Raw genomic sequence first — 144,179 nt, 5'->3', positions numbered from 1 at the left:
ATGGGCAATCAAGTGCAGTTTAACTGCAGGTTAAAAGGCAAAAGTCAATAAAGACAAATGCATACAGAGGGCAAAGCTGTTAGCAGAAATTTATTGATATCCTTCAGTGCCTTGTCCAAGTCTTGCTCTTTATTACTTTAATTCTGTTCTTACAGGAAGGAATCACTTATCCTCATGTAGAAAATACAGAGAGCAGCTACCATATAAATCTTGTTGTTTCCTCTCAAATCAACAATTGCCTTTTGGAACATATTACTTTCATCAAGTGAAGATGTGGTTTAATTCCGGACACTTGCCTGTGAGTGAAGAAAGCACAACTAAAGCCACTAGCTGTGATTCAAATTTCAACAGCCCAGATAGAGTTAAGCCTCTGGAATTTTTACCCCCTAAAGGAAGACAAAAGCTCAGACAAGAGAATTAGTGTGAACTCACACCGTTAAACAGACATGTATACCACTGAGAAGGATGTCTGCTCTCTTATTGCTGCTATTTAGTATTGCTCTGAGCAATAATGCTAAAAGGTGTATCAATAAGGCAAACTGAAAAGGAAACAAGAAAATAGAGGGGATTAATAAAAACCAAGAACAGAAAAATGTGAGTTTCAAGTAGTCAAAAAATATGTACAGAAGAAAGAGCTAGAAACACAGCATCTATAGGAATCTCTCTTGCAAGCCATTGTATTACATGGGATTATAAGAGTTGGTTGGTTTTTTTTCCCTGCAGGCTGTGGTAAGTTATATGGTTCAGTTTTGATTTTCATTAAAATGAGGGACAGACTGTATCGTAACTACAATAAAGCATACAGGCTGAAGGATTGCTACCGAGAATTAGCACTCAGAGGAGAGGGGTAGCACTCTGTTTAAACACAAGATCTAGGCACTGAAATGTAAGTTTCTTTAATTTGCCTTGCATCTTGATACTAAAGAAAAAATCAAGAGGTGTTTTCAAAGAAGCCTAAAGTACTCAAACCTCAATGACTTTTGAAGTGATATTCATGTCAGTAGCCTAGGTGTCTTATGAAAATCTTCACTTAGAAGACTAGTGGAAGTTGGAATAGCCTCAGGGCTTCACTTATTCGTTCTTTGATCTGTCCCTTACACTGTTTTGGGGTTTTTTTGTAAATAGAATTACTTTATTACATAACAGTTTGGCGAGAGGAGTGATAGGCTGGGAAGGAAGAAGAACCTTCTCCACTAGATTCATGCAAAGAAATAAGGTTACTACTAAAATGAAAAGGAAAACTTCTAAGGAGGCTTACAGTACCAGTTTGCCAGAAATATCTAATCAACTTCTTATGAACTGTCCACATTGCATATGTTAAAGTCTGACAGCTTTTAAATCGATGCATTGTTTTATCAAAATTAGTTTGTCTACATATTTTGAAGAGAAGATTCACCTTCCCTTTTTAATTTCCAATGACTAATCCCTATTTGTTGTGATTAATTTACCATAAATAATTTCATAAATCGAAGAAGATCATTATGGAGACAAAAGGAATGACGAGTTCATTGACAGGTAGGATTCAGTTAATTTATGTATTGATTTATTTATTTATTATCTGCACAAAATTTAATTTTAAGATTTGTTTTGAAGTCTACTTGATGATTCCTGTCTTTTCTCCCTAGTGATCAAGATATTTCTTGGAATCATTTTACTCTGTTGCCTTAGCTGTTGAAGCTTGTATTTTGTATCCTACCAATGCATTGCACGAGAAATTCTGAAGAGTTCTCCCACCTCCCTTTATATACGCATATCTCACTTTTTGAAAGTGTTTGTGTTTAAAATGACTATACGGTCTTCTGGGTTTGGGTGGTCTATATGTACATATACATTAAATGATTTTTTTATCTGAATATACTAACATGTACATATATATGTATGTATGATAAGTGATGTTCTCTGAGTTTGATAAAGCTTTAGATACTTTAAAAAATTCTGGTCTTTTTAATATTTATAGAACTGAAAGTAAAAAATCAACTCTAAATTATCAGGTTCTCTTGCATAAGGAAAGGAAATCAATATATTTTACACATTAATTTAAATAAGAATTCAGAAGACCTTTTAATTGAATTTCTTGATGTTATTTCTGTTGATTTATTTATTTATTTGTTTATTTTATTTGTAACTCCTTGAAGATATTGGTGTGACAAATTCGTCTGTTATTTATGCTGATGTAAATCCCAAGTACCTGAATTAATACAATTTTTTGGAATTAAAGCTAAACCTTTTGTTTATTTGGGTTTTTTTCCTTCCTAAATAGAAGCAACTTATTTATTGAAAGCCAACAGAACATTTCTTGGAAAATGATTTATCAGATCCTAGATGATATCTGATGTACTAAGTGTTTGTCTGTCTCTCAGAATATTAAGATAGCTGGAACATTCAAGTGGTGGTAAACCAAGATCACAGTCCCTGATTTCCCTAATAAAGATAATGAGTTTGAATATAAATCTCATTATAGTGATGGAGAAGCTTAAATGGACAACATTTCTTTCTCTGTTCCACTGAATTAAATAATAAAAAAATTAGATCTTGGCTAGTGAGTTAAGTTTTAGAAAAATTAAATAATGGATTAAATTGTTGGATAAGAAAAAAAACCACATTTTCCACCATGGTCTACTGACACTTCCTTGGGAAAGGGGAAAGGAAAGCCAAAGGGAATGGGAAAGGAAGTAGGAAAGGGAAAGGGAAAAGGAAAGGGAAAAGGGAAGGAAAAGGGGAAGGAAAGGGAAGGGAAAAAGAAGGGAAGGCAAAAATCAAGGAAAGTAAAAGAGAAAAGGAAGAGGAAAGGATACAAAGGTTGTATTTAAATTTTTATAGAGTAGCAGACTTTCTACGGGTATAGAAAAGAAAGTTCTAAATATTGAATTGAACATTCATTTAGACTCATTAGGTATGTTAATAAAATCTAACATCAATCATTACAACACAGATGGATTAAAGGGGGCTTTAAAAAAAATCTTCATGAAAATTCTTCATCTCTTAATGGGGACAAGAGGAGAGGACAGACCTATGTGGGCACAGAAAATCCATCTTAATATCCTCTTTCCAAGCTACAGAAACAGGTGTTGATTGTGAGAGAATAAAGATAAACAAAAAAAAAAGGGCCTGTTTCTACTTTGTTTTTAAAGTGAAATGTAAATTCAGCACTTCACATTTTCTTATAGGTTAAGATCTAATTGTTGACATTTTTAAGATATTTTGTACACCTTTCTCATAATTTGCATTTATACTCACCTTATACAGAATCAGCTAAAATCTCTTTCATGGCATTGCCAGTGGGGCTTTGTCAACTTCATCACTTCGAAAACCCTTTAAAACAGAATTTCCTGGTGTATAAGATCTGTCAAACAGATGAGCAAAGAGGGGCAGAGAGGGTACTTTTGGGAAAGACATGTCTTTGAGAACACAGAGCAAATATGGAAATGTTCATTTTTTTGGCCAAGATGCTTGACTTTTCAAAGCCTGAGGAGAGCTTCCTTGAGTGATATGGGTTCTATATGAGCTACCACGTATCACTGTATTTGCTTCTTTGACTGTCATTTTTTTTAGCTCATTAATGAGGGGACTGAGGCAGGGACTCCTGCACTGGTGTTAACAGCAGACCCTTTATTACAGACGGGCTGCTTTTATACAGCTCTGCTGAATGTCAAACCCCGCGGTGTTATCCGGTGCGTTCCAACCACCTGTCCCCGCGCTCACCCCTCACAGTCCCCGCTCAGCGGTAACGGATCACTCGCTGTTCCCGCGCAGCCCCAATTCCTCCCTCGGGCAGCAGAAGGCTGCGGTCGTCTCTTCGGTTCTTCCGTTTACGGCGCTTTCCCGGCAACGCTCGTGCGCCGTCCGCTCCGTCAGGGTCCGCGCGGGGCAGCGTTGGGCTCGGCCCGTTCTGTGTGTGCTGCCCGTGCAGCAGCGCGGCGGGGCCCAGAGCGGAGCGGCAGCATCCGCGGGGCGCGGGGGGACGGGCAGCACCGCGCTACGCGCAGCGGCGGCCCCAGGAACACGCACCACACGCTGTAATACTGTTTTCAGTTGGGATTTAATCGCTCATATGTAAAGGAGATTTGGTTTCCTGTATCTTCGGTATGGGTCATTAATGGCTTCTTTCATAAAGGTGTTTTCCAGCTTCAATTCAGCCACGGTCTCCGGTACATCCAAATAGTGGTTCGGTAGAATACATTCTTCCTGATGTGCTTTCTAATCACTGCTCAGCTTATGTCAGAAGCAAAGGACATGAAAGCTATTGGCCCCAGCTGTCTACTGTTCCAGCAGTAGCTACAATTTGCCAAATCTGCTTGGAGTAAATACTCAAATATCCAGAAATTCCGTTTAATGTGTAGGAGGCCAAACTAAGCACAGGATACCTGTGCATGCAGCTGACCTTCATACTCAATTCTGAATGCTGCAACTTTTCTGCAAAATTTGTTGAATAAATATGATTTCTTCTTTATCGTTCTTTTCTGTTTCATGGATTTTTTATTTGTAGAAGATTCAAAGAATAACAATTACTCATACATGCAAGATTGTTTTCCAGATTCAGTTACAGGATATTTTATGTTTTGTTCTGGACTATTCAGTTTTGTGAATGCATTTTTGTAACCTTATTGTACCATTTTTCCTAGGAGGTGATTAATTGATGTTCCCATATTCTGTCAAATCAAAAGAATGAAGTATTCACTCAGTGTATCCCCAGTCCTGATATTACGATTCTTGTCTCTTATACTCAGAAGGAAGCTAATTCACTTTGTAGAAGAGATTGAGTTATGAGTGGTATGCTTTCTTCTACTTTTTCTAACAATAAAATCCATAAAAGTAGCTTGCTGAGGCTGCAAAAGAAAAAGAATTCATGGCAGTGCCTGGATAGAATAAACTAAATGGAACAGATCTCCACAAATAAGGGATAATTGTTCAGGTTGCTACCAGCACTCAGCCTGCCGTTAAATTTTTAGATGTATGTTGATTTTTTTGTTTGTTTTGGGTTTTAATATTGTTCAAGTAAAAACTTGAACCTAAGTCTTTGCCCTGGGTAACTGGTCTAAGAGTCAAATTAACGAATAAGTTATGCATATTTTTTCTCTCTAGTCTAAATACTTGATCATTTCATGAAAACAGAATTAAGTACATTGAGGAAAATGAAAATTCTCTATTCTATGAAATTATATGACGTTTAATATTTTCCCATGGAAGCAAGGTCAAATCCTCTCAGGCAGAATAAATTTTCACTCCTTGGGACAATAAATCAGTGAAATAATGAATAGTGGATACCACATTTCCATTGCCTTTTGACACTTAAACTGTGAACAGGCAGATATCTGTATATACTATTTAGGGGATAAGAACCTTTATAGAGCAATGAATAAGCTACCATAGTTTTCAAAGCCTTTGAGCTTACTGCATCCTTTTCCTGACATTATCCTTTTTTACTTTCTTCGGCATCCCAATACTTTAGAAGACTGGCTTTCCTGTCTCCAGCTCCCAGATCCTTAACTCCTTCTAGGCATTGACTTGTGGAGTGACGACACCAAACACAGAGTTAGGTGCCGGTATGTGGCTGTGCACAGGGCGCAAGGGGGATCTTTCCTCCAAGCTTGCACACCATATGTCAAAGCTGGTACATCTTTATTGTGCCATGTTATACATATGCATTAAGGTAACATACATAGTCATGTCTTTTCCAAGAAGTGGGTAGGATTAGTAAGATTAGTCACTGGTACTCATTATCATAGTAAGATTAATTCTGGGAACTCATTATCATAGGTCTCCTCCTCTTAGTGCTTGTGTGTTTTCTTGTGGTAATGGTCAATGGGGTCTTTGGGGATGAAGATAGGCAGTCTTCCTTGCACTGAACTTTTCACCTTCCTTCCTTGCACATGCTCTTAGAGAGCCTAGGCCATCTTTGGGCCTCATCTGTCCCAGCTGGTGGTCCTTCCCATGTGGGTTGTACCAGTCCTTGTTATCTGGCTTCAACCAGATACAGTCAGCGCCCTACTAAAAAAACCTCTATGTCAGAATTCTATATTTTAGTTAATTCAAACTTTTAACTTTTAACAAATGATTTCTTCTTTCAGCATGAAGCTAAGAAGTAAGGACCTCACTCAAGCACACAAATACTAGATATTAAACAAACTAGAGTCTAGGTACTGCAATATTCAATCTTGTAATATTTTACTCTTTTCTGAATCTACTTCTCAGATTATCTGTGACTTCATTCTGAGAGAATGGTTCTTCCCTACTTTTCAGCAACTAATATCCGCTAAGTGTCCTGATACACCTCTTAGGGTGCACATAAGCATCTTAATGCCAAGGGGCACCAGATCTGCTCAGAAGGACAGCATTAGGAGAAGACAATCTTGGCACCTTCCACAGGGAACTTGCTCATATATCCAAAAGGCATCTAACACATATTCAATTAATATATAGAAAAGTAATATGGAGCACAAAACAGAGAAGGACATTAATGGAATACTAGGCATCAAGAATTTTTCAAATAAGAAGATGAGTAATCCATCTGGTATGTACTTTCTAATGAAAAAAATTATGTTTATCTATGAATTTATGTAGGTAATTTGTTACAGTCCGTTAGTAAAAATACTCATGGTTTTTGAAGTGCTATTGTTATCACTATTGCTGTTACTGTTATTTGAGTTGTTATTATCTCATCTTCCAGTCATGAAACAAGATCTTATTGTCTTATTTTTAATTTGTGTTTTAAGACTGAAACTTCATTTTTCACCTGTAATATCTTGAATACATTGTCAGGAGTTCATATCTTCCCAACCTATGAAGCAATGAGAATTGCCAAAGTTGGCATAGGATCTCAGTCTCTAAGAATAGGAAGTCTTCAAAGAGGAAAATGCCTCTCCCCTTCCTCCTCCTACCTGTGTTCATTCACACATACATATATAACTGGAAACAAAAATTACATTCAAAGAATGTTTAAGGTGGCTACAGAAAACAATGAATGAGGGGAATTGTTAGTCAAGGATGAAAGATACCATATTTCCTCAAAAGCTTTGGCACAATGGGGAAACACCTAAATGGCTTTTTTAACGCACCCCCTTCATGCTTAAGTATTGATGGACATATGGTACATTTCACCCTGGACTGTGAATTTCCTGAAACTGCTGTAATGCTCTTTTAATGTTTTTCTGGATAATGACACATTCACAACACACATTATTTAACCATTCTTCCCTCACCCTTTAGGAGGCCCATGTATTTATCAGTCTATAGAAAACAGAGTATCAGTAGTTCATTTATCTTCTGGTTGAATAAATATGTCTTATTCATTGACATATTCTGCACAAGCTTAAAGTTGTTGGTGACTGTGCACCATGTGAAGTTCAGCAAGATATTCAACATTGCTGCCCTCTGGTAAGATCAAAAACAGGCTCAAGACACAAGCGCATAATGGAGTCAAGCATGAGAGTAGCTCTTTGCTTTGATAGTGGTATGGCTCATTTCCTTACTTTTATTTTGGCAAGATAAATAGGGAAAAGTGCACTGACATACATGGACAAATCAAGACAGATTCAAGTGAAAACATATAAGGTAATGAGATACTGTGATGTAAATATATGTAAGTGTTGGATAGTGTTTCTACAAATGCTGTTTTCAATTAAAAGTACACATAAATTTGCTATTTTTAACACCCGGAAGGCAAAGAGTCATGAATAATGAGAGTTTAGCTACTTGTCGATTTTGGTGAGGGGTTCCCTGCAAGAACTATATTCTAGATTTTTGTGTGTATCCTCCAGTCATACCCAATGTGCTGGTCTGAAAACAATGTTGCTGTTTTCCCAAGTTATTTAATTAAGACAACTCTAGCTCTGTCATAGGTCTTAGTCATACAAATGTTCATTTCTTGCTCAGAATTACTTCTACCCACCCAAATTTCAAATCAATCATATCGTTTCAGATGCTGCATCAGTTCTGTCCCAGCTCTCTACTTCCACATTAGATTAACAAAGCAGATTCTTCCCCGTGTTTGATCTCACCTTCTTATTCTGTCCTCCCTCTTCTTCTGGTATACTACAGGATTTTCTTGATGCCTGGGGAGTGAAGTTGCAAGCTCCTCCCACCTTTTCAGGAGGAGGTACTGCACTGAGCAGCAATAAGTAATGGAGAGAACAGAATTAAATACAAGACGTTTACTGCAACAGAACTAAAGAACTAACTGTGTGATTCTCTTGCAGAGGAAGACAAACGGGGTAGGCAGGTGGTTGAATAAGTTTCCCTTCCCTCTCCCAAGTAAAACTAAAATTTGTGAGAACACTGGAATTTATTGCATTTGTATCATAAGACACAGTCCTGATAAAATACACTTGTTGAGTCTCACTGAAGCACAGAAAACACAAGCTCTACTCCTCCAGGGAAACATATTTGTCAACATCTGTAGCAGAAAATGGAGAATCATCAGTGTAAAGTTTCTGATGACAATAAAGTGGTTAAATTCCTGTCTAACAGGCTGTACCTTAATTATAAAGTAATTGCATATCTCTCATTCTTTCAGAAAGCAAAGAACTGGTAACATCATTAAAAAAAAGGTCATGATCTTTAAATGGTCTCATTTTCAGATGCCTATTTCTGGGTATTATAATGTTTATGATTGAAAATACCATACTTGTTACGCTAATTGGCACTAATACAAAATCACCTTACGATTATCTAAACAAAAATACAAATTAAAAGCAAATGTCCTCCTGACAGACTTTTCTGCTTTGAAGCATTACATGTTCTTCATGCTGGCACAGGAGAACTCTCCTAACAGGACACGAAGGTGAGCTATTTTCTCTGCTTTGGGTCTAGAAACCTTGTCACAGTATTGCAACTTGGGTCTTATTAATAACTTACATTTGTACTTATATCTTACAGAAATGGACTTACTCATTATTAAACTCAACAGATGCTGGAAAACAGACTCAAAGATGAAGATGTTTAAAGATGTTATTGTCTGCTTCCATAGTCTGTATGTCAAATCTTCAATCAATATGGAAAACTGGAAACAAAATCTTAAAATTGCATTCTTTTTCATTTGTCCACAATATACCAACTTTCCAGCACAGCACTTCCTAATAGTAAACTCAAACACCAGCTGTCACACATTAAAGTATTGATGGAAATGAAAACTCCTGGAACTTAACAGCAAAACAAATACTGAAACGGAATATTTATGAACACAAGGGAATTTTTGAGTTTCTTAGTGTTAGAAAGTAGCTCCATTCAAATTTACCATTGTACGTCAAAGAGCTAACCAAAGAGCTCAGTTGCTGCCCAGAACTTGGAGATTAAATCTACAATTAAATTAATTTAAATTGCACCTATCATCAAATTCTCTTTCAGTTTTACATCCTATCTAAAGATCAGCCTTGGAAGATGTTATCAAAATGGGAGGGTTGTTGTAGAGTATAAGGAGATTTTAATTTTTTTTCTTTTTGGACAGAGGAAAAATTAGGATTCACAGTAAATAGCAATTGTCTCATAGAAATATTGACATAACTCACAGATTCATGGGGCTTCACTGGGTGCTAATGTTATGGATCCTGAAATTTTAGGCAGCAAGATTTACTAGACAAAATGTTCATAGCTATGAAAAGACAGAATATAAAGAAAAATCTGCACTTAACTAGATGGAAAAGGTGTCCTCTAGTTAACAGAAATTCACCCCCTCATAGGAAAAAATACTTGTTCCTTTGCAAGCAGAAAAACAATAGAGAACAGCATTATTTTCATACAAATCCAAATCCCACTAATGGACAGTTTGTAGGCCTACAACTCGTTCATTTTAGGTAACATTGGGTAGAAAATGGTGCAATGCTGTAGAGGTACACAACCACATTCACACACTTTATTTAAAAAAAAATCCCCACAAGCTCCATATATTTTATTGATTCACTTTTGCATGTAATTTCAGTTTCAAAATGGAATATGATTTTATCATGGATTTTTAACATGGATCATAATATTCTACATCACTACTTATAAGTAAATATTGTTCTCTCATTTTTACCTATGTAAATCCCAACGTGCTATACAGCTCTTGCAGATTCTTAGCCTAGAAATGAAACATGTCTGAAACGTATGTGAGACCAGATGTAGCTCAGAAATATTTATGCATTCCTTGCTGGCAAGAAAGTCTCTATTCTCTCTAAAATAACTGCAAAATTTTGATTTTTCTCCTATCCTCGTTTTGTTGTTGAAATCTGAAAATCTTTAACTAGTCATTTATTTACTTGGAAATGAACATATATGTACACCTATTATAAAAATGTTGTCCAAACATCAAAATTAGAGAAAAAAATAGGTTAAAAAGAGGACATCCACAAATTACTACTGCCATCTATTGGTAAGAGCTTGGAACTACAAGTTGTTATAATTTGCATAACAGGTTAAATAATTAGACATTTGAGTCATGACATCCTACTGGTAGACAGACTTGAAAAGGAAATAGGATACTACTGAAATCATTTGCTATACACCAGCTCTGGAAGAATATTATCAGTGGGAGATTTACGAGGGCAGGCTGAAAGAGTCTATGAGGACAGACTGAGAGAGTTGCGCTTGTTCAACCTAGGGAAGAGAAGGCTCAGAGGAGATCCTATAGTGACCTTCCAGTACCTGAAGGGGCTACAGGAAATCTGGAGAGGGGCTATTCATAAAGGCTTGTGGTGATAGGACGAGAGGGAACAGGTATAAACTGGAGAGGGGCAGATTTAGGCTTGATATAAGGAAGAATTTCTTCACCATGAGAGTGGTGAGGCACTGGCACAGGTTGCCTAGGGAGGTTGTAGATGCCCCATCCCTGGAGGTGTTCAAATCCAGGTTGGATGGGGCCTTGGGCAGCCTGATCTAGAGGGATGTCCTTGCCCATGACAGGGGTGTTGGAACTAGATGATCTTCAAGGTCCCTTCCAACCCAAACTATTCTTTGATTCTATGATGCTGTGTGGGTATATTTAGAGGTGTTCTTGTCTATTTTTGAGAGTTGAGAGAGTAGTTTGTGTTTTTCAATGAATTATCTTAATAAAGGGTCTGAAGCTACCAATCCCTAATCATGTCAAATAGTATCTTTTGCACTATCCAATGAAAGATTTAGGTGCCTAAAAGTTCTTCACTGTAACAGTAACTTTCAGTTCTTTAGAGGTCAACCCACCTCTGTGTTTCAGCAGCCTGGTTTGAGCACACTGGCAGAGATCAATGGCTTCTGACTGGGTTCTAAAGGAGTGGTACCTCTAAACATGAAGCCGTTTAAATTCCATAGTTAGCTGCCTAGGCTAGGCACTGGGTTGTATTTGCAACCTGTCTGGACCTAATGCACTCAGTTTAGTGTTTTAGAAAAAGAGTTTCCATTACAACGGGAATCGACAGCTTCAGTGCCTCTCTTCGCTGTCCAAACCTGCCAATAGAGTGAATAAGGCCTCTTTCACGTGACAGCCCAAATAACTAACTTGTGCAGAGGGCATAAAGGTCAGGTTCATTTCTTGGCTTGGCTGGGCTTGCTCTCCCAGTGTCCTCTCAGGAGACTTTTTCCTACTGAGTATGTTTTGTTCTAAGAGCAATAGGGGAGTGTTCAAATACTGCTCTCATTGAAGATGAGAGATAATCAATCAAAACTGGGGAACTCAAGAGAAGCCATGATTAGGACACTTGTACATTTGGCTGCCAGATGAGGTTATTTGTTTGCAGCTTTCTTTCCAAGAGTCTTTCTTTCTGTTTTTTGCAAGCATCAGCCTCACTATCAAGGCATTACTTCCCAGTGAATGCACAGGTCTTCTCCGTCCTGGGTAAGTGCTCTGACCAGAGTGTATGCAGCTCCAAAACCAGAAACAATACTGAGTACTATTGTATGTTAGAGGAAAGTGGAGTCTGTCACTGCAGATCCCTGCAGAAACTGATGCTCCTAATGCATGTTAGGTGTGTGGTGTAGAATTAGGGACCTAATTATCACAGTAAATGTCTAAATGCTTTCATAGTAACAGATGCTAACTCCTGACTAACCATTCTGAAAGTTCTCCTTGTGGTGCAGTTTTCAATTGCATGTATATCCAATTCAGGGTTATTAATCCTTCTCTTCAGGAAGTAATATAGAACTCACAGCAAATGAATGGTGAAAAAATAATCATTTTTAATAATACTGATGTTGCCTTCTGATTATTCCACATTCATTTTTATGCCTGATTTTTTGTTAGACATCTGATTATAAAAAATAAATGTGTTTTAAAGCAGAAATTTGTGCTTTGGGACCAGTCAACATAAGAAATGGTTGGTTGATTAAAATGATGGATTAATGTTCTGATTCAAAATAAACAAGATATGAGTAATGCATCATATAAGTGAAACAGACCCATTCAGATAGAAGCTATCTGGAATTTGTGCATATCTTCTTCCTTAAAACACAGAAGACTTTTCCTTTTTTAACTGACACGGAAAATAAGCTTATCCTAGTATTACAATCTTACTTTGTTAGTGTAAAGTTAGCAGTAGATGTTGTCTTTACTGACATATGCAACTTCTTCATGCTCCTTAATTTCTCAAAATCAATGTCCCTATGCAGTGCTCAACCCATTTGTTCTCCTTCTACAGGTGCTTCTTTCCAGTCACCAAAGAAAGATCTGACGCTAGTGTCATACCTTCACCATGTACTCCATCAACACTCAAGGTGAACATGTACATTTTCCAAATCACATTCAACGTCATATTCCTCTTCTGATGTTGCTTCCACCTCTGCAGTCAATGTAGATCCCAGTCAGTCTGATTCCACAAAGGTGAGGACAGAAAAACTCCATTCCTAATGGAAGTGGAAAATTACATGCAAAGAAGTCTCTTTAGGGATAATTTTTCGCAAAGAGCTCTGCATCCTGATACAGACTAAGCTTCATAGCCCCAGTAATGAACAGCCACAGATTTTATGCCCGTGTCCCCAGTCTTTATGCTTTGTTGAGATATGATAGCATCTCTGGTTTTAGGGAAGTTGACATGGGGTAGAGGGTGATACTGTAATCCCTCTGCCTCATTCCTGTCCTCTGCAGGGATAAACTGCTATTTAAATGGCTTTTCTCCCCAGCATGAGCACTTAAGGGGTGAAAGAAGTTAAAAGGTTAGATGTTTAAAAACAAGGGCCGTGGCCAAGGACTGCTGAGCCAGTGCACTGAAATTCTCGAGACTGCTGTCTGCAGAACCTGTTCTGCCACTTCTACACATTTTGCCATCAAAATCCCACCATGCTGTTGCCCTAGGCAACTTCTTGCTTTGCCTTAGGACATCCCTGGTGCATAACAGCACACAAGCCAGATTTCAAACTGGCGCTGTTCCCATTTCTGACACCTCTGTTGCATCCCCGAGTCAGCACCACTTTGAAACTGTTCAGAAATCACTAGCAGGAAACATTGTACTGACTGAGTATCTTCTTGCCTAAAATTATGACCTGCAAGATGTATTATCCCCTGGTCATTTAGGAAAATTCTTTTTCATTGCATTTGGTTAATTCATGTTAGCTGCATCTGACCTAAATTTCCGCTTACTGTAAGCAAGACATACCAGGAGATGAGAACGATAGCCTTCGTATTTTTTAACAGAAAAATATTTTCAATTAAGTAATATTTATGTTAGGAAAATGTGAAAGATTTCCTCCCATCTTTTGTGCTACTATTGTTTAGTGAAGACAGTTTTTGCAAGACTGTGTAATATACATATTTGTTTGGCTATATTTATGCAAAGTAACAGTAATGTTATGAACAAAATATTAAGCAGAGAAAAAAAGGTAGGAAGAGCTTGAAATACATTGTTTCTCTCTCTCTTTTTTTAAACCTGCAGTTTTCTCTTTTGCCTACTCCTAAAGCAATTTTTTCACTATGTTTCAGAGAGGCAGTTAAAATCTCCATCATGCAAATTGTCCAAGCTGTCTGTTAAAAGCTACAATTTTTGAGCTTGTCAGACTGAAGGGCACAGAAAATCTCTCGGTGATATAGAAAGACGTGAGGAATTCACCCCGCTGTTAAAATCTTAGCAGATTCTAGCTGTGTAATATTTTTCCTTTTTTTTCTCTCTCTCTTTTCTCTTTTCCTTTTTATTTAATTTAGAACTCCTTCATTCAAGGTTTCTAACTATGACCGCACCTGCTCTAGTCATGGTTAACAAAAAAATCTTTTCTATTCTCTCATAATGCAAAAGTTGATATTTGTTACCACTTCTGAACTTAAGGGGATTGAACAAAATTCTCTTCTCACTCTCTTTTTCCCGTCTTTCACTGATAGCTCAGAGATGGTACAGTTAAACTTACGTCTTAACTTCAGGAAACTTCACAGAGCTAGATGAGGACAAGGCCTTCAAAGCAGAAGTGTTTACTTTGAAGATATTTTGTCTTTAATGAGTCATCAAAAGAAAAGGTTAGGATTTATTTTTTTTTTAAAAAAAGCAAAATTTTATCATTGTCACCAAAGAGATTGGATACCACCCTTGTGAGATAAATTGATGAAGGTGTTTTCCTTTTTTTTTGAATATAGAATGCATTATTGCTAAAGGTAAGGTACATGCATAGTGAATTCAATCTTCCTTCCTTTATTGGTGCTCCCTCTGAAACAAAAGCCACATGGCAAAAATGATTTCTTTCTGGCAAAAATAATTTCTTTCTGTTTGTGCTAACATTCCCCTTTGCTGACATGGACTAGTAATGTAAACACAGGTACAACAGGGAGGCTTCCCAAGTGATTTGTTGCCTCATAACATTGTTTGCTCTGGGATTTTCCATCTCACAGGGCATGCCTCGGCAGCAGACAAAGGGGCAGCTGCAACACCACAGGTATATCAAAGTGAGCTTTAACCTAACACTGTCTACTATTGAATGCAGAGTGGAACTCTGTTGAAGCACAGGGTTTGACAAAGACAACTTTTTCAGGCGGTATTGAACATCCTGCCACAAGACTCCTGTTGATGCTGTAATTTAACCCTTGCTTATGTGTTTCTTTTAATTGCAGTGCAGTCACACTGACATATCTTTATTCCTTATAGAAGTCTTTATTCTCATCTATTGTTTCCTGTTAGACTGAATCGTAGGAAGAGAGTTCCAGAGTCAGTGGTTTAGTTAATCAATAATTTTGACTCTCCTGCTTTTAAATTCAAGGTTTTCTGTAAAAATTTGGGCTGAAAGGTGAGTTTTTCTCTTCTGAATGGAGATGGCTGAATTACATGACAATTAGTCTAATTAGAGCCTGTGCAACAGTAAAATTGTAGAACACCATACAAGGATTTGCTTGAAGCTCATACTTAAAGAAAATATAATGGTTTTATTTCCTTATTTTTTCTACTCAGACAACATAAAGCAAGCTACTCCACTTGCTAGAGTTGAATTTTTAATGCAGTATGAGGTATTAATAACATATTTTAAAGAAGAAATTGAATAAGGTGACTGGAAGGATGAGACAGCAGTTCTATCCTCACTTATTTGGTTATGGCAAAATTCCCAGAGCCCGTTCCTTACAGGTATTTATTGTGTATAGCCTATAGCATACAAATAGGAAACTGAAACTTAAGAAAAATGAGTGTCAGGAGATTAGAAATGAAACTAAAGCTCCTGTTGGAAGGAAGATAAATCAAAAGAGCACTTTGATTTCTGCTATTTAAAAGTAAAATAAAAATGACAATCAAAAAAGTATGGCAATAACAGTTCTTATGCTGAATAAGCAAATGAAGAGATTCAAATCCCAGGTGGATTTTCTGCTAGTCTTTCATTCTTAATTTATTATATTACAAGATACACTAAAAAAAAAAAGTTGACAAACTTCATTGTTTAAAATATGCACGTTACAATAAATATGAATTCATGTTCTAGCTTCCAATTTACCTATGTCCTGAGCCACAGTGCCTCTGTACTATTTTGGTTTTCCTAGAGTGTTTGGTTCAGATACTGTTGATCTTTTATTTCCAAAGCAGCTATTTCTTGCGATAGACAAGTGAGGTAGGCAAAGTGAGGATCCAAGCTGCCTGACTCATATTAATTTGTTTCTTGACCAAACATATTATTCCAAAGACAAGATCACTACAATAACTCCTTGCAGCATATCCTTGTTTCCTGTAAAAGCCCCAAAAGAAAACAGCTATGTAAATTATGTCTGGATACTTTTCCAAGGACATCATGTATTAATCAATTATAGCAGTGAGAGGAGCACAGACATACGAGTTATTCAAGTGTTTCCTTGTTTGTTGTAAAACTATATTATACATGAATGGAACCTACTTAAGGAAAGCCTCGTAATAAGTATTGGTACCTGGATGTGAATTAGAAAGCACAAGAAGCGCAGGTGTGGGAAGCTGAATTAATTCAAGAATATTCCTATTTATATAGGGAACAAATTAACTGTCAATGCATAAGTGGCTGAGGTATTGTTTTACTTCTGTATTAAGGTAAAAGCCTACATGAATTATTATTATACTTGCTTGTAAATTGAAAAGTAATAGTAAATTATTTTAAAATTTCAGCTTTTTTTTTCTTCTTAGATCAGAATATTTTCTTTCTTCTTTTGTCCTTCCTCTCTTCTTTTCCCCAATTCAATTCTTGATTCTTTAGTACAAGGAAATTCTTCAGTCTTTAAATATGAATCAAATATAAACTGATTATTTAAATCATAGAATTTATTTTTAGTCCCCGAAAAACAATACAGAGAAGAAACTTAAAATAAGTACCAATAATGGACTTTTTTCTTTCATCTTTAGTAGCAGTTTGTGTAATTAAGACTAGTTTTGACTTTTAACTATTGAAATCAGTGAGCATAAGTTTTGATGCTTGTTGTTACCTTTGAAAGAGCCTTTTATGAAAAATGAAAAGAAAAAAAAAAGCTTTAAAATTTGGGTTGTGTTATCACAATGTTGTGGAGCAAACTGGCTCTTTTGAGCCTTTCATTACAGTTTGTCTCCCCTGTTCAGCTGAGGAGGAGGGGGGGTAGAGCAGCTCTGGTGAGACCCTGGCATTCAGCCAGTGTCAACCCACCACAGGTTGGCATGATTCAGGCTGGCATGGCTTCTCATTTTGTGCTGGCTGGTTAATAGGGACTGGTGTCTTGGAAAAGGTGTAACAAAATTTCACCAGCTTCCAAGCCTTATTGACTGCCTCTCATACCATGTTTGCAGAGACACAGTTTATCTGGCTACTAATCCATATCTGGCCTTGAATTTTCATGACAACATGCAAGCTTTCATGGATGCTTAAAAAAGGATATATTCTGTCTCCGTCTCTCCAAATGTACTGTGATAATGGCTTATCTACCTTGCTGAATGCTGAAACGGAGACTATTTTCTGTTATACTTTAAAGACACTTGGTGCTAGCAAGTGATGAATAATGAAAGTCTTTCCTTCAGTAATGGATTTATATAACAAAATCACTTGATAAAGCAAGGAATTTCAGAAGGTGAGAGGAGGTCTTAGATTTAAAACTAAAGTTCCAGACATGAATATCTCAAGTACATAAATGCTTCATTGCTCTGACAGGGAAGAATGGCTAGTAATTGACTGTCTTAGTAGGATTCAGTATTGAAAGATCATTACATAAGCAGAAAGAGCCATTTGGAATAAGTCTATGCATTGTAATCTCAGAATAAGAGTTTCTAACAAGATGGTTGCTGGAGCATTAATAACAAAGATGAAAAGCTGCTGATGCTTCCAAGCATGCAAATCAGTGAAAGTTTCACATGTGCATAGAAGTCAGAGAACTGTCCAAGAGAGACCTATTTCTGAATTTTCTATAGACTTAGGGCTGCACTGAGTTTATAGATTGTAAATAATGCTTCAAAATAAAAAAACCCCTAATACTCTTGGAAAATCTCATTTGATGTATTATTCTCTGTTCTTTCTCCCTCTATTTTATTCGGAGGAGAAAAGAAAAGGTGTTTTGAATGAAATTTTACAGAACTTTAAGAAAGTTTTAGCCTTGGAGCGAACCTTGGTGAATAATTCAAATGTAAACCAATCTGATACCTGTATTTGAATTGCTAATAATAAAAAAATTTGCTGTTCATGCTGCCACTGCTGCTGCTCGCTCCTGCTAAGCCAAATGCGTGTTACCCATCTTTCTGCATGCAAATAAAATTGCTGTCTTCTAGAAAGAATTTTTGATCTTGTACTGCAGTATTTTTTAACATCCAGGAACAAATTCACATCTGGTATAAGCTCTGCTTAAGACAATAGCTTTTACACTAGGAATGATTTTGTCTTGCAATACAAAGACAGATTTTACTATTATGCGTTTTAACACTATCAGCCTTGATTCTAAAGTTAGCTTATGTCTTCCCTGTGGTTCAGCCAGTTTTGGGTACTTGAAAATGTAATGCCAAAGGTGATATGAATCAACCTGTCACTTTTGAGCCTATCTTCTTCCCTCCCAAATTTGTATTCTTACACTTAAATTTGAATCCTTCTGAGCAATAGCATTGTATTGCATTGCTGTAGTTGCGCTTTTAAACTGTCTCTTGTGTCTGTTCATCTACCTTAGATTTCTCTGACAGTATCTCCATTATGGTACATTTGGATTGTTTGAAAAATAAAAATGACACAGTTTTTGTTATTGAATGGATCATACATAAGATGTTATAGCAAAAATAAAAGCATATAATTACAGTTATAGTAATTTTCTCCAGAGATCTCATATAACATTAAAATGACTAGTTTTACTAAGCCAACAAAATGCTTTCCATTATGATATTAATTTAAATCAATAATGCACAAACTACAGGTCTGTGGAATTAAGTTATTCGCACATGACTTCACAGTACATTGGTAGCATAGTCAAGAATAAATTCTTTGTCCCATTATAGTTACTAAAAAATAAAACAGAATAAAGCAAAATCCCCTTCATTTTAGAAGTAATAAGATTTCACATCAAAGTTTAGGACTTACTTGGCTGCCTTAATTTATTTCAAACTGTCAATTAAACGTACTAGGGGCTTTGAGCAACCTTATCTGATGGAAGGTGTCCCTGCCCATGGCAGGGGGGTTGGAACTAGGTGATCTTTAAGGTCCCTTCAAACACAAACCATTCTATGATTCTATATCTAAGTGTTTTGGCATACTTACAACGAAGCTACATTTTTATAAAGGTAAACAAATCCCTAGGTTGAAAGCAGATACAATACACAGTGTCTTCTGAAAGTAACGGTAGATTATTGGACTCTGAAAGCCTTCTCAGAGATCAAAGTTCTGTTGTTGTTGGTAGTGGGTTACAGCTACACACTTTTGATACACGGTACTATGAAACACCAACGCCTTCTACTACGGTTACTTGGATGGCTGACAAAGTGGTATGCCTTTTATCTGAAGATAGGTATCATGGTTGGACTCGATGATCCAGTGAGTCCTTTCCAACCTAGTGATTCTATGATTCTATGTTTCTCTCCGTGGCTCACAGGTACATTCCCAGCACAAGAACCAGATAGATGATAGTAATTGTACCTAGGGAAGGAAATGGGGTAAAATAAATATTATAATCGTGGGTAAAAGAGATAGTTCTTCCCCATGCAGTGGCAAAAGAGATGGGTAAAGTAAGATCAGCACTGAACTATGTTTTATATCTTCGTAATTGAAAAAGTAGTCTTGCAGTTTACTCTCCTTCAGAAAAGAAAAAAAAAGTATGTATGCTTGTATGCTTTGTTTTAATTTATAGTGGTTTTTTTCAGTCAGAAGAATTTCCTGCCTCACTGCAGTGACTCTCAGTGTACAACTGTTGTGATTAGTGAAAACGAGCTCGGCTGTTGCAGAGGCCTGGACTCCTGGACTCTGAAAGGTCTGAACAACTTTTTGATATTTATTTCAGCGTGCAGAAAGTAATTGAATCAGTGAATTTACCACAAGAGGAACACCTCAAGGGGAACGCATGAATGAGAAAACCTCAGAGTTTAAGGTTCCATTTTGTCCTTCTCAACCAAATCTCATGATGTGAGTTGTTGAGGGTACTGAATACACAACGCCAACACAAAATTTAAATGATACCTGATATTGTCACTCACAAAAGTGCTAGGAAAAAATAACCTCTCCACAGCTTAGCAAGCATCTGAAATAACATTTTTATTTCTTGCTTTCTAATTAACTAGGTCTAGAGAAGACAACAGTCAAACAATGAAGATAATAACTGATAATGTTTCCTGGGTTACATAGCTGTAGCTTTGCTAGAAGTACCAAAGTATTTAAATAGCTTTATTGTATGAGTAATCAATTCTAGCTTAAGGTCTTATCCTACTCACATACTTCCTGGCCATTAAAAACATCATTTGATGGGACAAAGGTTTATGTTTTTATAAATCTAAATCTCAACAGATTTTAAGTTGGCATACTGGTTGACAGTTCATATGTGATTTCTTTTCTTTTCACGAAAATGTTTTACAGCCATTAGTAAATTTTACCCAGCTCAGGTTGCATCTTTTCTTTAGAAGAATCATTATTTTATTCTCTCGGAGGCAATTTTAGCATGCCTCTTATCAAGTTATAGATAATAGCTGGCATTCTTGGGTCTGATGCTTTTTTCCTAAACACAAGAATGTTGTCAATATATATAGAAAAGAGGCATTGGAGAGGTCATATCCTGTATTTTAGAAGAGTACATCACGGAACACTTACTAAAGCTGTGTTTTGGTTAAGGTAGGATCTGAGGATGGTTTGGATCCAGATTCAGCTGTATTAGCAAAAGGTATAAGAATCCATACTTAGTCACTACTTTGGGAACCCTGAAGTACATAATCATCATAAGCTTCTGTGTGTGCCAACATGCATCAGTAAGATATTTTGAGAAACAAGGGAAAATGTATCACATACCATTGCACTTTATGTGCCACATGTAATAAACCAAGTCTTCCTTCCTGCAGTGCCCAAGATTGACTCACCACTTATCAAAGAACAAATCCAGCAAAACAAGCAATAGAATGTCAAAGAAGAGCTAAACCAATTAAAAATTCTTTATGCTTCTATTATCAGGCAGACATAGAAATAAAAAAAGTCCATCACAATCATGTCTGTTATAAGCTCACTCATTTGAACCGAGGTTACAGTTTAGATTTGAGATGTTGATAAAGCAATCTAACTTCATATATGGTGCCTCTTAAAAAGCAACTTAAAAGTGCTGAAAATATGATACTCTGCTCGCTGCTTCCGGGGACACCATGGCCTAATGCAGCAAAGCAAATGCAAATACTCTTGCTGACATTGTTAGTATTTTGATCATTCACTAAAGAAAGAAGCTGAATCTAAATTTCTGTCTGGCACTAATATTTATTTAACCCACAGGATGAAAAAAAAAAAAGGAGACATTTTTACTTTAATTTTGATTAGCCAATTCAATGTCAACTATTTCTAATTAATAAGAATTATTCTTTTCTGAATTAGTAACTTTTTCTTCACATGTCTATGAAGTTAAACAGAATTAATTATCAACTGTGCACTTATTCAGAAACAGAGGTCAGGTGCCATCTCATCTTGTTTGTTACCTTGTGTTTTCCTCATAATTTAATTAGAATTGGGTCAGCTTTGAAAAAGGTTAGAGTACATTCACAACCTAAACACTGGATACTTATCTACATTATCTATCCACTTGTATTTCTGAAAATTGGCTTAATTGTGAGTTAGCTACTACTTTATCACTTGTAATGGATTAAGGAGAAAACTGCTTTCCCTATAACATTTCAGAGGCAAAACAAAAGGCATACTAAGCTGCATAAACAACATAAAAAACACTGATCTTAATCGGTGATGTTGCACTCTTTTGTTTGCTTCCTCAGTTTCTGCTAAAGGGACCAGATCTGAAAAAGAAAAAAAAAAAGTGTAAATATTTATTTCTTCTAAAAAAATTTCATTGCAGCAAATACATATGTGGTATTACCAGCTTATTCTGGTGTGTCTTTGCATGGGAATGCATCTCATGATCTGTGTTTCCTAAGTTCTGCATCTAGAGCCATTGCATCCTTACATGTCCATATAAAGTGTATGTGGAGAACAAAGCTCAGTGTGATTCTGTCATCCATTGCACAGCAGAGAAAGTTTCTCAAGAACACTCATCTTTTTTTCAGGATATGTCTGGAGATGACTGGTGAGTTAAGGATCACAATGTTTGTGTGCTGTATGTACATATATCATGCAACAGATCTGCAGATACACAGGAAGTCTAGCATCTGAAAGCTATTCTTCACTGGTAGAGTGACTTTATGTTACATGCACTGTGTAATCAGATATATCAGAGCTGTTCTGCCCAAGTCCTCGCAGTTCCCAGGAGGCTTGTAAAGCTGCACTTTGCAAATGCAGAGTTCCTCTGTTTTGCAAATATGACACAGACATATGGTTACATAGGAATTCTTCAGAAAATTCTTCAGAAAATCCAGTAGTTGAACTTAAAATTTTGAGTACTATTAGAGTCCATAATCACATGACTGCCAAGGACAGAACTGAATTATTTGTCTCAGGAATTGTGTGTATATGCAGAAAATTTGAGCTTAATAGTTTGTGTCTGGAGAATAACTTTTTTTCTTCCTTTTTTTTTTAAAAAAAATGTAAGTTAAACCTATGAAATTTTTGTACTAGCTGTTTTCCACAATGAAAAATACTGGTACAGTTCTGCTGACGCCCTTCAGTTGCAAAATTAAGCACACTATTCTTTTCCAGTGTTCCCTCTATTTGAAACAAAATGCCATTTAGGACATATGCTGTGGTATTTTTCTGATATCAACCAGGGATTAGGATAATAACTTATTTTTAGTTATGAGATAAATGGGTTTTATATCTAGTTCCTTGGGCTGCTCCACTAAGTTGTTGGTCCCTTTACCTCCTTTCAACAGGAACAAATATTCTCTAAAATCAGTCCTTTCTGTTACATGTCTATGGCAGTGTGTTTGGCAGCTGTAGACACAATTTGGGTCACTGTGTTGGAATTTGAGCATATATGTATGTATTCTGTGCCACCTCTGACACTATTATGTCATGAATTGAATGCACAAGTGAACAGATGATGATGGTGATTTATTCTGATAAAAGAAATGGAATGACCTGAAGGTAATTCTTTACACTGCGGACCCAATATATAATTAAGAACATTTATGAGCTTAGGACCTTTTCCTTCTCCGTTGTCTGTATTTTCTCAAAACTTTACCCTTAATGACCTCTCTCCTAATTGAAAAAATGGAAAGTCCCCATAGATGTTTGTTAAACTTACTCACCAATGCAGAAGATATACAGACAGCATAAAACAGAGAGTGGAATTACTGTGAGATAGTCTCAGCTGCTATAAATCAGTGTTGCTATGATGATTTACACCATCAGAGAAGATGGACCAATATTATTTTTATTTGCATTAATTAATACCAAAATGTGAGAAATAGCACTGAAAAAGCCAAGCATTTGCTTAGAATTTTATATAACTTATGTACAGTGTGGCATAGCTAATGAAGGCCATAATTAAGAATGATGGTAAAGAAAGAAATTTGTTAAAGTTGGTAAAGCATTGTCTCAATACAGTATTTTGATAAACTTTATTAATTGTAACTGCTTTCTAGGTTATAACAACAAATATATTTTCACACAGCTAAAATTAGGACTATTAAAGGAAAGAATGTTACAGTAGAAGCTAGATCTTGGATCATTTGGAGGTTGTTTTGTGGTTACAGAATGATTCAAGAGAGTACCTACTTCTATTCTGGCATCACCAGCATGGCCAGATGTTCTGAGTCTAAAAGTAGTGTAATGAGACTGCTGAAATGAGGTTAAGCAAAATGGGTGGCATGCTGGAATCAGGACAATTTGGACATGGAATATGGCATAATTCACTACAGGCCCATAGCAGCTTGAACTGTAAAGTACAATATGGATAAACTCTCCTTTTCTTTATGGTTCTGTCTTTATAACTAGGGCTACTTGATCCTTAACCAATGTAAAATTAATTTGATTCTGCCAGATTATACTGGCAGCATTGTCAAAACAATTGTTGATCTTGCAGGGAAAATCACACACCAGGGGTCACATGTACTCATATATTATTTGAATTCCTGCTACACTAATTGTGGTTGTCCTCCAGTGTTTTTGACACTAGATTAGGGGTAGTTAAATCTTCTCTACGAAAAATCACAAAATGCAAATCACTTTGCACAATTAAACCCCTGTGAGGAAACATCTGAATTTCTGTACCAAAAATAAATACTTTCTTAATTTCAGATATTCACAATGTCATGCTTAGTCATTGACATTACCTGATCTAGTGAAATGACAGGATGGATTGGACTAGATGATTTTTAAAAGATCCCTCGATTCTATATGCTGAGAAGATTAAGGATGGTAAGACCCACAGCTGAGACTTTTTGAGATTTCAGGATAGATGGAGTTCTGAAAATCTTATTTCTGTTCTCACTAGTAATAGTATTTAGTTTAGTTCCTTGACCACATTAGATCTGAGCTGCTTTAATAATTTGGTAACCACACCTCTGATGTTTTGAGATTTTGATGATCCTTTTGCAGATGTAGATTCCCCTACTACTATCCTAGGGTCTAAGAAAAAATTTCCTTAGAAGAAAGTAAAAAAGAAACTGTTGCTTTCTTGAAAGGAATAGTTAGAAGAAAACCTAAACACTACATCAAGGACTTCCATTTCTTTTCTGTTTCCAAAATGAAGAGATTTTAAATTCATGAACAGTTTTCAATTCATCAGTCTGCACGCCTTTCTAAGTTTGGGAAAGATACAGATATAATGCAGATGTCCTTTACAATGTATCACTGAACTTGGGTGAACTGCTGGGGGCGAAGGTGAAAAGACCAAATGGAGTTCATTTAGGGCCTCACTTGATGAAAGGCAGAAGATAAGTGATCAAGAGCATGTGGGATTGGTGTTGGAAGAGAGGTTGACATTTTTATGGAATAATGATTATTAGTAATCCCAGTCTTTTCAAAATTGTCTATTAACAGTTCTGCAGCTAAAATTCTTGGTGTTTGCAGATTTATAATCTATGGACAGAAAAAGAGCAGAAACTTTCATCACTAAAGTATCTATTTGCCATAAAACTTTGCCGTGTAGTTGAAAATCCCTCACATCCTCAGAGCAGAAGTTAAAGATATTCCTCAGTCGTTTTAATTCTTAAACTGTTGCCCGAAGATCCTGGGCACTGAAGAGGTTACATATTAGAAGAACTAGCAACTACAATGGTAAAAAAAAAATCCATAATTTATTCAGACAAGAATAAACTACATAAGTGACCATATATTGGGGGAACCAAGCTTCTGAGATTTTTTTATTTCATTGTGTTTCTTACAGTGTATCTCTGTGACTTATACGTGTTGTCCCAGAATCAGAAATACTCAAAGAATTGCATTAAACACTGAAGCTAAGAGCTCTGTCAATCCATTTCAAAAGGCTTCCCCAAAAGCTACACAAAATAATTTCTAGACTGAAGAAAATACAGAAGACTCTAACTAGTGAACCCTGCCTCTGAAAGTTCTTTATCGAATGTACAGCTTTAAGGGGGGAAAAAAAACTTGTAAGCCTGCATCTGAAGAAAATTAAACATTTTTCCACATTCGCAAGGCATGCAATGAAAGAACAGAGTGTGGAACCAGTGTTGAAAACCCACATTTCTACAAACATTGTTGTATGGTGTGGAGGAGATTACTTCAGATTTGTCCTTGTTTAGTCCCATAAAGTGAATGCCCATTTGCAGCAGGAATGAAATATGTGCACTCCTGGGTCACATCTTCTAGGAATCCAGTTCTTTAAGTCTGGGATCATTCCACGATGTGAATCAAAGACAATTAACAGGAGAGAACTGTGAGACTCACTTTGAAAGTGCACTCCTGAGGACATTAATGTAGACACACACTGCATGTCTCTTGAAATCTGCCTATGCAGATAGGTGGATACACCTACTGAAAGAGAGGAAAGATGAAAGAGAGAAACATGAGAGATAACTGAGATGAAAGTTGGTAATAAATCTGAGATAGCTTGAATGAAAGTAAAACAAATTATGGAAATATAGCCTGGATTCTAACAGGATCATGATAAAGAGATTATGTATCAAAAAAATTGTAATTTTTTATTTTAAATCAATTAAAACTTTCAAATATACACACAGACACATATTTATATGCAACCCCTTCACAGTCAAACAAATATTTTGGCTCAGATTCCAACACTGTATGGCCTATAAATATTTTCTTTTAGTGTCTCATTCATGTACTTTTCTCCTACTCCTTTCTACAGGGTATTTAAAATACAATCACTCTATTGTGATGCTGTTAGATTCTAGACTATAGTTCTGTGATTTCTTTCAGATCTAGCTGTTTCTTCTGATTCAAAGTGATTCAGCAGCTGTATCTGAAAAGTTCTCCAATTCATATGTGTTTATCATACTGTTAAATACTCTGCCTTTAAACAAGCAAAATCCATACGGAGATAATTACAAGGAGGATGATGTTGGGATTTTTCGGGGAGGAGAGGTGTTGGCTAGTGACTTTTTAAGACAATTGCAAGTGTTCAAGAATAAAGTTTTCGGCAGTGATCTTTACCACTATTCTACTCAGTCCTCAGGAGAATGTGCTGGCATTGGTTTTAACAAGCAGAGTCAGCATTTCTGAATTTATGACAAAATGCCACATAAGCCTCTGCCTTTCTTGTGCTTTGTTCTTATCTCACTGTTCAGCATCTAAAACACAAGGCAGAGTAATGAAAATAAAGAACATATACGTGGACAGGATAGGCCAGTTCAAAAAGTCTCACTTCTTTATACAGGATTCTCACACATTATCATACATTGCAATGCAGATTTCTTGTTACTGATTTGGTTCTCCTTCTTTATTATCTCTCTAGTGCCACCATGCCAGTTGTAATACTCATTTAAGACTATTAATTATCAGTTTTTAACAAAGTTTGCAATAATTTTAGGCTTCCATCACTTTTCTTAGTGATAAGGGACAATCATAATAAAGCCATCGTTTGAGGGCATCTTGTTTTTTGCTTCCCTTGAATCTTGAAGACAGAGAATGTCCAAAATAAAGTATAATAACCATTTCCATACCTCCCATGTCTCTATCAGACATGCTAAAAATGCCTCCTAGGACACAGTTTGTGGAGATCCAACCCCTGTACATGACTTCGGGAATGCTGAGAGAAAGAAGTTTGATACAGTAATTAATGAAATTGAAACTGTGCCAGGAAAATTATCCCTGCCTCTGGAGAAGATCTTTAAAAAATGACGTGTTGAGGATATTCAGAAATCTTCAGATATTCAGAACAGCATTATTTGTCCTTTCCCTAAGCTAACTTTTTTTTTTTATTCTTATTAACTTTAGAAGACACAGAAAACAATCCTGGGAAAAAAAATTCCTCTTTCAGTGGTAAGAAAATCAATTAAGTAACATGGCAGATCTTCTAAAATTTACTAGAAGATGAATTAGTGAATTAAAAAAATAAGACTTTTTTAAGTTTCTATTCCAAGGTCTCATATCTCTTTTTAATGCAATATTTTGGATGGGCCACTCTATGAATGAAAGTATTTTACAGTAACTGGCACATACGTTCTGACATCCTGTCTCCATTTTGAAATGCTGAAGAAGCATGTCTCTGAAGTGAAATTTAATGCTACCATCTAAGTGAGAGTTCAGCCATGTAACATCCCCACTTCAATCATTTCCTTTGAACATTACATCCGCACTTACAAGGAAATATCTGAGCCTTTCCCAAAACATCTCTCACTATCCTAACATGCCAAATTCTTTCACCAACAGTCTGTATTGCTGATATTGACACCTGACAGGAAAAGAAGAAGAAACACACTGAGGAAACTCTATATTTATGCTAGTGATGTTAAAGAACCAAAGCGCACTTTCATTTTTCATGATGAATTGGAGGATCACTGAAAAGATGTTTCTTGGTAGCCTGAAGACTGTTGCAATGTTTACTGTCTGACTTAGGTACTTTGGAGGGTTTTTCTAGCGTGGCTTAGATGTGTCCCTCGTAATTAATGTCTTTTTCTTCCAATTGCACTCACTACATAGGAAAATGCTATTGTATACAGGTAAGAAGCAAAGGCACAGGAAGGGTAAGACTACAAAGGGTTTAGGTACCGTAGTAGTGACATGTTGGTGTTCAGTTCCTTTATAGCTATCCATGAATATAAACCACTGGCTGGCCTCCCTATACATAAGCTATATAGACAAAATGTTGGAAAACGTTGAGGTCAGGGTGCTGAAAGGCAGTGAATGCACACCAGCAAATAGGAAGTATTGGAGAAGGCTTTGGATAGATATATCCTCCATTCGTTTGCCCTACATGTTTTCCTTTCAAGACAACCCTAGTGTGTCTTGGAATTCAAAGACCGGAGAAATGGCAGAAGTACCTGTTTCTAGAGCATTCTACAGCAGTTAAGTCTACAATATTTTTTTTCCTGAATTTGGACTTGTTAACTTTTCTTACCAACAGAAAGCTGACATTCCTAAATCCATGCATTTCAATTGCACTCCCAATATCAACAGCCTGACAGTTTTGTGTTACAACTGTAGCGGACAAGTGTCCTTTATGATCTACTTCTAGATGCCTAAAACATTAACTGTCATTCCCAAATTCTATTGTCCTAATTGATACACCATCATTAATTAGAAATGGACTTGCATTTGTAACTTCATCTCCTAAGACCTATTTGAGCTACAGAACCATCCTTGCTTTACACTTAAAAAAAGTATATACTAACTACTAAGGAATAAAATACCTTGAAATCAGGTTTATTGCAAAGATTTTATAATATATATTGATTTATAAACATTTCTTCCTCCTTCTTGATTGCTGCCTCTTTTTTCCTCATTTTTACACTGAATCTTGACACTTGAGGTTTTATGCTTTAGACTGATTGCAATTGTTCTGGAGAAGACAATCAGTCCTGTACTCCTTATCATTTCTGGAAGCTCAACTAAGTGAAGAGACAGAAAATACAGACAACTGAGCAGAGTCATAGAAAAAGAGAAGAAAATCAGTTTCACTACAAGGTTTTAATAACACACAGATAATGCCTCTCTTTCTCTCATTGCAGCTTATCCTTGTCACTGCCTTATCAGACAATAGTTAATGTCTGACACACATCTGTGTGAGTACAGTTTTAAGCCAGATTCCCACTCCCAATCTTTTATTCCTCTGATATTACAAAACTGCATGGGAGTTAACACTAGTGCATTTTTATATGTCAGAATACCAAAGTTCTAAAATGTCTCAGCCATCAAATCAACACTTGAGTGTGGCACTCTCATTTGCTCTCCTTTTCCTCCATTTGCTTATCTGGTCAGTGAGTAATGGATGTAAATCTACTAAATAAGTGGAAAATAGCATTATTTGTTGTCTGTGATATGGGGACAACAGATGTGTGTAAAGCATTTACATACCTTGAGTCAGAAATTGCTATATATGTATACAGTTGTATCAACTTCCTACATAATACCACTTTAAGGACACCAAAGTTCAAAAGCATACACTTCTTAAGAATTTCTGTAGGCATACAAGTTAAGCATGGAAAAACAGATAATTATAGCCAGTAAACTTATTTTTAAAAAAAAGGACATTTTGAATCACCATAGTTTTATTAATATATTTGATGTGTCTATATCAACTTCAGTGAATAGTGACTTCCATAAGATTGATATGTAAACCACATATTCCTTCCATTAAAGTTTTATCAAATCTTAAAAATGAAAAGACTAGGGAGTTTAGCTCCTAAAAAGAAAGAGCATTAAAAATATAAGAAAGTATATGTACATACAGAAACAGTAAATTGAAAAAATATAAAGAAATATATATTATGGAATGAATAGAATATCTATGGGAAAATAATTTAAAATCTTCATTTACAACTGATGCAAACCGATTGCATAAACATTCTCTGTGACATGCACATGGGTTTATAGACTTCTTACTTTGAATTTCAAGCAGACGAAATATCTATGGAATGATTTATAATAAGTTTTTGGGAAGAAACCTGTTCTGAGACAATGTGTAGGCAGAAAAGAAGAGGTGAAATATATAAATAGATATATACTTCTATTAGTTTTTACAAATCTAGTCTTAGATTATTCTAAGTGCTATACAGATCTTTAACAAGACAGGAAATATATTCTCATGGTATAATCATACCACATTAATAATCATGTTTCACTTTCTTCCAATTAGGCTCAAAGAAACTTTCAGGAATATCTCTCTGCCCCCAAAAACCCTCAAACCCTCAGTTTTTCTAAGTATGATTTACCATCTGTTCTCAGATGGAGCTAAAGAAGAGCTATATAATTTCTATAAATTTAACAGCCTGATCTTTTCAGATTAATGTCACAGTATTGGCATAAATTTTTGACAGCACAGTGAAGAAATTATATCAGTACTCCAGAGGCAATGTTCTGCATACATGCTTTCCAGGACCATGCACAATCAAACGTGAGGAATGATGGAAGCAAATGGAGTTTTCCCCTATTTATCCTAAAGAAACATAAGCAGTCTGGCTTTTGCCTTTTAAGCAGAATGCTGTTAAGATCTTAAAATATGAGAATGTAAGGAAAACTGCATCACAGGAAAACAAATCTTGTTTGTAATCTTTAAAATTGTGAAGGAAAAAAAAAAAGAATATTGCCTACCACTATGAAGACACAACAAAATCATTCTGTATTTAGTTTTAAAAACTTTTCAGATGTAGACCCTGACATCTTTAAAAAAGGAGGAAAATCTTAACAATAACTTTCTTTTTTTCCTTTCAATAACAGGAAAGACTGAATTTCATCTACCCTGAAAATATGGCCTGACCACAAGTATTTGAAAGCGTAAGAACACCTGCAACTCAAGCAAGAATGAAATACAGACTGCCAAAAGCCGTAATTTTCCTTACTTGATTCTTTGCTGTAAAATGCATCAGAGGTGTTATCAAATAATTCACTGACATCAAAAAGAGGTACTCACAGATCTGTCTGTCACAAATATAGTTCTAATCCTAAACTAACTGCAGCCAGGAGAAAGATCCTAGTTTAGTCCAGTAGCAAATTATTTGAGAGCTAAAAATATCTATAAGCTCAGTCTAGTTACATCAGTGTATTCAAGGAAATAAATTAAACCTGTTATTTATATATAAAAGCACAATGACAGGAACTTTAATGCATTTGCACCTGCCTATTCTATTTCATGACAAGTTTTAAGCACTTTATTTATCCTACTTCAGAAAAAAAAGAGCAATGGCCTTTAGATATATTACCAAAATTAACACTGCCAACAAATTATTTTTAATATAAACCCCAACTTGTTTGCAATTTAAGTTTCTGCTTCTTTCATTGTTTCATCGCATCCATTCAGAAATCATTAATTCAGTATGAAAATCAAATTTAATACACTTTCCAACTGAAAATTGAAGTGAAAACCATGGGTGTCAATAAGTTCTGCTGATTTGTATGAAACAATAGACTTTGATCAATCTGCCTCTGTTTCACTTATGCTTAAAATAGTCTGTCTAAATTTAATTACGTTGGCTTGTTGGAGATGTAGTTAAAGTAATGTAAGTGTAGTGCTTCTATATATGTCTGTAGTTGGATAAATTAAACAAGGGAAAGCAATTTTTCTGCTATTGTTATGTAGAATCATAGAATCATAGAATAGTTTGAGTTGGAAGGGACTTCAAAGATCATCCAGTTCCAACCCCCTGCCATGGGCAGGGACATGTCCCACTAGATCAGGCTGCCTAAGGCCCCATCCAACCTGGCCTTGAACACTTCGATGGAGGAGGCATCCACAACTTCCCAGATCTGAAAATTTCACGATTTATGCTACACAGGGCTCAATTTTTAACCTACCTAACACTTCACAGGGGGACACAAGCATGTGATTTCTTCATGCAGGAGTGTTCAGCAGGACACTCATGATTGCTCCTGGACGTTGCAGTAAATTTCATAAATTTGACACGTAAATATGTTATGGACCTGCATCTCTTTCTCACTTTGCATTTGCAAGGCCAAATGAACAGATATCCTTGTCTTAGATTCCATATATAGTGGATTACCTCAGCAATATTTTTTTATTCTTAATAAAAAATGTTGGAATTTTGGAAAATGAAAGTGATTGTATATACTAGACTAAAAAAGACAAAATTAAGTGGATGTTCAGAAAATCACGTTAGCCTGGAAAATGTGGTCTTAGTAGGTGTCTTCTTCAGTTAACATATGGAAAAATGTCCTCTGAGGTATATTCAGAATATCTGGGTCCAAATTGTAAAACATCTTGTGAGGTAGCCTATTTCTGTTGAAACAGAAAGGAATTAGCATTCCACAGCTATAACTGACCTTCCTAAATACTTAAATATTCTCATAGCTGATTTGCCAGATCATTACATTGGGAATCTGGAACCAAGGTCCAAATTGCCTTTAACAAAGTCATCTTTCCTCTCCAGAAGTTCATTTTGAAAAGCATTCTGAAAAGCAGAACTTAGATATTCCACACGTTATTTATTTATGACCAGAAGAAAAATGCTTTTAAACTTTCCTCAGAGTTCTCATTCATACTTGAGTACGTACATGACTAAGTATGATGATCACAGATCTGGTAGCTGTATGACTTTACTGTATAAAATCATGTATTGTATCCATTCAATATAGTGAATAAATTTCATATTCGTGAACTAATATTTAGTGATCGCATCAATGGAAAAGGGAAGACACACAGATGTCACCTATCTGGACTTCTGTACGGCCTTTGACAGGTCCCCCGCAATATTCTACTCTTTTAATTGGATAGATATGGATTTGATAGATGGATCAGGTGGATAAGATACTGGTTGAATGGTTACACCCAGAGGTTAGTGGTCAGTGGCTCAATGTCCAGATGGAGATTAGTGCTTAGCAGTGTTCCTTACGGGTCTGTTCTGGGCCCAGTATTGCTGGATGGAGCTCTGAGCAACATGATCTAGTTGAAGATGTCCCTGCTCACTTTCATGGGTCTTGGACTAGATGACCTTCATAGGCCCTGTGAACCCAAACCATTCTATGCCTCTACAATTCTACAATAATATGTAAATGCATTCTGTGAGGCTATTACCTTCCCCTCCTGTTTTAATTACTTCATTTTTCATTGAGGTCTGTAGGCAATTACCTCTGAAATTTGATTCATGCATTTGTGTTCACAACTTGGGCGTTATTGTACCACTCCTCCTCAGGGAGAGAAACATACAGATATGCAGAACAAAAATTGCATTTGTTGCCAAAGACATGTACCTCAGCTGGGTTGCATGGATATTCACCAACACTGCAATGTGACTGTATCTTGGGATGACAACTGATTGCCATATCCCTTTTTCCTCCCACTACCCTTGATTGCCATAGGAAGGAATCCAGACAGATTCAACAGGGAAGTATTTCACTCCAAATGTTTCCTTACAGTGAATGCTGACTAAACTGAACTGTAGGACCGAGCAATGACTGAGGCAGAGCTGTTCAACTCTTTAGACTGAACCTTGATGATTTTACCTAAAATTTATTAAAGGGACTAGCAAGGCATTCTTTTGAGTGTAGTGGATTTTGCAACCCCTCTTAAATTCATATTAATAATAGCATGTGATACTCCCATTAAGCTCAAAATAAGAATGTCATTATATGCGGTGTGTGTTCCCTTCGCCGCCGCTGCGCGTAGCGCGGTGCTGCCCGTCCCCCCGCGCCCCGCGGATGCTGCCGCTCCCGCTCTGGGCCCCGCCGCGCTGCTGCACGGGCAGCACACACAGAACGGGCCGAGCCCAACGCTGCCCCGCGCGGACCCTGACGGAGCGGACGGCTCACGAGCGTTGCCGGGAAAGCGCCGTAAACGGAAGAACCGAAGAGGCGACCGCAGCCTTCTGCTGCCCGAGGGAGGAATTGGGGCTGCGCGGGAACAGCGAGTGATCCGTTACCGCTGAGCGGGGACTGTGAGGGGTGAGCGCGGGGACAGGTGGTTGGAACGCACCGGATAACACCGCGGGGTTTGACATTCAGCAGAGCTGTATAAAAGCAGCCCTTCTGCAATAAAGGGTCTGCTGTTAACACCAGTGCAGGAGTCCCTGCCTCAGTCCCTCCAATAATATACTGTTTTGGGGTACTTAGAATAGAAATTGAGTGTTTAACAATAACATTCATTGGTATTCTAGTAGCACAGGAGATTTATGTATTTACTGATTTACTCTGGTCAAAATTACATGTTTTTTGTTGTTAATTTTCTTGGCCTACTGAAGGTTTCTCTAATGAAGGAAAAGTTATGTCTGTCAAGGGATCTTTCTGCAGTGACCGTATCATCATTTTTCATCCATCAGGGTTGATAACGATTTCTTCATTGTAACATAGCATCTCTTCCCCCTTTTCTTTTCATGTTTGTGTGCTGACATGGAAACAGAACTATCTGAAAAGCAGACACTTTATATGTTCCTGTGTTTTCAGTCATTATCATCTTTCCCAAATGCTCTTTCGCAGATCTGGATGAGTGCCGTGCAGACTGCAGCAAGGAGCACAGGGCAGCCTTCACATGCCTTGCTCAGGAGCAGTTGAACATTGCAAGACAGTTTCAGATCCTTGTCCATTTCATTAGAGGAATTTCCTTAAGCTACATAAGTGGGGTGTTATTCTGTCCCATTATAACTTTCTCCTAACTGTTAAAGGTAGTGATCAGAAATTATATTCCTAGCTGTTCAGGATTAACAGTTTTTATAATGAATAGGTTAACATCAACATTACAAAGGGTGTTAAAACAGTGTGACAATTACATACACACAAATATGATCTCTTTGTTGAAGAATTTGGTGATTATTGGGACAATGAAAGAGTGCCTCAGCCTCTTGCCTCCCACATTTGTTCTCTTTTACAGTGCACCTAGGTCACATTGCACAGTTCCCTAGTGCTCCTGCTGAAGGAGTTTTGACGCTGAGAAGTCATATACGGGAGGTGTGCTTGTCAGAGAGACACCCTTTGAGTTGTTCTTTATTTGAAACCATGCTGTCTTGTCATGTGTTTGGTATAGACCCAAACTGTTTTGAAGAGGCAAGCAAGGAGTCTTTGCTACTTGTCTACTGTTATGCTTCAATGTTCTACTTCTCTAGATGAAGCTGTTATTTTGTTCTAACGAGATTACATTGTGCTGAATTCACTTCTGGCCTCAAAGAAGAGTTTACTAAACCAATAAGGGTGATAAATTTATCACATTTTGGAAGCTGTTTCTCAGACTATCAGCTCTACTCATAATCTGAATTATATGAAAATCACACAAATCCTTCTCTCCTGTGATAACCCCATCTGTCTTGCACCACTGCCTGAAGTACACGTGTATCCAGGTAACTGCATAATTCACAGATCACTAGAAGTTCTTGCTAGTTGTGCAGAACTTGTGCTTGTTGAAAAAGCAATCAGTGAATCACCAAGAGTTATGATTTACCTTAGTGATTAGCAGTGCTTTCAAAATTGTCATCAAATTCCGTTTCATATCTGATAAGAATGGATAACAGCAGGCCCATAAACACTATTCAGAAAGGGTTACCTACTGCCTTTCAAGGATATGAATGAGTTTTTTAAGGACTTATCGCTTTCTACAGGAGAGTTTTCTAACTCAGCTAAAAGTTCTGTTATCTATCCCTGACTGGGTTCGTGATGTTCCTCAGAAGTTTAGCAATCCAGAAGTGAAGTGAATTCATCACTGGTTTAATGTGTGGAGGAGTCTTGCTGGCCTAAACCCTTGCCTGTTAAGGTCGTCTTTTGTTCCAATATTTTAGTAATGTTAACATCACAGATTTTTACATTATATGTGTCTAGGGTCTGAGGTATATTATATACAAGCATATATATTTGAATTCAATCACAGTTTTACATACTAAGGCAGCAGTAGCAGACTCAGTGAAAACTGTGTGGACTTGGTGAAACAGCTAATGCTTGAAAAGTTTTTCTTCTCCCTTCTCTAGACAGGTATGTCATGACACAAATTGGTATAAATTCTCCTCCCATGAGAATCAAATGCTGTGCCTTATATCCTCGGGTGGTATAAATAACATATGTCAATATACTACTGCCAATTCACGTAAATTTCTACACAGAATTTGGCTAAATTGCAACTCATAAGGATATGATAACATTCTGCAAGAATTCGAAGACCATAAACACTAAGCAGGGGGAGAAATGAGTTAGGGTGCCATAACGAGACATAATTAAGAGCAATGGGAAGAAATTATGGGAGAAAAGAAATTAGGCTGAATATCAGAAAGTTTTCTGACAGTGAGATGTAGTAGACTGTGAAACATAAGTCTCCTAATGAACATTCCATTGCTCAAGATGTTTAGACTGGACAAAGTACTAATACAGCAGGGACTAATTTTGCAATATCTGATGCATAGACTAGAAACCAGAGACCTTTAATGGGGTAAAAAAAAAAATCTACATTAAGAAAAATGATCGTTTTCACCGAATATGTAGATATAGCCCTATCTTGCACATGTGTGCATTTGTACACACATACATATGTATATAGATATTATTTTCCTTTCTTCCCTGAAAATGATCTTTAAAAAAAAATTAAATCTAATTTACTTTAAAAAAACACAACTTCAGTTTAGTGATAATGGCAGATTACTTCTCCTCAGCTAACTATTAAGTGTAAAAGTGCTACATTTGCTAGTATTTAGCTGTTTTTTTCAAGCTCACATTCACACTTCTTGTTAACCCAGGGAAAAATAATCTGATCAGGGTTTTTTATTGTTATAGAAAGGTTTGATTCTCCTGTCTGTTACAGAACTGAATAGCCTTCTGGAATTTTATGAAGATTTTCGTCGATGTTGACTTTGGTATATTTCCTGTTCTTAAAATAGTTGAAAAAAAGTTCTGAAATCATTAAAATGTCCTATTTTAAAGATTTTTTAAATGAATGTTTAAGATAAGTTCCTATTCTTTCTGCATATAGTTGGTCTTTAATCACCAGAAAAATGTTTCCAAGCTAAATATTTGCAAGACTGATTAGAGAAACACATTTCAAAAAACACTTCCCAAAAATTTTTTTTAAAGCTTTTTATACAAATTAAGGATGAAAACTGGGATATTACTTATTTTATCTTAGACTGATGCCAGCTAATTGAATAGAATGTGCTCTAAGAGTAGCTTCTTTCTTTTTTTTTTTTTTTTTTTGTTTTTGTTCAGTGATATGTGATTCCACAAAATGCAAATGTAAAGTATGCTGTTTAAGCCCAGATAGTCTATTTGGTTGCTGAGTATCTAGAAGGCAAACTAAAAACCAAAAATATGCAAATGGCATACATCTTACAAAGAAATCTCTCAAATGTCATTCACAACTTCGGAACCACAGATATATACAGCTTGTTTTACTGAGCACTGTATTGATAACAGAGAAGAACATGTTTCATGGATTGAGCTCAGAAAGGAGAAATAAAATTACCTGAATCAGAAAGGTATAAAACTTGAAAAGGATATTGGAAATACTTCAGTAATGAACTGTTCCTTTTTACTGATGAGCACTTATAACTCGTAGTACATCAGAAGTTGTCTGTCATCTCTCTTTTTATGATACATCTGTTTCCACACCTATTTCTTTGGCAAATACTGCTATGCATATTCAGATGTTTAATATAGCTGAAAGGAAGTAACTTTTGATCCATTTTTCAACATTTTTCTAGACTAAAAGTAGAATTCGAGAGTTGATGTACCAGTTCAGGGGAGAAGTACAGAGAACATGTAGACTTTTTAGCCACTTGTCCTATCTACTCCTGACATAGTTTTCCCGAAAGAAAAAACATTTAGGGAAAATGACGTTATTGACAGATGGCCCTTCTCTACAAATGTTCTATACAATACAGTAAGCATTGTGGAGTTTTACTAGCAAAACACCAGTTCATCCTGAGTTATTTGAGAATTGCAATCCCCAAATGAGCACGTCTGAATATATTAAAAAAAAAAAAATCTATTGCCGTTTGAATTACAAGAGCTAATATTATATAGCTAATAGCATAGTTTACAGTATAAGAAGATCAGTTCATACATTGCCGCAGTCCTAATTTCACTAAAATCCACCATTTCTAAAGTTGAAAGTATCTCAAGAGCTCTAGGAGATGTGCACTTGGGAATTGCTATAGAGATCAGTCTAAATTCTTCAGAATCAGATGCAGCAACTCGCTAACTTCTAAAGGAAATAAAATTGATGTTTAGCACTTTTAAACTGCGTTTTGGTAACACTGTGGATAATGCAATCCTTTGTGGTTTTGCTTGAGTGACTTTAAATTTTTGAGTTGTGATTACTAAGCAGTAGTAGCAACAAAAAATATTATGCCTCAAGTATTGCAACAAAAGGAATCTGATTTTACACCATTAGGATGTTAGGCATTCTTGGGTCTGTTCTCAAGTGACAACAACTTCAAGTTTGTATTTTGTAATCTTTATTTAGATAAGTCCAATAAGTATCCTGAGAAAAGAGATGATCACACCTGTATCTTTACTTTATTATTTGAATGCCACTTAGAGTTGAAAACTTTGTGATTTCTTATGTTATTATCAGTTTCTTAGGTAGAAACAGTATTTATTTACATACAGAGAACACTCAATACACAGTGGATGAAAAATACTGGATTTAATTAGAAGTGAGCTACAGAAACATGCCTTTTACTAGTCACATCATAAATCATCAAGTCTCACAAGTGTTAAAGTTTTCTCTTACTCATATGGTTTCAGAAACAAATTTATCATTTTACTCTCTTCAGTGCTTACCAGCAAAAGAGTAAAAAAATATATACTTCTTGAACAGGAGTATGATACCGATATCATTTCAACTGTCTTTGCAGTGTGTTGTGAAATGGCTAAAACTGGTTTTCACTGACCGGATGGCGTGTCTTCAACTCCCTGCACTGGCAATTTTATGCTAAAAACACAAAGTATTTCAAAGATATCTCAAGATTAGCTATGCAGGATATATTTTACAGGTTGTTTACAAAGTTACTTCTCAAAATTTCTCTCTTGAGTATTTAATTTCTTTCTTTTCTTCTGCTGGTATTACCTCAGGAAAATAAGACAATTTTTTAAAAAATCTATTTTAAACCAGAAAATATTCTTTTAAATAAAACAAGATTTTTTCTTTTTCCCATGCTATGTTCTAACTATTTGAAGAAAATTAGTACTTATTTAATAATTAAAACACTTCAAAGCAAATTAAAATCATAGAAGAGTTTTTAGTTACCCTTTGATTTAATTCCTTTAAGTATATAATTTAAAATATTTTACAAGCTTATGAAAAACATTTGAAAGACAGCTAGTAAATAACAGAGCTTCACTGAATTCAGAACTAACTGATGGGCTAAATAACGTATTTCCACAATGTCATAAAGCCACAGTTGATATGATGCAGTCTGGTTAACCAAAACTAATTTTGGGATTATCCCTGGTTCAAAGCAGATTGAGGTCCTTTGTTTAATTTCATTTCTGATCATGTTCAGACCTCCTAAAATTCAAGAGCTCTATTTCCAGAGCAGGTGGAGCAGCTGAAGAACTTCATGGTGACAATGCATAATGACTTTAAACCTTGTAAGATTCTCTTACCCTTGACATCTGTCAGCTGATGAAGTCTTTGAGTCTGGCATGGACTTTCAGTCATCATGAGGAGAATCTCAGTAGCCATAGATGGCATTACTACAATAAGGACTGGTGTATGCTGTTGATATCCAATTCTGTAGCTGGAACTCCTGAATCTGTGGTCATACTCCAAAATGTCTTCAGTATAGAGAGGAAGTGGACGAAATTTCTTCACCCTGAAAAAATACATTCTTAACTTAGAGGTACTTGCCTGAGGTCAATTTTAAATTAATACAGCAGCAAAACCAACAATCTTGATTGCTACAGCTGAGCTATGGACTCTTTTTAAATCTAAACTGGTGGTGCAAGTAGTCTGCATCTCAGACATCCATCCCACTGAATACCTTTCATTTTGTGATACAGAGTCATTGCAGGTATTGGAGAATTTCGAAGGTTTAGCCTTACCAAAACCTGAGATAACTTGCCTGAATGTTACATCAGACTGAGTTTACTTACTTGAATTAGTGAAGTTGAGTGAGAAAAAAACAGCTTTTATTTGAATGTGCAGACAACAAAACCTTTTAAAAGAGACAGTGAAAAATAAAACTGCAGCTGCTGCAATGCAGGATGTTATGAATCTAATGAGCCTGAACGGGTTAGCTCTTGAAAAGGTGCAGTCTGTCATACAGTTTTTCAGGCACACCTGGTGACCGACATTTTGGCAGTACTTCAGCTGTGGTTCAGTGAGAGCAGATGGTTTGTCTTAATAATCAAATGACCATGGAAGTCTCTGGAATTCCCTTTGTTGTTGTTGGCTTTTTTTGTTTATTTTTAAACTTCTCATAAGGAGTTTCTAGAGAAAGAAAAATGATATAAATGTCATAATCGACTGGACTTTTTAGAAAACATTAAAAACCATGATATAAAATCAGTATAGTACTTACAATGTCTTATTTACATGTTACAAAGCTATCTGTAGGAAAGGTACTGTGAATTTTATGGTTTCAAACGTAACACAGCATACAATAACTAAAGAATTCATATGTACTTTGTCATTGATAAAGCCATTTATATTACTTCATCTCTTCTTTCACTCCTACTACAGTAGAATTATGGTGTTGTGCATTCTTGAGCTGCCATAGAACTTTCTGCAGATCTTATCTCTTCAGGTAAAATTGCTATCCATCATTTTTCATTTCTTTTTTTTCTACAGATGGGGTATTGGGTGTTTTTTTTCCCTTCCCTTCCCTTCCCTTCCCTTCCCTTCCCTTCCCTTCCCTTCCCTTCCCTTCCCTTCCCTTCCCTTCCCTTCCCTTCCCTTCCCTTCCCTTCCCTTCCCTTCCCTTCCCTTCCCTTCCCTTCCCTTCCCTTCCCTTCCCTTCCCTTCCCTTCCCTTCCCTTCCCTTCCCTTCCCTTCCCTTCCCTTCCCTTCCCTTCCCTTCCCTTCCCTTCCCTTCCCTTCCCTTCATTCAAAATACCTCAAACTCTGTAATACAATACCCACAGAATCTGGCATGTTTCCAGTGCATTATAGTATTCAACACTTTAAAGAGAGAAATAACCATTCTGCAGCCACAAGACATCTGACACTATGTGTTATCTTCGACTACTGGGAGATTCCAGTAGATGGTTTTTCTTTTACATATGGTTATGTTGTTGACAAGGTGGTGGCAGTTACAAATGCTCTAGTACCCTCCTGCATTCTCTATGGGCAAGACAAGAAATTTCTGTTTGAAGAGCACACACTCCTGAAACAATCAAATATCTCCCTTTGTGATTTGAAATGGTTGTACCCAGCTCCTCATGGTGGGGTTGTTTCCCCCAAGGACACACATAGCCTTGGAAGCTATTGCTGTCATCTCCAGCATACTGCTGGAGACTGGTAACAAGGGGTAACAGTCTGGCTTGTTCCTGGTTGAATTCACTTACAGCACTACGCCTAGACTTGATTAACATATCCAGCTTGCATGCCATGCCTCTGAAAATTACAGAATATATCGGCTTATATTTTCCTACAATAGTTTATCAGTTTTGCGTTTTCAACATAATACTTTCACTGCAGAGATGTAGCTTTTTAACTTCCTTCTCTTAGATATTCCCTTATTTTTCTTTCTTCTGGAGACATTAGTACTTGAAGTATGAATTTATGTTTTTTTCCTCTGGAGCTCTTGATTGGTTCTGTAGCTTCTACAAATCAAGAGAGTAAGAACCTGTAATGTTTCCCAAGATTTTTCCTTCAAAGTGACATACTTTAGTATCTTTTTCTTTCTTTTCTTCTGTACTGGAATAAGCTTGGTGGCAGAGGTGAAGAAGGAAAGTGAGTTAACAAAATAAGCCCCTATTTATTTCTGGGTTACTAGAAGTGTTAATTTATTACTTGTTAGTATTACTTACTGTATGGATTTGGAGTAGCTCCATGTACTGTAACTAATAGAGCTGAATTACTATTAAAAGAAGTCTTAAATGCTTTCATCTCTTCTAATTTATCGAATGAATAATTTTTTACTGTTTATAGATATTACAGTTCAGGTCATTGCACCTAACTTTACCACTTTTCTAACATATAAAAATTATGACAATATCTGTCTCATTTCTTTAGTCAGAGGATAAACGTCACAGCTCTTGTTTGTCCTTTAGTTAATTTAAGATCTTTATTAACACTCTAGAGTTGCCTTTTTCCATGTTCATTTCCAAAGTAACACACAATAAATCTAAATATGTCACTTTGCTGTATGTGTATCCTTTTACTTCCATTATAATCAAACTTTTATATATGTGTTCATAACAGTAGAGGGCTGCAAATCATATGTGTGTGCACTAATATTAGCCAAGGATCTGGAGTTTCTTCTGCCCTTCCCCGAATGATGGTACATTTTGGAACCTCTACTGTCATGCTTTTCATGTTGCCACACAATGTAGGTCTGTAGTCATACATCTGGAACAGTGGACATTTGCCTTTAGTAGTAGCTTGAAACCTTGGACGGATGTGATTTTTTAATTGAATTTAACTTTCACTTCTTGAAGGTTTGCCTAACCTTAGTCAAACTTTGCTTCAGAGGTATGAAACTGAAAATAAACATCAAGCATGTGAACTGAACCTACTGAATTCTATATCCTTTATGTCTTCAAATGGACAATATGATAGCATACTTTATTGTAGAAAGAAAATAAAGTCATTAGGAACTCGTGAAAAAATGGCATTGACAAGTTAAATGACGTAGCTACCTGTGACATAAGGATACTAAATTGAAATCTGGGAATTCTTTTGCATGTCTATTCTCAAGAAGGCTTCAGGCTCTGAAGTATGACTATTATTTTTATGCAAGCCCCACAATTTTTATAGTTCTACTATGCCCAATTATTCCATATGCAAAGTAGCAGAGGATGGAGACGGCTGCTAGGAAAACAAATAGCTTATTGAGTGACAGCTCACAAGACAGGTAATTTTGAAGGCAAAGCTTGTATTTTGGGAACTTAAAGACAAGGAAATAATTTCCACCTTCTAAAGTACTAATATTCTTCATTTACGATTAATTTATTTCAACATAAATAAATAAATAAATTTACATTTCTCATAGTGCTTTTGGCTGGGTGAATTTCACATTGAGATTCTTTTCAGTAAAGCTATCAAAGTTTGATATTAAGAGCATTGAAAGTGATTTAGGTATACATCCTTAATTTTCAGTATAATCAATTATTTAAATTGGGTGCAACATTAACCCTCCAGAGTACTGAAGGCTGATTTTGGATTTGAAATATGTACATTCATTCTCACACTTAATATTGGGTCTGCAAAATAAATAATCTTATTTTCCCAATAAGGACATGAGGTCTTGTCTACTGCAGCAGTCTTTGATGCTCTTTACAGGGTGTATGGTCCTTGGAGTCAATATCTTGTAAAAGTCTGATACGGTTTGTTTCATCTTACAGTGAAGGGATACCATAAGACCAACTCCAGAAATTTCTAGGTTATATCAGCTGGTTGTAAATTAAAAACACAGAATAAGGGGAGTACTGGTTCATCTTTCAGTTTTGTTTGAATAGCATGTAAACTATCAATTTACAGTACATTTGTCTTTGAAGACACACAACTTCATCGTCACCACCCTCTCCTCCCCCCAAAAAAGGAAAAATACTATGTAAATTCAATATTAATTTAAAGAAGAAATGTTCAAAATGTTTGAACTGTTTGCTAGGTTTCTACCAGACTTGTGTAAACTATGTGATTATATCCATTTACAGCTGTGGAATCAAATGTATGTATTTCCTCTATAACAAGAACAAGACATATTGGAGATCTTAAAATTACTTAGGTAAATTCAGTTACTGAAGGATTGTACAAGTCTCCCTTCATTTTATATAAAACATTTAATCTCTTCTACTTAGTCTCCCATTCCCAATAAATAGGAATTCATTAGTTTGCATTATTTACTTATTTTTTTTCCCTAATCACTGAAAGTAGATAGTGACAGTCAAAGGGACACAGGCTTTTCCAGCTCCAGGCTGTAATGTGATTCATTTTCACAATGGTAACTCCAGTGAAACTACTTACATTATCATAATTTGTGTTCCAGCACCACTGATTTACGAAACTAGTGGAAAAGTACTGGTGCAGATGTGTGCACAAGTCTCCTTACCTCTACAGTGTTATTTATTTCTTTATTTGCTGTGTTACTGTCTAGCAGGTAATGTTCCAGTGAAGCAGAGGTTTCCATTATGTCAAATTCTGCATGAAGGCAGAAGAGTAGTCTGCTCCCAAAGAAGGAAGATCAGAAGGAACAAACAGGAGAATATTAAAAAGAAGGCTGGCTTTGGTTAGCATGAAATATAGCATCCTCCATGCAGTAGCTTATCAATTTTATTTAAGGCACCACAGCAGCAGAAGTTCTAAAGAAGATTTGAAGAAGAAGTAGCCTTTTAAGAGTAGTTGCAGCAAGAGAGATAGCACAAGATATGTTCTATTGGTAAGTGTCCTGCTTTGATCTAGAAGTAGCCTGGATAATACAGTAAATCTTTTTTATATTTAACTTTCTTTGTATTTTTATTGTGCTAAATGACTTTCTAACAGAATACTGATTGGGATTCTTGCACAATGTAATTAACAACAATAAAATAAGATTGTCACAATTAATATATTTTCATCATTAATTCAATCTGACACCTATTTTGAAGTGTGGAAATATTTTCTTTCTTTGATATATTTTTTTTTTTAAACTGCTAACAGAATCCATGGAAAATCATATGCCAGAAAGTGTGGAGAAGAAAACAAAAGCCTGAATGTCTAGTCAGCCCTTTAGGTCATAGAGATATTTTCATTGACAATTTCGTATGTTGAGACTTTATTTGTCAGCCTTAATTCATTGAAGAGGAAATAAAATGTGAAACTTCAGTAGTTTCTAGTAGATACGTCTGTTTGTTCAAGAACATTATTACAGTATTGATGAAGCTATGCTTTTGCATAATGAGGATAAGAAATTTAAACCAGACATACAACACCGCTCTTCTGTCTTTTATCAAGGTGGGTGTCCATGGCTTTTTGAACTTTGAGCTTTCAGAAATAACAATACCAGTAAGGCAGTTACAATGTTCAGCTCTTTGTGAAATTTCAGTTCTGATTGCTGCAAAGTTATCAAGAAAAAGAGCAGTAAAAAGACAGTTTAGAAACCAAACAAAGCTCTAATGTTAGAATACCTGCTATTTATTATCTCCGTTGTGTGCAAAGACACAGAACCCTGCTTCTTGCTGTGTGGAAACATAAATATTAGCCTGCAGGGTCTTTAAATTGCTGATGAAGCAGATGCTTCATTGTCTCCTCTCAGCAGTATATCAAATCACATGAGCAGAATTTCTTTAGCAGTTGATAACAATTTGACATTTTTTTTATCTGCTTTGAGTTCTGAGAATCCATGAATGAAGTAGATATGTGTGATCTAATAGTGATAAAATTAGAAACATGTAGTCCTTTTGCTCAACATCAGCACTTGCTTTAAACTGGAACCAAATGTCTGTTATTTTGAAAGAATCTATTTCGGTTATTTTAGGTCAATTTTCAAATAGAAGTAGAAATTCAATGGAAAATTATAATTATCAGACCGAAGAAGTTGATGAGCATCCAAAACAGATCAGAATGCTTCCTCCCATTGGAATTCTGCATTACTGGCATGAAAATAGATTTTATTTCCCATGTCCATTCTTGGTCAAAGATTACTGGGAAATCTGGATGCAATACTTATCTCTTGACTTTAGGAATTTATTTCCAACAAAGATTAATTTCAGCAGCCATAATCTATAGTCCCCAAACCCTCAAAATAAGAAGCAATGAAATTACTAGGCTTTGAGAAGTTTGTTCTTCCATATAACTAATTATAGGTTAGCTTTTTTATTAAATTTCCCAAAGTTTTGCTGCTCAACATTTTATAATTTCATTGATGGATTGGGAATCGCTTTTTTTTAGTTGAAAAAGTTAAAGAAGAACACAGAACTTCATAAGCCACCTCATAATATTTTGCACTGTGACATATCTCACAGGTAAAGATAGAGGCAGTGATTTCAGCATTCTGATAACAGCTTTATCTGAAATGATGCATTCACACTTTGCCAAAGTATTCTATTTGATGACAATTTTCCTAAACCCAAAGGTTAATGGTTAGCTGCTCAAAGTCCAAATGAAGATCAGTAACAAATGCCATACCTCAGGGGTCCATACTGGAACTGGTATTCTTTAATATCTTTACTGGTGACACAGACAGTTGGATTGAGTGCACCTTCAGCAAATGTGCAGTTGACAGTGAGCTGAGGAGTACAGTTGAAAATCTTTGGGGATGGGATGGCACTCAGAGAGACCTAGACAAGCTTGACAAGTTGACCCATGTGAACGTCACCAGGTTTAACAAGGCCGAGTACAAAGTTCTACATATGGGCTGGGACACCCCCCAGTATCAGTACAGACTGGAGGACACGGGGACCGAGAACAGCCATGCAGAGAAGTACACGGGGTTATTAGTGGGACACAAGTTGGCAATGTGCACTTGCAGCCAAGAAAGCCTACAGTATCCTGGGCTGCATCAAAAGAATTGTGGCCAGCAAGTCGAGAGAGGTGATTCTGCTCCTCTACTCTACTCTGGTGAGACCCCACCTGGAGTAATGCATCCGACTCTGAAGCCCTCTGTACAGGAAAGTCTTGGACCTCTTGGAGCAAGTCCAGAGGAAGGCTACAAAAATGATCGAACATTTGGAAGAACTATCCTATGAGGAAGGGCTGAGAGTGCTGGGGTTGTTCAGCTTGGAGAAGAGAAGGCTCTGGGGAGACCCTATTCAGGCCTGTTGGCACTTAAGAGGGCTTATAAGATGAGGACAGACGTTTTAACAGGATCTGCTCCAAGAGGACAAGGGTTAATAGTTTTAAACTGAAAGAAGGTGGATTCAAATTAGATACAAAGAAAACATTTTTTATGATGAGAGTGATGAAATATTGGAAGAGGTTCCCCAGAGAGATGGTAGATGCCCCATTGCTGGAAACATTCAAGGTCAGGCTGGACGGGGCTCTGAGTAACCTGATCTAGTTGAAAGATGTCCCTACTCATTGCAGTGGGAGTTGGATTACATGAACTTTAAAGTTTCCTTTCGACATAAACTTATGAGTCTACGATTCTATAAGTTGCGTTGTTTGAGAGATATGTTACTATGTGGAATGAAATAGATATTAAAGTATTAAAAAAAAAAAAAAGAAGAAAGGAAAAGTAGAAGTTTTAGTCTCCTAGTTTAGGTTGCCATAACAGAAGATCATGGAATTAATGATGCTAAGTGTAATACTAAGTTAGGAATGCTCTCAAGTGGAGAAGGTTTCCTCTAGAGATCAATGTACTCACCTGAAATTTGGCCAAAACCTGCAATACTTCTTCAGTGTGTCAGACTCGTGAGAGAACTAAATTAATGTAGACATGTTAATATAGTACTGCTTTAGCACCAAAAAAATCACAGAATAGGCAGAGCTTAAATGCTAATAGAAAAGTGCTGGAGGAAAATAATAAAGCAGAAGAATTAGATTATTTTTATTTAATGATTTAACCAAAACAAAATATTCTAAAACTTCGATTTCATGATGTATCTGCAACTGTAAAGAGTTTGGACAAACTGTGTGTCTTTATTTACTAAGCTAATAGTCAGTGCTTATTTACATTCATTCTGGCACTCTGTGGAGTACTGAAGATGCTTTTCTTTTCACAACTGTTTGAACACACAAGAAAACAATTTAGGTAGTTACATCTGTCTATGCAGTTATGTAGAGCTATTTCTACTCCAAACTTTCATGGCTCCATAGGATTCTAGATTTCACCTCAGTATGTTTTGTTTTGTTTTTTTTTTTTTACAAGTGAGAAGGATCACAGTCTCAGAAGAAAAGCTAGAAATTTAATGAAATACATCAAATTCCAGTTCAGTAGTTTAAAATACAAGACCATCTTTCTCCTATTGGGACCTATTCATTTTTTCAGTTTAAATTACTTTAATTGCAGAGAGTAATTTGGATGTCCTATTTCTGGAATGATCTAGACTTGAAAATTTATCTGAGAGTTTCATTAATTTGAAGTAGGAAGCACTAAAGATACCATAGGAGTCAGAGCCGGAGATTCATGATTCACTGACTTAGAAACCTTCTTTCTTACCTGAAACCACAGAATTTATCGCAGATCTTGATGTAATAAACATTTACACACATTTTTATTTTCGTGTTAGTAAAATATTTCTTTTTTTTCACCTCTCCAGAAATATTCTACTTATGTCTAAATGTAAACATGAGTTCACATTTGTAGGATGAGATATCAAGACAAGAACGTGCCTGTTATTTACTAAGAAACGGGAAGTTTTGTCTTCAAAAATAGGCAGCCTAATAATAGCAGAGTAAGACAATCACACTCTTTTATCAGGTTTTCTCTGTACAATAATTTGGGTGTAAAATAGTCATAAGATAGTGCAAGCCAAGGCTAAAGCGTGTTACAGACAGATCTGTAGTTTTGTGATGCACAGAAATAAGGTGAAGTGAACAAAACAAAAAGAATGGAAATTCATATTTATGGTTAATTGATAAGATATCAGGACCTTATAGTGATAAGATTTGGGGACAGATCTGCAAAAAGTAAAACTATATTGCATTAACTTCCTACACACCCTGTGGTTCATAACTGGCAAATACTTTGTTACGTCTGCATTCTCCCTTCAAATGTGATATGTCATTGTAGATATTTCAGTCGCATCCTCTCTGTTGGTAGAAATTAGCATTGATTCATCCAAGAAATATTGTTTATATAAATTCAAGATCTGCTAATAACTTTAAACTGAATTGAACATGAATTTCACAATGTATTTGTTGTACAGATGAATATGAAAGATAAAATGAAACATTTTCTTCATTGCAGTATTAAGCTGTATTGTTAGAGTGCCAAATGACAGCAGAATGTTCTTTCATTTAAAGTTCAACTTCAATAAATTGTGAAGAAAAATCATTAACAGTTCAAGTTTCTAAGGTATCACTCTCATGCATGACTTTTAAAAAAAATAACATAAAGGCTTGTTGAAGAACTACTACATCTTTTTATATAAATATATATATGACAATGCAAATAATATTGTTTTGTTGTTTTCTTCATTGCTAGGATTTTTTTTCCCATCTAAATTTCAATCTGGATCACGAAGACCAAATGGCAGGTGGTTTTCTTTAGCTGTTGTTGGCTTTTCTTTTAGATGCCACATTTGAGACTGTAGTGTAATCTCATAGTTTTTCATTGCACTATTATCTTTTTAATGGGTACTCAACGATGTACAATTCCTCCTTGCTTTCCCTTTTCTTCTGGAGTTTGGAGTAATGCAAAAAGCAGTATCAAGGATTCATTTAAGCAGGGTACTCCAGCACTCCATTGTCACCCATTTCTGACATGTTCCTTGTGTACTGGAATTATTAAAGCTAAAGATCACCCTTTACTTAGTCACTCTTCATCAGAAAAAGAAATTAAGAGATTATACATGGAGAGGAAGAGATTTTGTAGCAAGCAGCTCCAAGCCCTGACTAGAGGATGCCTTTCAGAACTGTAGGAAAAGGGAGTTCTCTGACTACCCAGAGAATAGTAGATTTGCTCCTTATGCAGCAACTCCTCACATAAGCTTAAAACTAGTCTGTACCAACATCCACAATAGCAAACGATAGCGGTAAAACTGTCAAACTGTGTGAAGAAATATCATAGGCATATTTATGGCTTTTAAAAGAGCCACGTTGTCTCAGTGAGTAAAATACATAATTTATCCCTCCTCTAGTTTATTATGTTGACTAGGCACTTTTGTTTTGTTCTGCTTTGTTTTGTTTTCTTTGACTTTTTATGAACCCATCCTATTTTACCATAGAACTTTACTAAGGTGGTTTATGAATATATTGTTGTAGCAATGAATGAGATCAAGAGAAAGTGCTTGCTTATGGCTCTATAGATTTTCTCTTTTTCAAAAAATAAAAGTCTTATTTTTCTACTTCTGAGATTTTTACTAAAAAAATTCCACTAATGTTTTGGATAAAAGAAGTACAAAAAAGCCCCCACTTTTATCCAGCTCCAGGACATGATCAGGCATTCTTTCTTCAGCTCTGTTCTCCTTTCTCTTCCTTCCTAATTACTTCTATAAAAGTTCATCTTCATTTGTATTTCTTCTGTTAGGTAACACCGGAAGTGAAATAAAATTGGGGATTAAATTAAAGTAATCCCAGAAGTAAATCTTCAAATCAGGCTTGAAGTTCAGAAAATTTAGGAAATCTTTGATATAAGTTTCATGTAACACACTGTTTTCAAGGTTCATTTTTTTCATCTTTCTAGAAAGAAAGAGAGTTTTGGAATTATTGTATCATGGCATAAGATATAAAGTTGCATATTATGTACTGCATATGCAATATTTTTCTCTACTAAATAGAGATTAGAAGTAGACTCTTTGTAGAAAATCTAATAAATCACCTGAATGGCATCACAACTGACAGGTCTTAGGGTCATTATGTGCAACTGACTAATCATGTATTTATTCTGATGCTATTGGATCACTCTCAGGGATAATTCTAATACGCTTTGAATCTCCAGGATTTCTCTTCAGTGGTAAATTATTCTTTTTTTATAGAAAACTAACTAACTACTTTTATTTCTAAAGCAATCAGTTTGTCTTGAGGTCTCACTGCATTTTCAAAAAGTGATGAATTTGATGCTCAGTGATGCCTTGAAGTTCCCCCTTGAGCCAAGAAAGGTGATGAGAAAAGGAAATGAAGTGTCAAAATCCGAAGTCCATGAAACAGTATTAAAAACATATGTGGCATATACAAAGAGGATCTCAGCCATTTCCCTCTAGTTGTGCACAACTATAGATGACTAAAAGTCTTGTTCTCGAGGAAAAGAATCAGCTAAACATACTCAAATCATAGAAAACTTCTCTGTAAGTGTGAGAGAGAGCAGATACTGGGATTCTTTTGCCTGACATATAGTGATTCTCAGAACAAGAGTATAGAAATAGTACAGAACTGTAATTTTTAATGTCATATTGTAAAAAGTTAAACAAGTTCATACATACATACTCCAAAGGATTATTTGCCCCCACTCTCTGGATAGCCTTCTATTTTATTTATGGATTTGCAAATGTACATTTGAATAAATTTTCTTCACTGCTCATCCACAATTTCTGGAGTTTCTAAAAGCAGAGGATCTAATGAAGAATTGGGCAATTTATGAACTCGTTTTTATTGGCCAATGGACAAACAAACTAAAAAATAAGAAAGAAAACCCTAAAAATCTTTCCTGTTTTTAAAGCCAAAAGAAAAAAGAAAATGAAAAGAAAATATATCTATACCTTCTGAAGATATTCCACAAAAGTAGGTACTTCATAATTAATTGGTATTTGGTTTCAGAGCAATGAATAATGAGATAAAGGAAAAGACATTTAGATGAAATATTTAGGAAAAAAATATTTAGGACCATGACAGTAAGACTTAGAATTACTTGTTTCTGTTAATTAGCTTCCTTCAATTGCTGGCTTCAGTGTTCTGTTGGAAATGTGTGATTTTAATTAAGACATGAGGCCTTTCTGTAGTTTTTGTTTGTAGGTAAGCAGAAAAATTTGTAGTAAATGGACCAGACATTCCAAATTAATTTGAAGATCTCTTTACCTTTGAAAGCAAATTTCCTTCTTCATCATAAAGACTAGCAAATTTATCCTGGAATGAAATGATCGTGAGAAGAAAACAATTTAATATAGCAGGCTACTGTAATTTTTTTATGGCCATAAAATTGTTATTCAGTGAAATATGGGGTTTATTCTAAAAAGTCTGTTGTTTTCTATTCAGTTCCACATTGACAAGTGTCTGCCTTGTTCACCTTGTCTCTCTCTGTGTTGATGTAAAAGCCTGAGTTATTGGAACATCACTTGATCTCAGTGCAGTTGGTAGATATGTTGTTTCTGTGTTTTGGTGTAAGGATTGGAATGTTATGAGTGGCTGAAGGAGTAGAAATCAAACAGGTAAAATAGCATTTTCAATTTTCTTGAATAAAAGAACAAATAAGCAAGGAATTAATATGGACAAAAAGCTTCTAGCCTGGGTTGCAAAAAAGAATCAAAGACTTTATCATTTGAAAGAAAAAGTTTCCTATGTTACCTAGAAAATAAGGCTGATGAGAACAGGATTGCAATCAATTTTTTTAAATGAACCTTTCTTTGGACATTAACAAGGTAAACAGTGGGATTATTACAAGCTATGTGAAAGTGGCAAAATGTCCAATGGAAAAAGAAAAAATACTTACTATGAATTTCTCGAACTCCTTTTTGATACTAAGTCCATAAAACAATACTTGATAAGAATGGTTTTGGAATCTTCAAAATATTAATAGATAGAGAACTAAGATGGCAAAAAAGCAGCATATAAAGCATCATGTAGTCCTTAGCTTCTAAAAACCCACCTCGATAATGGTGCTTGATGATTGCAGGGCTGGAAAAATGAGAACTAATTATACATAGTGTTGAACCAGATGGTCTCTTGAGAAAGTTATGCTAGTACAGATTTTGGCCCACAAATTTGATTTTGCTCTTGTTGATGCATGGAATTATTCTGTTGCTGAAATATCTCTTTGTGTCTCCCACAGTGCTAGCCTTTTGAAACTCTTTTCCTTTTTTCCAGCAGGCTATAAATTTGATACTTTATGGGGATGACTGGCATTTTTAAAGACTGAGAGGAGATGACTGCTTACTTAAAGCTAGTGATACTTGGACACATGCCTTTCTTAGGATCCAATAAGCTTCCCCTTGTCATGCAATAAAATCCTGTATCAAGATTCCTTACACCACCAGATCCAGGAAGGACAGATTTATGTTACACTGAAGTGTCAGCTCGACCATGATGAAGGCAACTAATGGAACTGCACTTTTGTTGTTGTAGTCAGCTTACATGACAGTTGATAAGGTGCTATTTAGACAAGCTCAGAAAGCTGTTAGTTCTGGGTAACTTTGCCTTAAAACAGTAAGTCTTATGTGTTTATTGGCATTTTGAATAACTCATATATGTTTTTGAGTAATACTACATATTACAATGTAATTTATCAGTACATTAAAAGTAACAAAAATATTCCAGGTTAATTACTGCCGCAATACCTCATATATCTTTAGACTTCTGTTCGCCTTAATAATGCAGAACTGTGGAGGTCAATTCCTATTCCTACATTCCTTACAATTTGCCCCCACAAATGAAGAAAAATAATTGAAGACCATACAATGTAAAATCACTGCTCATGCAGAATGTTTGTATTTCATATCTAGCAACTAAGGAAGTCAACACTGAAAGTAACCTTCAGCAAATGTCACATGATGATTTACATGTTTGAAACGCCTCATCTGTTCTTTGTCATCCCCCTTGCACATGAAGAATATTAATATTATTTATTTTAAATGTCTAACTAACCCTGAATTTTTCTATTTCCAATATATTTGCCTGTACTACTAATACCAAACAAGACATTAGATGCAATCTATGAGTTTTTATCATTTTTTTTTTCTCTGTAAGCACTGTAAACAGCTCAATTTCTTGAATAAACTTCAAAGATAATACATCCAGGTTTGATTTATTTTATGAACTTCTTACAGAAGCAAGACATATGTAGGAAGAACAGAAAAAAGTAGTAATTTGCATAAAAATAGCCAAGTGATTATTTTTTTCACACCACTCTAATTTCTGGTTTTATTAAAGAAGTGAAATTACCACAGAATTGGTTGTTCTTACGTGTATTATTCTTTTCAGTTCAGTTCATTGGACTATCTGGCGAAACAAAATCCTTTAACCATGAGGACAAAATTCTCATTGCAGTATTTATTATTTATCCAATACTAGAACCAGTGCCAGACCTCCTTATCTTGTGTTGTCTTTCCCTTCACATCCAGACATAGAACCCAGGTGTAACTTGGATGTTTATATCCGCTGAACATATAAAATATAAAAGAAGGTTCACATAGAATGATGACTCAGTATATTTATGTTTCTGCTGAGACTGCAGTTTTTATAACCTTATTCTGAGTATTTTCCCTAAACTCCATCATTTGCCAAATAAAGGCTGTGATTCTATAGCTTTGATTTTAAGTTGAGGCTGTATCATTGTATGTGGATACACCTACCTGTATTGCTGCACAATGTTTAGAACTCTTATCTTTTTTTGTTCTTATAGTCAAAGCATAACGGAATTTCTTCAGAAATTCAGAGAATTTAATCATCTTTAAATTAAGTAAGAAAGTAATGTTATTATCACTCAAAAAAATTAAATTACAGGGAGGTTCTCTTCCCTCTGGTATTTTGTGAGAAGCAGCTAACTCACATGATTGGACCAGTGCTTTCTTGCTATGACAGACAACGGGTATCACTGAAGTGTGAATAACAGCTCAGAAAGAGTCTAGGATATAATACTGTATTGGGGGACTTTAAATTAAATTTGTCTACTGAGCAAAAGCACTCTGTTCTCTGACTCAGTGAAAGGAATTTAAACATTTCTCGTCAAGTCAGTATGATCTTTGGGGAAAGAAAACTCTCTAAACAGTGAAGTAATCCAGCAATCCATACCTAAATTAGATCCATTCCCGATTTTTCCTAGATTTGTGTAGGCCTACGAAAAGTAGAAGTAATAGAAAGGACCAAAACGACTTAAGACTCTTGAGAGGGAAAGTGAGAGGAAAAGGGAAGAGAAGGCAAACTCAAAGACACACATGGAGTGACAGAGAGATGAACCTCAGAACCATAAGAGTTCATTTTTTTTATGCTGAATTCAGTGATATCAAGATGCCAGACAGTGCACCTTTCTATTTGGCTGTAAAGCTGTAACCAATGTACAGACTGAGATTCATCTCATCCTCTCCTTCAAACATTGTCTTCAAGTTTCGCAATTCTGAAAGTGCTGGGTCATTCTTCTAAGCAAAGAAAGAAGCATAACACATTCGTAAGACAACAGATTGTAAATTCATAAGAAACTGCTGGGAACTGTAACATTATCAAGGAATTAATGTAAGTTCACTTTGGCACCCAATCAGACGCTTTTTACTTAGAGAGCTGGCTTCATACTAACCTTAGGGAATCACAAATGTCAGGACTGTGCCTCAATACAGCTTTCCTGCCTTTATAAACAGTGTCCTGTGTTAATCTATTTGGCACATCTGGTAACTTTCAAATGTAGAAGTAAAAAGGCAATTCTATGTGGCAAAAAGCGTGAGAAAGAACTTCAGAAGCATCATTCTTCTTACAGATAGAGAAAATTACTAGAGTACAGTTGGTATTTGTCATTATAGAGAACATACAGCAGCTCGGTTTCACCAAGGCTAATTGATTTTCACAGCTGGTGCATGAAAGGCTAAGAATGATATGAAATTTGAAAAAGACCCTCATCTAGTTCCTGAAGCTTCTAGTATCTGTGGAGACAAGAGAAAATTTTTGGAACTGGAGATACTGATACATCCGAAAATAGCTTCATGTCACTGGGATCTATGAGACATTTATTACTCTGTCTATGCTGCACGTAGTTGCAAGAAACCATATCCTTTTTTTTAAGTGAATCTCACATATCTCTCACGTTTACTTTCATTGTGACACCAAAGGGGTGAATAGGTTTATGTCATATGTGACATAATAATGCAACATCTCATTGAATAAACATTTTGTTATTCATTAAAAGCAAAACAGATAAGTTCCATGAGACAAATCTGCTATAGTTAATCTATCATCAAACAGACAGTTTGTCTGAAAAACAGAAAAGACTTTTGCACTGTGAAGGGATTAACTCAAGCGTTGCAGTAAAAGTCATTCTTCCATAGTACTTAATCTTGTTGGTATATCAGATTTCTCCATGTGTGGTCAATATCTTCCTTATCAAATCAAATCAAACATTAAAACTGTTGGGATTTAAGCATGTTCCCCAATCTCTTACTGAATACCAAAGAATTTTTTTATTGCCTTTAATTACTTAAGATCAATTATCTTTTCATCCATGTGGTATCAGCTTTCTCTTGAATGCATACATAGTGAGAATAAAAGTCTTTAAACTGTTGATTTATGAAAGAGGAAGGAGGCATCTCAAACTGCAAAAGTCTCCTGCTTGTAGCTATACAACAGCTTTGCATGAAGAACATCTTTTAACAATGTCTTACCTCCATTTGACTCACTAGTAAGTAAACTCAATCTTACCCTTTCCCCCTAGGTAATTCATTCGTGTGTTTCAGCGTGAAATACTTCCTTCATTTAACGTTACCTTCTGTAATCATTTAATATGTTAATAAATACATATACTTCATGCAAACATATATTTCAAGTAACTGCATGTAGTTGCTACAAGCTGCTTATTGAAATCAAGCATTATGGCAACTGATGATTTTGAGTAACAATAGGTTTTGAAAGACTAGTTAAGACTTTTATCTGAAAAACACTGCTATACTACTATTAAAGAAAAGGCCCAGCACCATAGATTAATTTTTGAAGACAATGAGAAAGATTTATATGATCTGATATTTGGATTTTTGTGTTTTGACATGGTATAGATACAAGTTGTCCTATGAGTCTAGGAGAATTTTAGAGTACAAAATGCAAATAGATTAAGTTAATGACATCTGAAAATAATCCAGATTTTGACATACGACAAATCACTACCGAGAAATAAATTAGAGAAAATATGATGACATTTAGACAATAGTATATAAAAAGTCTAGTATCCAAAACGTACTAGTTATTTTGTCATAGAAATGTTACATAAAGCAAGCTTCCTCCAAGGTTTGCTTTGCTTTCTCTTAGACAAAAGAATCAGGTGTAGTTTGATGGTGACTATGTCAGGAAATTTGAGGATAAGATTAAAATTTAGCCTGGATTACACCTCTCAGCACCCAAACTGAATGTGTGTGAGATGAGCTCAGTGTCATTTAGGGAATCTTCAGATCCAGTACTAAAGAGTATTCCAAATGAAACTGAGGAGGCTGATTATAATAGATAGGTTAAAATTTACAATAAAAATTACTTGAGTGAATTTGAGTTGATCATTTGTCTGGCACCTTTGCAGTAAAGCATCTTGCACTCGGCTGATGCTCACTCAGGTTCACTAGACTCACACCAAGTCTGATTCCTAGTAAAGACCAGGAACATACTGATGCATCATATCAGGGATCACAAAAAAATTGTATCCTGTCGCTATAGGATATGAAGGGAATATCTGAGAAACTTGTTTAGATTAAATGGAAGAGGACAGAGGAGGAGGAATCTTGTTATCAAAGAGAGAAGCTGGGAAAACATTCATATGCAAAACAGTAGTGAAGTAACGTTATCTTTAACATAATTGATTTGGGTGGGAATGGTGAATCTGAGACTGAAAACGTTTTGAGACTGTAAGTCTTGGAATAATAAATGACTGACTTCCTCTTCTCAACAAAGCCATGATTTTCTCTCACACTCCATTTCTGTGCAGCTAAAAAACACTAACGAAATACCAGTGCTTTTATATTTCCATGTTGTACAGATGTCCTTTCTCACTTTGACACCTCTTGAGGCTAATTTGTCTCTGATTATATGACTATAGGAACGTTGCATTCCCACCTGTTTCATCATTTTCATTTCTCTCTTTCTCTGTGTCGAAGATGAGAGCATTTTTCTAATTGACACACACAAAAAAGATATCACAGAGAAAATATAAAAGAGGCTTAAAGGGGTTTAGACTTTGTCTCAATTAAAATGTCAGACAGACAAGTTAATCACAAGCACAGAAAATGAAAGTCTATTGACCCTTTAGGGTCTAATAAATAGTTTTACATTTTTATTTCATCCTTTCTCTCTCCATCTCCTAAGTATATAGTTTGAGCACCTTCCTTGAAAGCAGATGATAGTTGTCTAATGAGACAATTTCTCCTATTAGGCTAATCTATGTATGCCAAGTAGATACAGAAAGATAATAAAGACTGCTGAAAGAAAATTCCATATAGCATAATTTTAAAATATGGAGAGGATAAAGGTGACCTGTAGTATATAGATCATTGCTATCATTAGATTCAATACCACTAACGCTGACAGTCTTACATCTGCAGCTAACAGGGCAGCTGAGTTTGGCAACACATAATCTCAAATGCATGTGCACGTCTATGTAGAAACATGAATGTTGATACTCATTTCAAAGGAGTTTGGCTAGGAGGTGTAAGCTGAACAGCATCAATATAACTAAGACAGGCCTCTTTGACACAATAAATCTGAAATAGTTTGCTTTGTGAATGATCTTGGCACAAGTTATGCATATTCTATAAATGAAGGCTAAAAGTCTGAGTGTGTCATAGAGTGACATGGATAGAGCCAGATGGAAGCTGATGTAAAAATAGTTGGATCTAAATTTAAGTTTGATTACACATGGAGAATTTTCATTTGAAGCCATTCTTCATTAGTAAATTGACGTACCATGTAGGATTTCTCAGCCTTCTGGGAGCTAAAAAAAGATACCAAGAAGAGTTGTGCAGTTGTGATGAAGGAAAAAAAAATTATTATTATTTATTTTGGCTTTGTTTTATTTTTTTTGTGGTTTATGATACATAAAGGAAAATGTTGCATGGCACTATGATATATTTTTAAGTTGCTAGCAATATTTTTTGTTACTAGCTAAAAATCCTGTTTTCCAATCAGTGGTGCCTGCATTAACCTACTGTACTGATAGAGCATAGGCAAATTCTTTATTTTCTTTCTCTACACTACAGCTGCTCCAAATTTGGTTCAATTTTATTTGCTTAGACTTAGAGGCAAAATTTGTACTGCATTGAAGGAGCAATTCCAGAGCAACTATAATCTGAGGACACTTTTTCTTTTCTGTATTATATTCAATGTTTTTCTCACAGGTATACCATGTATGGCCAGGATAAGTGTGTCTGGCAGTTCACAGATGTTCAGTTCAAAGATGTTGGAAATCTGAAGTGTGGGGTCCCACAGGCTCTAAGGAACATCCATGGCAGTCCTCCAGCTGTATCAGAAGCTGTGCTCACAGATTTTCAGTGTGAAAAAAAAAAAGAAGTCTAATGCGTAGCAATTTTGGCACAATTTCTGACTCCGATGACATAAGTAGCTTAGAATCTCATTTAATAAAGTCATTGTCAAAGAGGTTTCAGAGAGAGAGAGAAAAAAATTAGGTATTTTGTGCACCAGCACTGGTATTAGGCAGAAATTTCAAAGTAGGAAGTAAAGTGATCAGGAAGTTCCTATGACATATTTTCTATTCTTATGGTTAGCTTTCTTGAATCTCTTACTATGAATGTTGATATAGAATATGTTGATGCTGAAGCTAAAAACACATCAGCCACAGGAAGCTTTACCTGGCTTCCAAGATGAAATTTCAAGTTCCTCCAACATACTCTGTATATGCTATATCGCATGTAACTACTTCCTTTCAGCTCATCAGAAATGACTGGTCAACGGCATAATGAATTCAAAGCACCTGGTTTTCATGAAAGGAAGAGAGATATTATTGGTGTACATTATTGTCATACAGGTGTAGCTCACATGTAGATGTCTATACAGTAGGTATTCAGCCACTCTGACCTCCTTTTATAATGATAGAAAATACAGAGGCAAGTTGACAGATTAGGGGGGATACCAACCAGATGAACTACATTCCAAAAGTCCAAATTCTTCTTATGGGTTATATATGGGACTTGGTGCTACACTAAAATATTAAAATTGTTATTCTCTGCAGTTCTGGATTTTACATCTTTTTCCTTCACCAGTGACCTGGGAATACTAAACATTCTCAGTTGCTTTTTCAAAACTACAACTCAGTTGTGGTCTCATTTCAGATTGTTCACTAGCTCGGGTGGACCAGGAAGTCAAAGAAAACAGCTTCATTCACAGTTTCAAATGCATATTTCTCCCTCACTCCAAGTGTTTATTAGCATACAAATTGAGTTCAGGACAGTAAAGATTCTCACATTTACTGTTTATTCAAGAAGGAAGAGAATTACCACCATTCTTGTCTGCATGTACGCAAGAAATGAAAAATTATACTCTCTTAAGTACCATATCTGAATCTGGATTGATTTAAAGAAATCTAATGTAATACAATTTTTATGCTGATAGAGTAGGTAAAAAGACTGCAGCAAGGAAGACAAACAGCGTAAGAGCATAAAGAGAACTAATGCCTGCTGCTGTAATTAAAAGAGTAATGTATCATATTCAAAAACATCCCTTTAAATAGTTATGTCAGGTCATTGAGACAGCATTTGAGTTTGTTGCAACATGTCCTCAGAAAGCAGATGGGGCCCTGTCAGTTTGGCGATAGCCCAATGAAATCTGCTGGTGGGCATTATTGTAGGCTCCATGTCATTACTGTTAGTTCACCTCCAGCTAGGAAGATAGCACAAGACAGATGGTAATTAATTCTGGACAGGTCAAAAGGAATAACTGTGAAAAGAAGAGAGAAATGCTCTGGACATCAAGGCTTCTGGTATAAGTTTTTCAGTGCCACTGAATTTTGGGAGGGGAAAGTCAAAGAATGTCTCTCTTTAGCCAAACACAAATTCAGTGTGATACAACCCACCTTACAGCTCTATACTTTTCCAGAAGTAATAAGTTTAGATACGCCGATGGTCCAGTGTATTAGAGATAATTCTTTGAAATGTAAACCATTTTTCTGAACATCTTTAATACTACTTGGAAGAACTTTTTTTTTTTTTTTTTTTTTTTTGTGAAACATCCTTTAGTGTTTGCTTTACCTGTATTTCCGTTGTAAGCTTATCTACATTTCTTCCTAAAGACTACTGTTCTCCATATCTCCTTATTACAGTATCTGTGTTTCACTCTAACTATCAGTACTACACTGCAAAAAGACGTCAGCTATGAACCTTTTGAATATAATACTGAGAAGCTTCCCCCCCACACCTTCTCACTGGCTTGTAGCTGGCTCATTGAATTCTGTATTGTGTGTTTTTTCTCATTGATTTCCCTTCAAATAAACTACCGTTAAATTCTACTGTTTCAACAACTAACTCAAAAAAAGCCTCAAACTGTATGTCAGACTGACTTTGCCATAGAGAACATACATTGGCAAGATAAAGACTGTGGGGAAAAACATGTAATTGTTAATGCTTAATGCATTATTGCAGATATAAGAATTAAAATTTCAATACTTAGAATGAAAAAAACCCTACCTTTGAAAAGTATTTAAAAAAATAAACCAAATCCTTATTCAGCACAAAGTCTCATAATTATTTTTATAAGAAAGTTACCTAAATGTTGAAAGAAAACATTAATCTAGAAACAATTTCAGTGAATCTGAAAGTTTACTTGGAAGAATTAGGCATATAGTGCTCAGAAAGTCCATGAATCATCATACATAAAAAGCCAACCTAGTCCAAACCACTGGGAAAATGCGAGTCAGTTACAGCATGCTCTGTCATAAATCTCAAGAAAGTTTGTCCTAGTGTATATTTTCTTGATTGACATTAGCCTCTTGTAAGGGAAAGTTAAGAAATGTACCCGTTCATCTGAAATGGAACAGTAGAAAATAGCGCTATAAGGGGTGAAGTCAAACTGTTTTCCATAAAAGTCTGTTGATTCTTTCTTTAGTACATTTTGGATGCAGTATTAAGTGTTTATTTTTTGACAACTACTATGCCTACCCATCTGAGCTTGCAAACTATTGATAACTAAAATCTGAGCTGAATATCTCAGGTAACTACATGTCAGTTCTTTTGCTTGTTTTTTGCTTGTGGACTCAGTCATGAAACAGAGGATACTAAAAAACATATAAGCAAAACTGAAAAGTTTTTTACAAATGTCAGGCATAAAAGTTCTATGGATAGTTGTTCATTTTTTAAAAAAAACTAATATTTAACAACAGACATTTGAAATTTGATAATCGTTCTAAAACTCTGACAAAATATTGATGATAAATTTAGAAGATACTTCAAGAAGAAACTTGATTTGCAATACCCAAAGAACAAATGTAATAAACATAAAAGATCCCAAATAGTCTTAAATATTTGAACTAAAGAAGTTTCATAGCATCCTTAGGCAATTCATATCACTGCTTTACTATCCTTTTTATTAAAAAAATATTGCTTTCTTTCATTTTTTTTTTTTTAATATTTCACCCTCTCAACAACAAACCTTGAAATGTCTGATGACAAAATAATATTAAAAAAATCCTTTATACTACAGTTCTTAATGTATTTTCAATAGTTTCTAATGGAAGTTCATGCCACAGTGATACAGTTACATTTTTTCTGACCTCACATAGAAGCAGAGTTCCCATAAGCATCTGGAAGAAAAGGAGAAGGAAAAACATTTGTTAGTATTCTTGGGAAATAAACAGACTAGAAGTAAACAAGGTTTATGATTCAAAAATGGATCTGGAAATATCAAGGAATTTTTCTTATAAGAGAACAAAATTAGTTTTGTTGTAATGTACAGATGTTTTTTACATAGACATATATGTGTGCATATATGTATTTTTGTAGGGAGCGTTGCAAATATTGCAAATAGTTCCCAAAAGAAGGTAGTTTTCACTGATGTCTTTGTAACACAAATGGTAAGAGTTCTGCAGATAGATCATGGAGTTACATTGCATAGGAAAACATGCAACATTTTCAATTACAATTATACACTAAAGCACGAGTTGAAACTTAGATTTGATATTCACTCATGAAATTATAAGATAAAACAATGGTCTCATCTGACATTGCAATTTTTTAATAATAGTCTTTACTGTGAATTTATGCATATGATGGATAAGATATAGAAGAATCAATGGATAAGATACAGAACAATTAATTGATAGGATATAGAAGAATCAATTCTCCCCCTTTTATTGTTCTATTGTTCCATTAGTTACAATGAGACTAGACTGATTAGATCTAAAGATAGCACTATTACTTATTTAGACAAATAAACCCCTAATTTGAAACGAGTACGAAAAAAGGAAAGCGAGTTAGAATAGGATGGGATCAATTTAGATGAGAATGATTTTTCAAAGTTTAATTAATTAAGATAGTCTTTTTTAAAGTCACATAAGATGTATGACCAAATGCATGATTGTTAACAGCAGGCATGCAGACTGTCTTTGATGCAAACTCATGGGTTGCAGATTACAAAACTGCAGATCTCAGCAAAACTGTGGATTAAGGCATAGAAATGAGCCTTTCTTCCCTTGGGAGGCCAACCCTTGGCCTTCTTGTAAGAAAGAAAAAAGTTTGACAAGTGCATCTGTGACAACTGTGAGACAACAGTGGTCATATTTGGCAGTTTGAAGTGGGAACATTTGAGTTATTTCAACTGTTACCACTATTTCAATGAAATTACAACAGGCTGCTTTGGATAAACAATGTAAATTGCCTACAATAGCTGAAAGAAGAAGAACATGTCTCATGCTCTTCCCCCACCCTACACTGTTCCTAGGAGCCATTGTATTCTGTTCCTATATCTTCCAAATTGAAATAATTAAAAAAATGATAATTAAAAAATCAGTAGTCTGTAGGTACCCTTTCCGGACACCAACTTAAACCTTCCTTTCCTCTTTCGATATTACCAAGGAATACTACATAATATTAGCTGTTGAATGTTCAGTGGACCTTTAAAGTGGCATGAATGAAGTTATAGTTGCTCCTTCAAGGCTTGATAAAAGGGTAAAATTATGGTATTTCTGACCATTTCTAAGTTTCCGATTGCTTAACTAGTTCTGCAACAAAGATGATGCTAGATATATTGAGATATGATAAAGCAATCTGATATTACACTACAGACTCAGTTTCTCATTTACTTTCCACTTGAATGATTGCCTTTAGCAATCTGTAGATGTATCTAAAGAAAACCCCTGTTTAGACCTACATATGTAAACAACTTCTGTTAAATTACTCAATACCACAGTAACACATGGAAGATTCAGATTAAATAAGGATTATAGAGTCTTATAAAGTCATAAAATCATAGAATAGTTAGGACTGGAAAGGACCTTAAAGATCATCTTGTTCCAACCCCCTGCCGTGGGCAGGGACACCTTCCTGATCAGGCTGCCCAAGGCCCCATCCAACCTGGCCTTGAACGCTGCCAGGGATGGGGCAGCCACAACCTCCCTGGGCAACCTGTGCCAGTGCCTCACCACTCTCATCATGAAGAAATTCTTCCTAATGTCCAGTCTAAATCTACCCCTCTCCAGTTTATACCCGTTCCCCTTGTCCTATCCCCACAAGCCTTTATGAATAGCCCCTATGCAGCTTTTCTGTAAGACCCTTTCAGGCACTGGAAGGTCACTATAAGATCTCCTCAGAGCCTTCTCTTCTCCAGGCCTAACAAGCCCAACTCTCTCAGCCTGTCTCATAGCAGAGGTGCTCCAGCCCTCTGATCATGTTTGTAGCCCTCCTCTGGACCCATTCCAACAGCTCCATATCCTTTTTATGTTGAGGATTCCAGAACTGGACACAGTATTCCAGATGAGGTCTCACAAGAGAGAAATAGAGAGGCAGAATCACTTCCCTCGACCTGCTGGCCACGCTTCTTTTGATACAGCCCAGGAACAGTTGGCCTTCTGGGCTGCAAGAGCACAAGTCTATCTCCATTGAATATTTTCCTCAAAATGAGAATAAATAGAATTATTCTTCATTTATTTTTAAGAATACTGACATATACAGATATTAAAACATTTGTCTAAGATCAAACAATTTGTGTGTGATACAGACAGGAAGATTATCTGCCTCTTCACAAAGGCAGACAGAGAAAGCATATTTATGCAGTATGGAGACAAGAAGAAGGGGAGATGTAGGCTAGACTGTGCCTACGGACTATATTGTAGCTCAGCTGTGTGAATCTTGCTTCTATATTTATAAATATTTCAATCATCAAACTTGGTTTCAGGAAGGCATTTTCTTGAAGTTGAATAGCTTACATTACTATTTCTTCTTTAGTTTTCACATATAAGATAAAAAATCATCTAGGAGTTTTCCCAAATAAAATTACCTGTGTTGGAATTTAGGAATGACATTAATAATGTTAGTTATTAGGTGGTAAAAGATCTCTCCTTCTCCATAATTTTGTGACAATATAGTCATTGGTTTTGATCCTTTATTATCTATCTGAAGTTCATAAGGGTTTTGGATAATGCATTTTTTAGCATGTGATGCATAATGGAATATGAAATACATGTCATATAGATTGTTCTGTATAATCCTATTATTACAAGCAAGGGAAACAGGACAGGATGACCTTGGTTGCCCTATACAGAATGATATGGCTGATTTGTCCTACAAGGTTTTATTTTAGAACATTCAATGATACCTCCCATTTATTTATTTCAAATTGTCAGTTATGCTTCTTCATTTCCTTTTTGTACATATTCTTCCATAAATATGGTGTAACATTGCTGGCATAGACATCACAACAGGTGTGGAGAAACCAGTGTATCATCAAGGGTACTGTCATTGTTTTGCACAAGCACAAAGGTGAGCCTAACAGTGGTGCTTCTGAGAGTCCCTGTGACATTTTTTGGAAGAGAAACATGACTGTGTCATCACATAGGTGTGTTCAAACCAAGAACCCACAGAGGAATCAAAAGAGACAAGTATTCTTGCTCTTGGGGTTCAGAAGACTGTGTGCAGCATTTTGCTGCAGCTTAGCATTAGCCAGTAGGGAGCCAGTAGGTTTCTTTACATGCTGATTGTCAGTAGTATTTTTAGAAAATTTTCTTTTTAGATGTTTTTTTGAAAAAGCTACTGTGGCAAAGATGAGATTACATTTTCTCTTAATTTTGTAAGCTTTCTGTCTACTGACACTTCCTCAAATCCACATTCCTTTCTTACTTTCTTAAATCTTCTTGAAATATCTTCCACAAATTTATCAAGATCCATTCATTATGAGTCTTTAATTGTTAGAAGTCAAATAAAGTATATCTGAAACTTGTAGTACAATCATAGCAAGGCAATGCAGGCATCATAGATCAGCAGAAGGGTACAGTTTTGCTGATGAAGACAGTAGGAGAGTCCAAGAGACAACACTGATAGAAGAACTTGTGACATGAGCAAGACCGATGCTATCCAACTAAAACAACAGGAAAAAAATACATCTACGCATTTCTTTTGCTTTTGTTTTCCTGCTGAATTTTACCCATTTTTCACCCAGTTTAGCATCTGAAACAGATTTCAATATGTCTCGTCTTAGAGCTTACTTTTGCAAATATGCTTCTCTGTAGACTTGTGTATCTTTTAGGTAAAACTGACTTGTAGAGTCATATTTCAGGCACTGAATAGAAGTTATTTAGGCAGTTGTGCATCATCAGTTTGAAAAGCACATCTGAAGCACAGAACAGCGTAAAACTGGGGGTATTTGGGGCAATAATATTGACTCTCTTTACAATGCAGTATTAGATATTTGGATATTTTTCTGCTAAACTATTCAGGCTCTTAAAGAGGCATTATTCAGATATATGCTCCCCATTTAAATACACTGAACTACAGTCAAATTCAGTTAATAAGTTAAGTCATAAAAATAGTCAAATGCACATAATATTCCAGCAGAGTTCGAAGGATAAAGTTAGTCAAATCACCTCAGCATTTCTCAGGTGTAATCTTTCCTCCAAACTCTAAAGATTCTATGAGGGCTCCCTTCCTAAGAAGACAAGCCAACAGAGTTTTCAAATAATAACAAAAGAAAGTATTAAATTTCAAGACATTACATCATATTTCACCAATAAAAGATGGCATATTTTATGATCACTTCTTCACTTCTGGAGTTGAACTTCATTTACGATCTGAAAGCATGTCATAGCCACAGGATTTACTCCCTCCTCCCCCAACCAAAAATCTATGAATTTTCCAAGCTAAAGAATACATATTAAGCAAATGTGGGCTCAATTATATCAGAAGGATTTCCTTATGGTGGAGTCTATTAGGCCGTAGTTTCTCAAGGGAAATTGTGGAATCCTAATAGCTGGAGATAGTTTAAGCTATGGGGGAGAAAAGTTCCAGTGTTTAATAAGGCTGGAAAATAAGTTTAAACATTTTCTTTGGACTTTAATTTATATGCAATATGGAGGGGGAGATTCTGTGTCCTAATGCTGTGAAAAATTGCCTTGTAAGCTTCAAAAATATTTTGGGAAAAAAAAGTGAGTAAACTAGGTAAACAGCAGTAAAGGCAGATGTAAATATTTTATAGTTCATGTTTGTTTAGCATAAATATTTCATAGCAAATTGCTACAGACAGAGACAAACATGAAAGTTTATTTTAGTTAAAACACTGAGAGCGTAAAATCTCCTGAAGTAGAAAAACAATAATGATCTTTAACTGACAATCCTACTTCATTTAACAAAACATTCAGTGTTCTTCTCTTTCTCCTTTTCCCCCTTTTCCCCTCCTTCATATTCCCTGGATATTTAATGCCTTACATAGTGGCCTGCTGAGCATATGTTCTTGGTTAGAATCCATTGTTTATGAAATTGTTACAGGTTTCAGATTTCTATGTGGCAAGCAGAACACCCAGGCCCCTGGCTGGTAGCAATTGGAGCCATTCAGAGGTATGTAAACATTAGAATGGGGAATTTATGAGTCTACAGTTCAGCTGCACAGAACATTTCTCAACTTGGTTTTTTTTCCCTTTCTCTTTTGTGTGTGTGAATAGATTGCTTGACTTCAAACACAGCTGAGCAGTACCTGGATGTAGGTAGAAAGGAACAACATCTGGAAATAATAACAGCTTAGCCGTTAGTTTAAAGTCTATATTAAGAGCTAAAACAATATTCATGTTTAAATCAAGAAAGTTGTTCTCATCATCAGATCATCTAGATGATTTTTGCCCAAGCAAAAAGCTGGGATAAAAGTTAGAAGAACATATAATTAAGAGACTGCAGTAGAGCATTCCAGTTACTGATTAAATCTGTTTAAAGAAAGAAAATGAAGTTCCCTAATCAGAGAAAAATTCTCTGGAAATTAAGGCTGGCAACTGAAATTATGTTAACAATTGAAGAATTACATACAGAGAAATGTCCTTCCTTTGCCATGCAGTGTAACCTCTAGTATTGCAGAAGAATGTGGGGAATTTTCCCATGACAAAAGAACATTGTCATTTATTTCTGAGCAATATCTTACTCTGGATGGTGGGGAAAAAGTTCACATAATCAAAGTTCCTCCCAGCCTTCCCTATCAATTCCCCTCCTTAAATGTGCTGCACATGTTAAGGTTATCTAACTGGCTTAATGAGACAGAAAAAAGGAATAGCTTTTGTGAGCATGCATAACTCTGAGTTATTGGGCAGATGTTTTGTCATTATCGGTGAAAGAAAAATAATTCTCAAAGCTTCACACATATACCATACTAGTAACTGCAGAGAATGATTCGGTTAGCTTCATCTTTCCATTCCTCAGTGATAATAAGAAGATATAATTTCAAAAAAAAGATCAAACGCTGATTAGAGTGACTTTAGAATCAATATTAGAAGTGCACAGCAGAACTTTGAGGCATATGTGTTTGGACCCTTAGAATTTAGTTATAACATTTAGGCACAGCTCTTGGTTAAATAAAGTATTCTTTGCAGCTAAAGGGTGGAGTAAACAGTGGTTTTGTCTGGAAAGCTCTTATATGCTATTTTATGTAATATGCTTATTGATGTCATTCTCTGTATTCTGTCCTTTCCTGTAGGCCTAATCCTTTCCTGTTCTTCAGCTTGTTTCCTGAAATGTATACAGAGCAATGGAGAGAAAAAAAACTCCACATTATCTGTACTTAACATGTATTCCTCACAGTTGTTGGATAGTAGGTATAAGGTGTTGTCAGAGTTGCATGTGAAATGTGCATGAAAAAGTAAAAATATGGAGTTATTTGTTTCCTTAACATCGCAGTGCAGACCAGTGGTTAATACGCATAAAATTCACAGTGGAAACAATTACAGTAATGCATGGAAAGGCCAGAAAACAAACATTTGCTTTATTGTAAAAATTGATCCAGTTTTAAATTCTGAACAAGGGGAAAAATAGGGTTTTGTCAAAATATAATTTATTCTCAAAGCAGTAGTTTAGGATAAACTAAAATTAATCTCAGATAATTACAGATGTTCATTGGGCAATATCTGATTTACAATTCAAACAATATATTGCTTATGAGGATTTATTCTGGTCATATTTCAAACCAAGCCTGAATAGAAAAAGCAAAGAAGAAAACTCACACTCTCAGAGATCTGCAATTCTGAAAAAAATTAGAAGCGTCCACTTCCATGTATGATAATAGTTGACAATATCCATGAAGTGTCTCTTTACCAATAGCTGGAAATTTGCACTGTGACAGTAGAGGTTCAACTGATGCTGAATTTGGAAAACTGACTAAACATCTCTTTTCATTCCTTATGTGGGGGTTTCTGGAGTTTTATTGAATTGTCTGTATTGGCTGCTATGACATTTTCTCAGCAGAAACACTTGGAAAGTGTCATCCTCCATTAGTTCAAGCCACCACAGACCTTTCTAACTACAGCAGTGATATAGTGAAAGATGTGTCTATGTTTCCATTCCAAGACTGCAGCACGGTTGTTTGCTCTACACCAAAATTTGACACGAGATTTAAAATACAGTTTTCATTTCCCTTCAGTTCTGAAAAGCCCTGAGTTTCTGATAACATTTTCCATTCTCCTTTCTTCCCCCTGAAAAAAACAACCAAACGACCAAATAAATAAAACCGCTGAATATCTCAAACTAAAAAGTAAATTACTCCAGATATTGGTGGGAGCAGTTTGCACCCAAAAAAAAAAATCCCTTTCTGCTTTGATTTATTTTCCTTTTTTTTGTTGTTTTCTTTTTTTTTTTTGCCTTTGTAAAGTTTTAGAGGTATATGATTTACACGGTTTAAATTTGGTTTGCATTTTAACTTCCGTATTAACTATACCTTTAACAAAAGAGAAGTCTATGCGAGGGAACCTGAGAAGACAAGACAGCTTAGCTCAATAGACAGCAGCAACACATGTAGAATTCAGGCAATATTTCCTAACCTGTGGCTGGAGATCCGTTTGAAATATCTATGTTTTAGCCTTCAAATGTGGACAAGAAAGGTACAGCTAAGTATTCATTAAGATGCTGTTCTCTAAGACATTCTCAAGAACTGTTAACATACTGTTAACATCTTCTGATCCGGAACAATTAATTATTCAAAGTTTCACTGCCAGCTTATTCTTTTGAAATTCTTTGGTGAGTTTGTTTTGTTATAAACTCCTATTTATTTATTTATGTTTTGATTGAGAAGTGTGTAAAATGAAACAAAAAAAATCAGTACTTTGGCTTCTGTTCTGCAAAAGAGATGTTTAATCTCTTGGACTCCATCTGTGAAAATATTTGTGGTTCATAAATGTATCATCCAAGCACAATTGATGATTAGAAGCTCAATATGGACAGGCAATGTACACTCACAAACCAACCACATCCTGGACTGCATCAAAAGAAGCGTGGTCAGCAGGTCAAGGAAGGTGATTCTCCTCCTCTACCCTGCTCTTGTGAGACCCCACCTGGATATTGTGTCCCTTTCTGGAATCTCCAACTTAAGAAGGACATGGAACTGTTGGAACAGATTCAAAGGAGGGCCAGGAAGATGATCAAAGGACTGAGGCACCTCTGCTATGAGGACAGGCTGAGAGAGGTGGGAATCTTGAGCCTGGAGAAGAGAAGGCTCACAGGAGACTTTATAGCGACCTTCCAGTACCTCAAGGGGACCTACAAGAAAGCTGGGGAGGGACTTTTTACAAGGGCATGTAGTGATAGGACGAGGGGCAATGACTTTGAATTGGAAGGGGGATGATTTAGATTAGACATTAGGAAGAATTTCTTCCTGATGAGGGTGGTGAGACACTGGAAAAATGTTGCCCAGAGAAGCTGTGGATTCCTTCTCCCTGGAACTGTTCAAGGCCAGGTTGGATGTGTCCTTGAGTAGCTTGATTTAGTGGGAGGCGTCCCTGCCCATGGCACGGGGGATGGAAATAGATGATCTTAAAGGTCCCCTCCGACCTAAACCATTCTATGATTCTATGTGTAACTGAGGAAATATATTAATATGCTATTTAACATTTATATTTCTCATTCCTGCCAAACTAAACCTAACAGTATGCCATACTCAAATAACCTACGTTACACATCCCTGAAAAGAATGAATGGTCTTTATCTCTACTAAATAAGGAGAAATTATATAATTGTCCAAATTTCTAAATGGAAATAGAATTGAAATAATGCTTCTTCATAACTACAGACTGATCTATGCTTGTATGTATTTTTATAAGTCCCCAGAGTATAATTATCACAAGTTTATGACCCGTCCTTATGAACAGCTAGGAGAACAAAGTACTATTAATTTCCCTCTTCTCAAGAACTTCAACCAAATGGACCAGAAAAGTAGTTGACCTAGACTGCTATTGATTAAGCATATCTTTTCTCTCTGAGGCTTCTCCTGAGCTCCTGAGGCCAAACCAAAAGATCCGTGTTGAGTTTTCATGTACCCTTTATGCATATACAGTTTTCATTTATTTTTATAGGAGTTTTGCTAGATCTGATTGGCCAACACTTATTTGATGCAGAGGAGTAGATTGCAGAGGAGGTGTTAGTAGTGGCCTTTAAAGCTATCAAAATCCCAAAAGACAGTGATGTCTCAGGGAGAACTTTTGTGCAGGTGTCATTATATTTAGGTTTTTTGTGTGCCAGTAAGTACATTAAACCTCTCTCTCTCCAGTACATACACAGGAGAAACTCCTTGATACGGTCTGTATTTTCCTCCTTTCTGTCATGGCGTTCCTGCTTCATGTTTCTGTTCATGAGAGAAAAAAAAAAAAGCTATGTTGTATGATGATCCTTAATGCCTCACGACAGCAATATCTTCTACTGGACTGTACAATTACCCTGTCAGCTTTAAGTAGGGACCTTTTCTTGTGCAGTCCAGTAATGCTGACCATGCACTCATCTTGCAATTCAGTGGTAAACAGTATTCAAAGGTATTCATACATTATAGTCCTTCTTGTCATCGAGAAATAATTATAAAGTCAAATGGAAGGACAAACATATTCCTTTGACAAACCATGGCATAGAAAAAGCAATATAACCCCAGAAACGTACAATTAACAAACTGTTATTCATTTCTTCTCAAAGAAGACAGACAAATCTGCAATTACTTTCTAAGGTAAAGAATGACCTATTGAAGGTCTAACATATTCTGTAAAGTCTTCAGAAGGAATGGATATTGTGTGTAATAATGTACTAATCATTTTTCCAGATATTTGCTCTTTATGACAACCATCTCAATCCCTGGGCAATTTATGCTTTTAACAGTCAACACAAAACCCAATCGGAGCATCTCTCTAACAAAATGTATTTATTTGTAATGAAATATTTCTTGAAAACACAAGTTCCACCTCCAAATCTCCACCCAAAGGTAAATAAAAATTCCATCCCTCAACACATCCTGCAGAGAGAAACAAGTTTAAATTCTTCTCTCCTTATTATGTTTTTTTCCCCTCCCCCTTAATACTTAACCACTTAACCAGAAAGAACCACAAATGTATTGAGTTTTTTCCCATCCGAATTTGATGGCGAAGAAAATGATCAAAGTAATGGAAAAGGTACAGCATTTTATTAGAAGTGTTTAGCATAACTTAAATGAAAAATGGGAACTTCTGAAATGTCTGCTGTTTTATTCAAAAGTAAACTAAATAAACCCACACTATTCCTTGTGCTACAGAAGAGAAGTTCTGCAGTCTTTTTGCACATCTAGTATCGATGATTCTGTGCTGTTAGTTCTTGGACTTCAATACACATCTACAACTTGCCACCCAGAAATTTTGGGCTACCAGGACAGAGTGGAAGACAAAGAAGCTGTAAATTATGGATCAACTCTCAGTCTTCCTAGCCTTTGCCACCTTGTGTCCTAAACCTCAGAATCTTTTATATGTACTGTTTTGATTTGTATATCAAATATTATATAGCCAGTGCTGCTTTTTAAAAGTGACTGTAATTTTATCATGGAATTCAGGTGACGATGACAAACCTTGCAGGCTTCGCTTTGAAACTGATGGAGATAGAAAAGCCCTGAGATAAATTTATTGCTTTCTAGAGTAAACTTCATGTTTAAGTATATGTGTTATCATAATATATGAAGTATTTCAAAGGAGGGAGAAACTCGGCAATCTGATTTCATTTGCTTTCTGCCACAGTTTCTGAAAGAGAATACTCTATAATCATACTTTACAGGAGACTAGAACTGTGTTGTAAAAAGAATATTTTTGGAAACCTGTTCTTCTGTGATGCAAAATAAATTAATTTCAGTAATTTTAGAGTATGACACTACTGAATCAAAAATTGTGAAATGCTATTTTTAATTTGTCTTCATTGTGTATTACTGAACTTGTGTATACAAAATCAAGGATATGCACTATATTAAAGATGTTACTGAAAACCTCAAAACTTTGTCCCAATTATCTTCAGTAATTATGACATTATTACATGTCATGATTAATAGGTGATGCAAATGCAGAATGATGTAAAAGGCTTGAGGTTTTGACTCATCTGAAATGTCAGACTTCATAACATTTTGAACTTCATAAAAATAATGCATGCTGACAGGGAGTTTTAAAGTTTCTGTGGCATTCCACAACTTTATAAACTGATTAACAAATTACACACTTAGGAAAATGCAAGATGTCTAGGTAATAACTCATTAAGAATTAAGGATCTCAAGGAACAGTTTTTGTGTAGATATTTTTCAGCCTCTGTACAAACACAGCCATATCTGGCACCATAAGCAAAATAAAGTGCTATTCATTTGGTTTTCAATTGTCGTGCCAGAGAAGACTTTCAGTGACAGCAGAGCACGATTTAGGCAGAGGAATCTTCATTAATTTTGAATTAAATGAAATTTTGAAACTAAGTGACCCTGTAACCTTACAAAATAATTTCTTTTAATTTCAAAAACAATAACTTTGGCTAAAAAAAATCAGAAATGTGCACAGACCAAGTGCAGACATTTTCATCATAATGAAAATGAAAATTGTCCCACCACACTGGTGTCTGGTCAGAATGTTATTAACTCTGCTAATTTACCTGTTTCCTAGATCTGGATAGTTGGAAATTCACATAGTAGTAGTAAAGAAAAAATCTTCATTTTAAAGCACAGAAACTAGAACATAATATCTGTGACCAAATGGAATGTATGATTCCTGTGGAAATCATAATCTTTTAATTTTGACTGAGTACTATGCAGTCAGAATTTATATTTTATACCTGAAAAAAATTCAGAAGGTGGCAAGATCTTGTGCAGGTGTATAGATCGTGATCTGGCACATGCATATAGATGAGCTGAACCCTACAGATTTATCGAGTAATAGTAACCAGCCTGATAGAAGAAAATCTACCAAATAGAACAAGGAAAAAAGAAAGCTTTCCCTTATTCACCTCACAAACCGAAACTACAGAGAGCTGTGTGTCCAGGAGAGGAAAACAACCAATATTTGAGAGAAAAAAAAAAAAATATGTAATATATTGCTATAAAGAGGAAATTAAAAAAATGTAGAATTTCTCCTCTGTTCACCTTTTTATATTGCACTGGTAAAGACAGACATGTGCGTGTCAATGTAGATGTGTGTACATGTATGATCACTTCTCAGACGGGAACTTTTCCTTTTCAGAAGTAGTTATTACTAACTGTTCTCAGTGCATTTTTATTTTGTCATTCTATAAACATGTATCTACTCGTCAGCTTGGATAGAAGATCCAAGCAAATTAGGGACAGTTTACATCATCATTCTAAGTACATCTACTTTATAAAGAAAACTGAGAGTAGATTCACATCCTTTAACAGAAACATTTCATGTTGCCATAGGAATATTGCATTCTGAAATACAAATCACTAAATACCTGTGATTTCTGTGACATTAGTAGTTACCTACAAATTATACATAAATGCTCTTAGTTATTTTTGTCTTTATAGTTATATGCACCCAAAGGAAGTATAAGTTGTTACGTGATTTGATTTAAAGATGATGGAACTAGACTAAAAATCTAAACTAAACTAAATTTTAGTCTCTGTAATTTAAAAGATTCTTTGCTGTGTTTTAGAAGTTGGTGTCACATAAAACTTTCTTTCTCTCAAAGACAGATAACCAGGACCAATGAGTTAAAATATTGAAAAAAAAGTTATATTTGCAATCAACACTAGCTTTAAAAAAAACCCCAAAACTAAACAAAACCCAAACATATGTTCTGAGAAAGAACATGTTTTCTTTGTGAACAATATATTCTTCTAAAAAGAAATGATAGGAGACTTTTTTGTTTAGAACAAAGCAGTGGGAGTACTTGAGAAGTAGTCCACCAATACAGAAAGAGTAACAGATTATGACATAAAAGGTCTCTCCTTAATCCTATTTTGTCTAAAAATACAGTAGTTTCTTTACATCAAACCATTGTATCAATATTAAGAAACTGATGCCTTTTTAGTTTTATCTACTTCTCTGTCTTATCCAATAACTTTAGTAAATTCCTGTGCAGTGCTGCAGTAAAGTTCAAGCATGACAGCGGCTTTCACTTGCATTTGAAAATTACTTGGATTGATTTTGAGCAAATACCTCAGTTACAGTTTTCCAGCTGTTGTGCCAAGTGTTGTGCTTAAACCCTGTCCTCTCCAGCTGACATTTGAGAGTTTTCTTTTTAGTATTCTAACCTCTTCATTGTCAGCTAGGAAATCATTGTCATCATTCTATCATTCTCCTTTGGACAAAAGAGAATCAAATGGAAATTATTCATATTATTAAGTAGAAAGATAATTCACCGTCATACAGTCCCTATATCCAAGGGATATAGCAGTTGCTCTTGAAAGAGTCAATATAAATATTACAGATATTTAGAGACCCCAAAACCATGTTAATGCACTTCCATTTTTTGAGTTAGCATCAGTAGTACATTTGTAATTTATTTTTTCTAAGTCAAGACAGAATATATTATAATTATAATAACAAATAATAAATAATATTAATTAATATTAATAAATAATAATAATATTTTGTGTCCAATTTCAGTCAAAAAGACCGTTTATCATTTTAGAAACTCCAATGAGTCCATCACTGAATGATCACATGATTCATTCCCTTTCAGCCAATAAAAGCAAAGAAAATTTGTTTTCATGGTGTCCTCATTTTTATGAGGACATTTTTATGTCCTCATGCAGGTTGGTGTGTGCAAATTCTTCTATTTGTTTATTCATATGATGTTTCCTTGGAAAAAATAGTCTACATATTTCACAGAGTTTTATGCCTGTTCTACCAACTGAGAAAAAGAAAATGCAAACAGGCGTTACTTAATGATTAACTAACATTTTTTTAAAAAATATATATGTAATTACTTGAGTAGGCTCTTCTCACGTCTGTCCCATGATCTGTATGTAGAGGAACCATCGAAAAGACAAATACTAAAGAAGTGGTATAATTAAAAATCAAAACAACTAAGCTTGTTTTCAGAAAATATTACAAGATTCAAATTTACTACTGAGATCCTCAACACGGTTTAACATTAAATGAGTCTGTGGGAGTTCAGGGAACACAAGATGAGAAGTTTCAGAGCTATTACCCATTATTTTGCTTGAATAAGAGAATATTTGTCCCAGATGAATATTTGTATTTAATTTAACCATTAGACACCATACAGGGAGCCCTAGGTGCTGGTTTATGTTACAAATTCTGTACAAGTCCTAGAAGCACTGAACTACATTTTATCTTTTATTATCAAGTAAATATCAACTATGCTGTTAGATTTTCTTAGAGTTTCTTTTTTTTCTGCACAAGAAAGTTTAAAAAGGACATGAATATTAAAAATAAAAAGCTCTATTGATTTATTTCAATTCTGGTGAAAAGATTCAACAGTTTCTTTCTCACTGGCCCGCTACAGAAATATTTAAATATTAACTATTAATATTTGATATATTAATTATTAAATACTAGTTTGTATGTTTTTTTAATTAAATGAACAAGGTCTTACACTTCATCTGTAGTATTTTAATTTGCCTGATAGATCTGTCAGTAGGGATCAAAAATGACATGTAACAGTTATGGAGAAAACACTGGGAAAAAACGGAACCCCTGAGAGTGGGAAGGTGAACTGGAGATATCTGGAATCCTTGCAATGGGAAGAAGATGGTGAAAAGAGGAAAAAATGTGTGTGCCATATGGGGCTTATGACTTTAGATATGGGCTTGCCTTCTCATTCCTTAGGGTTACGCTCCTATCTCTGTTTGGTTTGGAATATGTCTTCATTCCCTGCATTTTTTTTTTTCTCCTAAATTTTACCATTTTCAAGAACAAACTCCAGATATGGCTTCTTTCCCAAAGCTGGTTCCCCCAGAAACAAATCTCCAGTGTAAAGAAAACACCATAGCCTGTGGGGGAGCAATTCTACATCACATGCATAATATATCTGAACTAAGTGAACAAAAGGTAGATTTGCTTTATATATATAAAGGGTGCTTGCTCAATACACATGATGTCTTAGTATAATATCAATATTTTTCATAATATTTATAGAGCCCTTGTTTCATATGCCTTATTCGACACACATTGAATACTTCCTGTATCTTCTCCACCAAAGTATTCCTGTATGATTTCCCCACCAAAAGAAGCTTGGTAAAAAAAAAACCACTCGTCAATCAAAACATTCTTTTCCAGATCTTGAAGTTGAAATGCAGAAAGAAAGCATAAATCCATTCTTAGCATTTACATAAATTCTATTTCTTTCTTCCTCTTGTTTTCAGAATAAAGGCTGTCTTTACTTTAACACCAGAAGGTGTTAATCCAGCAGTATAACAAACTCTCAGAATCCATGCTATAAATATTAGAAGTTGGGTGACGGTTAAAAAAAGAGTATTGGAATGAAGATAATAAGAACACATCCTGGTAATAATAGAATACGGAGCTTTTACTACCTCAGGTCACTGTTCTGCTTTTGGTCCACGGTAGTAGTGACCCCAGACTGTTACTTTTTGACAGCTGTTTAATGATCTATATAAAATGAGTTGCCAAACTCACTGCATTTTCCAGTTCCCTAGTATATGAATATACATTTTGATATAATCTGGCACCATTTTGACAATTCTTACTTGAGAAGCCAAGAAATTACTATGACATAACTTGACCTAAGAATGTGTTTTCCAAATTAAGGCTGAGGTAAATACATGGAGAAGCTTCAATTAGGGGATCCCGTATTGATTTTTTTCAGTGATGACTTCACTCTCTAGAAGTCTTGGTATCAAATTTCTCACCAATTTTAATTTAATTTAAAAGTCATTTCAAGAAATTGATTTTTTCTTGGTAAGTGTTTTCTTTTTGTTGTTTGGCAAAAGGGAAGGCTAAGGGTGGGAGATGTTGGTAATTGTCTTTTAAAACAGACAGTTTAGTTCAGGTGAACACTCAGGCACTCAATGATACCTACTTTGTCAGCGTGAAATTTAATTATTATCCAGAAGCAAAAAGCTGATTGCTCAGCCCTCAAAAGTGAAAATCCATTCTTAAGTACAAGTCTGTCTGGCCTAAAGTACTGAAGAAAGGAAAATAATTTTAAATAACTAATTAAGCCCTTGATTGTACAAGTGTAAATATTGTAAAATGAGAAGATTCAACCACATGTAACTATTTTATTTAATTTCTAGTTGAAAAAAAATTGCACACAGGCCAGATCCTGAAATATCCTGAACACCTACAACTCACACAGAAATAAACAGCACATTAGATGTGCCAGGTTCAAATTACTTAACATAAAATAAATGCATGACAAAAGAGGTATTATTTGTCCCCTGTAAATCTCTATTTTTATATCATGGACTACATCTAGGATATTGGAAACTCCAGCCAAGGATCATAAGATGACCAAGGAACTGGAACTAGAACTGAAGGATCTCTCACATGAGGCAAGGCTGAAAGAGCTGGGAAAATCAGCTTTTGAAGAATGCTTTTTATCCTTTTTTTTTTTTTTCTTTTGCTGAAGGAGTGGTCAAACACTGGAACAAGTCACCCAGAGAGATTATGGAATCTCTTTCCTTGAAGATAGTCAAAATTCACCTCGACAGGGAGCTGAGAAATCTTCTGTATCTGACCCTGCACTGGGGAGCAATTGATTAGACTATCTCCAGAGATCCCTTCCAAACTCAGTCATTTTTTGGTCCTTGTGTGGTAACACAGCACTACACTGATATACCAAAGCAATAAGAGAAGGAAAGATAATGTACATTATCTTTTATTTCCAGCAGTGATAGATGCAATTGTGCTGTAGAAATTGATGTTCTGTGAACTGGTTAGCCTTGGTCTAACTTTGCCTTATGTGACAAAACATCTAATTTGGTCATACTGAGGTCTGAATTTGGGCAGTAGCTTAGTCCTGTTCAAAAGAAGGTATTTGTACATAAAGACAGAAATAGTACTTTAGATGACTGGGTAATTTCTGGCAAAAATTAGACATCCGTAGATTTAGAGCTAGTGTGTGCATATGTGAATGGCAGTGCAGAGTCCTGCTAAATCCTGCTGCTATGCTGCTAAAGCATAGGCATTCAAATTCTAAGTGGTAGGTTCTTTTTGGAATCTGATCTCAATTTACTTGAACGCATGTTACTTTCAATACTTTGACCACTGGTTTTCCCTCATCCCACTGCTATCATGGGTAGCCCATCAGAAAGGCTTTGCCTCTGTTTTTTGTGCCCTACTATATGGCTACATTCTACACAGAGTAAAGGGCAAATTCAACTCCAGTTATCCATCTCAAGCCCATAAATAAAAGCATATAATCTTGCCCTAACTATAGTATACAAGGAATGTCAAAACAGCGCCTGAATGTATGTATATATACATGTGCACAGTGTGAATTTAAAATAGCTATAGAAGTTACAAGACCAAAAAAAATCTTGTGTAGGTGTGTGCATACAAATGTAATTGCTCAGTCACATTTGATAGCACGTTTATATACCCAGAAAAAAAGGAATGAAAAGGGGAAAAAATGACCAATGCTCTCATTTGTTTAAGAAATTTTGTGAAAAGCCAGGCTTCTTTAATGATTACTGCATGCCAGACTGAGACAGAAATGTCAACTAGCCAGCATAAATGGAAAACAAGATTATACCATTTCCTCATAGCTCTGCCAAGGTCTGACACTGCGGGAATGCTTTTAAATTTTATGAACGTTGACTGTGCAAATGTTAGGCATGACAACCTTTTAGTTGCGTGGTCTAACTTAAATGCAAACATTTTTTCAGCTCTTGTCTCACATTTGAACAGACTGAGCAGGCACACAAAGAATAACCTGTTGATTCTCTTTCCAACATTTTGTTTAGATTTTGGATTTGCTTGTTTTTGAAAGAAGAAAAAATGTAAAATATTTTTGTAGAAACATTGCTCAGAAAGAAATAGATGGAATGAACAAAAAGAAAGGGAAATAAATCTCCTGATGCTGCCACTTGTGGCCTGGTGGCAACTGTCTTTATGTTGCAGAATTTCTGACTGAAATTGCCCAGCTGAAATTTTCTGAAGAGAAATGGAGGCTGTAGCAAGCTCGCCAGACACATAGGAAAGACATACATTGCTTCGCCCTTTGGAAACAAAACAAACAAACAGGAGGGAGATCACTTCTGTATTTTTCCCTTCAGAAGAAAAAAAAAAAAAGAGGATATGAACATTTCAACAAAACAATATGGTTGTCACAAATGTAATGTCATCAACCTTTCAGCAACAGGATCGTGAAAAGGACTGGAGCGGGAGAGATAGGAGAGGGAATAGTAGAAATAAGCAGTACCTTAACTATGAAATATTTTTATGATCAGTGGCAATATGTTGTCAAAAGCTTTCATTTTTCTTCTTTTTTTTTTTTTTTTTTCTCTTCTCCTGCATCTGAATACTCAGAAAACTGCGTGACACCCAGATGACAAACACAAACTGCTGAGGCAGCTGGAGAAAAGACCAGTGCTAAGCTGACAGGAAAGGTGAAGTTTCAGTTTTGTTTCAGATTCTGTTAACGCACCTGTAAGAAGCTGTAGGTAATAACAAAAGCCCTTGTTATTAGGCTATCTAAACACTTAGAAGGGTCATAAAGGTAGTTGTGAATAGCATGATAGTCTTCAGATTAATGCAGGTGAAGAGCTGATTACACCAACCAGACCATCCAGGTCTGCTAATAGTCCTTGATACCTCATTGATTATTTGCTTCTCATCTTCATACTTGTTTGCTGTGGCAAACTCATGAAATCACTTTGAATCTAGGCTTTTTAATTTGAAAGCTAATTTTCATCCTATTTAAGGGTTTAAAGTTATGTTGCTCAAACATGCAAATTATACTAATGAGTGTGTTTTGCCAGCATGTGTATCCAGCAGAAGCAATGAACATTACTACTGATATTCATTCATTTATTTTGATGTAATTTGAAGTGTCTGCCTCTGGCTCCAGGCATTTTTAGAATAATTAAAATGTGCAATCATGAACATGTAAATCCACATAAAATACAAAACTAGTCAAAGCTGTCCAGTTAAAATAAAACTGACTATTTCTGCATAGTAATACTTCCCATCTGAATATTTGAGACACCCACTGCCACATTACCACCCTAATTCTTCTAGGAAATTAAGAAAAGTATACAACTGACTTCACAAGGCTTTGAATTGGATTCCCCATATTTGTAAAAAAGACTTTTTTATGTGTCCTGCAATATAATGTAAACAATCTGATATGAATCAGACCAAGAGAACTGAAAGTGCTTACAATATACACCATTAAAGTCTCTTAATTTAAAATTAGGTGTTTTTTACTTGAGACATTTCCAGTGGTTATAGCTGCAATTGTGTCACACAGAGATGCTGATTTATACAGCCATCTCCCAAGATTTTAGACCTTTATATTTTAAAGCAGCAGTGTTTTTCAGAAGACAAAACTTGGCTTCACCAAGGGCAAGTCGTGCCTGACCAACCTACGGGTTTTCTATGATGGAGTGACCACATCAGTAGACACAGGAAAAGCAATGGATGTAATCTATCTGGACTGCTGTAAAGCCTTTGACACGGTTCCCCACAACATCCTTCTCTCTAAATTGGAGAGACATAGATTTGATGGGTGGACTGTTCGGTGGATAAGGAATTGGTTGGATGGTTGCATTTAGAGAGTAGTCGTCAACAGTTTGATGTCCAGATGGGGATCCACGACAAGTGGTGTCCCTCAGGTATTCATACCGGGACCAGTGCTGTTTAATACTTTTTGATGATATAGATAGCAGGATCGAGTGAACTCTTAGCAAGTTTGCAAATGACACCAAGACGAGTGGTACAGTTCTCATGCCAGAAGGATAGGATGTCATCCAGAGGGACCTCTACAAGCTGGAGAAGTGGGCCTGTGTGAATCTCAATGAGGTTCAACAAGGCCAAGTATGAAGTCCTACACTTGGGTTGGAGAAATCTGAGGTTTCAATACAGGCTGGAGGATGGTGTCATTGAAAATAGCCTTGCAGAGCTGCTGATTGATGAGAAGCTTGACATAAGCTAGCAATGTGTGCCAGCAGCCCACAAGGCCAACTGTATCCTGGACTACATTAAAAGAAACATGACCAGCAGGTCGAGGGATGTGATTCTACTCCTCTACTCTGCCCTTGTGAGACCCCACCTGGAGTACTGTGTCTAGTTCTGTAATCCCAAACATAAGAAGGTTAATGGAACTGTTGGCATGGGTCCAGAGGAGGGCCAGGAAGATGATCAGAGAGTTGGACCACCTCTGCTATGAGAACAGGCTGAGAGAAATGGGGGTGTTCAGTCTGGAGAACAGACGGATACAGGGAGCCTTACAGTGGCCTTCCAGTACCTGGAAGTAAAAGAAAGCTTGGGAGGAACTTTTTACAGGTCAGGTAGCGACAGGACAAAAGGGAATTGTTTTAAATTGGAAGGGGAAAGATTTAGATCAGGCATTAGGAAGAAATTCTTCACGATGAGGATGGTGAGGCACTGGAATAGGCTACCCAGGGATGCCCCCTCCCTCTAAGTGTTCGAGACCAGGTTGGATGGGGTCTTGAGCAGCCTGGTTTAGTGGGAGGTGTCCCTGCCTATGGCAGACGGGTTGGAACTAGATGACCTTTAAGGTCCCTTCCAAGTCTAACCAATTCTATGACTCTATGCTTTTATGATTCTATGAAAAATTATGGTTGTGTCATGCACCTTCCCAAACTAAAATAAACTGTCAAATTTTTCAAAAGCTGCTGTATTGCAAAAACCTGTGTGTTGTGGGGGTGTTGAACAGGTTGCTTTTGTAAGCACAAAAGTCTAAAGTCTGTTGTCCGCTTATTATCATTTAAGTGGCATTTCAGATGCCTCAGAATCTGTAGAACACTCAGGTAGACTAACTGATATGAGGGAAACCTATTGGTGACTCAGGGCTTTCCCTGGTGACAGCCAGGGTTCAGCCCAATGCTCCTCAATATATCTTCCCTGGAGCTAGGCAATTGGATGTCCAGGGAACTGAATCAAGCCCAAAATATGAATGGAGGGTTATTCTTAGTTGTATTTACACTAATAACTTAAATGTGACTAGGACTTTTCTCTGACTTGAGATCCAAAGTGACCATCCTGAGCTAATATCCATTCTATTGTGCACTCACCCGTTTCAGAAAAGAATGGAAATGCACAAATCATCTTCTAGGACTGGCTATCACCCAGGCTACATTTAGGACAGGGCTAGCTGCCTTGGGCCAAAAGTTTGTCAGGGAACAGCCTAACAATTCATTGATATAATCAGTTGACTCTTGGTGTCTGAGAATACTCCTTGCCTCTTTTGATTTCACACACTAAAAGATTGAAGATGTTTCCAAGCCATTGCCAGGACACTGCAAAAGCCCCTGGCTCCCTGTGGACCTTCATAGGGATCCACATGAATCAGCAGGCCAAGTCCCACTGCTCCAACCAGGAGCTGGACATCTCGGGGCACGGAGGGCAGGCACAGGAGCAGGCATTGGGTGCTTCCCTGGGGATGGGAATGGTTTGGGGAAAGCACAGGCTAAAGATCTGCCTCAGCAAGGCCCAGGGCCAGGCTGTGGGATTCTGGAGACTGGCTCTGCTGTGGCATTGCTGGGGCAGGGGCTGGTGGCCACCTGAGGTCCTGGGCTGTGAGCAGGGTGGAGAAGCCTCAGGAGAGGCCATGCAGGGGTAGCCACACCTGTAGGTATCTTCAGGGGCCTGATAGCAGCCCCCTCAGTAATAGTATACTTATGTCCTTACGGAGGCTCAAATAGAGCCTCGTATAGATGCTGGGGGCTTCACAGGAGTTGTACCAGCTCTCAGAATTGGGGGTTGCTGAGCAGCTTTTAATAAGGAGGGATAATACATTCAGCGAGGGTAAATAAGAGTACATGAAGTCAAGTCTTTATTGTAAATAGGTCTGTTGGAGAGTCTCTACAAGGGTATTATGTGAGCAGTTAAATGGTGGAGAATGAGAAAGTTGAGAATTCAATTAATCTGGCTTCATGGCAGAGGCCTGAGTTCAGACCAAGACAGTCCAGGCAGTGAGGACTGATGCGAGTCAGCAGAGCCCCTTTATCATCCCCAAGTTTGCACACAACCTTACCTTTATACAGTCAGCGCTAATTTGCCTGTCATTGTCAGAGCCAAAAATATTTGAAATACTAATATTAAAATGAACATTCCACCACTCCAGAAAACCATTTGCTTTCAGGGCTAACACTGATAAATTTGCTGCGAAATGTACACAGAATAATGTACAGTATGTTGCCTAGTTTCCGAAGGCCTGGCTAGTGGGGCAGCGTGTTTTGTGTTGCTTTTAGCTTCCAACCCTCAGCTGTACGGAGGCAGAAATTTAAAATTAAAAATACCCTTTCAGCTGATTCCTTGCATAATTGCTATTTTGTTTTGTTAATACTGTGGCTGAGTTATAAATTGCTGAAGCCTTGGGGATTTGCATGCTGTTTTATCAGCCTGAATTTGCATTGACATACTTTTCAGTCAAGTGAGTAACTAAACCCTGTAGCCTTGAGTAAGCCTGGCAGTATTTGTATAGGAAATCAGAGGGAGATTAGAGAGAATGACTATATGCTTCCTCCATAAACAAATTCAATGAAGACAATTTTAAGCATCTCAAAATACTACTGAATTTCATTGACTGACTGCGGCTGACAAAACAGCAATGCTTTGAAAAAAGTAACACAATAATAATAAATGCAAACCAGCCTGTGATACCGGGCAATACCAGGCGGCCTTCCACTGTGGTTCTTGAAAATGGCCCTGTCTTACTTGAACAGTATTCATGCATGAACATGAACACGCTAAAAAAACCATTTCAACGGAAAGTTGGTCATAGTTTCCCATTCACACCCTGGTGAATTTAGGATTTAAGATCATTGTGGAGCATATCTGTACACAGACTAAGCTCAGTTTCCTCAAGCTGAGGATTTTAAAATTTTTTTTCCCTTAAAAAAGGACAGTTTGTTTTGTAAAGTTTTTTTGTCACAAAAGCTCATGATATCAAAATATCCTGTTAATTTTTTTCAAGTATTTATTATGGAAGATTGGGAAAAACCTTTCAAGTTAAGCATGTATTTATTAATTTCATTGTTAACAATCTCCTGAATGAATCTAGTCATCATTAGAGAGAAATGGACATGTTCCATATGGTTTCAGCCAATATTAGATGCTTTACAAAAAGAACTACTGAATGAGTACCCCTTGCGGTAAGTATTTAGTGACAGTTTTTCCTCATACTCCAATCCATCAGGTTTTATTGAATCCTTAATTTTGCTTAATGTAACTGAGGGTATTTTGAAGTCAGCATCAGTTAAGTTATATCCTTAGATCTGGAACTCCACAATGAATAGAAGTATTGTCTTTGATGCCCTTGAGTGCTTTTGCAAGAATATTTCTGCTTCAGTATAAGTTCTGATTACACTAACTCTTCTTGTTCCTTGAGCTTCTGAGAGTCTCTCTCACTTGACAGCAGAAAGTAGGAGCAGATGGGTTTCATTAGATGACTCAGGTCTTTATCTTTTTATCACCTGCCTTACCAATTCGCGGGGGGGGGGGGGGGGGGGGGGGTGGTGGGGAGGGGGCAGACATATGAGAAATCTCCTCCTTTTTGCTTCTCTCTCTCTCTCCAGTCCTCTGCAAGGCATCTGCTAAGACCTCATTCATCACAGTGAAAGCTGCAAATGGATGGCTGTGTAATACCCCAAGGTTTTGTCTGCTGTGGTGGTGTAGTGCCTAACCTCTCCCCTGTTAAAGGAAAGGCTGCATGTACTTTTGTAAACCTGTCAGCAAGCACTTCTCTCTCAAAGCTGTTTGCTCAGCTCTCACCATCCTGACAATGCCAGCTTTCTGAAAATGTTTCATTTTGAAGGAAGTCCTTGTTGTAATTCTCATGAGCATGTATCCTTTATTTCATTTCATTTCTCAGTGCACAGCCATATGTGAAATATATATGTGTGCATAGGCATTTGTGTATGTGTGTACATATCTGTGTCTTAGAAATATGAAAAAGCAGTGGAACTTGTGTGTCCTTTGGGTATAAAAATTATCCGAGTTGGCTGCTGATATGGCCAGAATTTAATTTTTTGACCATAGTTTTAAGTGAGTCTGCAATAAGACCACAATCTTCTTTGTCTGTTTTTGCTTCAATGAAAAGTAGTCCACAAAATCCTCTAGAGCTAAAAAATAGTATTCTCCTTGGGCTGCTGAAGAGTGGCAAGTTAATTCTTTCTTGAAGAGTCTTCCATATTCTACTAATATTTTCTACTGAATGCTAATTTAGGAATCTCATACTAACTCACATTTAACATTAAATCAGAGTTTTCCAGGCAAAATATGCCCATACTATTGGCTGATTAAAACAGATGTCTGGAAGTTTCTTTGATTTGAAGCTAACTATATTAAAACTCCTTTACTTTTTAGCCAGTTTTTATCCAGATTGTTTGTGTTTGTGTTAAATTTTTTTTAAATTAATATTCTGTCCAAGCCAGCAGTATTCTTATCAGAATGTAGACCACCTTTTAAAGAATCAAGTCTTTCAACCTTTCGCTATTTCCATAAATAATTTTATAAATAAGCAAAATTTTTATATATATATGATCAATTTCAAATGATCAAAAAGTAATTTGCATATAAACATTATTTAAGAATAAATAATGAGCTTAAACAGTGTTTAAGCCTTGCTCAGATGTCTAATCCCATTGATCGTAATGTTTGTACTCCACTTTCACTGATGCTACATAAAGAGATGTGTTCTTTCATTTAAGAGACTTTAAATAAAAAAGTGGTAAGGAGATATCCAAAATGGAATACCAAAAGCATCTTAATTTTGTCGCAATATGCGTACTGAAAGTGCGAATCAAACTTTCTGTCTGCATTGTACTGACTTGTTCCAGAATTACTCAAAATACCACTGAACTTGGAGAGAAGAGGATTTAAATTCATGATGTGAACAGAAATCCATTTTTTTCCTTGCAGTACTAAGCACATCTTTAAAGGGAACAAAGTAGTGTGAACGCATGACAAAATGATGTTTAATAGCAGAGGGATACACTCAATAACTGATTCATACCATGAGAAAGGATACTTGCCTTCAAGATACAGTTTATTCCTCTAGCTATCAATGAGCCATTTTATTGTGATATGGCTGCCAGAGTAGTTCAGCTTCGCCGTCTCTTTGTAAAAACGCTCACAAGATGACATATTTATACCCCACAGGTATTTCTGGTGGTATATATTAATACGTAGCAGAGATTCAAATGTTTTTATGAAGAACTACACTTAACTTGGCTTAGAGTTCATACCTCACAGTGACTGTTACCATGACCACTAGTGAAGAGGCAAAATCTAATTTCAATATCATATAATAAGCATTTAATTTCTATTTAATAAGACAGTTATTGCATGTTAAACAAATACTGGCAGATTATGTAAGAAACCAGAAACAATAGTTATGTATGGGACATCTGACAGATTCCTACAAAGCAAAATGTCATTAAATATCTTTTTGATGCTGTTAGCTTAGCATCACCCTCTAATTAAAGGAGTGTAATGCTTTATATTTAGCAAAACAGACTTTGCAAATGCAACCCAATCTATTGTCAGAATTCCTAATAACATTCTTATTGGTACACAGAGTCATGCATGTTAAGCAAAGAATATTTCTCATTCATTTCAATATAGTGAAAAGGGAACAGATATAGCCTACATTTTACCTCTCTCTTACAACAATGTTATCTATGTGGTAAATTGCACTCCTTATGTTGCCTGGACCACTTTAAAATCCCTCTACCTCGTGGTCTTTTTATTGAGATTATTTCTGACATTTCAAATATCATAATGTCTTCAAATCATGTTAGTAAGAATCTCCATTTCTTCTCTTTCCTCTTTCTTAATATTTTGGACAACAGTCCAACTGAAACTAATTCTCTACCAAGCCACTGTACCTATTTTGCTGGCTTTGAAAATGTGGGGACAAATGATCAGGAAAGTTCTTCTCTGAACCCAAGAACTATCTACTCAGAGTTCAATGAACTGAATGTAAATCCTTTATCTCTATAGTTCAGCATGTTTCTTGCCCTTGCTGGCTAATTAGGCTAATTAGTTAATTTAAAGAAGTGTTATTGGTTGACGATACTTACCAAATTTATCTGGTGAAAAATTAAGAAGACAGAGCTGTGGCTATAACTGTGTAAGTGTTGTTGGAATACAGAATTAATCCTCACCTTTTATGACCCTCTTGATTGATTGCATATTGTACTTCAGCTACTTAGCAAACTAGAAAATGCCAAGGTAAAGTTTCTTAGGTGAAGCAGCAGACTAACAAAATATTCCCAGGCAAAGCAGAGTCACTGCATATACTTTCCTCATTATCCTCCCTTGGAGGATATTGAACTTTGAGATTGATTTAAAACTCTTTTGTACTTCTATTGAAAACAATCCCTATGTGCTCCCAGTTCTGTCCTCTGAGTACTTGTGTCTCTGTAATGATTTTGCTTTTATAAGAATTGAATTTTCGAGATATGGTGCAAGATGTATACTTAGATATAAGCCATGGGGTTTGCTTCTGAGTGTCCTGTGTTCTGTGTTCTGTGTTCAAATAACTATTGCTGGATAACACTATTGATGAAAAACATGATCAAATTACAGGGAAAAAATGGAACTGCAAGGTTGAACTGGTGATCAAAAAATAAACCACACAAATTCTTTCCATTTTAGGGGGGGTTTAAAGGAAGAACATGAAAAATAATCTTTCTTACTGGACCGAGAAAGGGATTAATAGACTTGCCTTTTTTTTTTTCCTATGGCTCCTGCCAGGTTGCTAGGCAGCTGGAGGCAGGAGATTTTAATAAATTTGCCTTAGTTTCTCACTCTAAAACAGACTTGTTGATTCTAGCAATTCTGTAGCAATTCATAATTAGAGGAAGATAACAAATACTTTTCTTTTTATTACAGAGCTAATAACTATTTTTCATGATTCTTTAAAGTTTATGCTTATTATCTCATCTCCAAGAAATAATGGAAGGAAAAAAAATATCTTGTGCCTAAACTTAGCTTTATGCGGTATCCATCGACACTTATTCTTCACCAACTGCCAAGGAAACATTATCTAAATTTACATGAGCATGAAATTCTTAAAAGGCTGCATGGGAAATGAATAGTGCTAGCTATTTCAGCTTCTGATAGATAGGACCAATAAAAAGACAAAAAGATGAACTAAAGAATCATTATGCAAGGGAAAATAAGCATATATAGGGTTCTGCCCTATTAAAAGACAGCAGTCACCAGTAACACAATAGTCCTTCAGTGGACCTGTACCTTTCCAAACAACTTAGGCAGACAGAGGGCCCTATGTTTATCTTTTGTATGGGACATCAGACCTGCACCTACTTAAAATTGTTTTTCTGGCAACATGTGCAATGACTAGTGTGTACTCAGCCTCTGGATTACTTTCCAGAAGGTTAGATTTTCCCATCCTGAATTCTCCCTGCAAGTTACTAACTTAGTTTTGATTCAGCAGGATGGCTCATGAAGAATGCTGAACTCTGGATTTGAGCTGTAGTGATAGAATCCATCTTTTCCTTGTATACATCTGGAAAAAGAACTTTCTCTTTTTTCCATACAGATCTCATCTCTGTCAAATATGTTTTGTACTTCACAGCTAACCTGACTTTTGTGGTTTTCCAGAGCACTAAGAAACATATGGTGCTCTAAGTGTACATGAAAAACTGTTTATTTCAAATCCTCTCCAATCCAAGACAAGAAAGCAGTGTTGAAACCGACAGTACATTTTCTATGATTGTATTTTCAACAACCTGTGCTTAATTCTACATAATTGGTACCTGCTTCAGATAGAAGCTTGCAAGTATTCTTTATGAGATATCAAAACAGAAAAAGAGCTTGTGTAAGAAACGGAAAGCAGATAATGCTTGTAAGAGAACCCATGTCCAGCATTAAGTGTGTCCCACATGGATTAAGACAGATTTTTACTGCCTTTTATCCATATAACTGATCTGGACAGGAGGATCAAGTTTAAGTGGTTATGGTTGCTGATGTTGAACAGAGAGCAGCAAACATAGATAGCTGCCAGAGATGCTCAGGGGATAGAACGTGCTTTACCTCTTGGCTACAGGCTGATGTACTGGTATTTACCTGGTTCAAACAGTCTGATTCTGTCTGATTCTCTGGTTTTATTTTGATATAATGACACTGACTCATTAGAATTACTTCTAAGTTAGCCTAGTCTTTTTCCAATACTGACACAAAAGGCAACTTTAGCATGAATTTATATTTTTTGTGGAAGGAAGGGAGAAAGACTTTCAAATTAAAAGATAGTCAAATTTACAGTTTTGTGATGATAAGGAATAACTTAACTGAACATAAGAATCTAAGAATCAAAGAAACTTTAATATACAAAACTGGATGTGCTGTCATGCTTTTATGTCCCCATTTTTGCCTATATATAAAGTCACAGGATTGGTAAGTCTCAGAGTAAAAATTTAAGATAGAATCATGTGCCCCGTATCAAATAATAAAAGCTAGTATGAGCTCTATACATATGGAATCATACTTAGGTAAAGAGATCAAGATAAAATAGAAGAAGTAATAGGGCTGGCTCTTGTGTTGACCCTTGACACCAAATTATTCCACACTAGATGAGAGATTTCCAAATCTGTTATGCTACTGGAGCTCCATAAACAAAATTAACTGTATCGGGGTCTTCTATTGCAAGAAAAACAAGAGATTGATTCCTGGAAAACAAAAAACCCAGCTAAATTATAAATAGTTTGTGGAATGTTAGTTATACCCAAATTTAATTCAGCTCCATGTAGGTATAGTACCTCCACTTAAATTAATGTTATAATAGTGGAAGTTTCAGAACAACAGCTAAATCAAGATTTTCTGAGTGCCATGGAACAGAAACGTTGTTAAGAGATCAGGAAGAGAAAAAATATTTAGGATTTTAAAAAATACTTCTGCTCAGTAGTAGAAGACAAGTAACTTCCCTAACCTTCCATAAAAAAAAAGAGAAACACCAGCATACAATTAATTCATGCTATGATAAACCTCATAATTATATACCTTTCATTATTCTTTCATAGCTCACCTGGGGACAACAGTTATCATTATAAATCTACAAAGACACTCCTTGGATTTGCCTAAAAATTATAGATTGTCTTGGTATCAGCTGTGGTGGACTCCATTTTCCTCCTGGTAGCTGGTATAGTGTATGTTTTGGATTTAGTATGAGAATAATATTAATAACATGCTGCTGGTTTTAGTTGTTGCTAAGAAGTGTTTATACTAAGTCAAAGACCCTACCGTCATGCTCCAGATATCGGACAAAAGAAGGATTATGGAAGTGATTACTGTATAGGAACAAATATTTAGTCCGAAGAAGAGTTAAGTGATATACACTGTTACCTAAATAATGACTTGACTTGTTCTTTTGTTGGTTGGTTTATTCTTTTAACCTATCAAGAAAACCTGATACTTGAAGCTAAACAAGGTGATTCTAGATAGCTAATTGTATTGAATGAGGACTTTTTCTCATGGTGTTCTTATCTGTTCTTTAAATTTCCTCAACTTTTTAAGCAAGTCTTTGATTTTCATTAAATTATTTTGTATTACATCATTAGAGATTGTTTTGTGGGTTTTTGTTGTTATTTTAAATTGTTAATTTATTTAACAATTTTTGAGGTTTCCTATATTTTTAAGAACGTATGAGCATATGACTCAAACCTGGATAATGTATCTATCAGATGTGAGAAATTCAAAACAAATTAGTTAATGTTCTTGCTTAGATGATTTTCTGTGTATGATATTGAGATCTGTGTTCTTGCCCTTCTTCATATCACAGATATGTGTCATTACTATGAATCTATTACTTATTCTAGTAAGCAATGCACAGCATTTCTTTATTAAAATATAATTTCTTGGTTCAATGGTCAAGCTGCAGGATCTGAAAACCCCTCAATCTCTTTAAACATAGCCATGCACATTTCTTTATTTTCACTTTTCCACAGAGTTTTCTGGTCAAAAATGCCTCTGAAACATTTTACCAGTGTTTTTTCACAAATTTATTTACTCTCCATGTTAAACCTACAAATAGGATATTCTATCCTTTTTGTAAATCTCATTCCTTCCTTCCTCCTCTAAAAGAAAAAAAAATGGGAAGAAAAGAAATCCAGATATGCATTTATGTAAGTTGAAAAATTCATCACTTTCACACATAATTTTGATGTTTCTTTAATTAGTTGTTTTGTCACAGTATATAAGCTCTGGGGAAAGTACTTGTTTTACATGATGTTTTTCTAACATTATACTAACATTCTGTCTTTATACATCCACTTGGTTTTATAAGCATATTAATAGATCGGTGTTGATTTCCTTGTTCCTGTTATAGCAATGACATTTAGGTGTCTTTCTAATCTTTAAACTTTGCCCTCTCCAGCTTTAAATTTATGAGGAGCTAAGGGAAATTTGCAATGTTGATTATTCTAGTAGTAAACCGGTTATGTTTCACTGACATGTAATGGAAGCACATATAATTGTCCTAGGCTTGATTCCAGAGTGTCTGTAGGAAATGTCCTTCTCATAAGTAAACATGGATAACTTACATGTAATAGTGCTGTACGTGCAACCTTCTCAAACCTCTCGTATTACAGTTATAACTTTGTGTTCTCTTAAGAAAAAGTTCACATATGAACCTAATAACAGTTGTGATTTTAAAATTTGTAAAATAAACACATTCTAAGTTTGAAGCCAATTTATTTAGTCTTCAGTTCACTACATTTATGGGTGACTTTCGAAAAATGGGTAATTTTTTTTTGGAGTAGGAGATACTGCATTTTGGAATTTATTTTAGGATTTTCCTGTATATTCAAAATTATTGAAACTATAGAAATAAAATAAATATTTTGTTATTTTATTTATTTGGAATTAAAAATAATAGTAGCTATTTCCACTAAGAGGAAACAGTATCTTTCATGGGAACATAATTCTTTTAAAGATTAGTGCATTCCTTCATTATCTGACTCACATGCATCAAAAGACATGACAATGAAGGACATTTATCTCTTACTCTGAATAAAATAAATTGTGACATATACACACCAATTTCATAAGCATATGACAGAGAGGAAAACATTGTCTAAACAAATAAAAGTATTTTTTATGGCCTCCATGGATAGGAAAGCAGTAAACACATATATATGTGGCATAATGAATATGTCAAGGGGAGGGAGATAGCTTACCACATGCTTACAGCCAATTTACAACAATCCTAACAGTGAAAGCAAATTGTAAACAGATGAGAACATTTCCTCTGCCAACTACAGTGAACACACCATAAAAAAGTTGGGTCATGCCATATTCTTCCAAATTTTGTCACTCACTTGAACTGTAGCCTGGTGCAGACAATGAATCATTTCTTTCTGTGTTTCCTTAGAGTTTTTAATTTTTTCCCCAACTGCTGCTTTGTTTATAGTAGCAGTGGAACACAGCTCTAATTTTCGTGTTTGCAGATCTTTTCCTAACTGAAAGAGGAGTGAAAATCTTTTACTTCTTTTGCTCTAAGCAGTGAAAAAAATAGAGACGACTTTACAAACACAGTTAGAACAGTTTGGCCTCTGAAAAGGAATGGATGCTATGGATTACTCTGTATACCAGCACTGCTTTGGAAATTATCACTGTAGTTTTGCATGTGACAATTCTGTTATATTTTCACAGTTCGTTGAGAAAATTGTCACTCATTATTAGTACTAATACTATGTTTGCATTTGTTGCCATTGGGAGTACTACACCCTATTAGAGCAGAAAAATATGTCTCAGAAAATAGAAGTGTTTCTTTATACCAGGAAAATATAAAATAGTGGAATGAATATGAAAAGTAGTTACAAACTTGTAAGAAATCAGAAGTTATTTGACTGTATTGCTCCCAAGAGAGGACAAAAAAGGACTAAATTTTAAGGCCATTGCTAAGAACTCCTATTCTACATTTCGAGCAGAAAACCTTACATAGTCTTGAAACTCCCAATTTAAATTTCTAGTGTTATTTTTGGGATAGAGTCAGTAAGGACCTAGGAATGTTTTCCTTGGAAATCTGAGACCAATGTCTTATAAGTAACAAAATATTTATTGGAACATTTAGAGTTTGTATACTATTAGATGTATCTGGTGCCAAAGCACTGTAGCTGTCTTTAAATCAATGCTCGTTTTCACTCAAAGTACATGGGCTTGAGTGAATTCTGCTTTCAGGGAAAAAAACCCCATCTTCCTTATTTTTCCTAAAAACTTTATTAAACAAATTGAAAATTTCCAGCTTCCATTTTTCATTTGTTATGCTCCTTTTCTTTGAAAGATTATATAACCTTTAAGATTCAGTGTCTTTTTTTTCTTCAACACTTCCAGTGCTCTAATATAAAAAGTACTTTGCAGAATATTTATCAAATTTTCGGTACTAGAAAACATAGTGAATAGACCATTGGATAGGCTTGAGTGACAAGAAACAGAGAGATAGAAAAGGAAAAATGAAACATGTATATCTAATTTGAGAAAGGGTTTGTAACACTACAATGTTATGTTAGCAGGCTTAATGCTTCTTTGCTTTCAGTGCAATGCTGTTTTGAAGAGTCTCCTTTGGCCGAAGTAGAATAGTACTTTCCAGCAGAACATGTTGAGGCACAGCAAAGCAAAATAAAGCAAAGCAAGGCAAAGCAACAAAATAAAATAAAATAAAATAAAATAATGCAAATTTTCATAAACCGTGACCTTACAGTATTATAATAATGATAAATATTTCCGAGACTCCATAAACATAAAAATTACTTAATGCACAGATATGACAACGGTTTAAAAATTAGATCTCATTCACTTTTGTGTTCATTCTTGATAAGAATTGCTTTAATAGAGGTTTTCAAACTTAACCAATTCTTTTGACCATATGTTATTCCAGATGATTTTCCTTTATTTTACATTTTTCTGTATATTGGGTTAAATTACACAAGGGGTATGCTTCAAAGCAGACTCCAACAAGACTTCTGTGTTTGAGGCAACTTCTGTGCTGGCAGAGAATACATACAGGCATACGTAACATAAGATTCCGAAGGCTCAGACACCTTCTTGTTATCTCACAGACTAATGCACTCTGATCTGTCTCTGTGATTTTGTAGTTGATGCAGAACTGTGTCAAAAAACCCCAACAAAGTTTATAACTACATAAAAATCAAGTAGTTTGTTATTTTCTAGTAAACTCAGTTTCCTAAAAGAAAAGGAACATCAGAGCATAAGGGCAGAGCAAATTTAGCTGTTCTGTTGGATTATTCTGTTGCCACGTTGCAATTGCGAGTTAAATTGACACATTGCATTTGACCACAAAAATGTTTTTTCGGCAACAGAGCCATTCTGAACAATGCACTTTAACAAAAATGTGTAATTAGATGTTTTTGACCCACACAGAGAGTAAGGACAAGCTTCTGTTTTCATCTGAATAAGTTATTTGTATTTATTGGGTCTGCCTGTATAACAGAAGTAGGTATCACTCGTCTCATTTCTGAAGCGATTTCTGAAGAAAATATACTTCTGGATTGAAATTAGGTTTTCATGATTTTACTTAGCACTGTAATGGATTTTAAAGGGAGTTTCGAGCCATGTATTCTAGTGTGTTCAAAAGACACAGCTGGCTTCAAAAGATCACAATTTCAATTTATTTGTATAATAGCTATATTTTCCAAAGCACACGACAGCTGCTGTAAGCAGTAGGCTAGGTGACACTGTGTACTTTCTAAAGTTCTTTTGAAAAATCTCTTTATGAGTGAGATTAATTTCTAAAATAGCCGAGCTCTATATGCTTTGTTTGTCTGCTATTTATGACTACAAGTAAACATACATTGATTACCTAAGTTGCAAAAATTTTGTTTAGAAATATTTGAAAAGTGATTTTGGACCTAATGATTACCTAATGATACCATAAATACCAAGTATTATTATTTTCCTGGCCAAAATGTAGCAGTCACGGGCATGTAGAATCCATCAGACAAGTATGAATTTCCCTTACACTTCATTAGAGAGTCATATTTAGACATACAAAGCAACAGAATGTACCATATCACATAGCTGGAGAACAGAGAATCTATTTTTAAAACAACATTCACAGCCAAACCATTTTCATCTTCCACAGCAAGCTGACAATTCCTTTTTTAGATCCACTACTGAAGTTGACTTGTCTGAAGATCTTTAAAGAGTCTTGTATTGTACTCAAAGTAGGATGCTTGCTTTCAGATCTAGCTTTGCTTTCCCCAGACTTGAAATGAAATGAAATAAAATGAAAAGAAATGTAAAAAAAAAAAAAAAAAAGATTTCTAATGCTTATCTTATGGAAAAGGAAGGAAAAACTTTAAACATATAGTTACAATTTGAGAAATACTACATAGTTTTCAAGATCTTATCCAGATAAGTAATAGAATGAGTAAGAGAAACAGCTAAATAAGCTTTTTTATTTAATTGCAAAATATCTTAAAACTTTACAGTACTTTTGAAAAAAAAAGTTTCAATCTTGTCCACAATACAAAATACTTTCATGAGAGACAGAAAGAAGACAGAAAGGCTCCTTAGATGTTTTATCACTCACCCATCCAATATTGAGTCTTATTTTTCAAAAGACTATGAACACTAAATAGTTATTAGGTATCATTAAAAGTAAAACCTCAAAGTTTTGTATGTGTTAGAAATAGGGAAGCAATTGGGAAGTGTAAATAAAAATTGCCAAAAATTAAACCTGTTATATACACGCATGTATGTCTAACACATGAAAAATACATGGGAAATATCTATATGTGGTGGTGTTCAACAGAATTGTACAAAAATTTAATTTCTGAATAAGGCAATGGAGACTTGGGAGTGGGGCAAGTCTGTAAATTTGAGCAATAAATTTAAAGGCTCATATATGATGCAGTAGTTCCTATGTGCTGCTGTAGGAGTTAGGGAAGAGAAAATTTCTAGAAGTAGAAGAAACTGAACAAGCTCTTCAAGGTGAATAAAAGTAGAGGGAAAAAATTTTGAAGTTTAGTAATAAAATGGTCAATGAAGTCTGTGCACAAGAGGAGTTTAGAGCCCAGGTTTTTGCAAATGTGGAAAATTGGACCCAATAGCTTTTATCCCAGAGGATCATCATGCTATTAGCTGTTTTATCCCAGCTTCAGTCTAACACTCATTCTAACTGTACATTATGCAGTATCGTATTGAAGGTCAGCCCTTTGTGACTTTAAGGTCTTTGGTTTCTAAGTATTTGGATCATCAATAAGTATAAAGGTATCAATAGATATACTGGTCTTTTAGTATCAAATGTAAGAACTGAATGGAACTGGAGGTTAGTAAAGGAATGCATTGATGCGGTCATCATCCTTTGTGGGACTGAGATCTTGGAAAGAACTTTCTGAATTCAGTCATCAACTCTCTGGACATCTACTTCATATGGCAGCATTATAGCACTAAAAGTGCAAAAATAATTATTACATTACATATCTAAGTTTTATTGCTCTTCTGTCCTTGGCTGCCTGAGTTTCCTTGTTGAACAATTTAGTATTCAATGTACTCTGTGGCAGTTGGTAAATCTGGAAATGAAAGTTTACCTTTGTATACCTACATATCCTAAGATCATCAGAACAAGGAAACGCTAGAAAATTGTTCTGATTACATTTTCAGCCTATTCTTATAGTAAGAATTCCAAGTGAAACAGAATGAATAGCCAAACTTCAGGAAGCTTCTCTGAACTCCACTATGATTGCTCATTACTAGGTCTTGTTAAGTGACAGTTTTGGTTCGATGAATACTGACAACGTAAATCATAGCTGTGCAAGCTATCCTCAGGGCAGGTCAGTGACATAGTTGTTGCTTTCAGTTCCACAAACCAGATGCTGGCTGCACACATGACTAGAGTGGATAGTTTAGACTGTGGGCTGTGAAGAGATTACTATAGAATGGAAACAATATGAAGGGACCAGCCTACAGGATCTGAAACTGAGACAGAAAATGGAGAAGACAGAATTACAGAATGTTTCAAGTTTGGAAGGACCCATAAGGATAACTGAGTCCAACTATGTGCTCCTCACAGCGCTACCTAAAATTAAACCATATCACTAAAACTGTCATCCAGATGTTTCTTGAATTCTGACAGAGTTCGTGCTGTGACCGCTTTCCTGAGGAGTCTGTTCCAGTGACAATCACCATCTCAGTGAAGAGCTTTCTCCTAATATCTAACCTGAACATTCCTTGATGCGGCTTCATTCCATTTCCTCATGTCCTATCAGTGGTCACTAGAGAGAGGAGATCAGTACCTCTCCTTACACTGCCTCCACCTTGAGGAATTTGTAAACTGCCATGAGGTCACTCTTTACTCTTCTCTCCCCCGAGCAGAACAAACCAAGTGACTTCAGCCAGTTCTTGTATGTCTTGCCCTCAAGGATTTTCATCAGCTTTGTTCCCCTCCTCTGGACACACTCTAATAGTTCAGTGTCCTTCTGATACTGAGGCGCTCAAAACTATACAGAGTACTCAAGTTGGGGCCGCACCAGTGCAGTGTTGAATGGGATGATCACCTCACTCGACAGGCCAGCGATAATGTGGTTGGTGCACCCTAGGACACGGTTGCCCCTTTTGGTTACCAGGGTAGATTATTGACTTGTATTCAACTTGCCATCAACACTAAACTCCTATACAGTGAACTAGTTCACTTTATCACAGTTACACTGGATGAAACATCAAATAAGAAGAAAAAAGTTACCATTGAGGTGAAAAAGAAAAAAATCTTTCTTCCACCCATAACCAAATTAGTGATGTGACTAGCCAAGTGGAAGGATAAGGATTTATCTTATTTCCTTGTTCTCTAGAGACAAAAGCAACATTTGAGAATATTTAAAATTATGTATGCTCCTATTTCCATTTTCTGTGGGGATATGATTTGCGGTGTAAACCACATAAGAAAGGATTCTTTGGACTGAATACAGGAAAAACTGAGTAGCCTTTGTTTTACAGAAGGTCAAATCAGATGATTTATGCTTTATTTCTGATGTGGCATTCATACATAGACATTGACATGCATGTTTGTCATTCATGAAAACCAAGGAAACAAATATTACCAATTATACTGAACTGGAACTTAATTAATCAGTCTAAAATCAAATAAACTTTCCTAAATTCCCCTATTAGTTGGGCTCTGCTACTTCCCTTCTGAAAATGTTTAAAGCCCGAATGCAGAATGTGACCTTTCAGCTTTGCCTCTAACCAGCAGTCTAATAAGGAATTCAAGCAACTAGCCTTTAAATTGGTGCTGATTTTATCCATTGAAAAGTTATTATCTGATGTAATTTGGGGGATGATTCTGTCCACAGAAAAGGAGAATCTTGGGACAGAATCTTTAAATGCATCAGCCTGAGGTTGTTCAAAAACTTAGTGTGACAAAGAACACCAAACTTATGGATTCTGCAAACAGATGAGCGAGAAAAAGGTATTATTACACAAATATGCAATATGTGATTTGCCTGATATTTACTACAAATCAGCCTACTTTAGAGCAGAGGAGTGAGTACAGGTGTGTGTCCTATACATGTTTGCAGACTGCCCCACATAAAGCCTTGCATAATTTTGGCCTTGTATATTATAAACAAGCAAACAGATTAAAAAAAGGTTATTCCTTTTTAAACAAAGGTGAGACAAAACATAGAGGGTTCCTCAAGAAAAAGGGAAACCTGAGGAGCAAAATAACGTGAATTCTGTGAGCTCAATGGCAAGGAATTAATGAAAAGCCAGTATTGCCTCTTAAGCAAAGACATATCTAGGCTCCAGAAGGAATCTGAGAAGTCAAAATTAGCCTGGAGAATAACAACTAAATTTTGGTTGTGGGCCTGCACAGAGATATGTGTCAAGAAATCCTGAGACTGAAAAGCTCTGTCTGAATTCTGACCCAATTAAGTGGCTAAAGTGCCTGAGGATATGGTGGCTGGAATATCTAACAGCACGCTGGTGGAAGCCAAGGGGGGCATTAGGTCAGATTCCACCACAGTTCACCACCTAAGGAGACAGAAATCCTTCCCTGCCTGTCATCAGAGAACTGCATCTGTTTCTCTAAATGATATACTAGACCTCGTGTGTGTAGCAGGAACCTCTGCCTCAGAAGCTGAACGTAACATGAAGGAGTTCGAGAGAACGAGCTGTCCCCAAGGAGCAAGTCCAGTCGTAAGGGCACATAGAGACAGCCTACGTGATTGACAGAATCAGTTCCATCTGGAGAGAGGATTCAGCTGAGAGTGCTTTTCAGTATTGTTTTAATATTCTTTGTTCGTAAGTCTTTTTATGTTTGTCTTCAGTCATGTCAGCAGAAAAGATTTTCTTTTGATCTGGTTTATGCCCTAGCCAAGGTATGCCTGACTCTAAGCAAAGTCAAGAAAGTGGATGAAAAAGCATGGGTGACTCCTTTCCCTTCTCATTTGGAAGACATGTATGCTGGCTTTCAAATACACTGTTTAACTCAAAAAATCCTCTCAAGAAAATGTAAAAAAAAAAAAAAAATTATGAATGATCCTCTGATGATCCCATCTGTGTTTCTCAAACCACTGATATATGGCTGGCTCCTTATGCATAGGAATGATGGGCATGAATTGTTCTCCTTGTCTTGCAGAATGATTAATCACTAATCAATCTGCTCAAATGAGTCTATGAAGTTGTTCCCGACTCTCTTGGGAATATCTGCAGAGAATATACTCATCAGCAGTCCATGATCATGATTCACTTCCCCACCACTCCCAAACTGTGTTTCCATTTTTATTAGATCAAATATAACAGGATTTGTCTCAGAGTGGAAAGACTGATTTTCAAATCGAAGTCTCGACTAATATATTCAAAAATGCCAGGAAAAAGAGAAGCATATGTGTAAAATCTAGTTAACTTACGGGCACACCTTATATTTTATATTCTTTTCATGTTGTTTTGAGCTATACGCTGCACAGCCACACTCCTGAAAAGCCTGAAAGAAGGTAACTCAATGTCTGTTACTTGAAACCTGTGTAACTTCACCACAGTATGGGTGGTATGGGCTGATGCCATTGATCCTCAGCATGTAAGAGGCATACTGAACCACAAATATATGTATTAGATGAGTAAACAATGACATTTTAATTGTGCGTCTTTCAAAATGATTTTTTTTTCACTTTCCACATCTGTTAAAACACCTTACAGATGCTTCTCCAGTTTGCAGGAATTCAAGTTTTCCATGCATAGGTATCCTGAATTTAAAACAATTTCTTGGATGCTTTATATTTTTCCAAAATTCAATTATATAATGAAGCTATAGTTTTTCACATTAAGCCTAAATAGTGCTTTAGGGCTTCAGATTTTCTTGATACACATTTTAATACAACATTACTTTTATTATACACTAGAAAAAAATTAAGAGCAGGTTCCTAACTTAGGTGATTCAGTTAAGTGCTGTCTTTAACCTCTATCTTTCGCTAGCTCCAATTGGCACACTGTTATATTAAAATCCTTATAAAGCATTTTGAAAGCCCCAAATGGAAAGACATTTATATATGCATGTCTTAATCAACTAATTTTCTTTTCAGAATAACTACTAGTAGCAATCAATCCTTTAGCACCAGATTGTATCTGTTTTCTTTCTTTTTTCACTTTGTTGCACAATAAGCAGAATCTTATTCATCTCTTTGTCCCTCCTGATAGCTTTGACTAGATCATATCTTGAATGAATCAAGAAAATCTGTCTTGGGACGAGAAAAAATAGTTTTCACATGCCACAAATGTAATATTAAGTGCAGGAAAATAGTTTATTCTTCCTAGGCACTGGATATATGTTCATACTATCACTGCATCTTTTTATTACAGCTAAACAGATACCAAATAATCCTGAGAATATTTTATTAGATCATATCCTAGTCCAAGAGGTCAGACTCTTTCCCAGGCGGATCTCAAGTTGTTGTAATATGTGTAATATGGAAAAAAATGTCACTTCATGTCTCAGTTTGGGCAGCATACTTCCTGCACAACAAAAACTCCTAACAATCAACTGCTGCTTTGCTGGACATGAATCTGGTAAGCATCATGCAACTCTGTCTATGGAAACCAGAAATGCTTTGATCATCAGCGGTGATTTAGAAAGCTTTCAAAACATCTGTGTACAATAGGGAACACATAATTTTACTGACAAAGCTGCTCATTTCTACATTGATTTTTGCCAGATTCTGCTCTGTTTAACTGTGTGTCATACAGGAACAACCAAATAATTCTGTCAACGTGTAGGGATCCACAAGACTGATAATACTGCAATTTATCACAACAAGGATGTATCAGATTGTAGTCATGATGAGAACTTCCCCCTGAAAAGCGATAAAAAGTAAGCAAACTGTACTACCTTAATGGGGATGAGTGGGTTGTTTACTTAGGCAATAGACATTTCTGAAACCCACCTGGTTTCAGTGACAGAGGCTCATAACAGAAGGAATACTTACAAGAGACACAATGATTAATTACTTGTTTTCTTCTACTTCATGAAAAAAAAAGTATTAAAACTTAAACTTAACAATTTTAATACTTAAAAGTACTAAAACTTAAACACTTGCAAATCAAATTATAGGGGAGTTAGGTTGACATTTCATGTCTAAAAAAATGCTTATATCCCAAACCATGATGTCTTTTATGTTCATGTAAGATATGTGGTTTTAGTATGCTACATCCTCATGTAGTATTGTGCAAGAACTTAGGGTCTTACTGCATTTCTAGTACAAAGCGTCCACTATTCATGATGCTCCAAGAAAATTGCTTTCGGGGTGATGAGTGTTTAAAGATTGTAGTAAAAATATTTTCCTCAGTGGTTACAAGTTATTTTTAGTTATGGTGGTATTTTTTACCTATAGACAATTACAACTATAGTATCAGTGAACAAGACTGGAAATCAGGTACAATTTACAATAATTTCATTTGGATAAATAGCTTTCTGTGAGATAATGGAATTTCTAGAAATTATAACATAAAAAATTTAGGAAGGGAACTGTGTACATTGTCCGTCTTCCTTGAACTACTGACAGACACGTTTACGTACATTTTTTTTCTCATGACAATTTTATTTCATCTTGATAAGTTAAAGGATTGTTCTTAGAAAGGTAAATAATTAGCCTGCAAGCAGGTCACACTGTGCCATTTACTTTGAATAGCCTTATGAATTTCATTGAAAGTCCTTCTGTTAATGTTCGGTTTGTGTCATTTAAAAGAACATATGATGTGCAAAGACACACACACACACACACACACATCTCCTTTCTGAATCTCCTATTTTTTAATTCATTTATTTTTTATTTATTATCTGTGTGCTGAATCTAGAGAAATAAATAGATAAATAATATGAATTAATTATATAACAATAATTTATATTGGTAAAGACTGTACATAAAGGATGCTATAAAGAAGAATGAGATTAATTATACTTCATCTTCAAGGAAGAAATAAGAAGAAATAATTGCCTCAAGCTTCAGTGGGAAAAATGTAGGCTAAATGTTAGGACAAAACAGCAGATTTACTGCTGAAAAGATAGTTAAACAATAGAATATGCTGTCAAGGAAAGTTTTGAGACTGCCATAATTGGGATTATTAATGGACAGAACAGATGCCCAAGTAGAAAAGATAGGTTACTGAAAACAACATCCAGTTCTGCCATGATGTAAATGGATCTTAGTGTCTAACAGACAGATTGTGCAGCTGATATATAGGCTCTCACTGGGTGAAGCGGATCTCTTTTACTCAAGACATTTCTGAACACGCGAAATTTCACCCACAAAAGCTCAGTACCTCAATAAATGAATGAGTCAGATAGTTAAAGATTAGTAGTCCAATGTCCTGACAGTGTTCTCTAACTAACAACAGTTTCTCCATTAAGTGACACACATTTGTATCTATATTGTTTTCCTGACGTGTTCTTTATTTCTGTTGCAATAGCGCTAGTATCATTCTTGTTGTGAAAACTTATGAGAGTTGAGTACAGAATTCTGTAATCGTTAGACATAAAACAAAATAGCTCTAAAAACTATATAGACTCAGACCAAATGTTTCTATTTCAGCTGGATGTACCGGAAAATATTTCTTATCTTTTTATTTATACTAGAAGATTCGCTGATAGAATTTTTTTAAGTGTTTTGTGATTTTTTTTGTTTTACACAATCTTTGGATATAGAATCTAAGCAAGGAATTTGGTGGTTAAAACCTCAGGAATTCATCTTTTCAAAGCTAATTAGTAATTTATATTCTATATGTCCTGCAGAATAACATGAAGGAATAAATTAATGACACTGAATTTGTTAGAAAATTGTTATCAGGCACAGAACACCAATTGTAATATCAAATTACCAATTATATGTTCAAATCATTGTCAATAATGTCACTTAATTGCATGCTGGCATATTAAATTCAATCCAAATGGTAAAATATGCATTTAAGATTGATTAGTTTATTACATAAATGCATTAGCTGGTTACTTAAAATTGATTAGCAAAGTTTAATTTCAGTGCAGGAAATTACTGCTTCAATCCCAGCACTTCTCTCTTTTTTCTTCAGTTACATAATATACACTATATGCACTGGAACCATAAAACATTTGCATTGGTCTTCTTCATAAATTCTATTCCATAAATCACAAGAGGCTGAGGATAGGGTGTTTCATGAAGAAAAGTTTGATTCTTTGGCTTACAGTACGTGACCATGTTGAGAACCTGTAACAGTAAGCTCATCGTATGTAGCCCTGCTTTTTTACCAGGAGTGATATTCAAAGAACTTAAGTAGAACTGTGAAATTTAGGTGCCCACTGTGAAAAATATGATCTTGATAAAAAGTCCTGTTCAGTATTTACTCTTGGAAAGCAGTTGAATGCCATAGGCTTTGTATTTTAAATTCCCAAGGTGTTCATTTCTTTGGATTTCAGCACGCATAGCAAATTCCACTTAATTAATGGCCCAGTCTGATCAAGGTAGAGAAACCAGATGCAGCTTCACTGAAGATTCTGTAATCTAGTGCATATTGGCATAAACTCTTAGCATCAGGCTCTCCATAGAGTAACAACGGTATCTGATATTTGCCCTTAAATCATGACCAAGTTGACCACTTCTACCTCTGCACATGTTGTAATGAATTAGTTTGAGATGCTTCAGGAAAGTTTGAAGGTATGCGCCTTCCCCAGCCTGAACCCGTGCAATTTCAAGCTGAAGAGAGACAAAAAAGGGAAATGGAAGACACTCTGCAAACTAGTGATCACCTGTCACAATGAAGTCCTAAATTTTCATGCCTATTCCTCGATCTCTTTGTTATTATTATTTATGTATATTCAGCAATCAATTCACAAAATATGTGCTGATATCTATTAACTCTCTTTCAGAACTGTATTTTAAGAAACAGGAATGAACTTTGCTTCACACTTAAAATGGAGGGGGATCTTTACCGTAGGAGAGAATTTTGGATCTCCGGTAGGTTATCTCTGCAAATTTACACTTCTCACAGAAACATTTCAGATGTACCTTTGTCTTCGTTCTATTCTTATATTATTAATTAGTTTCTTGCTCACCACCAAGTTTTAGATCCTTTTTTTTGAGCTGCCAAACACTACCACAAATTTTCTAGTGAATATGGAGTTGATTCTTCCTCTCTGTCAACTGCATTGTAACAACTAATGTTTAAACATCAAAATTATTTCAAAATATTTAACTAATTAATCTAACTTAGCATTTTGAAATTATTGTAGATTCCAAAATGATGTTTCAGTGTAGAAAAGGACAGACTCCTTTGGCAAATTCACTTAGGTAAAGCAATACAGGAAAATACCTGAACTAAAATTCATTTTAGATATTGTCCATGGACTCCAGGCATCCACTGATCACATTACAAATTTGTTGAGACTAGTCACTCAAAAAATTATGACATCCTTATTTCCTGATTGTTTCCTGGCGTACGGGTAGCCATTCCAACAGATGTATGAACTTCTGTAATAGCAAAAAAAAAATGTTTTGAAATGCCTTTGGTAAAGAAGCTGCTAACAATAAACCTATTAAGGATCTACAAGTCTTCCATATTTATTTACGTTGTCATCTCATTTTATAGCAAATAAAGATGTGGATACTCACTCTGAGTTTACCCTGACAACCTTCCCCTTCTGCAGTGAAAAAGGGAAACATTGCCCTATTAAATGAAAAAGACATTAAGGGCATTTCATAGAAGAAAGAACAGTTCTAAGAATGAATGCATCTCTGGAAACCTACCACACATATAAGCACAGTAGTCACTTTTTTGATGATTAGGTGCTTGCGGTACATTAACATTAGAAGTGCCTTGAATAAATGTTTGCAAATATAAAAGATGATGCTGGATCAGTTGCCATTTGAGCTGGTTAGAATTTTTTTTTTTTTTAGATTTAGGAAGTCACACAGAAAGACCAAGTCAAGTGCTGTTTCTTCCTGTTGTAAAAAGTACTAATTTCAAAAATATATTGAATAAATAATATACAAAATTCTTAAAAAAATTGGTCTAATTTCCTTTACCTATGAATGCTCCAGAAAACAAGTCTTTTGCCTGCAATATTTTGGGAAATATATCTTTTGAATGAATGCTGCAGAACAATAAAACTTATTTGGCTTGTTGTCAGCAAGAGTATTTATCAATGGCCTCGCTCCAGTAGTCTCACTCATTTAATAAAGACCAAAAGATAATACCATATAACATACTCTACTGTTATAGTACTTTTATTATTAAATGTCTGTAATTAATATTTCATTATTTAGCAACTTAAAAAATTAATTCTTCACTCCAATCTAGGAACTTTTTTTGAACGGTAACAAATAATTAAATCAAATCACAGACAAAGAGAAAACAAATCAACAAAGAATGAGACAAAGTGAGTTGAATAAATTGTTACTTACAATTTAACATCAACAGGTCAGAGTTTATTAATGTCTGCAGAATTAAGTGGAAAACAAGTATAGAAAACTAAATTACATGGATTTGTTGAATATTTTTAGCGGGAAAAGATTCAAGAGCACTTACTAAGTATTATCTTGAGGAATGCTGAGCTTGTGGTTTTTTTTTTTTAAATGAAAAGAGATCAGCTAGTTCTGACAGAAGGTGCAAATGTTTAAAATCACCTATTTTATCTGTATGGCTGTAAGAAAAGCATATTGTTATTGATTTACTCAACCTTCAAAAGAATCAGAATTCTCTTTACATTCCTTTTGTAGTGTTTTGTTGTTTAAAGATATGTGAAGATGTGTGAAAAGTGGAATTATTTCCATATCATTATGTTGTTCTACTAAATTATTTAAAATGAAGTATAGTGCTTCACATTTGGTGTATGTTACAGCACCTGTTCTATTCCTCAGGGAGGTATCACTGTCTGTTCATCACTGCATATACAGCTCTTCTAATTGCACATCTACTTAGTTGTAAGAGATTTCAGTAGTGAATCACAGAAAATAAGCACAAGTGGAAAATTCTGGAACTTTAAAACATAAAATTTTATTGGCACTAGGAATGCTTTAAAATGTGGAAATATCATCACTAAAATCAATTAGCAAATTTTTCAAAAAAGACTAAAATCAAGGTTTGTTTCTTAATAGATTTGTGTACGTATGTATTGCTATTTCTTTACTAAGTTTGTCACTTCTATTTTGTAGGAGCATAATTCATGAACCAGATGATTCAAACTGGCCTAGACATTCTTTGTGCCATATAAATATTTGCAAGTTAGTGGAAATTAATAATTTCCATTCCATGGACTTAAAAATTTGTCATCTTGAGTCTTTGTTGCAAGTCTCAACTTTGAAACCTATTAGTGTCATACTATTCATAGGAGTGCCCCGGAACATTAGTGATTACTTATCTTGCAATACACACAGAAGAATGCTTATTATGTTGGCTCAAGAGTATAAAGGAGGTAGCCAAGATTCCATTCATAAGTCATAATGTTGCCTGAATATTTGTGAATGGTAAATAATGTAACATAATGATCATAGTTAATATTATCTTGGCACTACTATAAACAGAAGTGTGCATAAATACAAAGATAAACACATATAAGTGGTTTATATGTTTATGTAAATGTTTTTTTTAAGTGCTGGGTTTTTTTTAAGTGCTATTTGTTTTCTTCTTGTTTTGATCACGTTATGTACATGTTTTATTTCTTAACTGCTGTCCAGCTTTGAAACGTAAGTCCTTTAAGATTTTTGTAAAAAGGTATCATTCATGTCACTGAAACACTAAATTGAAATCCATGCCATGCAGATGACCCTATGATTACCTGATTGTCTCATTTAAACATTTTAAGCATAGGTACAAAGTTATGGTTTTCGTATTTGACTAGGTCTTTCCAAATATGCCAGTGTTAACTGAAAATTGCCATTTCTGTCAAGTTCTTCTTTGATAGAAGTTATAAAGACCTGCTGATTCAAGATCAGTACATAAACCAATGTAGACTTGCACCATTTTTACTTTAAGGCCATAAAAAAAATAAAACCTTCTTGTTGGGATATGAACATATCCTCTCAAAAATAGAACAATAAAATAAATATTCAGTTCATAGGACTGGTAATAGCTTTATTATTTCCAACTGGCACGTGAACAAAAAAATCATAGGAATTTCCTATGTATTATATGACTTTGATTTTTAAATTACCTCAGCTCTGCTAATCATTTATAGAATCACAGAGAGACTGAGGTTGGCAGGGACCTCTTGAGGCCATCTAATTCAACTTCCTCACCTGAAGTATCAGCTACAGCAGGTTGCTCATGTCCGTGTGAAGTTAAATATGTTATTGATAAGCACTGCAAAAACTTTGCAGGAACATAATTCCAGTTTTTGACTACTCCCACGGTAAAAAAAAAAAAAAAATCACAAAAACAAAAACCCAAAAACAATAAAACACCCCAAAGAAACAAACAAATAAAAATGAACAAAAAGCTCTGTTTCCTGCTGTGCACCCATACGTTTTGTCATGGCACTAGACAACAGTAAGAAAAGTCTGACTCTATAGTCTTACTCTGTCCCACGCTGCCTATTCATACACATCTTTCCTGGAACATTATTACTTTCCTTATCTACAGTCTCTAGCATCCACTCTGTGCATTTCTTTACTAGCTGTTGTCAGTTGTCCCTGCCTTCTGTTACTCTGTGTGTGTTTGTGGTTGTCTGCATCTGTGTTATGACTACATATAGTGTGCCTGGTGATCTGCTCTAACCTAGATGAGATTTTATTATCAATTCTTTTCTTCCTTTCCCTATTTACAAAAATAAATTCCCCACTCCTCTAAGTGCAACACAGCATTCTGTATGGGTGCCCTTATCTGTGTTTTGTCAATAATGAGTTTGTGGCTTCTTGAGTACCTAAGTGAAACATGTTCTATACTTATTGTTCCCAATCTGTATTTAACACTTTTCTTCAAATTATTAGTTCTGGGTTTTATTCATTTTACTTTCAGCTTCTAAGTTCAGCTCTTCTGAAATGTCTAAGTACAAATATTTCTACCTTCATCCTTGTGTTCTATGAGATAGTATCTTTGCTGTTCATCAATCAATGCAGTTTGGCTAGCTCTTGCAACTGCTATGAATACACCTGGTAGGCCTTAAGAAAATGTTCCCTGACCTTGGACTGGTTAGGAATTTTAAACTTTTGAAAAGGTAAAGATCATATTGTTCTGCAAGAATCAATCAGAGATGAAAATGCTTCCTAAATACTTTTGGTGAGGTAGACCTTTAAATGTCACCCTGACCTCATTTTTTTTCCTAAGGAGAGGATCAGGATAGTGTTTTCGCTTTTGATCTTGCATCAACAAACAGAATTCAAAATTTTATCCAAATCTGATTTGAATGACTTTGCCTGTTAATTATTTGTATACTTATGGAAATTTTGGTGACCACACAAATATTCTTCTTGGTGAGAGAATACATAAGCTGGTTTTGAGTGGAATGCATTGAAATATCCTGATGGATGTCTCATTGTTATGCCTCCATTTTAAGCATGGACATGATGAAGGAAAGAGTTAAGAAATTCTACCTGAACTGGCTGATGTGAATGTGCAAATGCTGGTATATGTAAAGTTAAATTGTTTAAGATATGATATGTCATATGAATGGTTGCTAGGTGAGAACCTCCTGTTGAGGTTCTTGGGATCTGAAAGCATAGAAGGCAGTTGAAAGACAAGGAGGTAGATCCTTTTAGTTGTAAAAGAAGCATGATATTCCTTGTGTATCTAGACATGAAGAAAGAGATGTAAGGAAAAGAAAAAGAGGACAGAAAAAGAAGGTGGAATGTTTATCTCGTCATACACTCACCTAAGACAAAATTTGTGAGCTTTTAGAAGGCTTAATAAAAGGCTGGATGTTATCAGCTAGGTCGTATCATCTAAGGTTTTCTGAGTTTGACTGATGTTCTGAATCTAACATAAATAAACCTTTGCCTTTCAAAATCCGTATCACAAACATTATTACACTTAATTTTTGGTGCAGCTGATAATTCTATCAAGGAAAGACCAGTGACAATAATGATAGTAGAACTTGGACTTGTTCTGTACCACCTAGATCTTGTCTACAGCACATTTTCAGTGGTTCCAAACACTGGTGGAAAACTTTAGTCTGATTTTGCTTTACCTGTTTTACTGCATAGTAATCTCAAACAGCAGTTCAGTGCCTTTCACAATCACCATACTCAGTTTGGAAAAGAAGAGGAGCAATTTTAGGAGATTATGAAAAGATTGATTGTAAGTTTGTAACAGGATGCAAAATTTGAAAGCCAAGCCACAGAAGTCTTAAATCAGAGAAAAAGAAAGTTAGAATAAAGAACCCTATAGAGTATATAAATTTTAATGCCTTAGTTTAGATAAATAAATGAGAGTTCTTTTTAAATTATGGAAGACACAGATATTTTAAATAAGCACAGGAATTTTATATTATTAAACAGAAAGAGAGGCATTTGGCCAAGAAAATGAAACGTTTGAACTGCTCACTGTACAAAAGCATGGTGGGTTTTAATTCCTTCACTTTTGAATTAAGACATATGTTGTCCCTTGTAACTCACACTATAACCACTGAAGGCATTGATTATCTGGCTGTTTTTTGAAATGTTATGCGGTCTTGGACAACCTCTATTTGTATCTTTACAGCACAGGAAAGCACTATAGATGGCCAAAGGAAACTAAAACTCGAGAGTTTATTTTGTCCTATGACCAATTTTTTTTTTTTTTTTTTTGCTGCTATTCAAGCTGAATAGCCCCTTTTGCTGAAATTAATCCCATTGGAATCCTGGGGTGAAATTTTGTCTGCTTCAAAATCAGTGAGAAAACTCTGCTGGATTTTAATGAAAGCTAAATTCCGTGAGCATAAGCTATTCAGAGCAAAAAGAAAGAAGGCTTAAAAGCGTAATGAATAATGTTTGTTTCATGATAAGTGATCTTCTGATTGCTAGTTTTTAAGTCTGCCCAATCATTTTGCCTTTTAAAACGTTATTTTTAGAATTGCATTTTTAGATAAATAATATCTTAAGGATTCTCAGCCGTGTGCTCAAAATGCTGTTGGTACAGGCAAAATCAGATGCCTATTTCCATAACTTATTGCAACCTGTGCTGACTTCAGTTTTGAACATTTCTTAAGATGCATCTCCAACATGAGTCTGATCTCTTTTCTTACTATTTTCTGCAGAAAACACAGAGGGACAAATAAGAAGAGGAACTCTAAATTTGTAATGAAGCACTTATACTTTCTCTAAAGGAAGTATGCTCTTGACAATTCTGCAGCAGATGAAATTATCTTCCAAAGACAGTGTTTAAAAGGTTTGTCAAAAAGTGAAAGTTCACTTTTTTTTTTTTTTTTTTTTTAGTAGAAAATGCTCCACACAACAGGTTTTAGATTGTGAATCGCATCCAGGTGATTTCATCTTCTTGCCAGGAAAGAAATTTTTTTGAGGGAAAACAGTGACAGTTGAACTCCAGTTCTATGTGGCTGTTCACATGGTAAAATAAAATGGCTCACTCTCGGTTATGAAACTGAACATGGTTTACAACAATAGAGTCAGGCTTAGCAAATTAGACCGATGGATTTTTGTCCATATTCTTAGCAAATATTAAGCTATCATAAGAATAAAGTAGATTTGGAATGTTGTTTATACAAGGAGGTTTCTCCAAATTTGAGCTGCTTTTGAAGGAAAACAGGTGATGGCAACATAGCTTCTTCAAAACAATGAATTTAAAAGTTACTTTAGAAACCTTAATCAGTAAGACACAAGAATATGGCTGAGACAGAATCAGTTTGTTTGAGAACTTAAATGTTGTAGAATGAGTATTTTGTCGTTGTTTCTGCAGGTTAGATGTACACATGTATTTGAATAAGGTATCTTTCACAGAAGCCTTCTGGACTCAAACACAGAAGCAAGATTGCAGATAATGAACAGAAAAAAAAATAGTACTTTCCAGATGCAAAAGCAAGTGGAGAGAAAAAAATAAACAAAGAACTGTGTGACAATTGGGAAAGGTAATGGTATTTTTACTTTATATTCAGCACTGGTTAAAGACTAGAATAGTGTCTTATTACCACAAAGGGAATTAAACCACACAGTTTACAGTTCTGTAAACATCCAGCCCAATATTTTTTGCTTAAATATTAAAATTGAACTGGAGTTGTGTACGATAGATTATGTCCCAGAACTCATTTAGCTCTAGTCCTCTTTGCTGAATCAGCAGATAATTGTGCTAATAGAGGCAGTAAATTTCTGTCTTCAGAGAAATTAAAGTAAGGTAGAGTATTTAATACAAGACAAATACAGTTACATCAACATCTGAGACCATGATAGTAGGCAAGGACTTGAGACACAGAATGTAGAAAGGTGTCAGCGATATCAGTTGTAGCTCATTAAATATATAAAAAATAGTTGATGTCTTTAGTCTGTTCCTGTTTGCATTAAGGCAATAGGAAGATCCTTATAATTCAAGAAAATTACAAAACAGCAATAATATCTAATATTAGAAAATTAGTAGAATCCATGCAGCTGCAAAACAACATCCCAAAATATCAATGGATTTAGTTGATTATAGTTACCCTCAGAATAAGCGCACATTCTAATGACCCGAAACGAACAGAATCGTAATGTGGTGCAATAAAAATGGCTGTGATTAAGTACTTGTCACATTTTTTAAAAATAGGGTGTAAAAGGCTTAAATTACATCACATTTGATATACCATGTCTGAGCATCTAGCGTCATATATTCTATGCTCCATTATCTTCCTTATTGAAACTCCTCCTGCGTATGGGAATTTAAATCATAATGCAGTGATGTAACATATTGATTGCAGAGTCAAGAATGTCTAGCTACAGTAATGTGTGTGCAGACACAATATCGTGGTTTCACAAGTTAATCATTAAAAGCTTGGCTTCTAGCACTACATATTACAGTAGATATGCTATGCACTGAAGTACTTTAGTACTTACATGAGATAAACCTATTGAATAACTTCTAAATAACACTTTAGGAATTCATAGTTCAATTATAGTTATAAATAACTAAATTTGTACAAAATCATCATTCCAAGCAGTAATCTGAGGGAAAGCCAACTATGAGTCTACCTTTTTAACACTAGAATTTTTCAATAGCCTAAATCACAGAACTATATGTTGATTCTTACAGAGGTAAGAAAGAGTTGATGACACACTACCCACAGGATTTCTGACTGTGACAGAACAGGCTTATGTATACTCAGGGTTCTCTTTGTTTCAGAATTGGTTTAAGAAATAGGCTACTGGATAATGTATCTAAACAACCCATTGAAAACCATCTGCAAAGTATAATTTTTCAAACATCAGAAGTCAGTGCTGGGTGCAGTTTTGGAATGTTGTGAAATGGCAAAGCACATCAACACTTACAGTTGAGTAAAAACCAAGGAAGCGTAAAACTCATTTTACAGACCAAAGGAGTTACAAAAGAACAGTTCATTCACTTTACCATGTGCTAGTTGTGAACAATAGTTATCTGGAATTGCAAATACCACATTGGCTCATCAGTAGGAGGTGAAGGATACTTACTGGTACCAATAAGCCTCCAACAGGCACTGATGTGGTGAAGACAGCATGCTCAATCTGTCGCCTTGGAGGCCTTTGGCAGGCAAGGAAAGCTCCCCACATACCTCGTCAATCCCTTTGAGCATAGAATCAGACTTCATTTGGGCTGTATGGTCAGAACAGCAAATTTGGTTTATTATCCTGATTCTAAATGCTTAACCTCAGCCTAGCCAGGATCTAGCCAGCAGCTTGATCATTTGCCTGCAGCCCTAGAAGTTCCTAAGAGTTACTCCTGGTTGACAAATATTAACAATATGGAGGGTAGGATAGATAAAATATATCCCACCAGGAAGGCATGATTGATTTGTAAATCACATCTCAGTTTTGCTGAGTCCTTGGTTTTGCTACAGGATTTGAATTCATCCAACATGACAAGCTGAAGTTCCATCTAATCTGATCCTCAATTACAGGTTACTTTTCATACTTTTGAGTAAACTCCAAAGAAATATATAAAAAAGATAGTAGCGAATTAGTGGAAATAGTACCTGTTCCAATGGGGATTAACAATTCCTCTGTCACAAGTAAAGCAATACAAAGGAATCAGTGGACCTAGCCTTGAAGAGGCTGCCACTTCTGGGATGAATTATATCTCATGTTTCAAATTAAATACAGTGAACGAAATATGCAATTGGTTGTAAAATGATTGTGTTACTTATCCTATGACATAATTCATAAAGCCGGAATTATAGCAGGATCCTTGTGACTGTGACACTCTTTTTCTCACAAAAATAGTCAGTTATGAGTAGTGCAATGATATGAATATAGTAGATTACAGAGGTTTAAGGACAGTATATTTTATATGCGGCTGCTGTTACACTTCATTAAATCACAGGATCATAGAATTATAGAACCTGGACAAGCTGTAGAAGTGGGCCTGCGTGAATCTCATGATGTTCAACAAGTGCAAGGTCCAACAGCTAGGTTGGGGCAATCCACAGTTTAAATACAGGATGGAGGATGACACAACTGAGAGCAGCCCTGCAGAGAAGTACTAGGGAGTGATTGTTGATGAGAGCTTGACATGAGGAGGCAATGTACACTCACAGCCTAGAAGGCCAACCATATCCTGGACTGCATCAAAAGAAGTGTGACCGGCAGGTCAAGGAAGGTGACTTTCTCCCTCTACTCTGCTCTCATGAGACCTAATCTGGAGTAGTGTGTCTAGAAATGGAATCTCCAACATAAGAAGGATATGGAACTGTTGGAATGGGTTCAGAGGAGGGCCACGGATATGATCAGAGGGCTGGAGCACCTTTGCTATGAGGACAAGCTAAGAGAGTTGGAATTGTTCAGACTGGAGAAAAGAAGGCTCCAGGGACACCTTATAGCGACCTTCCAGTACCTGAAGGGGGCCTACAAGAAAGCTGGGGGAGAACTTTTACAAGACCACATAGTGATAAGATGAGGGGGAATGGCTTTGAATCAGAAAGGCTAGATTTAGAGTAGACACATTCTTCACAATGAGGGTACTGAGGCACTGGAACAGGTTGCCCAGGAAAGTAGCAGATGTGCCCTCTCTGGAAACATTCAAGACTAAGAGAGATGGGGAGCAGACTGGTTTAGTGGGAGATGTCCCTGCCCATGGTAAGGGTGTGGGACTAGATGATCTGTAAACTCTTCCAATCCCAAGCATTCTATGATTCTATGCTTCTATGTTCTTCAAAAGAGCCTGGAAACAACTTCAGATGTCTTGGAAAGACAAAGCTGGGATACAAAAGCTCCCAGTTACTTTTCGTAGTTGAAGCAATAAGATGCATTTGTCTCAGTCTTCATTAGTGTAATACTGACACATGTAACAAAAGGGATAAAGGCAACTCTGCTTAGAATGAGTGATAATAGCTCGCTCAGCTGGAGCTGTGAATTTAACAGTTAATCTTGCAACCGAAGCTAGAATTTTATATTTGAAGGCGTATCTAGTGTTTCTATTTTTTTCCCAAAAAACTCCAATGAAAAGGTTCACATACCATTTTTTCCCATAAATTCTTATTAATCACCTGCTACCAGCCAGCTGAGGTCCACATTAATCAAACATTACCAAAGAAATAGCAGTGACTAATTACACCTTGTAACTGAAATCAACTAACTCAGCTGGGTATGAGAAACGGTTAATTAGTCCAAGTACTTATAGGTGTGGAGAAGCCACTAGAAGTCTTTTCCAGAGGAAAAAGTAAGGGAAAATGCTATCATAAATACCCCTAATCACCCTCTGAAACATAATAGTTTTCTTTCTATTGGCTACATCTGTATCTAAGGTAGATTTAGGTGTTAACTATCTGACACATCTATTATTCCCAAATACTGACAGTATGAAATAACTCAATAACAGTAAAATAACTCTGGTTAATGTCATTTGCTGGATGAAATATATGCCTTGTTTTTGTGGAGGTATTACAGATAGAGAAGAGGTGAAAGATTTCACCTAAAATACGGGGTTTATAAACAGTCAGAGCCACTTGTGTTCTCTTTATACCGCATTTCATGTACTAAAAGATTTTCTCATGCAATATAAAGAACACAGGACCATGTTCTACAAAGCACAGTAAAAGAATCCTATATTTTAAGCTTCCGAGATCTCCAGATGGTTGCTCATTTCCAAACAGGCTTCTGAAAATGTAAAATGCTCCGAAAGCTATTAACATTACATTCCAATTTTACATAAAACTTTCTACAAAAAAAGAAACAATGATGCATGCCAGTGGCAGCAAGAATAGATGTACTGTCCCAGGTAACAAAATCTAATAGACTGATCTAATGTTTACAGACGCTTCTGAATGAGTCAACACACGATTACAGCGTGTGGTGTGTTCCCTGCGCCGCCGCTGCGCGTAGCGCGGTGCTGCCCGTCCCCCCGCGCCCCGCGGATGCTGCCGCTCCCGCTCTGGGCCCCGCCGCGCTGCTGCACGGGCAGCACACACAGAACGGGCCGAGCCCAACGCTGCCCCGCGCGGACCCTGACGGAGCGGACGGCGCACGAGCGTTGCCGGGAAAGCGCCGTAAACGGAAGAACCGAAGAGACGACCGCAGCCTTCTGCTGCCCGAGGGAGGAATTGGGGCTGCGCGGGAACAGCGAGTGATCCGTTACCGCTGAGCGGGGACTGTGAGGGGTGAGCGCGGGGACAGGTGGTTGGAACGCACCGGATAACACCGCGGGGTTTGACATTCAGCAGAGCTGTATAAAAGCAGCCCGTCTGCAATAAAGGGTCTGCTGTTAACACCAGTGCAGGAGTCCGTGCCTCAGTCCCCTCATCATCATCTTATGGTAGTTTCCTAGTCTATATTATCCTATTCATTGGAATAGAATATTCTAATAAGCTTCACTTAAATTACAGGGTTAAGCTTTAACATCCAGAGCCTGTAAATTTTATTCTAGATATTAAGTAATTTTATGAATTATATTTAAATTTAAATTTTAAAAGCTTAAATATTTGGTTATGAGAAGTAAAGTCCAGGATTCTAGTATCATTGCAGCTTTACTAACTAATTTCAGTAAATTCTGCAATATGCCTTAACAGGAAAAAGGGAAGAACTGTGGTAATGAACACAGCTTGACACACAAAAAGTGTAGACAAGAATGCATTTCATGAAATAGAGTAGATCTTTTTGAATAGCTAAGTTTCAAGATCCAGATGTACTTAGACTGCAAACAACACACAACCTGCTTAATGTACAAACAACACACAGAGCTGTCAGGACCCTAAGCTGTTATATGTAGTGCCTTTTCAGATGTTTGTAGGTACAATGGCCTCTGACCATCTTTCAGAACACACAGGATTCCAAAGCCTTATTTACCATCACCAAAACTACCTCTTGGGCACACCATGCTAAACAACACAGACATACATGAAAAAGTTTAAGCAACAGAATCACTTCTGAATATCACCAGGTTTCACTGGCCCTCTCTGGGAATTTATGTTAAATTTCACAAAATACATTGTGTTGCCCACTGCTACCATTGTAATTTCTGCAGTGTGTGATTTTTTTAAGTCATCATAGTTAAAAATATAATCTTGCCATTTGTATCTTCAATGTGACATACATATTAGTGGCTCACATGACTAGACTAAGCATGGCTGTGGAAACATATTTTTGAATGAGACATTTCACTTGTGAATGAGGATAGAGAACCAATGTGCTGGGTTGACCCTGGGCACCAGAGGTGCTCTATCCCTCTGCCTCCTCAGCTGGACAGAGGAGAAAAAATGTAATGAAAGGCTCATGGTTCAAGATAAGGACAGGGAGAGGTCATTCACCAATTACCATCCTGCGCAAAATGGACTCGACCTGAGGAAATTAATTTATTAGGAATCCAGTCAGAGAAGGATAATGAAAAATTAAACCAAATTTTAAAAGCCCTTCCCCCTACCCCTCCCTTTTTCCTGGGCTCAGATTTACTCACAATATTCTTTGCGTACTCCCTGCCAGCGGCACAGGGGGGCAGGGAACAAGGGTTGGGGTCAGTTCATTACACATGCTTTCTACGGCTCCTTCCTCCACACAAGGAGGACTCCTCAATGTCTCCCCCTGCTATAGTGTGGGGTCCCTCCAGCAGAAGACAGACCTGAAGCATCTTCAACACAGATTTTTAATTACAATTTTTTGGATAGAAACTTTTTGGGTTCAAAGCAAATCTTTACTTAGGGGAGTATATGCCTGTTAATCTTGAGGGGACATATATTCAAAGCAGAGAACAATAGATCTACATTCAAAATAACTGTTGTAAAAAATCACATTAAAGAGAGTCTTGATTTTTTTCTAACTGCTCCTGTAACACTAAGTATCTCTGAACAATGAGAACATTAAATTATCAAGATATAAGAGGTCGATAAAAGATGATTTTAAAAAGTAAATGTGTTAGAATTTACCATTGTCTTTTTCATCTTTTTTCCCAACATAGGAGCTTTTGCAGGTCCTAAGGAAAATCAGTTCTTCATCTTCCACAAATTACTGTGAAATTATATCAGTAGGTATTGCAGAGGATTTTATTTGACTTATTCTGGCAGTTACCTCTTTAAGCACATTGCAATATAACCAACTGCATGTACTTATCATTATTTTTTCCTTTTATATACACAAGTTAGTGATGATACCATGCAAATAACAAACAAAACTGAGAGCTGAGTCTGGAAGCTAGTTTTGAAATCAAAGGAAAATTAAGATCTGTTTTGCAATCCCCTTCAGGTAACAAGCCTCATAAGCTACCTTTCCCCTATTCATGTTGCTAATTGGTAGCCAAAATCAAAACCATAAGTATGTGATACTAGAAGACCTGGTTCTCCAGCATTTTGGGAAGTTGATTTTTTGGGAAGTTGATTTTTTGGGAATTAACTTAAGAGTAGTTGGACAAATTCCAGTAAAATTATTTGCCTGAGTTATGGCTTAAAAAACATTGCAGTAATGGTGTGTGACTATCAGAATAGGAAGTCTAGGTCTGAAGTCAATTCTTTCAACAGGCTTGTACTTAAGAATTTGTTATATATTAGATTTTTATAATATTAGGGTCAATCTAAGCACAACTACAGCCAAAATGTCTATGAATCAAGCTGTTTTCAGCATCAGTGAGGCATCAGGGATAGTATTTCCTCATTCTCATCACAAGCGGACATGCTGAGTATTCTTCAAGAAGCTTTATTACCAATGTACGTGAAATAATTGTTATCAATACTTGTGTAAAGAAAAGGGCAGTCAAGCGCACAACTGAGAGGATGTTACATATTTATCTTTATAGTAATTATATTTATTCCAATTTATGGAATTAGAGAGGACTTTGCTAATTGCTGCGAACATTATTGGAGCTTGAGTATTTTCTTTATAAACATAATTTCAACATAGAATAAAAAGAGAGTTTTATACAGTGCAGGGAGACACCTCTTACTCTAAAACTAGCTCAGAAGGTCTCACTGTGTTAAAAAGCCATGAAAGCTGGTTTACCGTGAGGCTATGTTTTTGTTTTCTTTCCAAAGAATTCATTATTCTGTCAGATACCGACCTAGCCTTTAAGGAATTACTTCATAAACTTAATTAAACACATTAATCCTTTAAAAGACAAATTAATGTTCTAAGTGATTGGTACAGCCAAAAAGTTGAACTATAAATTTTGCTAAGCAGGTGTAGTCCATCTTGTTTTTTTCCTCTCTCTCTTTCTCCCTTTTAAATGATCTTGCTTTGATTCATCATTTTTATATAATTTTAAATATAAGGAATGATGTTAAATTTGCATAATTAGCTTGGATTATTGTTTCTGGGATTTTTGTAAAAAATTTTTTTAACTTTTTTGGGTGGAAAACTATTTGATGTATTTGAAATAGTTTCCTCATTTAGTTATCTTTTCACTACAAAATAAGATAGACATTACAAAAAATAGAATTTTCATTACAAAGTAGGATAGAAAGGTTGAGGTATTTCCATTTTAGGAAGTTGTGTAAAAATTTGATCTGGGATTTAGTTTTATTCTAACTTTAAAAAGATAGAGGAAGAGGGAGAGGGAGAAAGAGAAGAAAAGGAAGGAAGGAAGGAAGGAAGGAAGGAAGGAAGGAAGGAAGGAAGGAAGGAAGGAAGGAAGGAAGGAAGGAAGGAAGGAAGGAAGGAAGGAAGGAAGGAAGGAAGGAAGGAAAATAAAGGAAAGAAAATAATAATGGAAAAGAAAAGAAAGGAAAAGAAAAGAAAGGAAAAGAAAGGAAAAGCAAGCAAGTAAAAAGCAAGCAAAGAATAAAAGAGAAAGTTCACAGAAAACTATATGAAAAATCTATGGCAATCAGGAAGAATTATTTGGGAAAGAAATAATGCATAATTCTATAGCATGACAAGAAATCAGCATTTCCAGTGGGGCTGACTGGTTATGCATATGCATTTTTTAGGTTCTCAGTATCCTTGCAGTTATGTGTACCTTAATCAAATTGTTTTACTTTTTGAAGGTCATCATATTCAGACAGCTTAACACAAAAATTCCCATAAAAATATTCACAGACAGAAAAGATTGTCTGAAGACTGAAGTATTGTCTTCCTCCTTTGGTTGAGGAAATCAAAAGTTGGTGATGGCTGCGACCGTGTGCTTCATTATCTGTTTAGCCTGATAAGCCATCTAGGATTACTGAAATTTCATTATTGTGATGTTCAGCTTTTCAGCCTTCTATTTTCTGCCTGGATTTAAAACTAATTTTTCAGCTAATAAGTAGAGGGTAATGTAAATATCTTTATCAACCACAGTTTTTAGAAAAAGTCTGTAGCAGCAGTTTATCTTATATACTGTTGTCCTAATCGCAATTGACGGTGACAACTGTGGAGAAACTGTGGTGCTTTTGTTGAGAATGTACCTTAATCCACATAAATGAATCTGCGTTATTGCAGGTCACATAATAATAGGAAATTATTATTATTATGCAAGGGTATTTTAAAACTTCTAACTTCATGTGAAATTTCTAAAATTCATCATTTAATGTTTTAGAAAATTTTAGTAATATGAGGAGAGGGACTAAAAGAAGTATTTTTCATTTTTAGTTAATTTCCAAACTGGGACACTAAAACCAAAACAAACGAAGAAAGTCTTGAAAGCTCTGATATTAAGCAACAGTAAATGTAAAAAATTGTTACAGGTAGATCCTCCAGGATATGATTTTTCAAACTTTTCTCTGAAACTATGAAGATTATAAAATAGCATTTAAAAGAAAAACAGAATAGTCTAAAGGTTTCGCAGATTCTTTCTGTCACTTAGAACATGCCTTACTTCTCATTTAGCAAAAAATCGTAGAAAGAAAAATGGAAGATGAGGTGTCTCATTTTTCATATCCTCCATGTACTTAACTGTCAGAGTACTTACTCAAGAAGTTGATTTAGATTTTGAGACTTCTGTGATCATATTCAAATCTCCTTGGGGGCAGCCTAAAGGAAAGGCTGTGGGGAATCTCCCACTCTTCTTGAAGGGAGCATAGTAGTTAAGATTCAGATAAACAAGGTAGGAATAAGAGGAAATACAGTTCTATAACTATACAATGAATCTGCTCCACTGAAAATGGCAGGTATGAAATGCCATTTTGTCGACTTTAAGCAGTTTTATGCCTATTTATGACTATTTACATGCAGAAAAATACATATGCATGTATTCATGTACAAGTTCGTATTTCTATAGCTTTTAGATGGAGAGAGGCCAATAAGAAAACTGGAAAAAAATTCTGTACCTGAAAATGTTATATTAGTTATAAGATACTTCCATTTTCCATGAAGGTAGAGATTTAAGGAAGTTTGCATTTGTCCCTCAGCCTCCATCAATAAACATAGCAGTACAAATGCTTTAACATCTTAATAATTGCCAGACTAAATTAACAGGCTAATAGTGTTTTGATTTATGGTTTGGAGGCCCCTTCTCTGTGCTGGCCTTCAAGAAGATTGAGCTGTCTCCCATGTTCCCTGAAAGTGAGTCACTGACTGTTTATTCATTCCCTTGATTAGAAGGCTGCCCCGAAGCCAAACACGAGAGGCTGCTATATTAAATGCAAGACTTATATGTTATGTTTTGCTTTCTGGATTTAGTGCTAAACATTAAAAGGAATTGGAGATTGATTTTCGTGCAGGGAGCACTGCCAGATAAAACAATGAGCAAGTGAACGGCCTTCTTCATAGAAACAAGCTCTGTTAGTATGAGATGCCAGAGACAGAGTTGAGGTTTAACATTGCTGCTATTGAGCTGCTTGGAGGGTTTTTTTCAAATGTTTCATCAACTGTTAAGTTGATACCTGAGATCTCTTTTTATTTTAGCTCATAGAGTAGCCATTTAGTGTAGAAAATGATGAGTGCTACGTCACCTTTCTGCAACTAATAAATACATTCACTTTTTTGACCACTGAGGGAAGAATACTTAACAATCCACTCATATCTGGCTCCTGTGACACTATCTCTAAAGGTACACGTGCACACATGTACGCATGAACACACAGGTGGTTGGGAGAATGGAAGTTAATTAATTGTTAATACATCAATGATTTTGTATTCCTTTTTTTCCTTCCTTTGTGACGTAGAGGTACATCACAAACTGATTTCTCACAGTTTACCACCTCTCTTCACTCCTGTTGTGGGATGCTTTTATTGTCTGGCAGAACAAGCAAGTGGTTTCAGTAGCAACTGACAAACTGGCCAATAACGTGGGTAATAAATGCAGTCAGTAGTGTTTTCACTATGTTGCAATTTATGTGTCAAGCTTGAAAAGACTCTTCTCCTGTGTTCTGGGACTTAATATCAATTAACATTTGCTAATGGAGTCTCTGCTAAAATGAAGCCAAAATTGATAGATTGATAAGAAAAACTATTGTCTTCTGGATGTCACTTTAAAGTGGATGTTTACAGTTTTTGAATCCAGACTAACAAATTGTCCTTTGTAATAAGGGACTGGACCCTTACCAAAAATCCTTTAGCATGGTATATTCAGGAGTGCTTATTCTTCTGAAGTAACTAGGACACCTGGAGGCTTAATGACAGAGCGGCTTTGAGAATTACAGGCCTCCAATATTGCTTACAAAGTAAGGACAGATACTAACCAGCTAAAAAGAATAATTTTTTTAGAAGTAAGGAAAAACAGCTAATGAAAAGCAATTTATAGAATGGCAGTTCTTTGAGAAAGAACAAAGAAGGGCTGATTTTCAATGAGCTTTCATAACTAAGCATATGTCATTTGTAAATGCCACTATGCAGGTAAAAATCAGGACTGTGTTCCTTGTACAGCTACATACATGCAGAGATCTTAATTGGGCCTCAGAGTTTATGTGTTAAGTAGCAAAAATCTGGATATAATGTGTTCACACAGCGCCTCTTTCATCAGCCCTCCAACAAGACATAACGCATTCTGAAGTCAATTTTCCCCAACTATATTTATTCTTGTACTTATTGATATGGTACTGTTTTAAAGGATCGTCGATCTCTTTCTTTGTATGCTCCACATTCAACACAAAGCCTTTTTTTTTTTTTTTTTTAATTTATAGATGAGCCAACAGTTTTCATGGATGGAAAAATGACAGTTAATATAAAAACTTAGGAGATTATTTCAAATTAAGCTGTTGGCCTTTAATTTAAAAATAGAATGAAACTAACAATTAGAAAGAGTTTATGATTTAGTTTAGGCACTAATAATCTTTTATTCCTCCTTTTCTATTTTAGCAAAGGAAAAATAATATCAATTGTTTTCCACTTACAGAAAAGTAAATCTAAGGAAATACCTACTCAGAAAAACATCTCAAAACTGTTTACTGGTGTTGTCAGAATGACTTCTGAGATTCATAGTCTTTTCCTAACTCCACAGGAAATTGACAACAAAACTAAAGTTGCATGAATTGAGTAGTAGCAGATATTTTTTTTTGCCTCTATTCATTAATAAACAGAAGAGATTTTGTTTCCGAGGCTGATTTCACACCCTTCATGTACATTAAATACAAGAATTCTATATCTGTGAATTCGTCACTATCTTCATCACTATTAAATGCAAACTGATAAACTGCACAGGATTATTTTGCTACTTTTTCAAACTTATCTTCAAGAAAACACTCTCAGATTTCTTCTTGTGTCTTTCAACGGAAATAAACGCATGCCTTCAAATATTTGTTTAACAAGATAAAAGTCTGATAAGTTTCTAAGGAGAGGGGAAAAGGAAATAGGAGTCAAAGCCTTTGACCCTTAGGATGCTGCTTCAAATTCAGCCTCGGATAGCACTGACTGAAAGTCATTATCTCCTAATGAGCATTCAGTTTATGTAAACTCGCTTGTATGTATCTCAGTCTGAGTTACTGGTAAGTAAACGCCATAACAAAATTAAGGCCTATAACAGAATTAAGACTCAGTGCATCTTTTACAAAGGTCAAATGCATAACAAATCATGGAGATAAGAATCCACTGTCAACCATAAAACCACTTTTTTAGACAATCTTTTGGAACAATGCTGAAGAAACTAGGTTAAAACTGCACAGGAAAGATAAAACATGACCTGTAGTAAAACAAAAAATTACAAATAACACTTTAGTAATCCAGTGCCTAGGTTGTCAATGCAGTATCTTACACTAACGTAATTTAGAATTTTTTATATTTGAAAGAGCTAATGAGTTATTTAACTCTGTTTGTTGTCTTTTAGATTTTAATGAGATAAATCACTTTCAATACATATTTATATATGATAAAGCAATGACTATGTTTCCAAAAGTATTACTATATACTATTCAAAATAATCTTCTGGATTTCTGATAGAGTATTTTGTAACCTCTTTTGTTACTATTCAGCAAAAAAAAAAAAAATCTCTTAAAGCTAAGACGGGTCATCATTCCTGCTGAACGTGGAGTAGCCCCCTCTTAACAATCTCTTAATCATGGTATTCAAACAACACAATGACAACTACGAAATTTCAGAAGGATGTATTTTAGAAAAATCAAGTCATTCACTTAAGATGAGAGGGACCAATTCCATAGTACTTTCTGCCTTCAGATATCAACTGTACATCTGCACGGGAGAACCACAAATAACTTTTTGACAGTCTGAGGACATTTGAAGGCAACAGTTATAGAGCTAACAGGCTGATGTTCTGTTTTCTCCTGCCATGATATTTTTATTGTCCTATTTACACATAAATGTTATGCTGAATGGTGGGGAAAAGTCCATGAACTCATTCATGCTAAACCTCATAGTGTTTCAGCAAAGCCAAAGTGCAAATCCTTGTCTTGTACTTTAAAAACTTTACAATTTATAACAACAATGATCACCTGTGAAAGCTACAATATGATTTCCTGAGTGTTCGTTTCTTTTTTTTTGTGTCTTTTTTTCTTGCTCCTTATTGATTATTCAAAACTCTTGTCAAGAAACATCTTATCCACTGTGTTATTTTATGGGAAGAGGGAGACAGGAGAAATGTCCCTCTTTTTTTCCTTTCTTTTTTTTCCCTGAGCTTTTTGAATATTTTGTGTTATATAGAGAGTAATCATAGAATCAGAATAGTTAGGGTTGGAAGGGACCTTAAAGATCATCTTGTTCCAACCCCCCTGCCATGGACAGGGACATCCCACTAGATCAGGCTGCCCAAGGTCCCATCCAGCCTGGCCTTGAACACCTCCAGGGATCTGCCCCTCTCCAGTTCATACCCTTCCCCCTGGTCCTATCCCCACAAGCATTTATGAACAGCCCCTCTCCAGCTTTCCCGTAGCCCCCCTTCAGGTACTGCAAGGTCGCTATATGATCTCCTCTGAGCCTTCTTTTCTCCAGGCTGAACAAGCCCGACTGTCTCAGCCTGTCCTCGTGGGGAAGGTGCTCCAGCCCTCCGATTATTTTTGTAGCCCTCCTCTGGACTCGTTCCAGCAGCTCCATGTCCTTCTTACATTGAAGATTCCAGGACTGGACACAGTATTCCAGATGAGGTCTCACAAGAGAGGAATAGAGAGGCAGAATCCCCTCCCTCGACCTGCTGGCCACGCTTCTTTGGATGCAGCCCAGGATATGGTCGGCCTTCTGGACTGTGAGTGCACATTGCTGTCTCATGTCGAGCTTCAGATCGACCAGCATCCTGAAGTCCTTCTCTGCAGGGCTGCTCCTAATCACATCATCCCCCATCGTGTACTGAAAAAGGGCGTTGCCCCGACCCAGGTGCAGGACCTTATACTTGGCCTTGTTGAACCTCATGAGGTTCATAATATCCTCAGAAATAGCTCCCAGCCATAAGAAACAGAGTTTTATAAGAAACGGGGGAGATAAAGAAAGCATTATATGGCTACTGGCATTACAGTCTAGCCAGCTAAAAGCAAAGTGATGTTCTTGAACTCATAACTAAAACAACTTTACATTCTTATAGCATCTCTCCTTCTGAAACTTGAGATATTCAACACTTCCACTAGCAAGGCCTTTTAAGTCTGTTGCACACGGGTAAATTGAAAGACACAAATAGACTACTTTTTCTTTTTCCAGTTTGATTGATGAATCAATGCAGACTCAAGAACAGCTCTGAAATCCTGGCTGAACCCCTTGTTATAATTATTAGACTGTATTATTTCCCGTCTGCAGTAAAGTGCTGGCTTTGTGCATCATACAATGAATTCTATCGAAGCTGATAATGCTCACTACCCTCAGGACTTAGCTCATCTATTCCACTGGGGACATTTCAACTGTTTCATCTATGTTGCATGATGTTTCTTCTGTTAGTATTTCCTCTATATACTGTCATATAGCCACAGAAGTTAATGGAGAGGTAGGCTGTCAAAGTAGTTAGTACTTAATGATTCACTATTTGGAGTCAACAGGTCAAAATCAGAACGTGTTTGACACCAGAATTAATTTCAGGGGTAAATACCAGGAGTATAAGGAATAAATATCAGAGATGTTTATGTGGGTTTGGACTGCTTTTTTTCCCCACAAAATATCTATTTTACAAAACGACAAATATTCAGAGTTATTTCAAAAAGTTCGTGGGACAAAAACTGTTTAATGACTATTAATAGGAAAATGACATTTGACAGATTGAAGAAAGGAGACAAAACCTGGAGTTGTAAGGGTAAAAAGTTCACCCTTTTGCAGAATTCCAGGTTCCTGGTTTCCATTAAATTTTTATTAGTATAATTTTAGTGTGACTGTATCTGGACCTCACATAACCTTGCCATATTGAAAGCTGAAGTAAGTGTTCCTGGCTGTAGTCAGACAGAAAACCTCCCTCCTGTAAGCTCAAAAGATATCAGATCACAGATTAAAACAGAATGACTTGAAATTTCAAAACTAACAAGTCTTTCTGCAGTATGTATGTTATGAAAAATAGCTTTTATCTTGCCTAAAATGGAAAGGAGACACACTGAGATAATATTATTCCTATTCTGAAGTTCCCACACTTTCTCTTTTTGATGTAATGTGGAAAATTGACTCTTTAGTATTTATTAGAGAGAACCAAACCATGACTAACAGACCTTTGAGGCTAGCCATATAATTTGTTATAATTTCTATATATGAATAATAAAAAGTCAAAAGATTAATTAACAATTTAATTCTAATTGGTGACATTTTTTCCTCACTTTGTCATGTGATGCTAGTGTAGCTTTTAACAAATTCTAGATGCCATCTTGAATCTCCAACCAAGTCTCCAGGTAGGATGCACTTGAATGAGATTTACAAGAAGGATTTGAGGTCACTGGGGCTGCACATTTTGTTGAACACAGACCACAGCTTTTACAGAAACAAGCCCCATACTTTTTGTAAAAAGCCACCCCAAAACAAACTCTAGCTCATAATTTTACTGAAATTTTTTACTTAAAATACAGGTAACTCACCGACACAAGAAAATATAGTTCCAATACATGATCGCCCTTTCTATTTTCAGGTTGTCCATTTTCACAAGTGTGTCCATGGCTTAAGGACTGGTGTTTCCTTTAATCTACCTTTCAAATTGTAATAGTCATGATTCCGTATCTGAGCACTGTATCTTGCTCTCAAAGCCTCATGTCTTATTTTTGGATCTGCTGGAATCTGAGAACTAAGGCAGCCACCTCTCTCTTTTGGTCTTTGTCCTGCACATGTCAAAGATGCAGGGTGGTCCCTCAAAACCTGAAATGCAAGTATCATGATAGACACTTAGCCTACCACTAGAACTTCATCCTTAAATAGACGACATGGCAGCAGTGCATTTGGGCACGCATAGTGTCTTACTTCAAAAAGTGTGTATGTTGGGGTTGTCATCTTACTATTAATTTTCAGTGCCTTTACAGTGCTCACTATCCCAGTGCAACTCATTGACACCTCTGAAAGAACAGAAAGAAATTATGAATCTGTAACGAGATCCTGCAACACTCATCATGCTCAACCCAGAAGTGTAGCTTTGTTGACCTGACTATCAACCAGATAGGACTGGAAATACATCTGGTTGAAACCTCATTTCAAAACCTCCCAAACAATTGTTCTAATACCTTAATCATTTCCAATCCCTGACTCTTCTTCCTGTTGCTGAGTACTACCAACGTGTGCATATGTGACTCTCTTAATTATAAGATTCTCCTCAGAAAGAGGATATTAGCAATCATAACCATTTCAGAAGGTGTAATAAGTTAAATCTCATTCCCTTGACTGATCTAATCTTTAAACAGAAAAACTTGGAGTAAAAATATGAAGCAGCATCCAACCTAACCAGTTAAATGAGTAAAATTTCTTCATCTTTCAAGTTAGAGTCTGAGTCCCTATGGCCAGGAACTCTGGGTAGAGAGAGTGTTAAATGAGAAGGAGTGATCAAACCAGTGTGAGATTATTTTGCATTCTTCTGCAGTAACCAGTTCTAAGGTCACAGAAGACCAGAGAACTATAATGCTCTGGCAGACCTGTAAATGTGTAGGCTTCACTGTGTTTCACCCTTTAGTAACTATTCTGATGATGCTGAGGCTTAACTCTTTGCATTTGCATTTCATACAATTTCTTTGGGGAATTCTTATTTTTCACATCCTGGAAAAATGAGTATTTCAGGTAACCAACAGAAATTCCAGTTCTCTCTTAGGTTGAAGAACTACTCAATATACTGCTTTCAAATATTTGGGGGAGGGAAAAGGAACTTAAGTTTATTCATTTTAGATGGTGCATAGTATGTGCAGTGACAAAGACACACTAACTAGGAGACAGTTCTTACAAATGAGATGCTCCAAAGAGATGACTCAGAGACTTAGAGTTAAGCTGCACTTTGACTCTCATGCTAAGTCAAAGCCTAAAATCACAGCATGAATAGTTACTTCCCCTTACATGGCTTCATTCCATTTCCTACCATGTGACTTGTAAACAGACCCAAAGTAGATGGTTATTGTGAATCTGAATTTTTAAAATAATTCTAGCATGCTTTAAAATTGAGAAAGATTTTACACTGTCATTTATTTGTTAACATTGCTGGCCCCCAGTGTGCTCTTTTCCAGTAGCAATTCCTATAAGCAATGTGTAGATACACACAGCTGACAAAGGAACCAGCTGTTACTCACTCAGTTCTAAGCACCTTGCTGGAGATATCGGCAATAAGATCACTGTAATGAACGTTCTTCCTCAACCTTTCATTTCCTTCCCAGTAAGAATTTAAGTTTTACTTAGGAAAGCAATGTTGTTTGTCCTTCCTGTATCCTAGAGCTTGCTTATTTATCTTTTGTAAATCAAATAATTCCCCTTTTAACCTTGAACATTCCCCAGTCCTGAACCAGATAGTCTTGCAAAATAGGCCAGTCAATCATGTTCTTCTCACTGCATAGGTTAGAAGTAGGAGAATAGAAAAAACACCTGTCACTAGATCCTTTCCACCCACAGCCAAAAACTCTTCACACAATTAACTAACACCAGATGCACACTTGAATGCATCTGTGGTATGTGGTGCACTTACCGACTCTGTTCCTAACTTGGCAGACAGACATGAAACCTGCCCCTGATTAGTCCATTTTGCTGGAACTGCAATGAAGGTGCCTCCCCTCTCAAGAAAAGATCCTAGGTGTTTGTGTATAAATAATGAGTGCCTTTACCATGCAAGACCCAGAATACTCCGTGCGTTAAAAGGACTACCTTTTTGTGAATCGATTTGTGAAGATGGAAAAGTGGCAGCACTTCACTGCAAAATAAAAAGTATCATGAGTGCCTGACCAGCATTCTGTGCAAATGTTATACATGTAGAGACTATCACAGTCCATCCCCACAGTGGGGTTCTGTCTTTATGGGTGTAGGAATAATTAAGACCCTCTGGTTCCCTCCAAGTTTGCATTCTCCCACATGTATTTTTGCTCTGCCACCTTTAGCTAGCAGAGAAAATATTTTTAAATGTCTGTGGCCAAATCAATCCAGGTGCACATAAATTTTAGCCTAACTAATGTGGCTTTTAGGGAACCTGAACCTCCATCAGTTCCATTTTTAAAGGATCTCAAAGCACCAACCATCCCTGAAAATCAGATGTTATAATTTGTAAGCTTAGCTTCAGTATAAGGAATGTAAGGTGTTAAGGTTTAGGAAAAGACTTTTTCCCCTGAATATTACCTCCCTCAAATCATCAGCTTCTCCTTTTTTTCTCTCTAAGTGGAAGACATTGACAACCATGTTTTAAAATCTGAGATACTTAAATTCACATTTCACTGTCTATAAAAATGTATCTTTCAGACAAATTGAGTCCAGTGTAACCCAGTCTACTCTGCTATCTGAACTTAAAATACAAAACACATTGCATATGTATCCATCATCCTGCAGTTTCTCCTAAAGGCCTGGATTTCAAATTCTGGTCTGTTGAAGAATGGGATTGGATCAAAGATACATTCAGCCTAGAACACTCCATTGGAGCCAGGCATGTGGCCCCAGTAAAAGTTACTAGAATTAGGATAAGTATAGAGTAATCCTCCAATTGCACAGTCTCATTCTGTAGAGATGATAGTTCTAAATAATTGCTACAGGAAAGTTGCAGCTGGTTCATTCTATTTAATATAGCCAAGGCTGGATCTGTTTTGCATGAATGTATCCGAACTCTAATTTATTTGTAATAAAAGAAACCCACAATATTCTCTCAATGAGTTCCACAATTTAGTTATGTATTTATGTGAAAAAAACCTCTTTCTTTATTTTACCTTTCATTTGTTTTCAAGCAAATTTCATGTTCTCTGCTTTTCCTGTTGCAAGAGTGAACAATTCCCTCTTTTTATATGTCTCTATCATATCATTCTTTATCTTCTTCTGTTCCCAGGTGACAAATGTAATCACTTTAGTTTCTCCTTGTCTTTAGATTTGCCCTGTAGCTGTGTTCTGCCATCCACTGTGTCTTTGCTAATTCTTTCATAGCAAGTTTGAGGTGCAGTTGAATTTGGAATATTTTCCTTAGAAAAGAGCTTAAAAATCTTCATAAAATAGAATATTAAATGCAGTATACAAATATACAATGTCATCTGTACTAAGCTTTTTTCATTAACTAGAATGTTTCCATACCTAAGAGAATTCCACGTTTTTGGTTTTTTTTTTTTTCCTCTAGGACAGACGTGAAGAAACAATCTTGTACAGCTATTGAATAAATACAACACTTTTTTGTCTCACCACAGTGTTCACCAAGACAGAGACTTTTTAATTGACATACTCCCTATTACTTAGTATTTGAAAGTATACTTATTCCTTTTAAACTTTATCTATATTCCCTACTGTAATCTCATATTGGATTTTTCCGAATATTAGTATGTATTTTCTGGCCCATGATCAATATTTTTACCACCACTGGGCATTTCTGGAAATCTTCACTAACATCAGGCTTTCTGATGTGTGTCTTCTTAATCTGTCTGAAAAAAGTAATAGTTAAGGGTAACTCATTGTAACCTGTGTGACAGGTGTTAGGAAAATTCAGAGAACAGATTTTCTTTGAGGTATAGTTGGCATAATTATTGTCCCAATCTCAACATCCTACAGTGTTGTAGTTTTTCTCTCTTCCGTGACATAGTCCGAGAGTCATTAACACAGCTAAGGACAATGGGCAAGTCCAGAGAATGTTCTGATTCAGTTTATAGTCCAGGGCTATATCCCTAAATAATTATTTAAGAATTTAATACCAAGATTAGTTATTCGCATCTTTAGAACATGACACAAAATAAAACTATTGTTTCAGTGAGCCACCCTTTAATGATTTGTGGTGGTGGTGGAAGTCATTATAAAAATCACACAAATGCCAAGTGAAAATAAGTAAATAAATTTTGGGCCCCATACCTATTGGTATATTTAATCTTATTTCAGTAGACCCAGGTTAGATTATACTAAAAGCCATTAGAAATTGGAGTGGATATCAAACTCTTCCACCTCCCCCTACAATAACACTAGTAACATTCATATGGCTTTCCACATATTGTTGCAAATTCAAATCACTGAGGAATTCCATGCCGTGCTTTTATCCTCTCACCTAATAAATCATCTATAAAACTAAGTACCCTTCACATGGTATTTGTATTAAGGGGTCATCTACTGTTTTCACAGACAGCTATTTGTTATTGGCATGTTTGGATTCAGCATATAAATAGCACAGATTTATAATCAAATATTTTTTTGCAAAGTCAAAACATTTAGAGGAACTGGATGAAAAAGTGACTGGAGGCAAGTCTTTGCCATCTACTTTCCCACTTTTCCATGGCCTCTTCTTGATGGTAGCAAGCCATCTATAGATTTCCAGGAATTAAGTACACATCTACCCTGCCCACAAAGCAGATAAATCAGAGTTTATCCAGTGTTGTTTGAAGATTTTTTTATACACCTATTAGTAGAGGTAGAGGAAACAGAGCAGGAGGAAAGGGATAAAAGCGTGCTGACTCTGCAAGTTCCATCCTGCAAGTTCAGGCAGTTTACATAACCCTCTCACTTCCTCCACCACTATATGTCAAAGGTGACATCTTTGCAATAGGTAAGAGTACTTTTTCTTCTATGCCTTGTATAAAACATTAGAGCAGATGAATGAGTGAACTCATCAGTGAAAAGATAATTCTAGATTTGTATCTTAAAATAGACAATAGGAAATTATTTTATAGGACTGTAAAAACAGAACAAGCATATATCAATACTTACCACAGTGTTACACCAGATGTCAACAATCTGTGACTCAAAGACTTTCAGAGCAAAATGGTTTCATTTTTAATTCAGTTGCTCTTGTTTGGATTCTGTCACTTTAGCCAATGATGTTTAGAACCCCTATAAACATTTTCTTGTAACTTCCTAAGGCATGATGCTCTCCTTTTAGTCATACGTTTTATGAAGGATCTCCTTCGGCTAGTTTCTAAGCAGGATCCAGGAAACACATGTAAGGAGAGCACAGAGTTTATTTATCACTTAAAGCCCAACTCTCTTGAGTGTTCAAATGCTTGTCTTCTTCAGAATGCCAAAGGAAGTAAATTCTGAAATGGCTTTCAGAGCCTGGGCTACCATTATACGCCGTTTGTCTTCAAATCAATAGCAGTGCTAGCAATTAATTCAATGAAAGATTAGTCAGCTTTTAATTTCTCCCTATTACCTCTAATTTTTTTTTTTTTTTACTATATAAACTCTGCATCAAAGCATCAAAGCAAAAACATTGAGCTTGTTCAGCAGCCTTTTTTTGATTTTATTTCTTTGGATAAAAGGCTGACTTAAACATTATCATTAAGAGTAAGGGAAAATTAAGAGAGCTAGAAAGGCTTTCACATAAAAATTTGGAGCCATTTCATGTAATGATAATATGCTTGCAAGGCTGAGCTTTTCTTCCTTAACCTATGCAACATACCACTTTTTTTGTGAAGCCATTGAACAGAGCACAACAGAAGTGTGTTTTGTTACACCTTTCTGATAAAAAACATTGTATTATTGCTTTACATAACCCAACAGCTTTAAGCAGTAAGTAAGGAGGAAGGTCCAAGGCCAAGGACCTGACAGAATAGATGTGCTCTGGGAGTCTGGAGTCCAGGGAGGATGTTCTGCACTGTTGGTGGTACCAGAGTACTACTCTGACCAGATTCCTTTGGATATTCTGCACAATGGGGGTTTAATGTGTAATACAGGATTCACTCATTTTTAATTATTATCAGCTATATGGGATTTTGATTCAGCAGAGAAATGCAGGGATGCATTTAAATTACACTGCAAGTACAAATAGCTCTTAGTGGAGTGCAGCAAGTACGATATTCAGTTGAATCACAGTACAAACAATCATTTACTTACTGAGCTCTATAAAATCCTCATCATCAGAACATCAGCCATCCCCAGTCACTACAAAACACACAGGTGCTGAAATCAGCTCAAGCCCATTGCTCTCCTCAAAGTTCTTTTGTTTGTTGCTCAGTTTGGGTTCTCTACGTGACATATTTGTTGCATTTCATTGGTTAACTAAAGGATGAAAATTTACCAAACAGGTGATGTAACCATTCACACACAGAAAAGGTTCTCCTCAGGTCCCCTTTGCCATTAGTTCAGCCTCCTTTAAAACAGCCGTGGTCAGTCACTTCACACATTCTTCTCCAGGCTTCATAAGTACATTGTTCTCAGCCATCTCCTCTGAGCCTTCCATTGTAAGGGCTCACTGATCATTTACAGGTGGCAATATCAGGGGAAAAAAAACCAAAACAAAATTAAAAAAAAATAGAAGATGGCAGATGCTTACTGAGCAAGGAATAAAGAAAGCAAAAAGTGTTAAATTCCACCAGGTAATTGCAATCAAAGGCTAGTGAACCAGAATATAATATAAATGTGGATGAAAATGTCAGGAGGTAGAGCAATTTTTCATGCCTATATGCATGTGTAGATGGATGAAATATCCAAAAGACTTTGGATGGTTTGGTTTATCTGTTAGCTCCATATTTCCATGAGAAAATAACTTCCTTCCTTTTGGGTCCTGTTCCTCTGCTAGACCCCAGCAAGTTAATAAGATACCTCTGTTATTTTTATACAGCTCGATAATTCCAAAATCCTCAGGAGTTTTTTGCTTAGGTTAAAATAAATCTTTTTTTTTAGAGCTTTACTTACATGTACAGTAGTGTGCTTATATTCTAGAAGGAAAGTAGAGAGGAGATTTTTTTTTGTTTGGTAGTGGTTTTCTCCCCCCTCTCTTCCTCTAAAAGGGTTAACTTGTTATTTGGACTACAGTCTACAGTGGGTTAAGGTGAGCCTGCAAGGCTATTGCTATATGCAGACTGGTTTCCCTCTTTAAGCTCAACATCATTTTTAAAGCTTTGCCATTCGCCCAGCAACAGTGTTATCTCATAAACACAAGAATTTTCACTAAAGGATGTCAGCCTCAGCAAAACTAAAACAAACAAATGTTTTAACAACAAAGTTATATTAGCTGCGTAAAAGAAGGATACGCATAATTTACCCATCTACCCTAACAAACCTTCATCTTTTGTAAGCCTCAGACAATTTCTTTCACCCAGTGAATGCCTACTGTTTAACAACAAGAGAGAAGTACTATGATTGCCAGCCTCTTTAAAGTAAAGCCCTGCACTTAAGACACTTCAAATAATGGGACAAAATAACAGTATAAAACTCCTCAGGATATGTTGTCGATTCACACACTATCATCATTGATTAGCCCAGGTGCATTAGAGCCTAGCAGTCATTTGTTCCTGTTTTCTTTTGCATTTCTCCCTTCTCCTCTCTCTCCTCCATGAGGTTAAATTTTATATTATTTGAAAAATTAATTTAGATATTGCAGAATTTCAAAATATTTCTAAATAAACATGGTTTCAATTTAAAGTAAATGTTTAGGCTAAGATACTGCCTGGTTTAGCAGCCAAGACATTGCTATGGTAGTTAGACAGATTCCACATTTACCTTTCTCATTTAACTTTTCAAAGTTCTATACTATGCTTCCTTATAATGCCTATTTGCACTATAGAACCAACAGGCTAGAAATCATCCTGATTTTATGCATGTATGGTGGCTAGTGCAAAGGTATTTTGAACTCAGTTAGAGCCTTGATGTGCTACCGTAATGAAATTAATAAAGTTAAAGATCTTTATGCCACTGAAAAGCAACCTATGGATCACTAACCTACTTTGAATGCTTGCTTTAATTTTGAAAAGGAAAGAAAAAAAGAGCTTATTACATCTTTTTTTTTTCATATTATGAAGAGAAACAAACTCTCAAGTGTGTAAACGGCTCTCAAAATAGCATTTATAATCTTTGAAACTCTTCTGTCATAGAGCAGTTTTCTGTACTCTGTATCACAGATCCAGCCAGCCTTCTAACAACTTTTATCCAACACAGCACATAGTCAGAAACACCTAAAATAACTCTATGCCTCTTCAAATTTCTGATAACTCACAATCTAGCTAAGCTATAAGGGAAGAAATATTTCATGATCACCATAATGGGAAAAACAAATAGACCTAGAAGTGCACTACTGGGAATTCAAAAAGCTTTCAAACAACATTACAGGTACTAGTACTACAAGCAAGAATTATTTGGTTTTACTTTAGTGCAAATACTCTGTGTTTCAGTAAAATGAAACTGACAGCACCCTAAGCATTTAAATGTTATTATGTTGCAAAATATTTAGATAGTAGAATTTTCATATTTCATTAAAATTTATACTACATTTTCCCTTTTCGTCCTTAGGGGTTATGTTTGATGATATCTGATGTAAGAAACAGACTTGCAAATTCTTTTCGAAGTAGGAAAAAAGTATACATTTAGAAGTTATCAAAATAATATCTGAAGTATGGGAATCCTTGTCAAAGTATCTCATCTAAACCTTCTGTCATCATTAACCCACAAAGCTCAAAAGTGGCATATGACTCATAATTAAAAAAGTGAAGCTGTCAGGTTAGTGCCGCATTTCTCAAGTTGTTTCTTATTTAAGAAAATGATCCAAGTTCTGTAAAGATATCTATTTTTTCTTAATATTCAGAAATAATTTCAAATTTGATAATACTCAAATAATTCTCATCCGAAGTATTACTCCTACTCTGCAATCTCTTTTTGTATTCATAGTAAATGGATGAACAGCTAAGTCATACAGAACAGTTTAGATTTTGGCTGATTGTCTAAAACGTTCTTAAGCAAGAGAAAAATATGGTTAAAGAAGTGAATAAATTATTCTTTTACTGTCACAAGGTTAGTCACTTCCCAATTAATTTTATGAACAAAAATCAGCTCAAATCTAAGTCCAGAAAGAGCCATTGAAGAAAGATAAACAAAAATAAAGAGAAAACACCTAACTTCTTGGAATTTAAATTAAGGCTGTTTTCAGTGCATCCAATCAGCAAGATATTAATTTATTAAGTGTTCCTACGTTACCTGATCATTGTCAATTACTAATCTGTCAGATTAACACTAAGTTTCTTGAAACTTCCAAAGGGGCTGTGTAGAATCCATGGGGTGCATTTACTAAACAGAAAGCCTGATCAAAATTTTCACATGTTCTAAAAACATTAAGGTGGGGTGAAACCCATCATCAGTCGTGCAAAGGTGTTAAATAACACCTGTCAAAACAAGTCACCTATACAAAATCAAGGGCCTTCATGTCTGCAGGCAATTATAGCTGTAAGAAGATAAATAAAAATCTGAAACATATTTGGAAAAATTATCCATAAATTCCATTGGATAAGGGGGAAATGCATAGAAAGAGAGACACTCCTCTGTTGTCTCCTAACAGGAGTTCTGTCCATCCAGGTGATAGCTGGGGCAGCTATGGCCACTCCGTTTTTTTAATTTTGTTAAGAGTTCTTGAATTATAAAAAGAAGGAAAATAAGAAAAGATAAGACAGTGGTAAATAGGATATCAAAGCAACAGTTCTAGGCTTCATGCTGCAATCACACTTGCACTTTAACAGATTATATAAAGGTTGTCACTCTACATGAATATGCTATAAATGGCCTCATTCTTTGAAGTACAAACTATTTGCTCAACACTTAAACAGAAGGAAGTTATAGTACTTCAGGATTCCCTGTTCTTTCCAAACAAAAAAAATATTAAGATGCTCCTAAAGGAACTAAAATTTTCTGCATTCCTTTTTAGGATATCATTACCCTCTTTCACTTTTTATTTAGCTTATTAAATTTTCTTCAGGTCCAATCCCAAGTTGAAAAGATGAATGTACTTTAAACTGACTTTTCTCTATACTGATTCAGGCCCTGAATGTTTGGCTAATAAGTTCATGTCTTCCAGCTCTAACTTATTATATCCTTTGGGGAATTCCAAAAGGGATCCTCTGCAACAAGGTATTGCATATCTCTAGCACAATCGTCACCAAAAATCTAGCAGGGCTCATAAACAGAGCTTTAAACTAGAGGTGAAGGGGGATGAAACCAGGCTAGTCAGGAGTGAGCCTGGAAGTGGAACTCCAGCGCCTGAGAGATGGTGTACTGGCAGGGACCTCCAGTATATCAATACGGACCGAGTGGGAGCAAGTACATCTGGTGAAGGAAAGGATGTAACTGGCACTGATGTGTTAGATAATCCAAGTACCGGTCATTTGGGAATGAATACTATTCCCTTTATGAGAGCAGAGGGATTATCAGCCCAGCTGAAGGGCATTTACACTAATGCACACAGCATGGGCAATAAACAGGAGGAACTGGAAGCTGTTGTAGGGCAAGGTGACTATGACGTAGTTGCCATCATGGAAACATGGTGGTATGACTCGTATAACTGGAGTGCTGCTATGGTGGGATATAAGCTCTTCAGGCTCAACAGGAAAGGTAGGAGAGGTGGTGGGGTAGTCCTCTATGTTAGAGAATGCTTTGATACCCTTAAGCTCGATTATGTTGATGACAGGATCAAGTATCTGTGGCTAAAAATCAGAGGAGCACACAAGAAGGCAGATATTGTGATGGGAGTCTGTTATAGACCACCCAGCCAAGAAGAAGCAGCTGATGAGCTCTTCTATAAACAACCGGGAGAAATCTCAAGTTCACTATCTCTTGTCCCTGTGGGAGACTTCAATCTTCCGTATGTCTGCTGGAAGTACAATACAGCAGAGAAAAAGCAGTCTAGGAGGTTCCTGGAGTGTGTGGATGACCACTTCGTCACACAACTGGTGAAACAGACAACAAGGGAAGGCGCCCTCCTGGACCTGCTGTTTGTGAACAGAGAAAGCCTTGTCGGGGCTGTGACAGTTGGAGGATGGCTGGGGTGAAACAATGATGAGATGATAGAATTCTCAGTTCTAGGTGAGATGAGGAGGGGGGTTAGCAGAATGACCACCTTAAACTTCCAGAGCGCAGACTTCGGACTGTTCAGAAGGCTGGTTGATAAAGTCCCATGGGAGACAGTCCTTAGGGGCAAGGGAGCCCACATGGGCTGGGCGCTCTTAAAAAATGAAATCCTAGCAGCTCAGGAGCAAGCCATCCCCATGTTCCGGAAAAGGAGCCATCAGGTTAAAAACCAGCTTGGTTGAGTAGGGAGATATGAGTGGACATCAAAAAGAAGAGGAATGTCTATGAACTTTGCAAGAAGGGACTGGCGTCTTGGTTGGACTACAGGGAGGAAGTGAGATCATGCAGAGATAAAATCAGGAGGGATAAAGACCAGCTAGAGCTCAGATTGGCCAAGTTAGTGAAAGATAACAAAAAGTCTTTCTATAAATACATTAACAATAAAAGAAGGTCCAGGGAGAATATTCAGTCCTTACTGGTTGCAAAGGGAACAACTGCGACAAAGGATGAGGACACAGCTGAGGTACTTAATGCTTTCTTTGCCTCAGTCTTTAGTAGTAAGGAAAGTTGTTCCCTGTGTGTATATACCCAGGAGTTAGAGGAGCAGAACAAAGCTCCCATGTTCCAAGAGGAGGTGGTTAGAGGCTTACTTGACCAATTAGGCACTCACAAGTCTGTGGGGCTGGATGGGATCCACCCAAGAGTATTGAGGGAGCTGGCGGATGTGCTTTCTAAACCCCTTTCCATTATCTTCCAGCGGTCCTGGCTGACTGGGGAAGTTCCACAAGACTGGAGGCTGGCTGATGTTATACTCATCTTCAAGAAGGGTCGGAGGGAGGACCCAGGAAACTACAGGCCTGTCAGTCTGACCTCAGTGATGGGAAAAGTCATGGAACAGGTGATCTTGAGTGCTATCATGAAGCACATGCAAGAGGACCAAGTGATCAGGCCCAGTCAACACAGGTTCATACAAGGCAGATCTTGCCAAACTAACCCGATCGCCTTCTATGACAAAGTGGCTCAACTACTGGATGGGGGAAAGGCTGTCGTTGTAGTCTTCTTGGACTTCAGTAAAGCCTTCAACAGAGTTTCTCACAGCATTCTGCTTCAGAAACTGTCTGCCTTTGGCCTGGACAGGCGCACACTCTGCTGGGTTGAAAACTGGTTGGATGACCAGGCCCAGAGAGTGGTGGTAAATGGAGTTAACTCCAGCTGGAGGCCAGTTACACGTGGAGTTCCTCAGGGCTCAGTGCTGTGTCCAGCCCTGTTCAATGTCTTTATCAATGTCCTGGATGAGGGGATCAAATGCCCCCTTAGGAATTTGTGGATGACACTAAGCTGGGTGGAAGTGTTGATCTGCTGGAGGGTAGAGAGGCTCTGCAAAGGGACCTGAACAGGCTGGACTGCTGGGCCGAGACCAATGGCATGAGGTTTACCAAGGCCAAATGCCGGGTCCTGCACTTGGGGCACAACAACCCTATGCAGTGCTACAGTCTAGGAGAAGTCTGGCTAGAAAGCTGCACGGAGGAGAGGGACCTGGGGATGTTGGTTGACAGCCGACTGAACATGAGCCAGCAGTGTGCCCAGGTGGCCAAGAAGGCCAATGGCATTGTGGCTTGTATCAGAAACGGCGTGACCAACAGGTCCAGGGAGGTTATTATGCCCCTGTACTTGGCACTGCTGAGACCGCGCCTGGAATTCTGTGTTCAGTTCTGGGCCGCTCACCACAAGGATGTTGAGGCTCTGGAGCGTGTCCAGAGAAGAGCAACGAAGCTGGTGAAGGGGCTGGAGAACAAGTCTTACGAGGAGTGGCTGAGGGAACTGGGGTTGCTTAGCCTTGAGAAGAAGAGGCTGAGGGGAGACCTCATTGCTCTCCACAACTACGTGAAAGGAGGCTGTAAGAGAGGAGGGAGCTGGCCTCTTCTCCCAAGTGTCAGGGGACAGGACAAAGGGGAATGGCCTCAAGCTCCACCAGGGGAGGTTCAGGCTGGACATCAGGAAAAAATTTTTCATAGAAAGGGTTATTGGGCACTGGAACAGAGTGCCCAGGGAGGTGGCTGAGTCACCTTCCCTGGAGGTGTTAAAAAGATGGGTGGATGAGATGCTCAGGGGTATGGTTTAGTCATTGATAAGAATGGTTGGAGTCAATGATCCTAGAGGTCTTTTCCAACCTCGTAATTCTTTGATTCTGTGAATTTCTAACTGATAAAATCACTATGCAGTTTGTTTATATTTTACATAAATTTCAGCCCTTTTTAAATATATGGAAGCTCATTTATTATTCAGCTAATTAACTCTGCCTAAGACTTTTGATATATATAGGAAGGAGACTTTCAAAGACACAAACAGGAGCCAGGCACCTATATTCCACTGACAGCTAATAGGGACCGGGCACCTGTGCCTTTGAAAATCTCTCCCCAGTCAGTCATATCTGACAATTATTCATCAACTTTTCCTGCTGTTGAAGTGAAAAAAATGTGAGCTGTCACTTTCAAGACTGTTCCTGTACACAAGAGAAGCCAAATCCATATCGATCAACGTGACATGTTTGTAGGGCAAAATAAACTGAAACATCTATATAATTTATGACTTGTTATGTTTCGTGATAAACAGATGCTTTAATTAAGTTTGAGTTTCAGAGCCTTTTAAAGCTGCTGCCTGAATTTTATCACCAATAAATAAAAAGGTCTTTGGAAAGAGAAATAGATAAGCATGAGTATTGATTTTGGTTACTGATGTGGACCTAAGCCCAGCAGTTACAGCAAACAGGATACCGCTTGCCACTTTAAACCACAGTTATCTGCATAAAATATTCTGTTATGTTCAGATCAAGAGAACAGTAGCACTGAAAACTTACAACAGCACATTTCAGCAGGGGATGAAATTAAGTAATGACAAAGACAGAGGGTTTCCAAACAGCATCTGGGTACAGCAATAAAGTTAGAGCAGTAACCTTATCATCATCTATAGGTGTCCCTGTCCCTGCGTATTAGAAGTTTTGGTAGTTAGATTCTGAAGTATAGAAATATAAAATGCAGGCTATATTACAGGGTAGATTCTGAAATAGATGAGTGCCTCAGTTCCTCCTTGTGGTGGGTTTACCCTGGCAGAACACCCTGTTTTCTCTATCTCCTCCCTGCTAGCAGCACGGGGGAATGGGAAATGGGGGTTGTGGTCTGTTCCTCCCACATTGTCTTTGCTGCTCCTTCCTCCTTGGGAAGAGGACTCCTCACCTTCTTCGCCTGCTCCAGCATGGGTTTCCTCCCATGGGAGTCAGTCCTCAATGACTAGCTCCAGCCTGAGTCCTTCCCTGCAGTTCTTCACAAACTTCTCCATCATGGGTTCCTTCCACAAGGTATAGTACTTCAGGAACAGGCTGCTTTAGTGTGGGTCCCCCACGAGGTCACAAGTGCTGCCAGCAAACCTGTGCCAGCATAGGCTCCTCTCTCCATGGGCCATGGGTCCTACCAGGACCCTGCTTCAGGGTAGACTTCCCGTGGAGTGACAGCCTCCTTTGGGTATCCACCTGCTCTGATGTGGGGTCCTTCATGGGCTGCAGGTGAACATCTGTTCCATCGTTAATCTCCATGGGCTGCAGAGGGACAGCCAACCTCACCACGGTCTTCAACACCAGCTGCAGACCGTGGAACATGGAAAGTAATCTTTGTTCCAGCACCTGGAATGCTTCCTCCCTCTCCTTCTTCACTGACTTCCGTGTCTGAGAAGTTTTTTCTCTCACATGTTCTCGGTCCTCTTTCCAGCTGCAATTTCTGTCACACAGCAACTTTTTCTCATCTTAAATATGCTGACAGGTGCCACCACAGTTGCTGATGGGCATGGCCTTGGCCAGCAGCAGGTTCATCTTGAAGCCATTTCACATTGGCTCTATCAGACATGGTGGAAGCTTCTAGCAGCTTCTCACAGAAGCCACTCCTGTTGCCCCCCTGCTATGAAAACC

This window comes from Cuculus canorus, chromosome 5, assembly GCF_017976375.1.
Source record: "Cuculus canorus isolate bCucCan1 chromosome 5, bCucCan1.pri, whole genome shotgun sequence".
Lineage (NCBI taxonomy): Eukaryota > Metazoa > Chordata > Aves > Cuculiformes > Cuculidae > Cuculus > Cuculus canorus.
Note: the sequence above shows the minus strand (reverse complement) of the source record.